Source organism: Lissotriton vulgaris, chromosome 12, assembly GCF_964263255.1.
Source record: "Lissotriton vulgaris chromosome 12, aLisVul1.2, whole genome shotgun sequence".
Taxonomy (NCBI): Eukaryota; Metazoa; Chordata; class Amphibia; order Caudata; family Salamandridae; genus Lissotriton; species Lissotriton vulgaris.
This window is the reverse complement of record NC_141700.1, coordinates 632,539,908-632,684,086: the sequence shown is the minus strand read 5'-3', so window position 1 is coordinate 632,684,086 and position 144,179 is coordinate 632,539,908. Positions and strand designations below refer to the sequence as shown.

The following is a 144,179-nucleotide window of genomic DNA, read 5'->3' as shown; positions in this document are numbered from 1 at the left end:
TGGTTCCCCATTGAGCAATGGAAATGTAGGAAAATTACTTGTGGTAGTAATTGAGAAATTTGTTTGGTCTATAAGATTAATAGATATGATGTATGATGTACCATACTTATGTTTATGTTTAGTGTTTTAGTGGTTTAAATCTGCATATTATTATTTAGCAACACAAATCTGTATTTGTTGTAAAAGACTATGTAATGTTAAAAATACATTGGATGTAACAGAAAAAGGGGGGGGGGGAAACTTTCGAATAAAGATATTTAAAAAAAAAAAAAAAAATTTGTAAATATGCTCAAATTTTCCCAATCCCAATTTCTCAACTGTCTCTTTTCCCCCTGGTTGCTGTTTTATACATGGAGATCTGTTTTTAATGACATCTTTGCTCAGTCTTGTGGATGGTTCTTTTAATGTCTCCTTATCCTTTTCAATAATATATTCTGCACTTGTCTTCTTTTGCCCTTTCTTTTCATCTGTGCTTATCCTCTTATTCGGTTCATCTACAAATACCCTCTCATCTTTGTTAATTTTACAGGTTACATCATGCATGCTCTGGTTAGTAATGCTCATGTTAGTCATATAGGTAGATAATTTTATCATATGCTCACACTGATCCGTTGATTCTAATTTTTTGTGAGAACAAGAAATAGGTTTCATAGCCCACAAATACAGAGTCACGCCGGTAACCACTGGCACATCTTCTGCCAGATGTAATGGATCATCAAAATAGGAGTAGACAGTTTAATAGAGTCCTGCTGGTAAAAGACATTTAAGAAAACAGACCAAGAAAAGGAATAGAACAAAGGTAAGAGGAAATATGCTGCTTAATCAGCAGCGCAAGGTGAAAGATAAGAGCATGTGAAACAACACTCTACTTCCATAACTTTCACATATTCAGATAGCATTTGATGCATTATATCTATACACATTCTCATGCTGTAGGATATGTGAGACTTTACTCCTGTGTGCAGGTGGTTTGAGTAGAGATTCAAGGATGGAATTTGTCAAAACCTGAACGATGTCTCCTCCCAGCAGAGAAACATCCAACAGCCATCCAAACAAGGGAACCTAAAAACAAAATTCTTCAGCGTTGCTGCGCCATATTAGCTTAAATCAGATTAAGGAAATCCCTGAATCTTAGATGAAAATGGTTAATCCTTTAGTCACTATCCTATCATCACTACCATATCTCGAAAGCTACAGAGATTTTTATTCTGCATCAACTAGAGGCCTAAAGGAGCTACCGTCCTCTGACTGTTATCCTAACTCCCTGAAAGTTCTTTCAACGTTTGTCAGCGATCAACATGGATATGCTCTTGGTGTGGCTTGTCTTAGTCTCAGGTACGTTCGTCAATGTCAGTTAGGCAATCATCAGAGTCAAATTAGATTTTTGCAAGATATGTCAAATCTGGGAATGAATACTTTTGATTGATCTTTCTTTCCCTTTTGGGTCATTTGGTAGTGGTCAAGTCCAGACTTTCATCCATGTCAGTCTGGTCAAGTTGTTCCAGTTCCACTAACTCACTATCTTCCCTAATCGTGTCTGGTCTTTCTTTAGCTATCAACTGTCTCTTTTGGGTGGTTGTAGTTCTCGCCCAGCCATTATCAGCTGGACCGCCATCCTTAGAGGTGTTTGAAATCTCTGGTTTTGACAGCTGATTCCCTCTCTGAGGTGGAAATTCCTTGTCCCACACCGACTGTGCTTCTTGCGACTTTGGCAGGTTAGTTTTAGCCTCCCATGAATTTTCGCTGTCCTGGTGAATGCGTATTCTCAATCCAATGGTTGGTGTCACTGAAATACCAGCCCTTTCATCTGGCTCTTGTCCTAGATGATGCTTGTCTGATGGAGACTGTGGACCCTTAGACTATTCTTCCTCTTCTTCTGAAACCTCGAACACTTCAAACTTGGGGGACTTGAGGAATTAGTGGATATTAACAAAGCTTCTTCCTCTATGTGTCTTGCCCTCTTGGTATGGGAGGTGTGTATCCAGTTTGACAGACCAGCACACTTGACTGCAGTGTTGGTGTCCAGGATCACTTAATAGGGGCCTCTTTCCATTTCTCCTCCAAGCAGAATTGTGGATGTGTTTCTTGACTTGAACCCAATCACTGAGGTTCAAATCATGTCTTTTAGACTCTCAGACAGCTGCAATAGCTGCATCAACTTGATGAGAGGTAGAACACACCACATCAGATAATTCCTTGCAGTACTCCAGAACCAGGTCATCTGTAATAATCGCAGTAGAGGCTGCTGGGATGGAAGGAATTTGCATGGCTCTCCCCATCAGCACCTCATGAGGAGACAATCCTGTTCTCTTACAGGGGGTAATTTGAATACTCATTAGCACCAAAGGAAGAGTGTCAGGCCATTTCAGCAATGTAGAGGCACAGGCTTTACTTTGAAAAACGCACGGGTCCCCTGCAAAAAGGATAAAACCCTAACAGGGAAATCAACTACTTTGAAAGAACTTTAACACCGGGCTCAGTGCTGATTTAATAATAGAGTAGCGTGCAACCTCTAGATACACAACCATATAATACACACTATAACAAACAACTTAGAAAAATATTTTTAGTTTTATTGATCTTTTTGTGTTTTTTATGGATAGAAAAAAAAAATATATATATATATATATATATATATATATATATATATATATATATATATTCAATTTATACATGATTTGCTTCAAAACATAAATAAATATACATTACAACATATATTACACTGGTTAAAGCCACATATTAATACCAATTATGATGTCACCTGGAAGGTTTGTATTTGTGTACAGATCAAATACACCCACTTATATATGATAGATGGTTGAGCAGCTTATTACATTTTTCACAATCCGTATTGTCAGGACACAATTTGCAATAAGATTAGAGTCATATATACAAAACACTGATAGTGATTTGAGGAATACAACCAACGCGTTTCGGCAAATGCCTTCTTCAGGATTTTCTTTACCAGTGGATACTAACAATAAAAAGATATAAACATAACAATTGTCATCTAGAGTTTGAACAAACTACTTATATATACTCTTCATATACAAACATGAGATTCATGACTGATAATTATGGACAGCGGTCTGAGAAAACTGAAGTTGAACAGTGCTGTGAATTACTAAAGTGAAGTGATTAACAATACTGTTGTGTATAGAAGTCCTTGAGCCAGGTGTACAATCAGGTTACTTTTAATCAAGTTGAGTTGCAGGTCAAGTTATTAAGATGGAAATACAAAACCCCACCAGGAGTGACCTCCCTGTCACTCAGCCTGCCTGGCACCAACTGCCAGTTGAGACACGGGCCAAGCCCCCAACATTCCACGATGTCACCAAGCATTCTAGCAGTGACATCATGTGAGCCACAGGGAAATTCCAGCCAGGGAAAATAGACATAGATTAAATATAACACATCTCCTTTCTTTAGGGAAATAACAAAAGTGAAATTAAAGTAAGCAACATCAACATCGGTGTACACATCAACATCAATGTACACCATTACTTTCTGAAAATGAAGCATTTACATTGCAAAGGAAAATAAAGTACATTACATTCTCAGATAATTAGTATTGACATAAATTCTCAAATAATTTGTCCCATCCCCCTTCCTAGGGAAACACAACCGAATACAGACTAATATTGGAACCAACTATATGTAACAGGGTACACATCACCCCGTGAACTAAATTAGAGTAAATTCTTCTCCGTCACCACACATGTAACAGGGTACACACCACCCCATGAACTAAAACCAGAGCACACTCCGCTCCGCCACCAAACATGTAACAGGGTACACACCACCCAGTGAACTAAATATGAGAACTTCTTGCTCCCACAAACAAACATGTAACAGGGTACACACTACCCTGTGAACTAAAATTTGAGCACACGTTGCTCCGTAACGGGGTACACATCTGTAGCATCAATCACACGGATAAAATACAGCACCCCGTGAACCATTACTGGAACACACATAGTCCCTCAACCAAACATGTAACAGGGTACACATCACCCTCACTCAGCCTGCCTGGTACCAACTGCCAGTTGAGACACAGGCCAAGCCCCCAACATTCCACAATGTCACCAAGCATTCTAGCAGTGACATCATGTAAGCCACAGGGAAATCCCAGCCAGGGAATAGAGACATAGATTAAATATAACAAATACACTCTCTCTTGCATAAAGTGACTTGTGATACACATACTACCCCAACATTTTTAAGTAAAAACGTGAGGCACAGGCTTTAACCAGTTTAGCTTAAATTGTTCCATTCAACCTTTCTACGATGCCGGACACCTCAGGAATGTGGGTACAGTGGAATCTCTGGTCAATCCCTGAGGCTTTACCCAGCAACTGCATTACCTCACTCTTTAAGTGTGTTCCTTGATCCAATTCAAGGTGAACAACCACCCCGAATCACAGTATCAACTCCTGCAGTAATAATTTAGCAACTGTTAGGCTTTCACATCTCCTGGTGGGAATCTGCCTCAATCCATCGTGAAAACAAAACATGATGACGAGGATGTACCTCAGTTGGTTACTTCAGGGCATCTCCATGAAGTTGTTCTGGAGACAATTGAAGGTACCATCAGACTTCCCAATGTGGCTCATGGTCAATGCAACTCTTTTACCCACATTTTGTTTCTGGCAAGTGGCGCTGCTTTTTGGTTCAAACGAATGAGGTAGGACTGTGTATCTAGACAACAAAAACATCAGACTATGGGAACTCGGTTCACACATATTATCAGGAAATGTTGGTCTGGTTTCTAGCTAGTTTTGGGCACTCCTTAGTAAGGAGTATTTTACAGGATTTTTTTTAGGTAAAGGAGTGCAATTGCATGAAGGAGGAAATCAGTAGAATTTTCTCTGGATTTCTAAAGCACTAAACACTGTTAAGTCTCTTTTTTCAGGTGCTATATTTTGGCAGAGAAAGCCAGTGCAAATGTCCAAATTGGTTTTGTATTTTTTGTGCACTATTTTGTGCATTAGTGCTACATTGTGGAAATTTTTCATTGCTAAGGTGAAGTGAGTGTGTGACTGTTTAAATGTCTGTAGTCTAAGATTAAACTATATGAATGATCCGGCTTGGCTACCGGAAATAATGCATTGTTCATTGGTAAAATGCAAAGCTCTACTTAGCCTTGATACTCTAATTGTAAGATAATTTCCCTAATCAGGTGTTTTGCTTCATGCTTTATTGAATATTGCTGATGCACTTGCGGGACCTTATAGATACAATGTGATAAGGCGAGTCCATATCACAGCCAAAATGAAAGCTGTATAATGCCGTGGCTTTTGCAAGGGGCCATATCGCTGCATACACTTGTTGGACAACCTCAGTAACAAGAACAAAGAAGGAAAGTATTATGACATCCTAGGGACTTTCCTAGCAAACTTGGGCTGCATATCTATTTCAGTCAGGAGAATGTCATAGTAAAAATTAAGTAAGTAAATTTTTTTATTGTTTCTGATTAATTAAAACCATTACAAAAATACAATTGAATGCGCATTTCATCAGTAAAAAGACTTAAAAGAGAGATCTTAATTATTAGAAGATATAACGGTTATAAAGTAAGGGTTTGAGGAATGTCCATAGTTCCTTATGTTTTGTCTAGGCCACCGACGTCTTGGTTTGTTAGTTTAAGCGCCACTAATTTCAGGAATTTCACCAACTTCCCATTTAGTGACGGAAGTCCTGGGTCGAAGCATGCAAGGACTGCTTGTCTCCGTGTACGTATTTTATGTTAATTAAAAGTTGTTTTTAGGAGAGCTACTCTTTCAGCTTCGAGCAGGAGCATAACAAATGTTCGATGTCTTCTTTCCCTGCGCCGCATAACCTGCATGTTGTCCCACAGTTCCTACTCAGCCATGGTTGTAGATGTGGTATGGCTGGTAGGATTCCTAGACTATGTTTTAAAAAGGCTTCTTTTGATTTCCTGCAATATCTCAGTCCAAAATAAGCCTGTAACCCGGGTGATTTGTAGGTACTCAGAGTCATCCAGGCGTGACGCCTATGGGCAAAGGTAGCTTTGTCCTCTATAAAAGAGAGTCTCTTTATACTCTTACTAGCAGCCCGTCCCAAAGTTGTCCGGGTATGAATTGCTGCCGGCCAGTAGTATATTGTTTTGTAGGATTTCGTTTTGATAGCATTTCTTATCTGTGACAGGCCTGTGAAACGCTCCGATTCATAGTGCACTACTGATACACTTAAGAGTGCGCGTTCAGTAGTGTGTAAACTCGAGTTTCCCTACTTTATTTTTCCTTGCAATATTATATAGCGCGAACTCGACAACATGGCATGAGCACAATTTACATTACAGAAGAACACATTCATTTGTAGTAGGCACGGGGAGACAAAGCAATTTGTCTGGAATCACAGTATGTTTAGCTAATGCCAAGATTCGAACGTAGCTCCCCAGCTTTAAAGTTCGCAATTCTAGAACTTGTGGCGGGAAGTGTGTCTAAAAGTGTATGTCAGTGCTGGCCATCAATGAGAGAAACCTGTGCATTTTTCAAATGGGTGGTGAAAACATATGAGTATGTTGCTGGAGATGTGGGCCGCCGTGCCACCAATGTACTTACCGGGGGAGGGTAAACACCCATTATTCCGCAACTTTCTTTCCGCATACCATCACTCCGCATACTTTCATTACGAAAGTGCCATGACTCCGCAATGCCATTATAACGCATGGCATTATATTTTATATGCTTTTACCATGCATACATTTACAACGAAATTCGTTGTAAATGCATGAATGGTAAAAGCATGTGTTTTTTTAATGTTTGGATAAGGTAAGTATGGGTATAGGGGTATATGTTTTGGGGTACTGAGGTATATGTTTTGGGGTGTTTGGGTATTTTAAGGGTTCAGATATAGTTTTGGGTTATGGGGTACAGGGGTAGTTTTAGGGTTTAGGGATAGGTATGGGTTTTGGGGTACAGGGGTATTTTTAGGGTTCAGGGATAGGTTTGGGTTTTGGGGTACAGGGTATATTTATAGGGTTAAGATGGGTTAGTGTTTAAGGGTGTTGGGGTATTATAAAGAGTAAGGGTGGGTGATGATTATGGGGTGCAGGGGTATTTAAAGGGAGCAGGGTGGGATTAGCACACAATATGAGACATGGCATGAAGGGCGGAATGTACCACACGCCTCCAGCACAACGCAGACAAGCCCACAATGGACTACTTTGCTGGCATGGTTCTTTTACCTTTTAAATGTATATGGTGGGCGTCTGCATAGCCTATGTCCTTCTGCTGCAACAGCCTTTTCCAACGCTGTATTGGGTGTTGTGATTGGTGCTGTGGTTCCTGAGATTACCCGCCTCAAAGGTTTGGGCTCTCTCTTTATTATATTAGTATGGATTTACTACATGCTTAAATTGTGCGTGCGGTAGTAAGGTTTCCCATAGTTCTTTTAGTCCTGTGGTAGCCAGGGACTCCTCTAAGTACTTTTTTCCCGACATTTTGGAGCAGCTGCACAGATCTTGCCAAAGCTGACGGTTTAGTGTGTTCTCCGGTGAATTTTTTATTTTGTACCAGCACTTAATGTACGATCCTCTCCTCGCTAACAGTTGTTTAGTTAGTCCAAGTTGTAGCCGGATCTGGGCTTGTGAGGTATAAGGTGGCAGATTTAAGAGGAGTCTGTACGCTTTTGAAATGATTGTGTCCAGCAGAATCGCGTCTGTACCTCTTAATGCTTCGCTGCCATAAGTAATAGATGACTGTATTTTAACTTGGGCAACACGAAGCAATGGTAGGAGAGTGGGGCCGGTCAGCTTAGTTTTAAGTTGTTTAAGTGTTGTCGCGATCAGCATACCTTTTCTCTCTGTGGCCTCAAGGTGGTTTAAGAAGCGGCCTCCTTTGTCGACTATAATGCCAAGATATTTATATTCAGAGCAGTTCGCGACGACCTGTATTCCAAGGAGCCAGGAGTGGGACTTTTTGTTCCCAGTTATTGACAGCACTTTAGTTTTGTCAATATTTACTTCAAGTGAATTCTCTTCAGCGTATCCATGCAATTTGTTGATAAGATGCTGTAGACCTACTTAGATGTGACTAACCAGGACCACGTCATCTGCGTAGGATATGATGGGCAAGGCTTGACCCCCAAGTTGGGGGGCGTGCGCATTGCAGGCTTCTAGAGCAGGTGGCAGATCAGCTGCAAACAAATTGAAAAGGGCTGGCGCTAAAACGCACCCCTGCTTAATGCCTTTTGTAGTTGGTATGCACCTAGAGAGATGGGTGCCATTCCCAAGCTTCACCTGAACCCACGTGTTGGAGTGCAGTTCGATCAAAAGGTTTAGGAGAGGAGCGGGAATCCCCAAAAGGGCTAATTTTCTCCAAAGATTGGCTTGATTGACGTTGTCGAAGGCCGTTTTGAAGTCCACAAAGCAAAAGTGAAGGGTTTGTTTGGTCAGTTTTGCTTTGTCTATAAGTAATGATATTGCCAGGAGGTTTGTTGTAATTCCCGCGTCTATGCAAAATCCAGTTTGGCTGGGTGGAATTATATTGTGCTTGGTTGCCCATTCACACAGCTGTGCCAATAGAAGCCCTGCAAAGTATTTTGCCTCAATGTCCAGTAGGGCTATCAGGCGGTAGTTTTTTGGTAAAGTTATGTCCCCTGCTTTGTATATTGGCAATATGACTGAGCCCTTCCATGAAGCTGGGAGGCGCCCAGAATGGCTGACAGACGTATAAAGTGGGGTTAGAGATTTTGCCCAATATTCCGGATCAAATTTGAAGAGGGCTGGGGAATTCCATTTGGCCCTGGAGCTCCATCTTTCCTTCCTTTGGAGATTAGTTTCCTAATCGTAACAGCGTTGATTTCCGTTTCTGCTTTTTCATATGGTTTGGCTGTTTGTGGGGGATGGGCCTCCTGGGCGTCCTGGGACATGTTTGTTCCGACAGCCTGTTGATTGAAGTGAGTGTCTACGAAAGCTTCCCAGGAGTTATTGGTTATATGTGATGTTAGTCCACCATGTTTTGGGTTTAAAAATGTTTTCAGTGTGGACCAAAATCGGGCACTATTATTCCCCTTGGAGTCGTAGTGAAGTTTACCCCAAAAATCTTCTTTATTGGATCTTTTGATCTCCCATTTGAGTTTTTTTAGATCAGCCCGGTGCTTGCGAAGCTGTTGGAAAAGACCGCTTTCACCTTGGCTTGTTCTCAGTAGCCTTAGAGATTTGTTAATCGCTTTTTTATGGTTTATTAATGCTAATTTCTGGGTGCTTGTAGTCTTCCCTGTGACCCTGAGGCCAAGAGATGGGAGGTGCCGTACTGTGGTTGAATATGTGTTTGCGAATTCGGCCGTAAAGGTTTCCCATAAGGTAATTGGGTTACCCATAGGGTAGTTTAGACTGTTTAGTTGTAGTTTTGCTGCTTGAAGTACCTCCCTAGTGTTTGCAACAGAAGATTTAATTCTTTTAAGATTCATGATATGACAGGCATGTGGTCCTGTTGGATTGGGAAAAGTTAGATCCGGAGAGGCAAGGACGGAAACTTCCTGGAGACGATGGTTGCTATCCCCCTTGTCTCCTAGGCTGAAGCCTAGTATGTGATGGAAAAATGGAAGGGAAACTAGCGTAAAGTCTATTGTAGAGGTTGCGTTGCCTGAGTTGAATGATGCAACAGATGGCGAATCATCAGCAAATCTTCCATTTAAAACCCTCAGGCCGATGTGCTCCAAGTCTTCTAGCAGCTCTTTTGCCAGCTTAGAGGTTTTTCCTTGGCCACTTATGGATTGAGTTGGAATATTCCAATAGTAGGACTGGGCCTGAGTGTCCTTGTTTATGGGGGAACCTAGAATATATTGGTTGAAGTCCCCAGACAAAATGAAATTGGAGGGAGAGTACATAGTCATTAGGTGATGTAGATGGTCCATTAGAAGTTTCGACTCCTGTTTCTTCTTTTTTGGATTGATATAGGTGTTAGTCAGCAGCACCTCTTCTTTTTTCCCACTAAGGTTTAATTTAATCTGAACAGTGTTTATGGCCGAAGAGCGGGTGTTTAATTCCTGTGCGCTGTGAATGTTTGAGATTTTAATGTAGGTTGCTAAGCCACCCGCCAGCCGACCAAATTTGCTTTTCCTTGTGGCTGGAGAGTGGTAGCAGGTGTAGCCTTCTATATGGGCAGGCTCCTCCAGCCATGTTTCCTGAAGGAGGATAATATCGAATGATTTCACATATCACATATCTGCTGCCTTGTTGTTATGCCCGTTTAGTTTCCATGAGCACAGTTTCAGTAGCCAAGTTTGTCGAACCCACCCCTTTTTGGTTGCGCTGTGCAATCAGCAGCTAAAGGCTACCAGCCAAGCTCAGCAATCCGGTAGTAGTCAAACAATCGGGCAGTCCAGGTGAGGTTTAGGACGCTGTAAGGGCTTCAATGAGAGCCAGCAGAGTCTAACTAACCTGGCCTTGATGCTCTCAATGATGTTTTCGATGGTCCCCTCGTGCCGCGATCTCCAGGAGCCTGAAGCCAAAACCCAGGAGCCCAGTCTCCTCCCCTCTGCCCCTTCCTGTCGAGGCAGAGGTCCGAAAGCCACAGAAAGCCGCGGGGAGAGCTGTGAAGGGGTTCCCAGACTCACAGGTGTACACAGGTGTACACCGCAGAATCACCGCGCTGCCTCTCCGCCTTTCTCCACCTCTCTGTCTGCCTGCCTGCAAGACCAGGTGGGGGGCCGCAAACCCGCGAAGCTTGTTAAGCCCGTTGAGCCTGTTAAGCCCGCCCGCACAGACCCTGCCGCCTGCTCAGGCCGTCGTCCGTCCAGCAGGCACTGGCAGTCAGAAACCGTACAGGATGTGGCAGGACAAGGGCACGCTGGCCGGTGGCGGTGGCCGGTGGCGGTAGAAATTGCTGACGCAGAAGCAGCGGCATCCTCCCAGCTCTCACTCGTGCTCTGTGCTCTGGGCAGTCTGCAAAGCCTGGACTAGAGTGAACTGTGTATACATTTAGATTGGACACAATGGGTACAACCCAGAGAGGTGATACCCTGAGAAGGATTTGAGAATGTCATAGGTATTTGTTACATTTTCACAGAATATTACTTTAACATTACGCGGTATGTCACCCGAAATTTAGATGTCCAAATCATACAGTCTGTTGGGATGGCTAACCCGCTGATCTGGTGTTTCAACTTGAATACATTCATTAGTTGCTCTCAAAATCAGATACTCTTGAGGATTCTGGTGAACTGTTGTGACCTCTGCTGCACTGCCTAGCAGTGTCAATGCCCATGTCTTGTTCTGCTGAATAAGCGTTCTCAATATTGGTGGCAAGTTTAGTGGAAATACCTGCCCCTTGCTTCTTTTTCAACCAGTGTTTTTGTTGTGGAAGTTTCTTTTCCTTTTATATGATAAAGTCAGGTGAGTGCTGTGAGCCCTTTCTCGGTTTCACATACTCTTATTGCCTGTGCTCTGGATGTCCCCTTCTCTCCAAGCGTTTGACGGGTGAGTCCCGAAAGGAACTAAAAGAAAGTGTTTTAGCATACTGATACCTGTCAAGCTGTTTAAGTGTATCATGGTTATGTTAATTATAACATTTGTTAGTGGACTCCAGTTGTGGAAATTCACCCCATTGTTTTGTTTTATTTTTCTGTTCATCCCAGCATTTTTTTAGAAGACTCAGGTGCCTGTTTGGCATTAACCATTTCGGAATTGGACTTTAACCTGGGGCTTATTATATCTTGTTCCCATATTATCTCGGCATATGGACGTATAGGTTTTAGCAATATGTTTTGGTAATTTGTGCTCTTGATCCATAATAGGGAATAGAGAATTCTATGTTTGTCTTGGGGTCCCATACAGGAAAACACTGCTTCAAGCTGTTTTTGTTGTTGTTGTGAAAAACAGAATGTTATTTCCTCCCATCTGGCGGGAACTTTACCCATAATGCATTGATAGTCACTGGAATATTTGTAGGCACAACTAACTGTGGATGCACAGCTTGAACAGCCCTCGCTGGGGTAGCTGAATCGTACGTCATTGTACGTCTATCAAGTCTAACTAGACCTTTGTATAGAGTACAGAGGTCTGCAACATTTACTGGTGCTAAATAGGGATATGGTGCATAGCCAGTTAGGACTGGCCAGGTCGCTCTTTCATTGATGAGGGGACCTAGTCTTACATTGTTTAATGGATGAGGAAGGGCAACTTGGAACTAATTCTGGTGTTCCTGATATGGTAATAGTAGTTTAGTGGTAGTTTAGTCTGCCCTGTTCCCATGATGCACTGGGCCAGGGACAGACTGATTTGCATATAGCCAGGTTCTGAACTGGGATGGTGCAGTGAGATAAATAACGGTGATGGATCAAGCCCTGATCTTTGGACTGGGTAAGAGTGGTCTGCTTAATTCAGACACTCTGTTCATCACCACCCCCTTTTCTGAATCGTTTTTGGGCACTATAGGTTTGGCAGGGTATACTCAGACATGAGTCCCTTTCTCACTGCACCATCAGGATTCAAGCAAGACGGGCCGACGACGGCTGAAATGCCAGAAACCGGTCCCCGGTAGCTTGTCTCCTTTCTGGTGAAGAATTGGCTTGGTAGTTTAGTCTGCCCTGTTCCCATGATGCACTGGGCCAGGGACAGACTGATTTGCATATAGCCAGGTTCTGAACTGGGATGGTGCAGTGAGATAAATAACGGGGATGGATCAAGCCCTGATCTTTGGACTGGGTAAGAGTGGTCTGCTTAATTCAGACACTCTGTTCATCACCACCCCCTTTTCTGAATCGTTATATGCTTTGTGGGCCTTAACCATGAAGGCAACATCTCCCTCCCCACAAGGAGTCCTTGTTTCAGCAGTCATGCTATAACATCATGTCTTCAGTTAACAGGAATAATAGCAGCTAACGCCATACTTGATTAATGGAATTCATAGAAAGAAAAATGCTATAGTGGGGTAACCTTTTTAAGGTTCAGCCTTGAACAACCATCAGACTAAAAGGGGTTTACTATTGAAATGAGGAGTATTCCTCCCTAACACCATAGATGTCTCCATATAACATAACGTCGACCCCACCTTCTATTTCGGAGAAATTGTGTTAATCTCTTGCGAGAAACATTTTCATTAGGAGATTTGTTGTACTATTTATTATTGTGGAATAGTTGTTGGTCATGAACAGTTAGGATAATTTGATTGTACTTCTTTTCATGATCTTTTGCTGACTTAATTCATGTTTCTGTACTCCTTTTTAATCATTGCTTTATATAAACAATTTTGTATCTTCAAAGAATCAAAATTTCCCTTGTTTTCTGTGCTCATCAGTTTCATTGGTTGAGATTGTCTAATGACGCATTAGGGTTTGATCCAGATGGACTAACCTTCTAAGCAACTCCACATCTATTCAAGTCCATTGCACATAAATTCCCTTGTTGACACCTATTACTTATCATTGTATTGCCCAAGCCTCCAAGGGTTTATTGGGTTTCCCAATTTATTTATTTTATTAATCAATAACGGCGGCCACCCTTGATGCTTCTGCAGACCTGAAACTGTCACTTCCACCTCTCCTCTAACTACTCTTGACCTGGGTTCGAGCTGGAGGACAAGGCGGACAGCGTTTCCCAGTAGCACCTGGACCGGTGCTTTCGATGGAACTACGACAATGCCCCCTGGGCAGAAACCATAACTGCCTGTGCTACAGAGGAGCCTGAGCAACCTTGGCCGATGCCCAGTGGAGCTGTCCTATGCAGCTATAGAGGAGTCTGGCTCTGGTTCACCCCCGTGGCCGTCACCTACCCAGCCGGGCATCGGACATTGTTTTCCTCATCTCCCCATTGTGTTTCTTTTCCTCCCCCACCTCCTCCCTCCATGATGCTGTGGCTGCCTCCCCTTTTACAGCCCTGCGTGGAACCGTGGAGTCAGCTACCTTCATTGTTTTTTTTATTTGATTTTGTGTATCCCGCCATCTTGCTACCTGTCTTTCAATTTGACTGCTTTGTTCCCCCTGAAGTCCTTTTCCCCCTTGCCGGTCTGCCTGACCCTGTCTGCATTCCTTACCCCTGTTTACCATTCCGCCTCTACCCTTCATTCCCCATCAGATGAGTGTCTTGGCTATGCTAAGCGCCAATAACTCATATTTTGTGTAATCTCATGTTTTTCTCCTATGTCTATGCTTGGCTCCGGTAATTGTTGTAATTATGTAACCTGTAACTCGCTGATCCTCATGTAAAGCGCTCTGATACCTCCGGGTCTAGCCAGCGCTATATAAAACTTTGCAAATAAAAATAAAGAGCACAATATTGAATAATTACATCCACATAACGATTTCCTCTAGTTATTAAATCACTGCCACTCTTGTGTGCAGCACACTTCATCACAGTAATTTCCCTTGGCATTTGAAAAGCATCCAACAGATAAAAAAAATACAGCCCATTATGAATGGGAGACCAGCCGAGGTCATTAACACCTGTGGTGACCACAACTAACCGAAGTCATGCACAACTCCGAACACGTACTGGCTTTCAAAATAAATAGTGACTTGTGAGCCTTCTTAAGTGCAGCAGGCTCTGGTAAGAGCTATCAGTTTGACTACTTGCGTGGACGTTACATGGCACAAGTAAGATGCTTCCACGACTCCGTTCAGCCCACATACAGCATAAACGGCTCTTAAAATACCATGTTGGTCTCTCAAGCAGGACCCATCAACAACAAGCATTTACAATGCAATGGTCTCGGCATTATTAAAGGTAGAGCTATTGGCATTGCCCATGACTTTTTTTTTAAAATCATAAATAAATGGCATTGTCATTTACATTGCCAATAGCTTAATCGTTAAATAAATGGCATTGTCATTTACAATGCCAATAGCTTAATCGCTCGCAAATGCATGACCTATTGCATTTACACCCACACAGAGCCACACACACAAAGCCACCCGCACACACATACAGAGCCACCCACACACACACAGAGCCCCCCCCCACACACACAGAGCCCCCCCCACACACACACACAGCCCCAAATCATAAATAAATGGCATTGTCATTTACATTGCCAGTAGCTTAATCGTTAAATAAATGGCATTGTCATTTACAATGCCAATAGCTTAATCGCTCGCAAATGAATGACCTATTGCATTTACACCCACAGAGCCACACACACAAAGCCACTCACACACACATACAGAGCCACCCACACAGAGCCACACACACACAAACAGAGCCCCCCCACACACACAGAGCCCCCCACACACACACAGAGCCCCCCACACACGCCCCCCACACACACAGAGCCCCACTCACACACAGAGCCCCACACACACACACACAGAGTCCCCCCACACACACACACAGAGCCCCACACACACACACACAGCCCCACACGCAGAGCCCCACACAAACACAGAGCCCCCCACACACACGCAGAGCTCCCCCACACACACACACAGAGCCCCCCCCCACACACACACACACAGAGCCACCCACACACACAGAGCCCCCCACACACACACAGAGCCTCCCCACACACACACACAGAGCCCCCCCACACACACAGCCCCACACACACACAGCCCCACACACACACACAGCCCCACACACACACACAGCCCCACACACAGCCCCCCACACACACAGCCCCCCACACACGCACACAGCCCCACACACAGACAGCCCCACACACACACACAGCCCCCACACACACACACAGAGCCCCACACACCCAGAGCCCCACACACAAACAGAGCCACGCACACACAGAGCCACACACACACCCAGAGCCACACACCCAGAGCCACACACACACCCAGAGCCACATATACACCCAGAGCCACATACACACACAGGAAAGCAAGCACAACAAGGGGCAGGGAAGCAAGCACAGCGAGGGGGCAGGGGAGCAAGCACAGCCAGGGGGCAGGGGAGCAAGCACAGCCAGGGGAGCAAGCACAGCCAGGGGGCAGGGAAGCAAGCACAGCCAGGGGGCAGGGAAGCAAGCACAGCGAGGGGGCAGGGAAGCAAGCACAGCGAGGGTGCAGGGAAGCAAGCACAGCAATGGTGCAGGGAAGCAAGCACAGCAATGGTGCAGGGAAGCAAGCACAGCGAGGGGGCAGGGAAGCAAGCACAGTGAGGGGCCAGGGAAGCAAGCACAGCGAGGGGGCAGGGGAACCAGGGGGCAAGGGAGCAAGCACAGACAGGGGGCAGGGGAGCAAGCACAGCCAGGGGGCAGGGGAGCAAGCACAGCGAAGGGGCAGGGAAGCAAGCACTGCGAGGGGGCAGGGAAGCAAGTACAGCCAGGGGGCAGGAGAGCAAGCACAGCCAGGGGGCAGGGAAGCAAGCACAGCGAGGGGGAAGGGAAGCAAGCACAGCGAGGGGGCAGGGGAACCAGGGGGCAGGGGAACCAGGGGGCAGGGGAGCAAGCACAATCAGGGGGCAGAGGAGCAAGCACAGCCAGGGGGCAGGGGAGCAAGCACAGCCAGGGGGCAGGGGAGCAAGCACAGCCAGGGGGCAGGGGAGCAAGCACAGTGAGGAAGCAGGGGAGCAAGCACAGCCAGGGCAACAAGCACAGCGAGGGGGCAGGGAAGCAAGCGCAGCGAGGGGGCAGGGAAGCAAGCACAGCGAGGGGGCAGGGAAGCAAGCACAGCGAGAGGGCAGGAAAGCAAGCACAGCGAGGGGGCAGGGAAGCAAGCACAGCGAGGGGGCAGGGAAGGAAGCACAGCCAGGGGGCAGGGAAGCAAGCACAGCCAGGGGGCAGGGAAGCACGCACAGCCAGGGGGCAGGGAAGCAAGCATAGCCAGGGGGCAGGGAAGCAAGAACAGCCAGGGGGCAGGGGAGCAAGCTCAGCCAGGGGGCAGGAGAGCAAGCACAGCCAGGAGGCAGGGAAGCAAGCACAGCGAGGGGGCAGGGAAGCAAGCACAGTGAGGGGGCAGGGAAGCAAGCACAGCGAGGGGGCAGGGAAGCAAGCACAGCGAGGGGGCAGGGAAGCAAGCACAGCGAGGGGGCAGGGAAGCAAGCACAGCGAGGGGGCAGGCAAGCAAGCACAGCGAGGGGGCAGTAAAGCAAGCACAGCGAGGGGGCAGGTATGCAGGTATTTTGTGTCACGGAAACGTGCAGATTACTGAAACAGACAGGGTTAATGAGTTTAGTCACCCTTCTGGCAGCTGATGGCACCCTGGTAATTCTTGTGATGCCTACTGGGGGTCAGCAGGGCGAGTGAGCCGGCGAGATCAGCACCACTGCGCCCCCCATCTCGGGACCGGGACTCAGAGTGTGGAGCACTCATGGCTCTGGGATGATTCTCTTCGGCCAGCTCCTCCTCCAGATGCTGCAGGGCTCTCTCAGCTCACGGAAGCCCTGCCGACCAGCCGCCATGCTTCTTCTTCCTCAAGAGGAGAGCATTATATGCAGGGCAGAGGGGAGAAACAGCTGCCCTTTCCGCACACCCGTTTGACTCACCAGCTGCTCAGCACCAAAAGGTGGAAGCGGCGGCGGGCGCCGGGTGTTGTTTTTACACTCTCGCACTGGTGTGGAGAGGTGGGCTGGAGACCAGGTCAGCTCCTCCCTTGCCGCGGGGAGAGGGCTTCCGTGTTGGTGCTTTCTGCATCATAGCCAGCACGTCCCTGTATTTAGTCTGCATTTTCCTATGGTAAATGTTGGCAGTTTGACCTGCCGACATTGCCCTTCAGATAACTGCTGAGATGCGGTGCTTGCCATGAAACCTGTCCATCTGATATGTGCAGTAGCCGGAGTTACTGCTCGTGTGTGAAGGGAAAACCTTGATGTACGAAATCAAACCATCAGCATAGACGTGCATTGGCACAAACAGGAATTCACAGTTAACAGTTTAAAGACCAAATACATTACTACAACACGTAAAACAAAACAGTTTGCGAGAGATGAGAAAAAGAGCCTCCTTTCGAGACTGCAGAGCTGCTGCCATTTTGAATTTTAACTAGGCGGCTCCGTGGAAGAGCAGCGCATTTAAACATTTCTGGTTAAAAATAGCAGCCGAGAAGCCTTTGTGCCTGTGACAGGGTTTCCTAAACTCTGTTGGTCTGGGCTGCAGTGTGGTAAACAAATGTTCTAACGGGACTGCTTGGTGGTGCCAGATGAATCAATTATAAGTTGTAAGATTAAGTGACACGGGTCGGACGCGGTCGGGCAGAAATGGCTGCCGCAAAGCTCCGAAATTTTCGGAATCGGGGCGTGTTTTTGGGTGAGTGACAGATGACGTCACAGATAGAAAGAACCTAAAAAAACACGCCCCCGAATCCGAAAAAGACAGGGCTTAAAGGGAGTGACACGCCTCTCCTCCAATGGCTGGCCAGCATTAACGAGGCCAGCCAATGGAGAAGAGGGGCGGGTTCAAGCCCCCTTACTAAGAAACATAAAATCTCGGAGCTCTGCCCACTGCTTACGCAGTGCGACGCAGTCCTCGACCTAAAAAGGGTATGGTCAGATTTAGGAAGGGGTACATCCAGTATGTCAGGTCTCAGTTTTGTGCACAACTCGGTAATACTAACACAGTCATGATGAAATTCACCCTCATCATCTCCCTCTGAGGTTAGCAACAGGGAATCCTGTTTAGCATGTTACATCTCTGGATGAAAACATTTTCCGCTGCCAAAATCATTCTCTCATAGCGGATTAAGTGGCATGGGAAGGCTCACTGCCACAACCGGTTTGAGACAACCCGGCAATCCTGCTGCCACCAGATCAAGAGTAGCTCAGAAGCATCTAGTGGCGTACTTAGTCTCCCCATGGACTTGTGTTAGTACAGACAGTGCACACCCATCTCTTTCATGACAGAAAAACCCAAATTATTTTGTATAGTCTGGCATTCCAAGAGCGGGTGCTCTACAAAGTAGATTTTTAAACTGGAAGGCTTCCATGCTTTTGTCATCCTTTGGTAGCAGGTCATTGAAATTAGTGTGCATCAGCCTCAGTAAAGGCTTCGTCACAAAAGAAAAGATATGATCCATTGTCAGCAGTAACCATGCCCCGCAACATTCACACTTCTCTCTGTGTGGTTGGGAACTTTATCTTAAGAATTGCCACTATATATTCATTAGACACTCACCTCACTCCCTTTTCTGTCTAGTGTCCCAGGTACGTGACTTCCTTTTGACAGTATTGTAATTTATCAGGAGAGACCTCATATCCATTCTCAGCCAAATGGCTGAGCGGAGCAATCATGTTTTGCATGCAAGCTTCCTTGGTCATCGAGGTGATCAAAAGATCATCAATGAAATGTGTTACGGTTGAACTACATGGTAGCTGCAGAGACTCTAGATTCTCTTTAAGTATCTGATTGAAATAGAAGCGGTTTTCAATATACCCTTGTGGAGTGCAACACTACACAAGGGTTTTCTCTTGGAACCGGATCGCAAAGAGAAAATGGCTTTCTTTGTGTAAGAGAACTGAGAAGAAAGCTTGGCAGAGGTTAATGACTGTGAACCACTCAGCCTCTGAGGGGATTTGGAACAAGATTACAGCAGGGTTCAGTACCACAGGATTGCACGGAACAACATGATTAATTTTCTAAAGGTTCTTAACTATCCTTCACTTTTTGTTTGTCTTCTGTAAAGCCTTGATCAGTGAGTTGCATGGACTCCTGATAACTTATTTTAAAATGCCTTGTTCCGCTATGCTCTCAATGACAGGGGTGATCTCTGCAATGGCTTCCAAAGTTGTTTTATAAGGGTGGGTCTGTGGAAAAACAGCACTGGGTCGGAGGGTTATCTTTAGGGGTTTGGCACCTTTGATCAATCCAATCTCTTTCCCTGTGAAATCCCAGACCTCCACCCTAACGGTCTCTCTAAAATCAACTGGTAGGTCTTCCTTTGTAATGACTAAGTATAATCTGACAACAGGTCCTGGCGACTAATTTAAATGCGGCATCGGCTGCATGGATTTCAATTCCGACCCCATCTTGTGTGCAATAGATGATCACGCCTTGCAGGAGTTCGCTCCTATCTTGTTGGAGAAATCTGCTCACACCTTCCAAGCATGTAAATCTGGGACGCCTGGTGACTCATGTCCCCCTCACATTTTCGTCTTCAACAGCGCCGCAATCGACCCCTCCGTAAATCAGCTTTTAAACCTGTCCATCCTGAGGGCCACAGTCCTTAGCTGTTGGAAGCAGGCCAAATTAATCCCCTCCTAAAAAAGCTGTCAGCTGACAAATCCAACCTTTCCAACTTTAGACCAATCTCTTTGTTGCTGGCCTTTGCCAAGAAATTTGAGAAGCTTATTAAGTGGCAGCACTTTGGTTTTTAGAGTAGAATAAGTTGCCACACCCCTTCCAGTCTGGCTTTTGCCCTGGCATCGGCCGCGAGACCACTTTGCTAGAGGTTGCAGACACCATTAAGCTAGCAGTGGATCAGGGGAAGCAGGTGGCCCTGATTCTCCTTCATCTATTCGCAGCCTTCAACACTCTCTCGTACCCTATACTTCTACAGTGTCTCTGTGACATAGGTGTCTGTGGCCCTGCATTGGCCTGGTTCTGCTCTTTCCTGGTAGGCAGACATCTATCTGTATGGATGGCTCCATTTACCTCTGGACCTAAACCTCTGGGTTTTGAAGTACCCCAAGTGTCTGCTGAAAGAAATACCGGAGCACACAGAGAAGTCCAAAGTTCTAGAGATGTATTTAATAAAGGAGTGAAGCGATGTTGTTGTTGGCTTCCATGCGATGTATTCCTTCCACAGTGTTGCACATTCTTTATGTCATACATGATATCCAAATACAGACAGGCAACCGACGCGTGTTACGTCAGAGGTACCTTTTCAATGCTGCAAAAGGATACATATCTTGCCTTATACTCTTATATTGATGACAATGACATAGGAAAATGTTTTGGTGACTGTAGCACCCCGTCACCAAAAAGAATATGGAGAACACCCATGTGATCCTAAAGACATATATGTGAAAGGGTCCAGCAAGTGAATAAACACCCACATGAAGGTTCAAATTAATACTCAATGCCCGATAGTGACGGAAAGAGTATCATATTGAGTAATAGAGAGGAGATAGAGAGGAGAAAGTGAAAGTGGAATCCCCAACATGAGCCAAAAAGAGTGCAAACGTTTTACACTAAAGAGAGCTTTCAAAGGTTGTGTGGCTAAAAAATGGGACTGCCCAAAGTGGAGCAGAAAGTGTATTATAAGCACAAAGGTAGCACCGTACCTGGAAATAACAGTGCGAGACAAAGCGGAGAGCGAGCACGCCGTAGTTTAGGCCTCACTAAAAATTCAAAATACAAAATGAGACTGAAGAAAACATTTTAACGAGCAATGTACTTCTATTCTACCTGTCAGAATAAAGAAGGAATGCTAAGTATGATAGTATGATAATTTAGAGTAGAGAAAACCTCACTATGATTTCAGTCGTAAGCAATATGGAAAGTTAGAAATGTAAATATGACAACTGTATGTGCCAAATGCGATAAGTCATGCACAGTCTTTGGTACATGTGGAAGGAGACTGCAAGACCTGAGTGAGTTGTGCTGAATCGTAACCGATTTCACTTATTATTGGATGCTCAAAATTCCAACATTGTTAACTAAAGAATCTCATGAATTGTTGGAAACAAAGCCCCAAGGTGCCTAGTTGAGCAACCATTGACACTGCCGCAGTAAGTGTTTCTAGAACAGACACATGCTGCTATCAAAGTTGTATAAATAAATATGTCAAATGTCAGAAGCATACCTGTACTCTTCCAAGCGAATAGCCTGTAAAGTATAAAGGGGAAAAAGAAGATTATTGTGGGGCTCTAGTCATATTTAGTACTGCAGTTGAAGAACCTCGTTATTGTGTGTACCTTCTGGTGTTGCATTGGAAGGTGGTGGTCATGCTTCCAATCATTTATCCTTGCACCCTTTCTTTTTGTTGTCACTATTCCTTCCTCTCTCTTATCCTTTCAGATGTCCTTCCTTCTTTTTAAATTTCCTTACTTCCTTTCACCCTTCACGCCCTCCTTCCTTCTAGTTTCTAGCTACCATCATTTTTTTCTCAAACTATTTTTTCGATTTTACTTTCCCCTTTGCTCAACAACCATTCCCCAACTCTGTTTTCTGGTAATTGTGTTCTTTTTAGATTTAGATTTTCATAATTTCATTTTCTCTTTCCTTTTCCGAACTTGGCTCTCTTAACTGCTCTTGACCTCCACCTCTCAGCCCTTCCCTGCTCTTTCATTGGGTAATTTTTAAGCCTTTGCCTGCAGCCTTGCAGACATAAGAGGCCAAATATAAAACTAATCAATATTTAGTAGGATGCTGATAACAACGCCATTGGGTTTAGTGGCTACCCCTACTGATGAGAATAATCGCTAATAGGGACATGAGAGCTTTCAAGAAATGTATTATAGGCTCCTCAGGTATGAAAAGTTTAGTATCAATGTTATATAAATTCCTTACTGACTCCCAGTGGGGGAGGGGGCAAAGTGAGAATTCTTAGAAAGAAGGGAAGAATGTTGGGGGAAGAGGTGAGGTGGTGGATTGGGGGAATTAAGAGAAGACTTTGGGAGGAATAGTCTTGGTGTCCAGCACACGGCAGTGCATTTAAAGTCATTTTTCGAATGATGAGTGACCTTTAATGGACTTCGAAAGAGTAAACATAAGTGGTGGGGTTAACAAATCAATAATTTTGACCCACTGACAGGCACTGTGAGAAACTAGCAATACCTTAAAGGTCAACGCCAAAGCTCAGTTTATAACGGACCACGACCGAGAGCTCTGGAGTAGAGGCTGAAGGCAGTGCGAGTTTCTCACAGTGCCTGCCAGTGGGTCATAAAATGTGTACTGGCTCGTCTCCTTCTGTCCTCTGTATTCTTCCAGTCCATCCAAGCATCTGGTTTCAGGGCCAACTCCCCCAACCAATCCAGACACTGCTCTCATGCTATTAATAATGCTAAGCAGCATGAGAAAAGAACCAGCATTGGTCCTTTAGGCACTGGCAGCCTATGCCTGCTCCCCACCCAGTTGTCTATCATAGCTTGGATTAGAGAGGTTTAAAGTGTGCATGTTGGGCTGGCTTCACAAGACAGCCGGCCAAATTGATTTGCACACTTTAAATTGGAATTGACACTACTACGCACCTGCTGCCAATCAGCAGCAATGGCCCAGCCCAGACACTTGGTTCAGGAGCAGTGAAAAATAAAATGGCAATAAATTCCTTTTACTACCATTTTATTTTTCACCTTTGAAGCGCCGCTCTCCACCCTAATGGAGGAGCCAGAGTTGCTTCTAGGTAGTAGGGATTACTTCTCTGTCAGGACCTGAGGCTTCAGAATATGCATCTCTTTCTTTACTGACTTAAAATGTGAAGCATAATCCTCTCCTCCATGTCCTTAATATAATTGAAAAATAGTCACGAATGCTAGCAAATTTTAAATTTCACCCTGTATAGTTTCCGAAGGTTTAGGGAAATAACGTGTTCCACAGAGTTAGGGCGTTATCGCTGCTGACAGTTTAACTCATGGGGTTTGAGCCAGGCGCGCAACACCCATTGATCTCACGGGGCTTCAGCCCCCCCCTACCCCCGTCGTGTGTGTCAGCCCGGGCTGACACGTCTTCGCGGGCTGGCGAGCATCTAATTGCAGCCGCACCCGAGTACTTAACAGGTCTTTAAAAGACCATTAATTGTAAATGAGGCTTTTGTTGTGTGTTCACCCATTACCCCCTCAGGGGTCCTCCCCGTCCCAGTCCTAACAACGTGAGGCAGTCCTGCCTCCACCCAGCCAATCACAACGCCAGTATTTCTATAGTACATAAGCCCCGCCCACCTACCGCCATGCCTGTTTTTTTTCTGCTCCGACGGCTGTCGGAACGCTGGTGCTCCCGGTTCCGGTCCCTGGATCCAGTTTCCTTTGGTGGCGGTTCTGTGAGTTTTTTCTTGTGTGTTTAAATTAATTCTGTTGTATTTCTTGTAATGCACGGCTCGGCCGCTCCGGTTTTCCGGTCGGCCGAGCTCCTGTTCTGGGGTCAGGTGTGCTCCCCGCTCATGTGCTGGGCTGGGGCGGGGAGTTTTGATGGTGTCCTGGCCTCGGGTCGTTCCGGCGCTGCTGTACTATCGCAGCGTCCGGCCCCCGCGGCCATTCTCTTTTGACCTGTGGCTGTGGGTGGAGACGTCAGGGCTGCCCTCTTTTTATTTCATTCTTCTACACACCTTTGCGTGATTGGTTGATTGGGGGCAGTATTTATTGGAGGTTGCTGGGCACTTCCTTTGCTGTGGTGATTTCCTGTTTGGTTACTTCTGGGTTTTGTCACCATGAGTGAGGGGGCTTCTTCTCCTGTGCCGGCTAAGGCTGTTTCCAAGCAGCATAATATTCAGGATCTGCTGGAGGACGACGTCTTGCAGATTTCTAGGGCTGATTTAAGGGACTTGATTGATTCTGCGGTCCAGTATGCGCTGCTGAAGCCTGCGGCTAAGCGGGCTAAGGTTGATGAGGAAGAACTGGACAATTCCCCTAAGGGAAAGTACATCCAGGTCAAGGTTTTTTCGGACATGCTGGTGCATATTCGAGAGGTGCTTGTGATAGAGCGCGCGGGTCACCCGGGTCACAAGTTTACCAATTTTCACCCCGCGCACTGGGCCCTGACGCGAGAGACCAAGACTAAGCTTTGCAGTGAACCGGGTGATTTCTTGCACGCCACTATGAGTAATTCGGGGGGGGTGTCTCTTACACCACTCACTATTCGTGTACCTGACTTACCACAGGCACATTACTCCAGACAGATCAGGAGCTATCAGGGATTAGGTGACAGGTTTCCTAGGAAAGAATATACTTTATAAACCACAATACCTTTTCCACACTATAATCTGTAAAATAACCACAGACACCTGATGGGTTTGAAAATTTATCTGAAGATTTCAAAGTGAATAGGTTAGGATAAGCAATATACAAAATAACACATCAAGCATTAGGATCACGACCAAAATATAACTATGAATTAGGGCAAGGACCATTTGAGTATAAGTAGACACTAGGGGATAAGAGCCTTTAGAGAACATGCTATTCAACTCAAGTTCAACTAAACGAGGGACCTAAAATGTATATTTAGACTAAGCTACTTATGCTATTCTTACTTAGTTCACTGCAACCATGCTAAGGGAAAGGGAAAACGGGAACACACTAATAAAATATGACAGTTTGATAATCCCCTACAGGTGGGGAGAGAGGAGGAACAATTCTAATAAACAATTGCATACAATTTGCATTTCAAGGCAATAGGGCAATATCACAGGCAAAGAGTGCCTTATTAAGGAAAAAGAGAGTATAAGTGAGAGAAAGACGCAAACCCACAAAGAAATAATTACCTAATTAGGAATGAGGACTAACCCTGGCCACGGGTCAGTTTGGAAGGACGGGGACAAGGACCCTCAGAAAAGGAATGCCAGAATGCGAGCAGGTACAGCTCACGGGCAGTCAGGACAGGATACCCCTCAGGATTTGGGTCAGGACTGGGCTCACCAAGGTACGACCAACACCCACAGCTTCGGAAGCAACGCCTGCGTTACCCCTCTCTGCAAGTAATCCGCCAGTAACCCCGATTGGGTTTTCGAATTTCCCAGCAAAGTGCTTCGCCAGCACTTAAGACTATTTCCACCCCTAGGAGTTTGTGGAAAGTATGGACAGAGTGCTCCGCAGCACTCTAGATTGAGCACCTATAGAGTTCGTAGGGTCAGTGACAGGTCTGCTACTCGGACAAGTCGGACAATTTTCCTAAGCTACACCAGGGTAATTATACAGTTTGGGGACCCTTAGACCACCCATCAATGTTGCAAGTGACAGTTTCTCACATTATGATTGGTCAGGCGAGGTGGCACGGACATTGTCACCTCCTAGAATTCAACGTTCCCATCATAAATTTAAATTTTTGCTTATCCGCCCCTTGGGTTCACGTTCCCATCCATAGGAATACAGTAGAAAATACGAGTGTACAAGGCATAGCAACAATGTCTCTGGGTTTCAAGGTGAATTTCATCGTCTTGTGCTGGGTTCTCAGGCGCATTGGGCTTCAGGAGCCAGCTGGCTTGTTTCAGCTTCTGCGCAGTAGAGTTTCTCCCAGGTCACATGGCAATACTCAGAGGAGCCTCATCATGGCGCCGGTTATGAATTTTCCAGCCCCCAGAGACGCGATACATGAAAGGTAAGCGAGAACAAATTAAAATTACACATAAAATGATCACACTGTATACCGTAATAAAATTCTACACACCCCTTACTTTATAACAGCAATAGTATTAAAGTTTAGTGCGAAAAGACAGATAGGCTAAAGCAGCAGTTGCAAGCATAGAGCGTGGTGAGAGACAAGCGGCCATGTTTGCAACAGTGCGCATGAGCATGAATTCCCTCCAGAATGCGAGTGCGTCACATCACATGGGTATGACCGACGCATGCGCAGACTGAATTTCAGCGAAGCGGCCATTTCTTTAGTGCAAGCTTTGTGAGAATGAAAAGACACATAGGCAAGCCTCTTGGGGACACCCGTGTGTTGAGGAAAAATGCTGAATACAAGACGGACAGTTGGATTAATATTATTATAATTTGAATGAGGTTCATGAGTGCGAGCAAGTCGCTTTACGTGCGAATCCTTTCTCCATCAATCCCCTCTTTGATGATATTTACTATCATCACTATATAACGGAAACAGATGCCAACTCTCATTCTTCCATATCATTCATTTCTATCTCAACGAACTTATTGTTGATTTTTCTTTCGGCTTCTCTATGAGAGTGGTGATTCTTTACCTTTTTGTATATCTCATTCCTCAATTCTTCCAATTCTAATTCATCAATGTTTCTTTTCACCCCTCTCTTATTGGCAGGGGACCTTCTTTTGCATTTTTGACATTTACAGCAGATGAATATGATCAGAACAACCACACCTATTCCCATTATTGGCATCAGTACTTTCCACAAAACATTTCTACCTAAGTTAGAAAACCAACTACCTATTGAGGAGAGACCTCCAGTCAGTCTCGTCCAGGCACTGTCAACCTCTAATGGTTTGAGCTCTTTTTCCAAATTAGTTATATTTCTTACATATCTTTGAAGTTCGATACTTTTATCAGGTATGTAGGTGCAACAATGTTGCGCCTTCAGCATTCTACAGACTCCGCCCTCTTTTGCCAATAAGGTGTCAAGAGCAAGGCGATTCTGCAAAACCATTGATCTGATCGCAACCATTTCAGTATTGACCAACAGGAATCCAGCAGCAGTGTCAGTAGATAACCGATCCACTACTGTAGATAATTTGCAAATTCTGTGTGTGTTCAGAACTACCCCCATTCCAGGTATCAGTGCACTAAAAATATCACCTATGATTTCTCCTACACTTTCACGTTTTCTACGCACTAAGCCATTAGTATCTTCATCATTGCTTCCAGCAGCATTATTCACATGGTATATTTTCGGGAAAACAATGCCAAAGTAGCAGCTTCCATACCAGTGATCCGGCAATTTGAAATAAGCCTTGTTCCCACATATATAATATATTCCGGGGAACACAGGTTCTGACCCATTTTTGAAACCCCAACCTCCAATTACCTTATAATTATGTTCACACTCGCTGGAACCAATGAATACATTGTTATAATATTCTGTCCTTTCTCTATGGAGACAAAGTTTTCCTTTCCGTTCAAAATCCAGCAACAAAGCAGGATTAGCTTCGCCTTGAGAGGTGTTATCCATGTGCTCGGCCCACCTAGGGACTCTATCCTTTTCATCATTTGCCTTTTTCTGAAACTTTTCCCTCCTTCGGTCTGCCATTTTTATAAACATCTTTTCCTGCTCTTGCAAAGAACAGGTCAGATTCTCTTGTCGTGCTTCATCTAAGTCTATGTCACCTATAGTCAGGAAATATTCACCCATATAACGGGTTACCTCGCTTTTAACATGGACAAGGTTCAGATGTCCTCTAATAGGAAGTTCAGAAAACACTACGTCAGCATTTGAATAGTAGTACTGCAAAGTGCTTCTATAAAATAAGCTAGCTAATATACTGCAGGAAATTCCGTAGGGTAGGGGTAAGTGGTGATATGTCACACCTTCAGCTACAGACGTGGGTAGCTTCATGCAGACATAACAGTCTTCTATTTCCATAGCTTCTACATAATGCACTAATAGGTTAGCGAAAACATTTAAATGCGTCCTGTTTTTCATTTTGTGAAAGTGCAGTTCTCCCTCATCTGATGCTTCTAAATTCTGTCGTGTGTGTCTTTGTCTAACTGAATTGTCATGTCGTTCTAAGCTTCGTGGTGTTTCTGCAGTCTGTGCAACGTCTGTGTCTAATATTTCAGGTTCAGTAGGGGACAGGTTAGGATTTTTACTTATCATAAAAGGTAAAAAGACGGTTAATCCTATCCACATCACTATTAGCATTGCTATACTACACAAGCATATCTTACAGCAAGTTTTACAACACCCAAATCTGGATCTCCCAGCTACGCTTGGATCGGACATTTTAGCTTACAGGTGGCTTTTGCAACCCCTCTTCTTTTCTTTACACCAAGGCTTCGCTCTGTTTTGTCTCAAGGAGGGTCTTCGTCCGAACTCTGATCAGTGATGGACTCCTCGTCACTTTTGCCACTGTGATTGGGCTCATCAATTTCTTCCAACACCAGGTATGTCCATTCGGGGCTCCGATACAGTTTATTCTGTTTCTTCACTCTGTCACTCTTTCTCAGAAACTTGCCTCGGGCTGGTTTTCTTTCACTTTCAGCCCTCTCACGGTCTTTCAGTTTCTCCTCGACTGTTTTTATTCGGAGTCTTAGCCTTTTGACGTACCTGGGTGTACTTTTGCTTCTGTGACTTTCAGTGGTCGAGGACACTTGACCTTCCTCGTGCACTCTTTTATTTTTCTTCTTGTGCTTGACAGAGTCTATTTCCCTCCCTGTCTGACTAGTTCCAGGTCTTTCATCTATTTCTTCTGCCTGGTCCTCAAACTGGTCCTGTTCAGGTTCGCTTTGTAGGTTTTCTTTGCTTTTAGGTGAACTGGATTCTGATTCCTGAACACGTTCATCTATTTCTATCTGCTCTGGTTCATGCACTTCGTTCTCTTCACTGTCTTCCGCATGAACTTCAGCCCTTACCACTATCTGTCCCTTCCCAGACTCCGGAGTTTCAGGTGGAGTGTCAACGTCTTGATCTGTCCCTACTTGGCCTATTTCCTGATCAGGTGTGATGTGTGTCTCGTTGACCTGACCTTCTTCTTCTAGTTCTGTCTCACCTGGACTATCCCACTCACTGTCTAGATAGGAATATTTCCTGGTTCGTATTGGATCATGAACCTGGTCGTCGGCAGGGTACCACTCAACGTCTCGACTTGTGCTCGGCAGTTCGATGTCAGCGAGATCCGGACTCTCCTCGGGAGTCTCCTCAGCGGCGCTGCCTTCAGCTTCAGTCGCGTTTTCTCCGGTTACCCGCTTTGTGTGGCTGGCATGGATCCACTTCGGCACACCAGCACACTTTACAGCAGTAGTGGTGACAAGAATCACTTGTCTTGGCTTTCCCCACTTTGGTCCAAGGCAACTCTTCCGGGTGTGTTTCTTTAACACCACCCAATCGCCTGGTCGTAGCTTATGTGCTGGAGTCTTGGGCCACTCGTCTTCTGTCTCTCCAATCTGGTGGGAGATAGAACGCACTTGGTCACCCAGCTGCTTGCAGTATTCTAGCACCAAATCATCAGTAATGCTTAGCAGTTTGTGTCCAGGTACCCATGCTTGTCGCATCACTCTCCCCATTAGTACCTCATGGGGGCTCAGGCCTGTTTTTCGATTTGGAATACTTCTCAGACTCATCAGCACAAGGGGCAAAGCGTCTGTCCATTTCATTTTGGTGGAATCACACATCTTCGCCAGCCTGGACTTTATCGTGCCATTTATCTGTTCAACCACCCCAGATGCCTCGGGATGGTAGGCACAGTGCAGTCTTTGCTTCATTTTAAAGACCTTACAGAGCTCTTCTAGGACGTCGTTGGCAAAATGCCCACCTTGGTCCGTTTCAATCGTCTCAGGGATCCCAAACCTAGGTATCAACTCCCTGAGCAATAGCTTGGCTGTAGTTAGGGCATCATTTTTCTTAGCTGGGTAGGCCTCCACCCACCGGGAGAACAGACAAACTATGACCAGGATATATCTATATCCCTTGCATTTGGGCATTGTTATAAAGTCTGCCTGCATTCTGACAAAGGGACCTACTGCCTTTCCGATGGTACTCTGCTCTACCACAGTCCTCTTTCCTGCATTGAATTGCTGACACACTAGGCACCTCTGGCAAAGCCTTTCCGCCTGGTTCCTGAACTTTGAATTATAGAACACCTTGTCAAACACACGACACATGGCATCCCTTCCCATATGTGTTGGTTCATGTATCATTCGGACCATGGGATCTATCAGACTGTCGGGCAGCACGGGCACTCCACTTTTGTCTACCACCACACCGTCATTCCTCATTCTGCATTCATCTTCACTCCATCTAGCTTTTTCTTCCCTGCCTGTTGACTGTTGTAAGTCTTTCAATTCATCCCACGTTGACACATTATCAAATAACATCAGTTGGCAGCTGTGTCCACCCCACAACCCAATTTGGAGGGACATTTGGTGTCGGGCACAAAATTGGGCAATTTGGTCAGCGTACCTGTTCCCGGCTGTCACATCATCATTTCCTGATCTGTGAGCCGCACACTTGACCACAGCCAATTCTTTGGGCAATTGAATAGCTTCCAATAATTCTTGTACCACCTTTCCGTTTCTGATAGGGGTACCTGAGGAAGTCATGAATTCTCTTTGTAACCATAGTTGGCCGAAGTCATGAACAACCCCGTAACAGTACTGACTGTCGGTGTAAACAGTTATCCTTTTGTTCTTTCCCCTCCTACAGGCTCTTGTTAAGGCGATGAGCTCAGCTACTTGGGCTGATTTCACTTCGCATAGGTAAGAGGCTTCTATGGTGTTTGTCAACGTGACAACAGCATAGGCAGCACACAGACCCCCACTCTCATGTCTTAAACACGAGCCGTCCACGAACATTGTATGATCCCCATCAAGCAATGCTACTTCTCTGATGTCAGGACGGGGCTTAGTGCTGAATTCTGTTAGATCAATGCAATTATGTTCCATTTCACCCTCGTCATCTACATCCAGGGGAACAGGTAACAGAGTTGCTGGGTTGAGGACATTGCACCGAGAAATTGTTACATTCTCAGCACCAATCAAAATTCTCTCATACTTAGTCAGCCGACTAGGTGTGAGATACTGGGTCTTGGTTCTTGTCAGTAGAATCACAACAGAGTGTGGAACATATACGGTGACAGGATGTCCCATGACAATATTTTCACTCTGTTCCAGACTGACGCAAGTAGCAGCTACTGCTTTCAGGCATCCGGGCAGTCCAGCAGCCACCGGATCTAGAGTGGCTGAGAAATACGCTACAGGACGCCTGACCAGCCCATGCTCCTGGGTCAGGACTGAGAGCGCACAATTTTCTCTGGTGTCACAGAATAGTTCGAAACGCTTGGAATAGTCTGGCATACCTAATGCAGGTGCGGTACATAGACAATTTTGCAATGTTACCCATGCGGACATGCTTTCGCTGTCCCAGCTGACTGGGTCTTCCACTCCTTTCTTGGTCATTTTTATCAAAGGTTTGGCTAGATTTGCGAATCCCACAATCCACTGTCTGCAGTACCCCACAACTCCTAGAAACATCCTCACCTCTTTCTGAGTTCGGGGTAGGTCCATTGCTTTAATTATCTTGATCCTTTCTGTGGTGACCTTCCGGATCCCTTTCTCTATCTGGTGCCCCAGATATTTTACTGAGTTTTTACAGAACTGCAATTTGTCAGGGGATACTTTATGTCCTCCCTTTCCTAGGTGATTCAGCAAGGCGATGGTGTCGGTGACACAGTCATTTTGAGTTTTAGATGCCACTAGAAGGTCATCTATGTACTGTACCAAAACGGACTCTCCGGGCAGTATCAGGGTCTCAAGACATTTCTTTAATATCTGGTTGAAAATCGAAGGACTTTCAGTGTACCCCTGGGGGACACAATTCCAGACATAGATATGGCTGTCAAATTCAAAACTAAAAAGGAACTTGCTTTCTGGATGCAATGGGATGGAAAAGAATGCATGGCACAGGTCAATGACAGTGAACCATTCCGCATTCCAAGGAATCTGATACAAGATTACTGCAGGGTTGGGCACAATGGGACAGCAAGGTACAACAATTTGGTTTACCTTGCGCAGGTCCTGCACTACTCGGTATTTCCCACTAGGCGTTTTAATCCCAATGATAGGCGAATTGCAGGGACTGCTCATTACTTCTTCTATGATCTCTGCTTCGAGCAATCGGGTAATTTCAGTTGCGACTCCTGCCTTTACTTCTGCACTCATTTTGTACTGTCTTGTTTTGGGATATACTGCATTTGTCTTAATTGCTATTTTAACTGGGTCCACGTTTGCCATTAAGCCTACATCTTTTCCTGAGAAATCCCACACTTCTGGTACTACTCTTAACTGAAGCTCTTCAGGTAAGTCTTCAATTGACAACGTTTTAATGTCAGCATCAGGTCTTACTAACATTAGTTTGTACAAACCATCTTCATCGGGGGTCTGAACTTCGACGCCCTTTGGTGAGCAAAAGATGGTGCAATTCATTTTGCACAACAAATCGCGTCCTAACAGGTTCACAGGACTGGAATCACAGACCACAAACCTGTGCATTTCTTTAAAGTTTCCTATGGAGATTTCCATAGGCTCAGTTACTGGAGTACTTATTATCTGATTTGAGACACCCACTACTTGGATAGCTTCTCCCGAGAGGGGTAGGTTAGGAACATCCACTGTTCTCACAGTGGACCGGGTAGCACCAGTGTCCAACAGAAAGGTGATGTCTTTTCCCTCAACCTTCCCTTCAATGTATGGTCCAGTCTGGTCTACCGGTAAGGAGGCGCCAAGTACGCACTCCTTGTCCTCCCCTCTCAGGCCCCGTCAATCTTGTTCATCACAGAGGAAAGAATCATTTAACAGGTACTGTGGAATTGCTGCATTGCTTCCATTCTCTCCCTCCCATATTTCCACCCTTTCATTCTGCTGGCCCTGGTTCTTGTAATTCTGTCTAGGAGCGCGTGGTACTGGAGGTAGCTTTACCTGTTGCTGGTTCTTTTTCGTCCCCTCTTTCTGCACCTGTGGATTTAAACCGTTTATAGGGGCATTACCGGCCTGCAGGTGTGGACACTCGTCTCTCCAATGCCCTAACTGGCCGCACCCGTGGCAGGGGAACTTCTTCATAGCCTCTTCCCGACTCAATTTTGTCCGGGGCTTCCCTCCTCCCCCAGCAGTGGCATTCTGAGCATTATTACTGGAATTCAATTTACTTAACTGTTTTTCTTGCTGTTCAGCCAATTTTACTTGTGCCCACATCACTTTTTCCTTGAGGGCTTTCTTTTTATTTTCGATTTCATCTTCGCAGTATTTTGCGTATTTCAGGACATCATCTATGGGCTTTCCCTGCCAACTTATTTTATTATCTCGAATCCATTGAGATATCTCAGGCCTTAATCCTAGCACGAATCTGTAACTGAAATGGGTCATGTCTTTCATGTCCACATTATCGATACCACTGTAAGTTTTGAATACTTGCAGTAACCTTTCATAAAAGGAATGGACAGTTTCATCACGTTCTTGGGTGGTTCTATCTATTCTGGTCCAATCTGTCTCCTTTGCGGGCACCTTTTTCTTGAGGAATTGTATGACTTGCTCATACTTCCTCATTACTTCAGGTGCGGGAGCTCCTGTTTTCTCGTCTCTCGCATATTCCTCACTAGGCCAATCAATTTCAATTTTGCAGTCGGTCCACAAATCTACAGGGACCACAATGTCGAAAAACCCATCTAGGTCTTTCAGAAGACATTTCTGAACTTTTATAAAGCGTTCTACCTGCCTGTACCAATCAACTGGTTTTTCCCGTAATTTCGGGAAGTCATTTGTAAATGACACAATATCCTGTCGGGACCAAGGGACATGGACATATTTTCCTCCCGGGACCTCTCTCATGGGACACAATTTTTCTGTCGGGAGTACTTCCTTTAGCACGTATTCTGAAGCCTGAGACTTAGCCCTGCTGTCTTCCTTTTTCTTTGCCCACCGGGTTCTCCATTTCCCCACCTCTCCCCATTTCTGCAAGAGTTTCAATAATTCCTTTATCTGGATCTGTTTTCCTACCACATTCAAGCTCTCTAAGTCTTTATTCGAAAAATCTACTCTGTAGGGTTTCTGAAGGATTTTGGAGCGACTGACATCGATTCCCATTTCTGTGGCTGTGTCCATTGACCTTTCATGGAGCAATCTAGCATTTCGGGTAAGATTTTTACTGATAAACAGTAACTCTTCTTCACTGTATGAGTTTAAGCGCTCTAATCCTACGTTTCCAGCCATCATTTCTTCTATTTCTATCCTTAGTTTATAGATCTCTAATGGTCTGGATTGGGGAGTGGTCTCTTTCTCCAACTCTTTGGTCCATCTGTCTAATTCTTCTGGTGAAACTACTGTGGCACTCCTAACCCCAGATGCACCTTCAATCAACACCTCTTTTGGCCTACTCTGACTTCTTGCCCCCGACATGCTAGTCCTATGTTCTCTAATGGGCAAATCCATCAGAACCACTGATTCACATTCACTCTCTTGATCGTCATCTATGAATACTTCCTTTCTCGGGGGTGGGATGCTAGGAGTAGGCATTATTGGGGAGATAACAGGAGGACGAGGACTAGCCAGGTTATCCCTATAAAGAGGAATAGCGGGTCCAATGGTTACTGGGATAGTCAGGGAATCTGGATGGGGATGTATCTGGGCTATGGTCCGGACTAAATCATCTCGCTGCCTAGCCAGGGCTTCCTTTTCTTGTTCTCTCAAACCCTTTCCTGTGGGATTGTCATGCAATACTTGAGGTACCAAGGGAGGGTAAATACTTGGGGCAGTAGGAGTAACCAATCGTGGTGGTCCTTCTCCAAACGGCTGATAATTCGGGACCGTGGATTTTGGTCTGCAAAACCCATCCCCTTCACTGGTTTTACTGTCTGTACCTGTTCCATCTGTCTCGCTATCCCTCCGACATCTGGGATATTTGGCAAACGGGTTTGGTGAACTCAAAGGCTAAGGCTCGGCTGCATAGGGAGGGGGGTTTTTCATCAATAAATCTTCTAGGTGCTCATCTTCTGAGTCCCCTACGGGCATTAAGTGATGGGTCTTTTCTGTGCTTTTTCCTTTTCCTTGTTCTAATACCCCCATCATTGGAAACAATCCCTCTGTCATCATGCTTTGTCTCCACTGTTTCATTTTCTGCTCTTTGGTTTCTCTATGGACCCTCGGATACCATTTACTCACTCCCTTGTCCATCCGGGGTCTATCTCTCTCCAAAGCCTCAATTTCCCACTCTTCTAAGGCTTCGTACTGGGTCAATCTGGGTCTGGGATGCAATTCATTCATGCGGGTCCTTAAGTTAAACAGGATCCTACCATTAAAGGTACCATCAATAGGAAATGCTAGAACTCCGTCATCTGCAGTATACTTTGCCCAATTCTCTAGCCATACACAGGTATGATACCCTTTTTCAAACATCATGAAGGAAGCAGGAGTATTCGGTGGAGGAATGATCACACCCTCTCTTGTTCTAATGGGTTTATCCGTTTTGAAGAAATTCTTTACCTTGTCGGCAAAAGACATTTTTCTTTTTATTCCGTACATCATGTGCGGTCTACCTCGTATAATCTGTTCCTTATAGAAGCCTGAGTTCTGTGGATTAGGTAAGAACTCAGGATACCACATATGCCTTTCCAGGCTCGCTTCTAACTCGGCCTGATTAATTTTGTTTACTTTGGTACTTCCAATGCTAACGCGACTCTTATTTTGTAGAAACCAATCAACACTGTGAATACAAAATCCTTATCCAATGGGTGCGCGGCCTTTCGCGAGACCAAGTCCCACGCTCCGGCACTCACCCCTCCCTTACAAAGTCGGCTTCACTACACACCCGCTGTTCTGACCAATACCAGCGCGGCACGGAGTGACGTCAGAGCAGCCTTCCGCCCGACTCCCTCCTTCACAAGGTAACGGAAACTTTTAACTTTTCCTAAAGTGCGAGCGCAAAACTTAGTTACTAACACACAACGTCTGCCACTATGTTTGAGTGTTCTAAATAGGTAGAAAAATTTCCTCTCACTACAAGTAAACCACTTCTGTCTACTTTTCATTCACTCTGGATAGACTTCTTTGCCTGACCCCTCACACTAGTAATATAGAACCCGTTATTCTTCTGGCTCATCCACCTCAGTCGGGGATATGTACTGAGCCAGGATTTCACCAGCGGACTATCTTACTTACCAGTCAAGCCTCGGAGACCCTATTACTCCTCCCACATGTGACCCTTTCTAGGTGATATCACAAGGGAAGTTTTATACAAAGGACTCGTGCCTATCAATTATACAGATACAAAAAGATCCTAATTAGTGCTTCCAGGTACTCTTAACCCTACACTAATGACTCCAAACAAGTGACTTTTCCAGCTAACCGGATTCTACTCACCGTTAGCTATATACTTCCCCGGGGATTCGGACTACACTGAACACGTACAAACAGTTCTTTGTTAATATTACATATAATACTTATAGCAGCAATGTAAAATCATATACACAGTCATATAAATCCTTAAAACATCGCAAAATATTTGAAAAATGCAATAGAAAAAAATCAGCAGCATAGAAATTTTAGCAGCACATTTTAATTTCACAGTTTGTTTATCAACTATCCTGTCTACCTGATTTAACTAGTCCTAACCATTACCTCTGCTACCAGAAAATTACTGATAGAGCGCGCGGGTCACCCGGGTCACAAGTTTACCAATTTTCACCCCGCGCACTGGGCCCTGACGCGAGAGACCAAGACTAAGCTTTGCAGTGAACCGGGTGATTTCTTGCACGCCACTATGAGTAATTCGGGGGGGGGGGTGTCTCTTACACCACTCACTATTCGTGTACCTGACTTACCACAGGCACATTACTCCAGACAGATCAGGAGCTATCAGGGATTAGGTGACAGGTTTCCTAGGAAAGAATATACTTTATAAACCACAATACCTTTTCCACACTATAATCTGTAAAATAACCACAGACACCTGATGGGTTTGAAAATTTATCTGAAGATTTCAAAGTGAATAGGTTAGGATAAGCAATATACAAAATAACACATCAAGCATTAGGATCACGACCAAAATATAACTATGAATTAGGGCAAGGACCATTTGAGTATAAGTAGACTCTAGGGGATAAGAGCCTTTAGAGAACACGCTATTCAACTCAAGTTCAACTAAACGAGGGACCTAAAATGTATATTTAGACTAAGCTACTTATGCTATTCTTACTTAGTTCACTGCAACCATGCTAAGGGAAAGGGAAAACGGGAACACACTAATAAAATATGACAGTTTGATAATCCCCTACAGGTGGGGAGAGAGGAGGAACAATTCTAATAAACAATTGCATACAATTTGCATTTCAAGGCAATAGGGCAATATCACAGGCAAAGAGTGCCTTATTAAGGAAAAAGAGAGTATAAGTGAGAGAAAGACGCAAACCCACAAAGAAATAATTACCTAATTAGGAATGAGGACTAACCCTGGCCACGGGTCAGTTTGGAAGGACGGGGACAAGGACCCTCAGAAAAGGAATGCCAGAATGCGAGCAGGTACAGCTCACGGGCAGTCAGGACAGGATACCCCTCAGGATTTGGGTCAGGACTGGGCTCACCAAGGTACGACCAACACCCACAGCTTCGGAAGCAACGCCTGCGCTACCCCTCTCTGCAAGTAATCCGCCAGTAACCCCGATTGGGTTTTCGAATTTCCCAGCAAAGTGCTTCGCCAGCACTTAAGACTATTTCCACCCCTAGGAGTTTGTGGAAAGTATGGACAGAGTGCTCCGCAGCACTCTAGATTGAGCACCTATAGAGTTCGTAGGGTCAGTGACAGGTCTGCTACTCGGACAAGTCGGACAATTTTCCTAAGCTACACCAGGGTAATTATACAGTTTGGGGACCCTTAGACCACCCATCAATGTTGCAAGTGACAGTTTCTCACATTATGATTGGTCAGGCGAGGTGGCACGGACATTGTCACCTCCTAGAATTCAACGTTCCCATCATAAATTTAAATTTTTGCTTATCCGCCCCTTGGGTTCACGTTCCCATCCATAGGAATACAGTAGAAAATACGAGTGTACAAGGCATAGCAACAATGTCTCTGGGTTTCAAGGTGAATTTCATCGTCTTGTGCTGGGTTCTCAGGCGCATTGGGCTTCAGGAGCCAGCTGGCTTGTTTCAGCTTCTGTGCAGTAGAGTTTCTCCCAGGTCACATGGCAATACTCAGAGGAGCCTCATCATGGCGCCGGTTATGAATTTTCCAGCCCCCAGAGACGCGATACATGAAAGGTAAGCGAGAACAAATTAAAATCACACATAAAATGATCACACTGTATACCGTGATAAAATTCTACACACCCCTTACTTTATAACAGCAATAGTATTAAAGTTTAGTGCGAAAAGACAGATAGGCTAAAGCAGCAGTTGCAAGCATAGAGCGTGGTGAGAGACAAGCGGCCATGTTTGCAACAGTGCGCATGAGCATGAATTCCCTCCAGAATGCGAGTGCGTCACATCACATGGGCATGACCGACGCATGCGCAGACTGAATTTCAGCGAAGCGGCCATTTCTTTAGTGCAAGCTTTGTGAGAATGAAAAGACACATAGGCAAGCCTCTTGGGGACACCCGTGTGTTGAGGAAAAATGCTGAATACAAGACGGACAGTTGGATTAATATTATTATAATTTGAATGAGGTTCATGAGTGCGAGCAAGTCGCTTTACGTGCGAATCCTTGCTCCATCACTTGGGTTTGACCCTAAATCCCTGTCTGAAGATGGGTTTTACGCACAGTATAGTTCCTCTGTGGTGGATGACCTCCCCTTCCATGATGTCCTGAAGGATATCCTCACAAAAGAGTGGCTGGAGGTGGATAAGCAGGGTATTCCGCGATTCCTGGGGAAGCGATATCGCCTGGCGGACTTTGATTCCCAGTTTCCTGCGATTCCGAAGGTTAATTCTCTTTTGTCTTCTATGGCTTCCTCCTCTTCCTCTTTATCTTCGGAGGAGGCTTCCCTGTCTGATCCGGTGGAGCGTAAGGTGGAATCTGCTCTCAAGCGTTCTTACACCGCTTCTCACTTTGGGGTGCGTGCTAGCACTTATGTGGCCTATGCGTCACAGGTCCTGCTCAAGGATTTTGAGAGGCTGTTTGACTGTCTTCAGGATCATGGGGACCCTACTCCTGTATTGGCTCAAATTGAGGTTTTGGCGCAATTCCTGTCAGATGTCACTTTTGATTCCTTGTGGGCTTTCTACTCGGCTGCTGGGGCGGCGGTGGCTGGGAGGAGGTCTCTGTGGACAAAGCCATGGCGTCTTGATGCTGCTCAGAAGTCTGTGGTCCATAAACTGCCTTTTGAGGGTCCTTGTCTCTTTGGGGATGCCTTGAATTCGATGGTGCAGCGCTCTGCGGAGAAGAAGTTGTTGAAGCCTTTTCAGCCTGCTCCTGAGAAAAGGTCTTTTTTCCAGAAGCAAGGGTTTCAGGGGGTTTTGTCCTCTCAGCCCTTTCGTGGTCTGGCCCGTGGTCGGGGGGCCGCGTTCCATTATAAAGCAGCAGCTGCCACAGCCTCCCTCTGGTGCTGGACAAAAGTGACTATGCCGCTGTGGGGGCTCATCTCCATTTGTTTCTGGACCGTTGGTCAGCTCTGATCTCCGATCAATGGGTCTTGGATATCATCAGGTGGGGTTACCGGATTCCCTTCTGAGGCCCTCCCCCTCTGGATTGTCTTTTGGTTACCCCGTTATCAAGAGACCCCGTACGGCGGTCTGCCATGTTGTCAGGCGTCACCATGTTGTTCCAGAAAGGGGCGGTGGTGCCAGTTCCAGTGGAGGAAGTGGGCCTGGGGTTCTATTCCCATCTGTTTCTGGTTCCAAAGCCCGATGGTTCCTTCGGCCCCATATTGAATCTCCGTTCCCTGAACAAGTTGGTGCAGTTGGATCATTTTCGGATGGTCACGTTGCAGTCTCTCATTCCCCTCATCCAGGAGGGAGATTTTTTGGCTTCCCTGGACTAAGAGGATGCCTATTTTCACGTTCCGGTCCATCCTGCCAGTCAGCGGTTCCTGAGGTCTGTGGTCCAGGGGATGCATTTCCAGTTTCGGGTTCTGCCGTTCGGCCTCTCCACTGCTCCCAGGACTTTTACCAAGGTATTGGCTCCTGCTGTGGGGGTTTTGCAACATCAGGGTTTCTCCGTGTTTCCCTATATTGATGATTGTTTGGTCTCTGCTTCCTCTTTCCCTCAGGCTCTTCTGGCGGTGGAGGCTACGTTGTCCCTGTTCCAGGAGCTGGGGTTCAAGGTGAATTTGGCCAAGTCTCATCTGGTTCCTGTTCAGAGACTTCAGTTCATCGGGGGTCTGTTCGACACCTCTCTGGGGGCGGTGTTTCTACCTCCTGTTTGGATCCTTTCCTTACAGACTCTGCTGTGGGATCTGTTGAGTCGTCCCTCTGCCCCGGCTCGTGTTTGGTTGCGGGTCCAGGGGTTGATGGCTGCGACCACTGCTGTGGTTCCTTGGGCTCGCCTCCATCTCAAGCCCTTGGTGACTCATCTGTTGGCTCGGTGGGACCCCTCCCGGGCGGATTACGAGACTCTGATTCCTCTCTCTCATGCTCTGATTCAGGACTTGGACTGGTGGCTTTGCACTCCCAACCTGGAGAAGGGGGTGCAGTTTTGTCTTCCTCATCCCCTTTTGTTGACGACGGATGCCAGTCTCTGGGGTTGGGGGCCACTTTGGGGTCCTTGGAAGCCAAGGGTCGGTGGTCTCAGGGAGACAGCACCCGTTCCTCGAACTGGCGGGAGTTGGCGGCTGTCTGGGAGGCGGTGCAGTTTTTTCAGGTTCCTCTTCTGGGGTCGAATCTGTTGGTTCGTACCGACAACCAGGTGGCTTGTTGTTACTTGAACCGTCAGGGGGGACCAGGTGAGCGTCACTGAACATGTTGGCCTCCATGATTTGTGCTTGGGCGGAATCTCATCTGTTGGCCTTGAGGGCGGTGTACATTCCGGGACGGTTGAATTTTCATGCGGACGTTTCGAGCCGCAACCTTCCATCTTCTGTTCTGTACCATCTCTCTCTTCCTCTGTTCCTGTCCCTTTGACTTCGGTTCGGGACTCCTTGGATCGATATTTTTGCATCCCCTCACAACTCTCTCCTGCCCCGGTTTTGTTCGGAGGTGCTGTGTCCTCAGGCTTGGGCGGTGGATGCTCTTTCGATTCCCTGGCCTTCGGGCCTTCTGTATGCATTCCCTCCAATTCCCCTCCTCCCGAGGGTGCTGCAGAAGATTCGGAGGGAGAAGGTTTCGGTCCTGTTGATTGCTCCTTTCTGGCCTCGCCGCATTTGGTTTCCTCTCCTGCTGAAGCTGGCGGGGTCGGTTTGTCCGGCTTCCTTTGTGTCCATCTCCTCTTCAGTTTCCACTCCTGTCTCTGTCTTGTCTTCCTCGTTTGCAGCTGACGGCTTGGCGGTTGACTTTGGAGTCTTTGGGTTGTTCGTCGGTGGTGGCTTGTGACATCCAGTTGTCTCGCCACCCTTCGACCCTTAAGTGCTATGGCCGCCATTGGGGTTCTTTTGTTTCTTGGTGTTCTTCTCATGGGGTGGATCCTGTACTGGGGGTTCCTACTTCTGTGTTGGAGTTTCTCCGGGATGGTTTTTTGAAAGGCCTTTCCCCTTCCACGTTGTCTGCTCAGTGGGCAGCGGTTCGTGCTTGTCGGGGTCCTGGGGCCTCCTTGGAGGGTGTTGCTCTTTTGGTTAGTCGGCTTCTTCGGAGCTTTTGGCTTTGTCGGCCGGTTTCTCCTGTTCTCATTCCTTCTTGGGATTTGCCTACTGTTTTGCGTGTTCTGCAGTTGCCCCCTTTTGAGCCTTTGATGGAGGCGGATTTGTTGTGGCTGTCCGCTACGGTGGCTTTCCTGTTGGCCATTAAACCGCTCGCAGGTTGGGTGAGTTGGGTGCCTTGCTCGTTTCGTTTCCCTATTTGCAGTTCCTCCCTGATCGGGTCGTTTTGCGGCTTGACCAGGCTTTTCTGCCTAAGGTTTCTTCGAGTTTTCATTTGCAGCAGGAGGTGATTCTTCCTGATTTGCCTGCTGAGGGGGATCCCTTGTTCCCCCTTCTTTGGATGTTCGCAGGGCTCTCCAGATTTACGTCCAACGTTCCCTGGGGTTCTGGAGTTGTCCTGCCCTGTTTTTCTCCTGTGGGGGTGTGGCTAAAGGGAAGAAGGTTTCCACTTCCACGATCAGTCGGTGGGTCCGTTTGGCGATCTGTCAATCTTACAAGTCTTTGGATTTGCCTCCTCCGTCTCATGTACATGGTCGGTCGACGCGTTCTGTGTCTGCTTCCTGGGCTGAGGCAGCGGGGGTCTCTGTCCGTGAGATTTGTAGGGCAGCCACCTGGCAGTCTCATGACACATTTGTGCGACATTATCGGCTTGATGTTTTACATGCCTCTGCTGACAGTTTTTCTGTTGGCGTCTTGAACGCTGTTGTTCATTGATCTTTTATCGATTAAAGTTTTGTACTCTGCATGGATCCCTGGTGTCCTGCGTGTTTTCTTTATTGGTTCTCTGCTTCTGAGTTCCTCACGTTGTTAGGACTGGGACGGGGAGGACCCATGAGGGGGTAATGTCTTATTACTTACCGGTAATCTTCATTACCCCGATTAGGGTCCTCCCTGTCCCAGTCCTCTTCCCTCCCACCCTCCCGCTGTGTTTGTGTCGGAGTCTTGTTGAAAACAGGCATGGCGGTAGGTGGGCGGGGCTTATGTACTATAGAAATACTGGCGTTTTGGATTTGGCTGGGTGGAGGCAGGACTGCCTCTTGTTCTTAAGTCTGGGACGGGGAGGACCCTAATCGGGGTAATGAAGATTACCGGTAAGTAATAAGACATTCTTACAGCCACTCTGTCTGTGAATGGAAGAATTAGCCGCCCCAAAAAAAAATGTTGGCTCTAGTTGCCCGCCTGGTTTTGAGCCATATACCCAGGAAAAGTTTGAAATGTGTCTATAGGTTTATAAAACACTCATTCCCTCGGGCCGTGTTCTCGCAAACGAACTGCACAAACAAATAACTACATAAAATAAAACAGACTGAAAGAAAACCTTGTCCCAGACCAAGTTTGTAAGACGCAGGACCAGTAGTGGCCGACAGAGGGCATCAAGCTCCTGCTGAACAGAACCTGACCTAACGCTCGAAGGTAGAGTGACGGAAGTAGAAGAAAGACTTGTTCATAGGCGCAGCGAGCTCCCTGCACCCCACCCGCGGCCATGGGGGAGCCAGACGGCCCCGATCCCGAGCTCCAACAAATCAGACTTAAGAGAATTAAACAGGACGGATTCTTCACCGTACCCCCGGACGACCGGGTGAGAGGGGCGGGACCTCGTGAAAAGAGGGGCGTGGCCTGTTGAGAGGAGGGCGGGTGGGTGGTGGGAAATCACACTGTATGCAATGGGTTATCTGTTTTAAGATATAGGGGTGCATGGGCTGGAGGGCTATGGGAGTCCAGGCGCGTTTCTGACGGTCCATGGGGGTCTGTTGGTTGCAGGGATCAGTGATTGGGCATGTGATACTGGGGACGCCGTGTTCAACTAATATGGGTGTCCTTAAGACATCACTTAAGAGTAAAGGGACAGGAACTCTTCCTGTGGTCATCGAGGGTTCTTAAGGGTTAATGGCGGTGCAGGATGTTATAGAGGGTGCAGACTGGCACTGGGGGTCCAATAGTTGATTGGGTGTTAGGAGGGCTTTGACCCTCTTCCTTACTCCTCCTGCAAAGGTTTTCTCTCGAAGCACAATTTACGCCAAGTCACTTTCATGTTTGCCTTAATCGCCCCTAATGATTGTATTTTTCCGATTTGCCCATAGCTTATTTCAAAGATAACAATCTATACTGTTTGAAAAGTTCTAGACATCTGCAACCTATCAGCACCTAATCTCTATTAACCCCACCCGACTTCTGCACTACCCCGAATAATAACACCTAACTCTTATTAATGTAATCTCCCACAGAGAAACTGCAGTGAAGGGCTAATCCCCAAAAACAAAAAATACTTACAACACCGGACTAAACACTAACCTTCGGGTCTGGAGCAGCGTGCTGCTCGGCGTAAAGCGCTTCAAGACCACGTCAGGGCAAGTAAGCCCTATATAAATGCAATTACTATCTCTGCTGGGGGAGGACAACTAAAGCACAGCTTCCAGGGGGTCACTCTGATTACAGGATATGTGAGTGGTCCTTTAGCAGTAATGAGGGTTAGAGTGTATATGGCTAAAAGAGAGTAGCAGGGTTAATGAGCAGTGACTCACCTGGGGTTCAGATGGTTACTGGAATATACAGGAATTGGTAAGGGAAGGATCACAGTGATGGCAAAGCAGATCACCAGAGGATGCAAAGGTATTATTGTAGTGTGTCTGAGAGCTCATTGGATCTAATGGATGTTACCAGAGGCAGAGACTAGTAGCAGCACCCTCCCCCCCCCCCCCCAGCCCCTTGAGACCCTCACGGGTGAGTAGTGCGCTCTATAAATGCATTGATTGATTGATTGAATCATCATTAGTGTTAGGTAAAGAACGGATATGTTGGACATTCACCTGAATTATTTGGTATACACATCAAATCAGTTTTATTGATTCAGATCTCGCCAGAGAACAACAATATATACAGCCACAAATAATTATGTAAAAGACACATAAAAATCATAACTAACTCCAGGTTAACGTACTGCTAATACATAGGTAAAACACTTTGAAAATGTAAATTTTATCCAATTTGTAGCACACAAATTCATCAGAGGTAACTTTGCTAAGGCAATGAAATCATTAACTTCAAACACATATTTAATACACAGGTTTTAAAAAATGATTCCTCACTTCCAGCACTGTCTTACAAAGGCAGACTAACAGTACATGCTTAATATCTTGATTCCCACTCTTGCAAATATCACATGTTCCAGTCTAGTCTCTTATATTCGACCAAAGCTTTTTAACATTGTTTAACGGTAAAACTCCCAACCTTAACATAATTATAAATCGCCTAGTGCCTTGTTCTAGAGTAAACTTCAGATATTCTTGACATGTCCTGAATGTTAGGTTTCCAGAGAGGGCTTATAAGTTTCTAAGTGGAGGCTGTGTGCAATATCACATGTGTAGCCTAATCTGGCCACAGTCTTTTTCAAAAACAGTTTTAGTTGCGCTGGTGTTCATAATTGCAAATCGGCGAGTACATTGGAAATTCAATAGTGCGATCTCAAGATTATTATTGAAAGTATAAAAGCCTACTTCTTCCTTAAAGGTTTCGTGCCTCAGGAGGTTTCTCAAAGTGCCTTCTGGTGGGTGCAGTAGAATGTATGCCAATCTGATCACGTTTGCCAGTGATCTGCAATAGGCACTGGGGAGGGAAAACTCTAAGCGTAATGCTTGGCACAGGGATACTGTTTTCTGAAGGAGCCTCCCTTCGAATACATTTAAAATTGACCACTTACTTAAGGGGCTATATTCAAGTGCAGAAGAGAGGTTGGGGATATCTTTGCCCAATAAATATTCCCAAAAAATGTCTCCTACACATTGAGCAATAAAATCTATTTAAGGCACACATGTGAGCTGTTGCCTTAAGCCTAATGTGAGAAAAGTGAGAGATGCTTTGTAAGGTCTGGAAGAAGATCCTCCCTAGATATGCATATGTTGTTATCACATCCACAGGCCTTCTGCCCAACTTCCAATCAAAGAAGCAGTGTCATAGTCTCTTCCCTCTGGAAGGTACCACCTTGGTTTTAGTAATGTTTATTTTCAAGAAATTATCCTCTGTATACTTAAAAAGTACATCCAAGTTTCACTGAAGACAAATAGACGTGAGGTCAAAACTGACCACATCGTTAGCATACATTAAAACATGTATTATTTGGTAAACATAATGCAGAGGAACCAGTGATGTGTAAGAGGGGCACAAGGATGCAACAAGGATAAAACATGCAGTATATGACTTAAGATGGATGCGACTATAGCAGACACAAGGCACAACTGGGGAAACAGGGGAGCTGGCACTGGGGGTGCTGGACAGTTTCTGTCAGTGCCTGGGTTTCACTGAGTGAGCACTGGGTTCACTTGACTGTTGGGCGTCAATTGATGCAGGGTTATACTATGATGCAGAAGATTTTCAGTTACTGCGTTGGGCCCACAGTCTGGGATCGTCATACTAAAGTCAGGATCTGTTTAGAGATATTTTTTTTCACAGTAAGTATTGTAAAGTTATTTTGGCAGACTTATGTAGCCTCTTTGGCAGGGATCAATAATCATTTTCGTATGGTATCGTCTGCTGAGCTTTCCTATGTACAGATGTGCACACAAATTCAAAATGAAATGTGTATTTTTTGTAGATTGGCAGTTATTTCCATGCAGATCTTGTGCACTGTATGCATGTATATTTGTGAATTAGCAAAAGGTATATTGCACCTTTGCTCCAAATACATTTTCTATGCAAATCTGTCCTGAAATGTCAAAGGTACAGACTACCTCTAGGGGTTTGCATGGCACCACTAAAGATAACTAAGCACAAGGAAACACTGGACAGGTGGGATGCATAGGAAGACGGAGAGAGGTGAGGTACAGTAATAGATGGCTGATTTACAGGGAGGTAAAGTGAAATTAGGGTGACAGACAATACTCCTTAGGAGATGAAGAGCTTCTCATTAGCAGTGTCATCAAAAGCAGTCACACAAAAGATGATGGGAGAAATGCCTGCAAATAGTCTAACCACTGGTAATCACTCTGGGTACCTTTCCAAACCATCGTTTTTTTCCCATTTTGCCACTCTAGACAAAGGTCCGCCTTATGCAAATTAGTACTGCACCTGCTCCTTATGGGAATGGTCCATCCCGAACTGCCAGGTGCAGCCCACTTCAGAAGGAAGCACAAGCAACCCAAGACCAGTTTCTGCCTTGTTAGGCATCTTGGATCATATGGCACAGTAAGCAAGGTACCACGTTTGGGCATACCATTGACCAGTTAGTGTGTTACATCAGTCACACAAAATGTCATGGGAGGGGTCTGTGTCCTCGTCCCAGTCCCTGTGGGAAGCCTTCAAGACAGTGATCCGAGGGCAGCCCCTGTCTTTGATCACTGGGGCTAAGTGAGAAAAACAAAAAGAAATTCTGGATCTAGAGGCTGACATTTACCGACTCAAGGGTGGCCTAGAAGCGGGCGTTACACCAGAAAAGCTACACCTCCTGAGTCTGAAACAGCACGACTATAAATCCCTGGTCACGGACCGAGCTAAATCCCCAAGTAGAGAATGTCAAGGTAGGATATATGAATTGGGCGATAAAGTAGGGAAACTAATAGCTTGGTTAGAAAAGAAAGACTGGGCGAGCAGACTAGTCCCTGAACTCAAGGATGACAACGGTTCCTCTCTCACTGAACCCCAATACATAGTGGACAGATTCGCTACTCACTTTCAACTGGTATACTCGACAGTGACCCCACACACTGAGGAAGACACAAAAGACATCCTACTCGACATTAAGCTCCCTTGCCTACCCACAACTGACCGAGAGTTTATGGACCGTGATTTAACAACAGATGAAATTGCACAAGCAATACATGCATTGAAACGGGGAAAAACCCTTGGTCCCAATGGCATTCCCATTGAGCTATATAAATTGCAGCCCAATAAACTCGCACAGCACCTGCATTTGATGTTTGAGGAATCACTGGAACACGGGGCCCTACCGAGGGAACAGAGGATCGCCACTATATTCACTATTCACAAAGAGGGAAAGCCCTGGATGGATTGTGCCTCTTATAGACCAATTTCCCTCCTAAATGCGGAACCAAAGATACTGGCCAAGCTTCTGGCTACCCGCCTGCTCAAAGTAATAGGCACCCTGGTACACCCGGACCAATCGGGCCTCATGCCGCATAGAAACACAGCCCTAAAATTACACAGACTCCATGGGGAGTCAGCTGTGATAGTATCTTTGGATGCAACCATGGCATTCGACACAGTTGAATGGCCCTACCTTTGGGCGGTACTGGCTAAATTGGGTTTCGGGCCAAAATTCACTCAGTGGGAGCGTCTTCTGTACCAAGCACCCCTGGTGCAGGTAGTGGTTAACAATAAAGTATCAGCCCCGTTTCCACTCAGCCGCGGAACCCGACAGGGTTTTCCTCTCTCCCCCGCTTTTGTTCGCCCTCGCCCTGGAGCCACTGCCTGCCTGGATCCGACAGGACCTGATGATACGAGGACTGAGATGGTCCCTCGGTTGGGAGGACCGCCTTTCACTCTATGCGGACGATATCCTGCTTTATCTGGCCTCCCCGTCAAAATCTCTCATGGCAGTTCTGGACATCTAGGCAATATTCGGCAGATTTTCTGGATTCACGGTTAACTGGGGAAAATCCTTAGTGTTCGCCCTATGTGGAAATCCCCCTACTCCTCCTGCAAATTGCCCAATCCAGACCAACACCGCAGGCTTTAAATACCTCGGCATTTATATCTCACATGACTCTTTGGTCCGATATGATCAGAATCTCCTCCGCCCCTTCTCAGACTCAAAAAAGGCATCAAAAGATGGAAATCCCTTCCCCTTTCCCTGTTGGGTAGGGCAGACCTGTATAAAATGATGTCTCTGCCCTGCCTGCTATATGCTTTGCAAAATGCTCTTGATCCGGTACCCCAGCAATACTTTAGAGTCTTAGAGGGCCTTCATAGAGAATTACTCTGGGATGGCAAGCAATGAATCGCCTTAAATAAACTGACCCTAAACTGGTACGATGGTGGCATAAGCCTGCCAGACATTAAAAAATATTACTGTGCTGCACACCTGGCCGCCAAAAATCATAGTACCTATGGGCGGGGCGACTATCCAGGCTACACCATGGACAAATGGCTCCTCCCAAGAGGTGGCTACAACAGGGGGCTCTACTCGCGGCCCAACAAATACTCTGACGGACCCCACCAAGCACTCAGAGTCCAGATTTGGCATGAGGCGACCAACGTTCTTGGGTGGGGACCTAAACTGACAATGGTGACCCCCCCTTTGGGATTCTGAATCCTTAGGCAACCTATGGAGATCAAAAAGCTTCGATAAATGGGATCTCATAGGTATTGTGCAAATCAAAGACCTCTGGGGGAAGGGGGAGTCAAACCCTTCGGAACACAGCAGTAGTAGTACAACAAACAATAGACCAAAAAACGAAGCAAAATAAACCAACATAAATAACTGATGAATTAATAGAAGAAATAAAATTAACAGGGGTCTAACCCTCTGTTAGGCACAACAACAGCCATAAACCATCAGAAAAAGATCAACCCGAGCAGGACGGGGAAAAAAATCTAAACAACCAGCAAGGTCTAACTAAACGGCAGAAAAAACGTGCGAGAAAAAACAGAAATCAATTGTCAAACTGCTTACCTGCCAACAAGCAGGCTTTGATCAACTTTCCTATCTTTAATTGTGCAAAACCTCAACCAAAATCTAAACCAGATACTAAAGAGGGGTCACATCAGCCACTCACAATGACAAAGCTCGATCACAAAATTCTGAAGAGCAGACCCATAGACGAAGGACAAAAACCCACGACCACAGCACCAAATGACCTAGTTCATATGGTTACATCAAAAACACCTGCGCTTACAGAGGGGACTGTCCATGCAACAAGTTTAGGAACGGAGGACTCAAGCAATGACGAGCATAAAAGCCTATCGACTGCTCCAAGCGGCACAGACTGGAGTCTGGAAATAGCAGACTGGGACGTCGCACAATCGAACAGAATCTCAGGGAGTTTAAAGTGCGAACCGCAAAACACGAGGAACAAGCCCCGTCAAAAAGTACGTACTCCTCAGCAGGGTATAAAATATTATACCAAGGAGCATGAACAAAATAAGTACGAGGCAAGTAATCAGGGATGCCAAAGGGTGGTCGTCAAAGGTGCGGATAACAATAATAAAACATTTTTCATCCCGATCACAATCCCAAGCGCAATCTCACATCAGACAAAAAGGGAAAAAAATGCCAGAATAGTCACAGCAAAGGCGGACAAGAACGCTCATGATCAATTACAAGTAATGATAATCACAGATCAAAATGTACAGCAACAAAGCATAGGACCAATAAATACAAATAGGATAGGACCTTGCCCTGCGATCTCCGCCAGTGAACATGCGCACTACACAGAACTGGGTGGTCAAACAGGAGCTTGCCTGAAAGTAAAGGCTAAGGCAAGTATGTTAATCGAACAATCACAGAACGATGCCTACAGCCAAATAGTAAAATACCCATGTGATGATGAAAAGGACCTTGAAAGTCACCAATCAAGGAGAACTCGGTCAAATGACCACATACACTTTACTTGTGAGCAAACAATTGATACGAAAACAGCAACAGCAGGAAGGCTACTCTTCATCCCTAACTATAAAGCACAAGGCACACAAGACTATTTAAACCGAGGAAACATCTTTCACTTGACATCTGCAATTCCAAGTCTTAGCCACATAACATCCACTGACCTATTAACAATAGAATGTATTACCCTCAGTAGCAACGCAGCTAAGGAAGGCACCCTTGCAACCTGGAGGAATGTGGGAATTGTCAAGAAAATTCTCACTGAAACCGCCAAATTTGAAGAGTGGGAATCACAAAGAAAATAGTAAAACCGGGTTATCCGTCTCCCTTACTAAGGAAGCGTGGCAAAAAAGAAGACCACACATGGGCACGTCGACCTATATATATTCAGTATTGCAAGGTGCCAGGGGTGCTGAATCCGTTAACAATGAACACCAGAATAGACAGAAACAGGGTACTAACGATGACTGAACCTATAGCCGGGCTGGCAAAACCGAAGGAAAGTCAGTAAAACTTCTCTCTTGGAACATCGCTGGTGCAAAAGACATCTTAAATGACAGCAGAAAAACAGACACTTGGGACACGTACGACATCATAGCCCTACAGGAAACGTGGCTAAAGGAGCCAATTGATGTACCAGGCAGATTATGCTTCCCCGTTAGTGGGACTCGCACTCAGCGTCATGGGCGTTCAAAGGGGGGACTATCGGTCTATATAACCACCGCATTGAACATCAAGGCCTCCCAACTGGCCACACCGGCAGCAGACATGCAAATCATCAAATTGGAAAGGATATCACAGGCCAAAACTGGAACTATCATTCTAATAACATATATGCTCACCCGAAAAACACAGTTAAAAAAGAGCTCTTCAAACGCATCAATAACGTCGTATCTGATTTCCGCCTTGAAGAACCAGCTTGGGAGATAATCCTTACAGGCGACTTCAATGCTAATCTCCTACATCGTCCGGAAGATGAGGACAACATCGTTACAGCTAAAGAACTTTGGGGCGTCGAAACCCAGGAGATTCCACCCGCAAAGAAGATAGACAAAGTGGGTAGGCAGTTGATGTGGGACCTCGAGCACCTAGGGTTGCGGGTGATAAATGGAAGAACTAACCAGGACAAACCCCCCCTCTACCACCTACATAGGCCATAGCACAAGTACAATCTTGGATTATACCAAAGTCTCACTATCTCTACTAAGACTAATTAAAAATTTCCAAATAATATGCTCTCTAGACAGCGACCACTCAATGCAGCACATTGAAATGAATTTGGCATCATTGAGGTACTCACAAGCACCCACGACAGAAGGTGAAATCTCAACAATTAACTTGAAGCCATTAAGGTGGACGAGTAATAAATTACCACAAATAGCGCAGGACGCCAAGAAGCTACTTCAAACGCTAACCCAAGAAAATGATCTGTGCCCAGAAACTTGGTCTGACATCTTAAACAAACTACCCAGGACTGGTGTCAACAATAAAAAGAAGGCCCACCCAATGAGCAAAGCCAATTTCACATAGTCCACATTTCCTTAAGAAGACGTCTGCGGAAGTTCACAAGGCGAGCGCAAGGTCACAATGTAAATTCAAATATTTGGCAAGTAGTTCGATCAACAAGGAAACATTACAAGAATCTAATTTGGACTGAAAAAATCACTGACTTCTGGACCAAAATATTATACAACATAAAAAAATCCGACTCCAGGGCTTTCTGGTTGCAAGTTAATTCTTTGAACAGACCAGCACAAACAATAAGCATGACCTGCATCACTGAAAAGGTATGGGTCCAGTACCTAGTTGACACCTTTTCAATAAAATCACCGCCGCCGATAACAACTGAAACAATTGCACTTAAAACATCAAATATTGCGTCCATGAAGGGCACTGCCTGTGTTTGGTCAAACGTCTCGGGCAACCAACAGGAAGGTTCAGACTAACCACCGTGGACAGGTGATGAACTTCAAATACTACAAATAATAAAGAAAAGTAGGCAAGACAGTGCACCATGACCAAACGGCGTCCCCCAGGCAATTTATAAGGAGGACCCCCACTACAGGGCCCGTAACTTCAACCTCTTATTTAGGTCAATAAACAACACAAGTCGGCTCCTGGAAAGTTGGAGAGGGGCGATCGTCAATCCAATCTATAAAGGCGGAGATCGTAAAAACCCAGCTAATTACCGCCTTATAGCACTCATCGATACTGAAGCCAAATATTACCCATCCCTGGTATTAACTGACCTTGCACAATGGTCCGAAGTCAATAACAAAATCCCGATAAACCAGACAGGGTTTCGCCGCGGCACGGGCACTATGGCAAATACAATGGCGCTAAGTTTAATAGCCGAAAAAAGTCTGCAAAATCATCAGGCACTGTACACCTGCTTCATAGACTTTAAGGCGGCTTTCGACCGTGTCAGCAGGCAACTACTCTGGTCTAAACTGAAGCAGCAGGGCCTGCCGGATTCAATATTAACCCCAATAATGGACCTGTACACCAAAACCTGGATGCAGGTAAAGATCGACAACGGACAGTGGCTAACCAGGAAGATCAGTACCTTTTGATGGTCTAAAACAAGGCTGCGCTTTGGCCCCCCATCTCTTCAATTTATTCATGGCCGATCTGACATCGAGGCTAGACACGATAAATGCTCATCCACCGCGGCTAGGAAACCTTCGTTTAACACATCTATCCTATGCCGACGATGTGGTCCTACTCAGCCAGACGAAAATAGGCCTGCAGCGTCTCCTGCAGGAACTGACCATATATCCACAAAACGGAACCTGCTTGAAATAAACAGCAAGAAAACAAAGATCATGGTAATAGCTCGACGCTGCAAAGCACCACCAACCTCTGTAATAGACAACAACAAACTGGAAGTAGTGGAAAGCTATAAGTATTTGGGGATACCACTGGACAAGCGCCTTCATTTTTCCATGCATTCCAACGCCATCGAAAAGAAGGGAACCGCCCTGTTATACGCATTTAGCAGTAGCTACCAAACTCAAAGGCCCTCTGTTCAACCCCCTACTAACCGTAATGAAAGCCAAGCTACTCCCAACAATAGCTTACGGCAGCGTGTTACATCACGGAAAGAGTGCACAGCTTATAGACAAAATTCAAACGAAAGTCTACAAGCGCCTATTCGGCTTACCACACAATGCATCACCTGCGCAAGTGCGACTCGAATTCGGCCTGCAGTCTCAAGTACTGCTGAAAAAAATATGAGACTGTCAAATTCTGGTATGACGTCTGGATGAATCAGGAAATTGAGGTCTATCGCGCCGTGTGGGAAGCAATTCATAACAGTCCGAATTCCCAGTACGCCAAATTCTTACAACACTCCCTTGAAACCACCAAACTAGCAGCACTTTGGGAAACCAAGCTTCCTGTACCAACGTTCAAACAGGCGGTAAAGAAGGCTGCAAACAGGCACTCATTGTTCAATGACAAGTCAACCCTGAGCCATCGCTCACATGCCTGGATGACAATACAATCATATAAAAAGTCTACGCCGGCAGCCTATCTAGAACTTGCATTTTCATCATATGTTAAACATAAATACCTTAGTCTAAGGTTGGGCAACCTGCCAACAAATGCTGATCAACCCAAATGGAGGACCCAAGACATCAAGAAGTGCGACCTATGTGGTGCCGCAAAACAAGATTTCATTCATTTGATCTGCATTTGTCCCTCACTGGACCAGGAACGCCAGAACAGGCTAAAAGCGAAGTTCAAGGAATATGGAATCCGCACCTGTCGTTCCGCGATCATACAAGTCCTGTGCTCAGCGGACCCTCAACTCATCTGTAGAGCAGTCAAATTTATCACCAACTTTGAGAAAAAGAGAGGAACTTTGGCAAAGATCCAATTCATACCCTGAACTTACATTACTTGTGTGACTGTTTCCACTGTAACTGACTCGGATTTTCGAAGTTCAAAGGACATTTTCATTCACGATTTTAACTTCTAATTATGTATGTATATCCAGATCAGTTTTTAAATATTACGGCATTTTATTTTTTGTAATGGTTTTTTTAACTATACAATAAAGAATGTACATTATTATTATTTACCTTCAGAACACTCCAAGCCGAGTATGACTTGGCGCCTACTGAGCACTTCCGCAATGCCCAAATCCTACATTCACTTCAAAGACTTTTACCTGCGGGCACGACCCCTCCTGACGCCTCACCCTTAGAGGATAGAATCCTAGACGTCCACCTTCCTGAAAAGACGATTTGCCTAATCTATAAAAAACAGATAAATAATATGTCCGATCCCCTTCAGGCATTGAGGGTGAAGTGGTCAGGAGATGGGATTGAGATTGATGATAAAGACTGGCAAGAGGCGGTCTCATACCCTAGAGTGGTTGCCATACCGGCATGCCTCAGACTGGTACAGCTAAAAATTCTCCACCACATATACACCACAAAGTTGCAGCCACCTGCTTTACCATCTTACCGTGGCTGAGAAAAATCTTCTGGATATTACCTCCCAACACCCAGAGATCAGTGATGACTGCCTTGGTGACTTCCAGGTTAGACTACGGTAACGTGCTCTATCTGGGGTCCACCAAGGCGGTTATACGCCGTCTCCAATTGGTTCAAAACGCTGCTGCACGGCTTCTCTGCGGCTGCCGAAAACGGGATCATATTACTGAGCGCCTGAGGGAGCTTCACTGACTCGGCCTTGACAATCGTGTAAAATTCAAGGCACTGTGCTTTATGCACAAGATCAAGATTGGAGTCGCCCCCTCTTATCTCCAGGCCCTTGTCACACCTTACACCCCTGCCCGTTCACTTTGCTCTTCGTCCCAACACTTATTCTGCATACCTAAGTTCAGACTCTCGAGAATGGGCGGCAGCTCCTTCGCGACCTTGGGACCCAGACTCTGGAATTCGCTTCCCTTGGTTCTACGGATGGAGTACTGTCACATCCGTTTTCGTAGAGCCGTGAAGACCTGGCTTTTTGCCCAGTAACTTTTCTGGGTTGTATGTTGCTTCAATTGTCTTTCAGCGCCGGGAAACCCTTACGGTTAGCTGCCGCGCTATATAAACTTAATAGATAAATAAAATAAATATACATTATCGGACCACGCTTGATCCACAAGGGATTCACCGATAGGGGCGATTGCAGGAGAGGATGTGGTCTGCTAGGAATCTTTTTTCACATCATATGGGAATGCAAGTTTGTTATCGCTTTTTGGCATGGAATACATTAGGTCTTATGCAATGTACTACACATCCGTCTTTTACCGGAGGCTAGACGTTGCCTCCTCGACATATGGGAACCCACAGATCTTAACACTCATCAGACACAGCGGGCCACCCTGGGATTCTTGATAGCCAAACGCAACATATCGCAATTGTGGGAAGCTGTTAAACCACCTACATTAGACACTTGGGAGAAAGATCTCGACTGGTGTATGTGTAGAGAGAAGACGGTTTATGTTGCTAGCGGTTGCCCTAAAAAATGGCCCGTGTCTGGGGTCCCTGGAACAGCTACCGGGGAGAAATCTGTGCGCTGCCTGATTGTTCAGAATCTAATATCCCCCCTTCCCCATGTCTTTACCGCCATGCAGGCACCCCACAAACAGCGGATCTAGCGCTGCTCAGTGGGACAGATCACACGGCCACCATCGCTGCTGAAACGCGAGGCCACGCCCACCCGTCAGGCCACGCCCACCCTCTAGCCTATGAAAAGCGCTGACTGATAGCGCGTTCATTAGAAACTCTAGACCTCTGAGGCGGAAGCCGGAGGTGCGCTAACTCGCATTTTTAAAAACTGTTTGATTTGTGTTGTATACTTTTTTTAAAAACTTTGCACCTCACCCAGAGCCTTTCTCTGTCTTTACCATCAAGCAGGCACCCCACAAACAGCGGATCTAGCGCTGCTCAGTGGGACAGATCACACGGCCGCCATCGCTGCTGAAACGCGCGGCCACGCCCTCCCGTCAGGCCACGCCCACCCTCTAGCCTATGAAAAGCGCTGACTGATAGCGCGTTCATTAGAAACTGTAGACCTCTGAGGCGGAAGCCGGAGGTGCGCTAACTCGCATTTTTAAAAACTGTTTGATTTGTGTTGTATACTTTTTTTAAAACTTTGCACCTCACCCAGAGCCTTTCTCTGTCTTTACCGCCAAGCAGGCACCCCACAAACAGCGGATCTAGCGCTGCTCAGTGGGACAGATCACACGACCGGCATCACTGCTGAAACGCGAGGCCACGCCCACCCGTCAGGCCACGCCCACCCCCTCTCTCCCTAAATGTGCTTCCCACGCAAGCGCAGCGGACGAGCGCAGCGGGAGCGCCTAAGGCAAGCCCGTCTGCACCCGTCCGCGCCTGGCCCGTGCCTAGGGCCAGTCCCCCTGGCTGTCCGGCTGTCCCTGGTCGCACGTGCTGGACCAGATCCCAGCTCCTCCTTCTAAAGCCCACAACTTGCCCTCCCACTACACGTTGTAGTCCCGGTCACTTGGAGGATGCCCCGTTCCACTGTCTGCAATGTAATTTTATGCTCCCGCCTTGGAGCATTCGCCCCTCTCCCTGCCTCAGCCTGCCGAAACGCTTGTCCCACCCTCTGACGCTGAAAGCAGGTCTGATTAACTGCCGTTCCTTGCCCCGCCATTCCAACGAGATATGGACGTCATTAATCTCAGACACCTGGGATATCCTGTTCCTTACCGAGTCCTGGCTTACAGATACCTCTACCCCCGATATCCACCTTGCTACCCCTCCGGGTTACCTCTTAAAGGGCATCAATCGTGAAGGGGGCAAAGCAGGAGGTGGTCTTGCCATTATCCTAAAATCCCACCTCAATCTGTCTATCACCAAACTGACGAACATCGGGATGATTGAAGCTATGTACTTTACTATCTTGGATACCGCGGCAGTAGTATTGGCGGGCACACTAGTTTATAACCCTCCTACTGCCTCGACTCTCTCCCTAACGGCACTCACCCACCTGATGGCTGATCTCTCCCTCAAGCACCAACATTTTTTGGTGCTAGGAGATTTCAACCTCCACGTGGACAACTCTTTCTGCTCGAAAGCTAACAACTTGCTAGAAACAATGCAGAGCTTGAACTTGCTTCAATTAGTCAAGGGCCCTACACACACAGCTGGGTATACTCTTGACCTAATCTTTGCTAATTTCTCTAATATCAAAGTCTTTCCTTCCCTCCCTCTTACCTGGTCTGATCATCATCTTGTCCCTTTTAACCTAGAGCTAACTTCGAGACCCGCCCCTACTGTCCTCAGGAAAGAGCTGGGAAGAAAGTGGCATAAAGCCACCTGTGCTACCTTAGACCCCTTATTCGACTATCAGCCGGATCCTCTGTCTAATGACATTGATGAAAATGTGTCTAGAGTCAATTCTGCATTGCTCCTTGCCATCGACTCCATCGCCCCTCTCAAGCCCATCACCTCTGCTAGAACACGCCCCTCTGCCCCTTTGTTCTCTCCAACCCTCCGTGAGGAAAAAAGCCGATGCAAACTACTTGAACGCAAGTGGCGGCAGAACTATGACCCTGATTCCAAAGCTATTTACAAAACCGCTTTGAAAAAATTTCTTAAACAAAAAAAAGCCACCATGAGAGACTACTTCTCATTACAAATCTCCACCGCTAAGAACTCCTCCAAAACCCTTTTTAATATTGTCAAAGAATTTGTAAATCCCCCCGCCAGGGCCGCGCAAAACCCCTCCAGCCAGGCACTATGCGATGGACTCTCGGACTATTTCCTTGAAAAAATTGAGAAAATTAGTACCTCATTTCCCACTGAAGTATCCCCTCTGGTCCCCCCTGTGAAGGCCCCGGAATCCGCCTCCTTGCAGTCTTATAACGAACTGACTCTCGAGTCCGCACTCAGGTTATTCACCCAGTGCAGATCTGGCTCTCCTTCTGACTTAATCCCTGCCAAGACCATGGGTGACCTAGCCCCCTCACTGGCTAGCCCTTTTCTTTCTATCTGGAATGCCTCCCTCCACCATGGCATCTTTCCAACTACATGGAAGGAAGCTCTGCTGGTCCCCATTCTGAAAAAGCCTGATGCCGATCCTACAAAATTTTCCAATTATCGTCCCATCTCCCTCCTCCCCAAACCCGCAAAAATTCTGGAAAAGGCCGTGCAGCTGCAACTAACAGAATATCTAGAAAACAACTTCCTACTACACGACTCCCAATCTGGATTCAGAGCAGGTTTCAGCACTGAGACTGCTCTTCTGGAAGTGGCTGAGACTGTCCGTGAGTGTGTGGATAGGGGCGAGGAGGCCATGCTGGTCCTCCTCGACCTATCCGCCGCTTTTGATACGGTCTCACACAAAATCCTACTAAACCGTCTAAAGCAGGTTGGAATCGGTGGCTCCGCTCTCGCCTGGATTGAGTCCTTCCTCTCTGGCAGAACTCAGAAGGTGGCGCTCAAACCTTACAGATCAGAGGGTAAACCCCTGCTGTGTGGTGTCCCGCAGGGCTCTGCCCTGAGCCCTCTGTTTTTTAACGTTTATCTCGCACCCTTGGCTGCAGTGGTGGAGTCCTGTGGAGTCAGAGTGGTCTCTTACGCTGATGATACTCAGCTGATATTCTCTTTTAGAGACCACTCTGACTCCACCTTTGCCAACTTCCGCCAATGCTTGGACAACATCTGTGCCTGGATGACCAACAATCACCTTAGACTTAATGCTGACAAGACAGAAGTACTGTTTTTTAACCAAAAAACTCCAATATCCCCCAGCCTTTGGTGGCCCACAGCACTTAACCCTGCGCCCACCCCTGTCCAATCAGCACGCAACCTGGGCTTTCAATTCGATGACTCACTCTCTTGCAAAACGCAAATTAACAAGGTCACTTCTGCCTGCTTCGCAAAGCTGCGCATGATTAAAAAGATCTTTCCTTACCTCCCCTTGGACGCCCGCAGAACAATCACTCAGGCCCTCATCACATCCCACCTAGACTACGCCAACAGCTTATATGCCGGCGCTCCTCAATATCTGATCGATCGTCTCCAGATCGTTCAGAATGCGGCAGCCAGACTGATCGGAAATATCCCCTACCGTCAGTCGGTTGCCGCCTATCGCAAAGCGCTTCACTGGCTTCCCATTGCAAGCCGCATTCAATTTAAGATCCTCACCCTCGCCTTTCGAGCTATCAACGGCCTTGGGCCTGGATACCTGAAAAAGCGAGTGGCAATATCTCAATCTGTCAGATCACTGGGATCTAACAACTTACGCCTCTTGATTTCACCTCGCTTTCGACGTTCCAGAATGGGCGGCAGAGGGTTCAGCGTAATTACTGCTAAACTATGGAACTGCCTCCCACTCGACCTCAGGTTCTGCCCGTCTGAATCCATCTTCCGTGGTAAATTAGAAACCTGGCTGTTCTCCAGATTATGACTCCAATCCTGTAATGTTTGATCCACTCCTCCTTCCCTGAGTTTCTGTTTTAGCGCCGGGACACCCCTCCGGGGGTAGCTGTGCGCTGTATAAGCTTCTTAAATAATAATAAATAAATGATGTTCCTCTCTTTTGTATAAGTGCAATTCTCATCCTCCGTGTGTCCTTATTAGTTATGTATTCTCTGCAACCTGTGTATCGTTTATTTGAACCGATGTTTGTCTTAATAAAAAGAATTTTAAAAAAATGTCATGGGAGGAATGCTCGCATGTAGTCTAAACAGTGAGATGAATACAATGGGTTGGAATGCTACCCTGATCGAATGCCAGTAGTTAAGACTATTTAAAAGCATTCCTTCTATTACCTTTTGTTTGACTGAGTCAAGATCAATACATTTATTCAAAAGGCCCAGGGTTGACTTTGACCAGAATCAGTCCTTTATAAACCATGGTAACACTGCACACTGTAAAGGGTCAATCTTGATTAAGTTGAAAATTGTCACGAAATGGGGCTTGTGGCTCATATGTGCAATCTCAGTCTCTACAGAAAAATAACAATTGCAGTAGAAGGGCGTCTATTCTCCAAATATTTTGAACAGAGTGCAACCCAATGGACATGGCTTTGACCTTCAGAAAAGTTTAAAAGTTGTGCTAAGGCACAGCTGTAACTGACACTTAAGATTGAGTGCTTTAGAAAAGAAACAGATCCGCATGTGTTTGAACACTGCAGCTAAGCCTGTTTTGTGTTACAAACTTCCACTGTATATTGATGTTATGGTAGGGAGGCAATAAGATGTGTGAAAATCTCCCTTGTGTGTTGCCAGACATGAGATAATATCCTTCTTTCTCTAGCTCGGCAGGTGTCGAAGTGTGAAGGAGTTTGAGAAGCTGAATCGGATCGGTGAAGGCACCTATGGGATTGTGTGTAAGTAATGCCTGCTTGAAGAGAGTTTAGTTGGTACCGATCCCACATCTTCATCAAGATAAATGTAAATTAATCCTTTGTCCCCTGTGATCTTGCTTGTCGCCTAGTTTATTACTTTTTAAGGACTTTCTGTGGATGTAATGAAATATTTTGCAATGAAAAGCATGATGTACGCCTTGAACCTACTGCTTGGGAGATGGTCACACTTTCTCTTTTTTGTTTATTTTAAAAGATCGTGCCAGGGACACCAGTACAAATGAGATTGTAGCTCTGAAGAAGGTACGAATGGACAAGGAGAAGGATGGTGAGTGCCAGGACCCTTTTGTTCTCTGATCAGCTGCCGTGTCGTAGAAGAACTTTGTAGGATAAACCATGTAATGCTGTTGTTTGTTTCTGGTCTCCCCTAAAATACTCAATTGTATGGTTGCTACCGGCCTTTGCAGTGATTGTCTGATACCCTGGAAGAAGTACGAGTTGGAATTGTCCTGGAGAAAGAGACGAGTTCTGTAGAAATATGGCTGAGTATTTTATTGAGTGGGATAAAATATGCCACTTGGTTTAAAGACTTCTAAGCCAATTGGTTAAAACGCCATCATTGCCATGAAAAGAATCATCCAGTCTGTAAACTCAAAGATTGAAATTCAAGTGGGATTTCATTTGCCTTGTGTGCGTTAACCTGTGTTGCTCTCAAGAGTCCTAACCATGTTTAAAGCTAAGCATTGTGCCTGCGGGTCAGGCGAATTTACTTTAATTAGATTTTGGGCAAAAGAGGGTTCTCTCTATTTCTTATGGGTGTTATTTTCATTTGTATTGCACAAGTGTGCGACTGAGAGGGCATCTTTGCATTGTAGGATGAAGAAGTGTGGGGTTGGGCGCTAAAGTGCATCAAGTAGGTCACTGGGGGAAGAGCTACGCTTTAACAGATATTCCGAATAGCAGATGAACTGGTTCATTGTGAAGCTTGAAGGGTAAATGAAGTTCTTGATGCAGGGCCAAGGCCGAAATGGGGCAAGGGCAGCTGAAGTTTAAATGTTCTGAACGCCGCATGGAGTGGTGAGGATATTCGCTTCTCTAGGAGATCACGGACCTCGTAACTCGAGTTATTTTACGACGAGGCCGGTGAATATGATAGTTTGATCAGGAAGTGGAAACGTAGATAGAGAACGCTGCTTTAATGTGATAACGATATTGGAGACGGTTATTGGAGAATCATTAAGACGCAAAGAACTGACATTAGGAGATTTGAATCTTGTTTATATACAGAGGAAGTTATCAATCCTGAAGATACCTTGGATATTTAGCCCTGAGGAAGTCAATGTGTTATATTTTACACTACGAAACACGTGTTGGCTGATTTATCATATTCAAGTTATTTTCAAGAGACGACTGATGGCATGAAAATAAACACAGAGGAACTGTGAAACCTTAATTGGAGGAGATTTGGACTGTTTTTTTGACTCCATGAATAGTGGCATCCACTAAAAAGTTTGGTGTTTACTATCTGAGAAGATTAAGAATTGAAACAGTGTGCTCAGAGGGTACTGGTGTTTGCCTCTGCAATTGCAGGGATTCTGGATGTTGGATACGCATTCACCTTCTTAGAGCACCAAATGTGATATTATTGTGAATACACCCTGATTACTTGTTGTAGAGCGCCCGTTAAACTGTTTTTATCCGCCTGATCTTTATTAGATATGTTAGCTGCTTAAGGTGGAAACACAGTTTGCATACATTGGTAATCTCAGTGCCTCTGGTTAACTGGACTTTAGTTTAAATACTGATGTTTCTTATAGAAAATGCAACAGAAAGGCAGGTACCCACGACATCTGACCAGATAATAGGCCGGCAAATAGCAGTTTAAATTATTCATTTCTAGATATCCATTTTTATCAATTTATTTGGGTGTCAAAAGGTTTATGTATTTTTGCAGTTTTATAGAATGAGCCTCCAAGCACCCTGTAGTACTCAACATAAGCAACATCCTTGTACAAAATTAGAGAGAGTATTAAGATAAATATCTGACAAATCTAAAAGCGATTCACTGCAGATGTTTTTGTATATTTCTATTATCGTATTGGGTCTGCTTAGCGGAAGTACCGGACGTCCCATCCTGTGGGACAACAACAAGGTACACCAATACCAGCAATAAAGTCATCCACCCACAAATGTGGAAGTGTAGGGTTGATATTTGCCATATGCTATATGTTGGGATGGGCTTGAAGAGGGCAATTATTCCTTAAACTCAGAGAAATGTGTTTTCTGAAGCTCCACCATCAGTAGTTTGGACAGGGAACTGGAGGTGAGTGGAATTGAGACTGATCATTGGACATGGTAAGGGCAGAATGATTACTGGGATCGAGATATTTGTGTGGTCAATATGCAGGATAAAATAGAATTCAGAAGAATGAATAATGGCATGAAAGTGATGCAAGTAAAAGGTTAAAAAGCAAGGGAGTAAAGATGATTACAGATGGACAACACAGGGACCCGGATGCAAGACATATATGAAGGGTTGGGGTAAAATGGTGACTTTGTAGTTCCCTCTGGTAGAAAAGAACAAAACAATAAAAAATAAATAGTTTAGAATGTTAAACGAGGAAAGGTGTTAAAGTAGAACTTGATGGTGATAGCGTCTTTTTAAGTAAGGGAACCACCACTGATTGTCTGCTCAGAGGGCACAAGCTGTGAAGGATGAACTTTTTTTATATGAAGCAGGTAATGTGTGGTGACTGGATATAAAGAGAATCCAGAATATTAGCCGGAAGTGCAAAGTGTGTCAAGTTGGTCACAAGATAATAGGGAGAAAACGGTGTTAAAGAATGGTGGTAATGCTTGGTTTAATAGCGTTATTAATATACACATATGTGTGCAAAGTTAGCCTTTGTTCGAAAAGAAAGTGACTAGTCCCTGCATAGTTGCAACAAAGATAAAAGACAAAGGGAATGCAAAAAGATTAATCTTAATAGGTTTCTTGATATATTTATATATTACAGAGTGGCAATAACCACTCTGTAGATCTAATTGGGATTCCCATGTATAGAAATTCCTCTTAATTTTCTGGTCATTAATAACTTTGGCCCAGTTTGACAAATCTCAACAAAAACTTTCCAGACCTATAACTTTTTTTACATTGGCGGAGGATGGAAAGTTTTGCGTGATTGGGCAAGGGGGTGCAAAGATGAAGGGGATTTCCAAAAAGCATTTTCTATCAATGCATTGTCCATAGACATTTGTATGTCGCGTGAAAATTTACATGAAATTTGGCATTATTGGATATTATGGTGCGCAGATGGTCTTTATGTTTACTACAGGTAAGTATTTATTAAGTTGTATACTTAGGGATATCTGTTGACGTGGTATTTTCGTGAAATTAAGTGAAAGTAGCTCAGTACAAAACAGTGACAACGCATTATGTGATTGGCTAATGACTGCTTTTACAAAAGTTACAGACATCCATGATGTTTTTAGGTACACTTTGGCTGTGTGCTACGTTTCGCCTTTAGATATAGGTGAGTATTAGGTTTGATATTTTCCCCTACCTATTACCACTTTATCAAAGTGGATATAGATAGGTCTATTACCATGTTATCAAAGGGGTAATAGGTAAGGAAAAACAGTGCATTTTCTATTTTTTAACTTATCTAAAGCGTCACAAAAAAGTCTATGCGGAGAGGCAAGATGGCGGCCGCTACTGTGGCCGTGTGAGGTGCTCTGCCCAGGACTCCTATTGACTCCCCCGTAGAGGTGATTACCCGCGAGTCAGGACCTGTGTGCTATCTTATCGAGGTTTGAGGCTCTGGGTGTGCTGCGAACATACTGTTCGGGAGTTTGCTGCAGTCTGCTTTCCCAGGCTTTTGTGTGGAAGCTTCCCGGAGATTGGCGGTCGGCGCAAGAGTCGTCCGCAGGCGTGGAGTGCTTGCAGCTGGGCGTTGGACGGGAACCGCCGACCTGGCGTGGAGGAGGTGGAGGAGGAGCGAGATTCGAGCTGGATGGTGAACTGTGAAAGGTGAACGTGAAGGGCTGAGTGCTTCGGACGCTTCGGACGCCGGCAGCTCTAATCACGCTTCAGACGCCGGCAGCTCTAATCACGCAGGGTGCAGCGCGACCCCCCTGTTGTAGCAGTTTGGCGTGCTCTGGTTGTGCCCGAGTCTATCGCTAAAAGCGGGCTGGAAAAAAAATAGACATTAACGCCGGGACCGGACATTCAGTAATCTACATTCTATGAGCAGATATTACAGCTCCCGGACTCCTTGTGAAAACGAAACATACATGTTCTGGTAAGAATGGCGCCAAAGGGAAGGGGCACTGCTAGAAACAAGGGGGGAGCAGCGGCTGACACACCTGTTGGAGGTGCTGCCGAGGGTAGTGTAAGAGCAGACACTGCTAACAATGTCCCTAAAACTAAAGGGAATGTAACAAAAGGTGTAACAAAAGGCAATGTTACTACTAAACTGGTGTCAGTTAGTGCTGAGAGTGTCACTTCTGAAAATAACAGTATACAAACCCATATGGGTTCGATTGCAGTATCTGTACAAGGAGCCCCCCAGCGTCAGAACTTAAATCAGAGTCAGAGTCAAAACTTATCTCTGGTCCTGGAGACACCTGTAAAGCAAAAGATTGTGCCAGCAATTTTCGATAAGAAGCGTGTAGTAAAGGCTAAGGTTGCCCCTGAGACAGATTCGGGCTATGTGGGAGAAAAGGAGGACGAAGTTGCTGGGGTACCTCCCAATGTGCTACATCCAAGTTCTGATACTCTTACGACTACTCCTGAAGGACCCTCGGATAGCAGTCAACACAGAAATGAAAATGTGTCTGTAAGAGGAGAAAATGCCATGCCAATAATAGTAACGACAATGGTGTCGGCCACGGAGGATGGTAATCCCCAGCAAGGATTTGATAACGACCTCACCCTGCAGGGCACGGATAAGGGGGAAGAATCAGAGTATGCTGGCTCAGATGGCAAATTTTATTCAATGTCAGACCTAACAACTGTGTCCGATAAAGAACAAGACTTGGATAGCTCCAGTAATCTAGGTGAATGGGGGGATCTTCCTGATGATAACGATCCGGATGATCTGGATGAATTTGTGCAATCTTTATCTCAGGACACTGTGAGAAAAACTGGGGAAACTGGTGTAAGTTTGCAGCAAGAGCGAGAACCCCCTCTAGCCCAGCTCGACTTAGATGAGGATTTTGAAGAAGACTCAATCACTCTTGGTTTGATTTATAAAACTATTGTGGCACATAGAAGTGAAACAAAAGCTGAGAGGTTACGCACACAGGAAGCCGTAAGGAAACTTCAAAATACTGTACGACGCTTGGTAAAGACATGTGCAGAAGTAACCACTCGGTGGTTGAAGTAGAAGAAAGACTGTCCCCGGCGGAGGACTCTCTAGTAAAGCAGCAAACAGATATAGAAACTTTAGAGAAATCTAAAGTAGACATTGACTGGAAACTTACGGATTTGGAGAACCGTGCAAGCCGTTATAACTTACGCGTACTAGGCATAGCAGAAAAAAAAGAAGGGTCAGATCCGCGTAAATTTATCGTACAGATGTTTAAAGAAGTCTTTCCGGAACTGAGTGAATGGAACTTGGAAACAGAAATAATACGAGCACACAGATTCCCGTTTACGATGCGTCAATATGGGAAAGAACGGCAAGCTGACCAGAACTCATATCCCAGGGCAGTACTGATATGTTTGAATAATTATCTGCTACGTGAAGCACTTTATGATTTAACACGTCCTGGGAAAAAAAGGAGTGGTATGGGGTGCAAGTTTTTTGTCCGCCCTGATTTTTGCCCTGTAACTGTAACTGAACGATGGCAATTGCGTAAATTGATTGCTCCTTTACAAGCCAAGGGATCTCAGGTCTTTTTGCTCAACCCGTCCAAATTAAAGGTCATTCTCAAAGGTCAAACTAGGTATTTTACTTCCGCCAGGGCAGCGCAGGATTACTTAACGGATCTTGGGAAGAGTCCTAAAAAATGAAAGTACAGTATATGTTCTAGCTACAATGGGCACATCGCCCTATGAGAATGCTTTGTTTTGCTTATTGTTGATGGGAGGGGGTAGTCACCATGTGGTAATTTGTAGTTCTTTTTCTATTGTACTGGCTTCCCTCTTTCCCACGAAACATGTGTAAAGTATGCGTAAAGGTTTTTGTTTATCTCTGAGATATAGATCTGTCTTTCCTCTTTTCCTTTTCTTCTAACAATGATGACATTGCATAAGTTGGAAGGGGGTGTACAGAATAACATATTATTGCAAATGTATGGGATACTTTTCCAAATTGCTGAAATCATTGGAAATGACGTAAATTTATTGTTTAAAATAGCATTTGGAGAAAGACAGGGTTTCTATATCTGTATAGGGTATGATGAGATATCAATTGTTAAGACGAGTGAGAGAGGGAAAATGTTGCATAAGAGTGTGGAGGGGAGAGTCGATAGGAGGGGGGGTTGATCATAGCGCCTCGACATCACTGAGGACATGGTCCTTAAGCCTCATATTGGGTGGGCGGGGGGTAAGGGGGTAGGGGGTCTTGGGGTGGAGTTGGGGGGGCACCGTTGGGAAGGGAGGGGAAAAACATAAAATAATACATGAAAATTGGTAGGAAATTAGTAAAAACATTGTTATTTTTCAGTTAATAGATGGAGCTAGTCTAGTTAGATTTGATTTAAATAAATGGCAGGTAGGGGTATCAGGATAGGTACACTGAATGTTAGGGGGCTGAATTCAATAGATAAAAGACGACAGGTAGCACAGGAATTAAGGGCTCTTTTTTGTGATATAATTTGTCTCCAAGAGACTCATATTGTATGGTCAAAACGTCGATTGCTCGAAGAGCTGGGATTTAATCTTATTGCTTGTACTAGATATCTGGGTTCATCGAGAGGGGTGGCAATTTTGGGAAAGAAGCATATAAGCAAAACCGGCAGAACTCTAGTTGATGATTTAGGAAGATGGGCAATCGCAGAATGTGTTGTAGGTCTTATGGAGCAAATCTTGATGAAGCATCAACTTTGAAGTTCTTAAATGTCGAGCTAGCTACTTGGCCTACACAGTTGATTCTGTGCGGTGACTTAAATTTAAATTTAGCCCCGAATATTCTGTGTAATAAAGATGAAAAGTATAGTGGTCGGAAGCCACGTGTGTTTAAGGCATTGCAGGCATAAATCATGGTACATGGGCTGGTGGATGCATGGGCTTTCTTAAGGGGAACAGCTCCTGGGTATACGTTTTTTTCTTTCCCCCATCGTAAGCTAGTACGTCTGGATTATTTTTTTTCTTCCTCAGTCATTGTTGAAATCTGCTGTTATTCAAATCTATCCTAGAATCACGTCTGATCATGGACCGGTGGTTCTTTCTATAACGGACATAGTAACTGCTAAAAGACCAAGGCCATACTCTTTTGATCGCAAGTTATTATTAGAACAACAATTCACTGAATACATGAAACAGTGGATTGAAACATTTTTTATTATTAACCGAGGGACAAGCAGTGTGGGCAATGTCTGGGATTGTTTCAAAGCAGCATTCAGGTGGGAGGCCTTGAGCTTTGGATTTTACAATCAAAAACAGCAGGCGATAAAACTCCAAGAACTTTATCAAGAATTAACAAAGGCTGAGGATTTATTAGCGCAGGGTATACGGTTGGGGGCGGATATAAATGATCAAATGACGGCAGTAGCCAGGCTTAAAGCGAAGATAAATCTTAAATGGTCGCAGGAAAGTGCAAAAACTTTCTTTATTAAACAACAAATTCAATATGAGTACGGGGAAGCAAGTGGTAGATGTCTAGCCCAGAAATTAAGGTCAAGGGAAGCATCACAGCAGATAGATAATTTAGTAGATATAAGAGGAAACTTAGTAGACAACGAATCTGGAATATTAGAGGTGTTTAGACAATTGTATGAATCATTGTATAAAGGAGATGAATATGACATAGATAGGGCTACTGTGCTTACGGGCGATATTGTACGGCAGATTTATCTGAGGATGAAAGAGAAAGCCTAGAGGCACCTATTACGGCAGAAGAACTAGAATTGGCAGTTAATTGATTACCCAGGGGAAAGGCGGCAGGCCCAGATAAGCTACCCGTGAAAATTTACAAGACCTTTTTTTCTGTTTTAAAAACAGATCTTCTAGAGACAATGAGAAGTGCTCAGAAAGGGGCTCCTCCAGGGAGCTGGAGTGAAGCATGTATTGTGGTTTAACACAAAAAAGGAAAACCTGCGAACTTAGCTGGGTCTTACCGCCCTATTTCCTTGCGAATCGGCTGTCTAGTGTAATTACCAATCTAGTTTCCACTATACAGCATGGGTTCATTCCGCACCGTGGAACGGCGGATCATGTTCGTTGGGTGATCACTTTATTTGATTTTGTTTATTTGATTTGATTTTGTTAATGTTACCCAGGAGCCATTATGTTTAATTTTATTGGATGCCGAAAAGGCTTTTGACCGGGTCTCATGGTGCTTTATATGGGACGTAATGAAGCGAAGGGGGTTTGGCCCCGAATTCATAAAATCATTGCAGACATTGTATTTACAACCTACGGCCCGTATTAGTACCATGGGACTCGTGTCTGACGTAGTACAAATACAGAGGGGCACCAGGCAGGGCTGCCCCTGCTCTCCTCTTTTATTTTCATTGTACATTGAGCCCTTTTTAGGTTTCGACCTGGCCGTAGCAACTGCGTAGCAGTTGCTCCGCCCAGGGCGAAATCTAATGTTATCTCAGTAGTGGGGACTTGAAATCGCCCCTTCTTCCATTGGCTAGCTCCATAAATGGAGGCTAACCATTGGAAGACAAGGTTGTCCATCACTCTTTCCCCGTCAGAACGCGAATCGTGGGCGTTTCTGACTCTTTTTTTAAGTCCCGCCCCCACACCCTCCCTCTCGCCGTCCCGTTGTACGTGCCTTCTCGAAGTTCTCCCTCCCGCCCGCCCACTGTCCGTGCCTCCTCCCTCCCGCCCGCCCACTGTCCGTCGCCGTTTGCCCGGGAAGTGAGGTCAGAGTGTGGGGTTTGCCCAACAAGTGAGTACAGTGTTAGGGGGTAGCCCGGCATAATTTTAGACGCATCTGATCTGGTGTTGCTTAATGATTCAATTAATTGGCCACAACACTTGTTGCTGACAGTCTAGGCGGAGCAAGAAATACGGTGGCATGCCAATGGAATTCTAGCAGAACAGTTTCGGCAGCTGTTGTGCGCATCGCTTCTGTGTACAGCTCACCCGCCGCTAAATATAGATTACTGCTATTTTACTTGAAATCTAGTAAACGCAAATATGGGCAATAGTGTCGTGTTAAATTAGAAGCAGAGTCATCTAATCACGGCGTTTAAGGTAAAATGGTACGGCAGTCGATGGTTACAAAATGCGACTACGTGCAAGAATGATTATAAACGTTAACAGTAACGGACATCCATTTCACACGAAGCAATGAAGCGACATGGCAACTTCTATGAACTTTCCTGTGAAATCACAATAACAGTCTTTTTACGTACGTTAACTAAACCACGAATCATGTTAGTCTACGACCAGTATCAGGTTTCTAAAACGGGCTCCTCTTGCTATCGGGGTATCATACATTAAGTACTAGACTAAAATAACTTGTGAAGTTGTGACTATAAAGTTAAGTGACAGAATTTCCTTTGCATTCATCCGGATAACGACGTCAAACACTGTCCTCTTTGACAGCTAGTGTTCAAAGACATCCGATGATCCTTTAAGGCAAATACTTAGTACAGAAAAGGCAGTTTTAGTTATCGAGAAATTGAAGTACGAGACGCAGAATGTGAACTGGCGACGGCCACAGGAGAAACGTTTGTCACTTTACAGACACAAAGTTATTTTGGGAACTGTTGGCCACGTGTCTGTCAAGCATCATACTTCATTGGTAGCACACCATGAAGCAAATAGATGGAAGATCCTGGATTACGTGAACCGTCTGAGCAGCGTTCATTTGCAGCAAACTAATATTTAACAATTGACTCGTTTTTATAAACATGCGTGCACTCATTAGAGCACCCAGTGTGTCACGAGCCCTAGTGCTAGAGAGGAAATGCACCCCCCCACCACACTAAGGCACTGGGCCTCGGTGCCACTGCACCTGCTGCACCAATGGATCGCAGCGACGAACAGCTCCATGTTCATACTGTCTTGTACTATAGAAGGAACATCTGCGCCGAGAGGGATGGAGCGCATCGGCTGTGTGAACATGTTGTTTACAGTGACAGCGGTCACATTGTGCTAGTGACAGCACCGCCCCACCCCCCACCGTCCTTTAGAGGGAAGGTGACACACAGCTTCTATCTGGGCACAGTGCAACTTTTACGACAGCCTCCCATGTCACCGCTGCAACAGGTGTCACAGGCACGGACGCACCTGTATCTTCAGTACCCTTCCCTGCCCCTTCGTGCACCGGCCTTTACAACTTTGACACGCATATATATCTGAACCCTTTCCCCTCACACAGGGTCGTGTTGCTAATTAAGTGTTGATAAATATGCACAAATGCACCAAAGACGCAAGAACCATTTACCATAAGGGCAACCAACATCAAAGAGTGACCCGCAAGAAAACGACACACATGCAGCAAGACACTGAGCGCGTGTTTCGCTTTATTGGTCGAGGATCACACGTGGCGGAAAGGCATTTGAAAATGAGTAGGGGAACCACATCAATCAAGCTGAGTGTGGCCATTAAATCAAATGTTTAGGGACGTAGCTGTCATAAGCACAGCAGGTACTGGCATTTATGGCCGATTGTAGCTAAAACCAGAGGTAGGAGGTTAGTTTGTCTTCTTGCGTGGGGACCATGACCAGTGCCCCTCAACTGCATCTAAAATCTTCACCTTGAGTCGAAGTAAACGTGGTAGTTTATTAAAGTGAATTCTTCTGTACTCGTTCCATCCTTAGATGCACGACCTGGCAGTGCAGAGGCATTGCAAAGGCGAAACCGTTGCATTGTAAATGCTTGTTAAGAATGCTGGAGGCTTGCTCTAGGATCCCACCGGTGGTGATGCAAAACTATCAATTTAAGGTCCTAGCATATGCCGATGACGTGGCAGTTGTCACGACATGCCCTATAGTTGCAATGGTGGAGATCGAATCTATTGCCGCTAATTTTGGTGCAGTTGCTGGCTATAAATTGAATGCTCCTAAAACCCAGTTACTCTGTGCCAACCTGCCTAAGTACTCTGATCCACGGGTTTGTGAAGAAGTCACCTATCTGGGGATTAAATTAAGGGTCTCTCCAACGGCCCTGGTCAAGTCTAATTGGGAGGACTTAACATTAGGGGTGAGGAATCAGTTGGATCAGGCGGAATGTCTTCATCTCTCTTTAGTAGGGCGATGTAGTCTACTAAAAATGATGATTTTGCCACAAATATTATATTTTTTCAGGTGTGTCCCTTTAAAAATCGCTACTACTAGCTTAACACAACTTTAGGTTCTTTGTATGCGTTTTATGTGGGCCGGAGGTAAGTCCCGCCGTGCCGGGCGTTATATGATCTTACCAAGAAATTTAGGAGACTGGTCAGTACCAGATTTTACTCTTTACTACTATGCCTGTATGGTTCAAGGGATGAATGTTTTGTTAACAGGTGTTGTTGCTCCTCTGAATGTGGCAGAGTGCCCGTCAATTTATCAGATGCTATTAGGTGTGAAGGCTAAAAACTGTCTGCTACTACATCAGGAATGGAGCTATTACAAACGCACACGCTTTAAGGTACTGCTAGCCGCATATAAGATTTGGAGAACATTAAGGAGAATGTTTGGAATAGGAAAAATGTCTTGGTATACACCCTTAACGTCTCCAATATTTCTACCAATTGATTTATGGGATAGGGTGGTTTATGTATGGTGGCAAAAAGGGATTAAGGTTGGTGGGGGATTTTTTTAGTGATGGATCTCTAAAATCTTTTGAGCAACTTTGTAAGCAAAATCAGCTGCCCAGGGAGAATTTTGAGAAGTATCTGCAAATTAGGAATTTTCTATCTCAAAAAGGTAGCAATTTACAAGCTAACCCTCTGATAGAGGATAATATCAAAGCTGAAAAAATAGGAGTGCTATATGGTCATTTGCGGAAAACTAAGGCGAATGACTTACAGCAACAAAATGTTAAATGGGGGAATAAACTTGGGATGCAGGATATACGGATAGAAATCTCACTGGAGATGGCAACAAACTTATTCTTTTCGCAAAATTATCTGCACAACATTATAAATCCATTTTTAATTTATATTATACACCTGACAAGATTTCAAAATGGCAGGTGATATTATTGGGAAATGTTATAGGTGTGGATATATATCTGCGGACGATCTTCATATTTTTTTTGGGTGCTCTCGGTTATCATCTTTACTTTCACAGATAGAGAATTATCTAACAGCCACTTTGGGGTTTCCTGTTAAACTAAGTGCTACGCAGATGATGCTAGGTGCAGAAATGGGGCCGGCAATACCAGATTTATTACAGCAACATGTAAAACTAATTTTCTTAGTTACAGTGGTATACCGACTTTTAATAGCATCTTGGTGGCTACAGCAGGAACCCCCTTCCTTTGAACTATGGAGAGCACTTTTTTTTGCAGTACATAATATGGAGCATAGTCTGTACGCCCTTAAAGGGCATAGAAAAAAGAAGCTTGGTCAACAGATTTGGGGCAAGATCACTAATCATCTAGAGTCTACTGTTTGATGGTCTGTTTCCGGTAATTGCTTTTCTTAGTAGCTCTATATGTATCCATCTTATTGTATAGCCAATGGCATTTTTCATGTATCCAATGTGAGTAACATATAATCTCTAAAAAAAAAAATTTTTTTTATATATATATATATTATGTATCTGGCTCCAGGATTATTGATTTATTGATGAATTGGTGTAATGATTGTCAATAGTATCTATGTATTCTGTAAATAATGACTCTTTAACGACTAATTCATGTATTTTGCAAAAAAAATAAAAAAAAGTCTATGCATATAATACATACCAATTACTTTTTTTTTTTTTTTTTTTTTTTGAAGACGTTTATTATTGTGAAAAAAAGTGCAGTACACATAGCAAAGCCTACAACCCTGCGGGCCGGCTGCAAGAAGTCCGTGTATTGTAGGGACATAGGGTTACAGGGGAAGGCATTATGCATCGTCTCGTTCGTTGTCTAGCGTGCCTTGTCACTGGTGGATTATGTATACTCTTCGCATTTCGCACACGATCATTTCTATAATTGACGTCTCATTTTACATTTTTCTATAATTCAACCATTAACTCTTCAACATAAAACAGGGCTGGTCATATCGGTATGTCCCAGTGTGTCTGTGATGCCAGTGCCGCGCCACGTACCATCGGTGCGCACGGCACCAATGTCCCATCAACTTGTTAGGCATGCGCTGGTGGCGCATCAGTGAAATGTGGGATCTATGGCTCGCTTATGTGTTTAGCTGTAAAGCTGGTGGGGAACAGGTTCGGTGAGCGGTGGTGTCCCCCCATCTGTCGGTTCAGTGTACGGCGTGTGTGGCAGACATATGTGTCGCCCCTGTTGCACTTTCGGTGGGTATCACCCGCTCCCGTGTTCCCTGCCGAATGTCCAGTCAGCGGCACCTGACCGCCGCTGTGTGATGGTGGGTGTTCACGCGGCTAGTAAGAACAGGAGTGCGAAACCTTTAACTTGGGGTTGCGTGGGGGGGGTCGGAAATGGGGGGGGGGAAGTGTACTCGTGGGGGCTGTGTCAGGGCAAAAGTGCTAAGAGCAGTGTTCGAGCTATTGTGTGGTGGAGGGCCCTCGTGTGTGCGGCTGATTGTGGTCGTGGCTTGTGTGTCGGGGGGGTTAGCGCGGCGTGTAGCCCTGTCTATGTTGTCGCCGCTCGCGGGGCGCCTACCCTTCTCAGCTGTTTCTGCGTGAGCCCCCTGGCCTCGCCCTCCCCCCGCAGGGACCCCAGGATATCATCCCAGACGTGTGCGATCGGGAACTGCCTCAAACCCGCTATCTCCTCTCCTCGCAGTGCCGTGCCCTCTGCTCTGACCCAGTTGATAAAGGATGTGTACCAGTGTGCGGGGGTTGGCGGTTCTCTTCTTTTCCAGTGCCTGGTGAGCAGGCGCTTGGCCGTGATAAAGCCTAGGTCCCAGAACCGGGCTTGTGTTTTATTTTGTTTAGTCCTCTTGTACAGCCCAAGAACGCATGCCTCCCACGTGTTAGGTAGCCCCGGGCCTGTGCTGTGCGTCAGGAGCGATGTCACCTCCCCCCAGTATGTGGACAGAGTCGGGCAGCTCCAAAGCATGTGCAGGATGTCGGCATCCAGCAGGTCGCACCTGGGACAGGCTGCGGTGTCTGTCGCGAAGTACTTATTTATTCTGTCTGGCGACCGATATGCCTGGTGCAGTATGTACAGCTGAATAGTGCGGAAGCGGGAGTTACGTGGGACGTTCACAGGGCTGGCTAGGACCAGTTTCCATTCTTTGTCTGTCCATTCCCTTCCCCGGTGGGTCGCCCATTTGTCCCTAATCGGGTGTGTGGGCCTCTGGATGTGCATGAGGAGCGCCTGTGCCAGCCAGTGTGTAATGTGTGATCCTCTGCCCATAACATGTAGGTACTGGATCAAGTGATGGAGTGGTGGCTCCTCCTGGATGTCCCCCCAGGACTCCGTGTACGCCCTCACCACTGTCGCGTGGAGCAGGAATTGCCCCGCCGGCAGGCCAGTGCTCTCCGATAGTTCCGCGAAAGGAAGCAGGCCCCCGTCCGTGTAGAGGTCTCCCATTGTCTCCACTCCGGCGGCAACCCAGGGTTCCATGCTGCGTGGCGACACCATCCCATTCCTCCGGGGGGTGCCCAGCAGGGGAAGGGCGGGGGCATACGGCTTGACATTCTTTGTCAGCTTCAAGCAGCGAAGGAAACATTTGCGGGCTACGGCCATGTGCAGGGGCAGAGGGCGAGGTCCCTTGGTCAGTTGGTGAAACAGGGCACACACCTGCGGGTGCGTCCATTGGTAGTCCGCGTTGGCGGTATCGTCGAGGTGTGAGTCGCTAAGCCAGTACGTGACCCATTGCAGCTGTGCTGCCAGGTAGTACAACTCCATATTGGGGACCGCCAGCCCTCCCTCCGCCGTCGGGGAGTACAGCTTCGCCAGGGCTACTCGTGGGCGCCCCGCGTTCCAGATTAGGCCACGGAGCATCGACTCCAGTTCGCGGAAGATCCTTGTGGGGACATACAGTGGGACATTTGCAAAGTGGTAGAGTAGTCTCGGTAGCGCAATCATTTTAGACAGAGCGATCCAGCTAGGCACATTCAATGACAAGGTCTTCCAGAAGTTCATCTGGGCCCTCAGCGAGGACACGGCGCGCACCAGGTTGCCCTCCAGTATATTCTGCGGGTCTCTGTAAATGTGCAGCCCGAGGTACTTGAACGTAGTCGGGTACCAGGTAAGCCGGGCGCCACCAAGGTGTACCTCGCATTCCTCCAGGTCCGGGCTGAAGGCGTATACTCCGGACTTAGTCCAATTAACCCTGAGGCCCGACACCCCTTCAAAGGTCCGGAATATGTCCGACAGTGTTGCAGGCACCGCAGTGAGGTCACGCACATAGAGTAATAGGTCGTCCGCGTATAGCGAGACCGTGTGCACCCAGTCAGCCAGCGGGATCCCCCATTCCACTCCCTTGTCCCGCAGTAGAGCCGCCAGGGGTTCGATTGCCAGGGAGAAGAGAAGGGGCGACAGGGGGCAGCCTTGTCTGGTACCCCTGCGCACCCGCACCGTCTCCGACAGCAGCCTGCCCGTCCGTACGCGGACGTTAGGTCTCTGGTATAGCAGCCCGACCATGTCCATGAAGGCATCCCCGACACCGAGTTTGTCCAGCACCGCTCCTAAGTACGGCCACTCCACCGAGTCGAAGGCCTTCTCCAGGTCTAAGACGAGGCACCCCGACCTCGGCCAGTGTATTGTGGCCGCTTCCTGGACTCGAAAGAGACGTCGCAAGTTACGGGAAGTGCTCCTCACCGGCATGAACCCGTTTTGGTCTGTATGTACCAGTGCCGGGACCTCCAGGGTCAGGCGGCGGGCCAGCAGGGAGGTGAACACTTTGTAGTCCGTGTTCAGCATGGCTAAAGGCCTGTACTACCCCATGCACGTGCCATCCCTTCCTGGCTTCAACAGCGAAACCAGGTTCGCCTCGTTTAGTGAGTTTGGGAGCGCCGAGTCCTCGATCGCATGTGTATATAGCTTGAGCATCTCCGGGACCAGTACGTCTGAGCAGGCCTTGAAGAACTCGGCAGGCAGGCCATCGGGGCCGGGAGACTTGCCGTTGGACAATGCGAAGATGGCTTCTCGCATTTCCTCTTGGGTGAATGGGCCCCCTAAGTCTTCCTGTTGCGTGTTTGTCAGGGAAGGCAGTTGGATGTCAGCAAGGAAATTCGCAATGGTGGCCGCTGAGACCCTCAGCTGTGACTTGTATAGGGCCTGGTAGTGCCCTACAAATGCCTGGTGTATCTTGCTTTGTGTGTACACGATCTCCCCTCCAGCTGTCCGAATAGCGGATACTGGTTCCGTGCGGGATTCCTGTTTGACCAGCCAGGCCAGCAATCTCCCCGGCTTGTCGCCGTGTTGGTGCACCCGCGCTGAGTGGGCCGCGAAGTTGACGTGCCTCAGTCTTTCTAGTAGCGCCGCATGTTCCTCACGGGCCTCCCTTAGCCGGTCACCCGCGCCGATCACCGCCTCCCGCTCCCAACGGAGCAAGTCCGCCTCCACCCTGCATAGGTCCGCCTCTAACTTCTTCTGTATGCTCCCTTGTGTGCCCAAGCAGTGACCCCGTATCACCACTTTGAAGGCGTCCCACTCCACACTTGGGGAGGACGCCGTACCCGAGTTGTCGGTGAAGTACTGTGCTACTCGGGCCTGCAGGGCGTCCCTGAAGGGGGCGTCGAGCAGCAGGGCGGGTTGTAGCCGCCACGTGGGTATGGGTGGGTGTGGGCGTTCCCATGCTATTGCCAGCGTGTGTGGGTTGTGGTCTGAATGTGTCCGGCCGAGGTATTGCGACTCAGTAATGTGCGGCAGCATTTCCGTTGTCACCATGAATCTGTCCAGGCGGACATGTAGCGTGTGTGCCCCCGAGTAATATGAATATACCCTGGTGTCTGGGTTGTGCGCGCGCCATGCATCCTTGAGGTCCCACTGTGTCGCCCATCTCGTGAACGCCTTCGCAGCCCCTAAAGATGTAGCATCTGGCCTGGGCGGGGTCGAGCGGTCCAGTACAGGGTCTAGCACTGTGTTGTAATCACCTCCCAGTACCCAGGGGACTCCGTGCCAGGGCGCCAATTTTTCCGATAGGTGTGTCAGGAAGCTTCCCTGGTCTGTGTTCGGAGAGTAAACGGACGCCAGGACTACTGGCTGCCCGTCCATCCGGCCCTTCACCAGTACATACCTCCCCCCCCTGGTCCGTGAGCACTTCAGACATTGTGAAGGGGGTGCCCGGCCTAACCCACAGTAGTGCCCCACGGGCAAACGAGGAGTATTCTGTGGCATACAATTGACCCCTCCACCTGCGCCGCAGTGCAGCCACTTCCGCCCCACATAGGTGTGTCTCCTGCAGGAGTGCGATCTGTACTTGCTGCCTTTTCAGGTAGGAATATATCTGGTATCTGCGCGCGGGTGTGTGCATTCCCCTGATATTCCAGGTGCATATCTTAATCGAAGTCATATTAGCGGTGCGTACTCCTCCCCTTCCCTCGTACAAACAGCCGCTCCACCAGGGGCTCTCCCATCGCCATCCTCAGCATGCCCATCTCCACCCCCCGTAGTACACTTAGCATTGTTCAGGTAGACATTAGGTAGGGAAAAAACAATAAACAACATTAACCAACTGTGGGCGAGACCCACTGAAATACCAAAGGGGCAGTGGCGAAACGGGCCACCGTCCATAATCTCAATTGAGAGGGACAACAGTTCCAGTCTAAGGGGCAGTCCGCATAAGCACGGTTGAGGCTAAGAGGAAGTTAAGTCAGTTAAAGGAATTCCACTTCCATCCCCGAGCCTCAGGGTGCAGGCCGTTTGCTGGCCACCGGCTGTGGACTGGCACACGACGTAGCTCTGGTCCCATGGGGCCCCGCTTGTGTGGACCCCGGACATTTGGGGGGAAGGGTCGCGGTTCTGCGCGAGCTCTCGGCCCCAGTCAGGGAGGGCACCCCTCCCCCTCCAGGCCGCATCTGCAGATGGCCAAGGATGAGCACGGGTCAAGGGGCAACCCCACCATCACCAATCCCTTCAGCCACCAACGCCACTTAGGCAGTACTCACTGTTTCTGTGGTCCGCTGTCCATTCGGCAGGCAGGGGGGGGGAGAGGAGCGCACTCCCGGTTGCATCTGGCGCTGGCTGCGCCTCAGCGTCCCGTCGGCCATTGCCGCATCCCCCCCCGCCTGGACGGTCATTTTCCAGACTGCTTCTGTGGGGCTAGTGGATCAGGTCTGAGGTTTGCGGCGTGACCACCGGCAATTCCACAGAGATCTGTGAGTTCGGGATCCCGTAGATGGCTTCGTCGTCGTCGCTGGGCGCTGTCTGCTGTCCGTCCTCGGGGTGTGATTCCTGGGAGGGTGGGTTGCTGAGCTGGGAAACTTTCCGCATCGCATCGCGTTGTTCCTGGAGCATCTGATCCAACGGGGGAGAGTGTCGCGACCCTTCCTCTGCCCGCTGGGACTGTTGAGTTCCGTGCCTCCGGCGGTGCCGTGGGCCGCGCCGCCTGGGCCTTGTCTCGCCCCCACGATGGTGCTTGGGTGCCGCGTCTGTGCCTCCGTCCAGCCACTCGCTGACCTCCCCGGGGGTCCCGAAGAAGTACGTGTTGTCCCCCGCCACCACTCTCAGCTTTGCGGGGAAGAGCAGGGAGTATTTGAGGCCTGCAGTGCGCAACCTCCTCTTAACTTCCAGGAAGTCGTGTCTCTGGCGTTGTACCTGGATGGTGTAGTCGGGGAAAAACATGATCGCCGCATTGTCTATGCGGATTTCACCCATCCGCCTCGTTTCCCGCAGCACTGTGTCACGGTCCCTGTAGTTCAGTATCCTGAAGAGTAGTGGCCTTGGGTTGGCGCCGGTCGCGTAGGGCCTGGTCGGCACTCGGTGCGCGCGTTCTACGACAAAGTGGGGCGAGAGCGTGCCTTCAGGCAACAGGGTCCGCAGCCAGTCTTCCACATGTTGTGCGGGGTGGTTCCCTTCCCATTTTTCCGGGACACCCACGAGCCTGATGTTGTTGCGTCTCGCCCTCCCTTCCGCATCTTCGGCCCTGTCTTCCAGGAACTCTACTCTGTTCAGGAGGTCCTGCACGTGCCTGTCCGTTTGGGTGACTTTGGGCTCGATCTCCTTCATCGCGCCTTCCAGGACCTTGGTCCGGTCGGACAGCTTCCTGTGGTCGTCCCTCAGGAGGGTCAGGTCCACGGCCACGCCGTCTATCTTGGACTCTAGGGAGGTCCTGGTCTGCTGGAGCGATTGTTACATTCGCTCGACGGCCGCCAGCACGCTGTCTAGTCTCGTGGCCAATTGTTCGGCAGCCATTTTGTCGAGCTGCTTGTTTGTTTTCCCTTTCTGCGGGGCCCCACCAGTCCTGGTGCGGGTCCGCACCCCTCCTGACATGTGCGGGGGTGCACGTCCAGCAGAGTCGTTGTCTCCGCCGCTCTGGTGGCCCCTCTGGGATCACCCCCGGCCTGGGTTGGGGGTTCGTTGGTCCGAGGTTCCCCTCTCGACAGCGTCTTCGCAGGGGGGGGTGGGGGGTCCGGTGGGTCTCCGCCCCTCCGTGGCCCAGCTCCGCCACGCAGCCCCTAGTGTAGCGGGTGTCCCAAGGGTCCGGGTGTCTCGTGTGAGGTCGGTCACTCCCTCCTGGCCTTCTTTCCTCCCTGCACGCGTGCCTGTGCGGAGGGGGGGGGGGGAGTCCGCAAATGTCTCTTCAGGTGTCTTCACTGCGGGGATGTCAGCTGTGCCACCATCCATTGATCGCAGGCCTGACCGGTGGCATCGGCCCGTGGTGGCGAGATGTGGGTGGCCTCTCCGCCCCAGTCCCTCCGCATCTGCACCCGTGTCCGTGACTCCCCGGGTGGCGCCCGGTGCTGTGCGGCGCCCCAGGGGTCGCCCGACTCTCCCCCTCCTCACCGGATCGGTTCGCGCTCCTCGGTCGTCTCAGGCACGCCGGTGGCAGTGTTACCGGACTTGCGGCGTGGGTGCTGGGCCCTCGTCGTCTTCTGGTCTGGGCAGTGGCGACAGGGCTGTGCCCCCGCCGAGCCCCTGGCGGTCGCCCTCTGAGCGGTAGCAGGTTGCTGGCGGCCCTCGGGGAGTGTGGGCCGGGCGCGGTGGCGAGTTGTGGGCGGCCTCTCCGCCCCAGTCCCTCCGTGCTTGCCTGTGAGTCCGTGACTCCCCGGGTAGCGCCTGGTGTTGTGCGGCGCCCCGGGGGCCGCCCGACTCTCCCCCTCCTCACCGGGTCAGGTCGCGCTCCTAGGTTGCTTCAGGCTCGCCGGTAGCAGCCGCACAGGGCTGCAGCGTGGACGCTGGGCTGTCGTGGTCCGCTGGTCGGGGCAGTGGTAGCGAGGCTGGCCTCCGCCGAACCCCCGGTGGTCGTTCCTAGTGTGGCGGCAGTCCGCTGGCGGCCCTCGAGGAGTGTGGGCCGGGGCCTTTACGCTGGGCCTAAGCCCCGGTCTCTCGTGACTGCACTGCCGGCCGGGAGGGTCGTAGGACAGGCCGGGGTCCGGCCCGACGGAGCCTCGGGTCAAAAGTCGGCCAGGCTGTGAGATGACCTCCGCGGGTGTCCGCCTGCAATTTCTGGCGGCCTCGATGTAATTTGGCGGATAATTGGCTCGGGGAAGGGGAGCTTTTCACGGAGCTCTACCCGAGCACGTCCTCCGCCATTGCGTGCTTAGCCACGCCCCCATAATACCTACCAATTACGGCGCTACTTAGATTAAAAAAATATATAAGCAGTTCTCCCTAAACTGTAGTAAAAATATATAGAAAATTATAAATCTATTTCTCCACCTATTAATACTTTAACACAGTGGTAATAGGTAGAATACAACAATAAAACCTACCATTTACCTGTATCTAAAACTGTTAGACTTGACAGCCTTAGGGTAGTCTTCCAACCCAAACTATTGCCTTCCTCCTCCACTTCTCCGACCTCGCTTTTGCTGGTATTAGAATTCTACACACGTTGCCACTGATAACCAGTGCTAAAGTGCCTGTGCTCTCTCCCCATAACATGGTATTGGCTCATACCCAATTGGCATGTTTAGTTTACACATAAGCCCCATGTAAATTGCACTACATGTGCCCAGGGCCTGTATATTTAATGCTACTGGGGGACCTGCAGCACTGCTTGTGCCACCCAATTAAGTAGCCCTCAAACCATATCTTAGGCCTCCCACTGCAGAGCTTGTGCGTGCAGTTTACACTGCCATTTCGACCTGTCAACAGAAACTATTTGCCACACCCAAAACTTCCCTTTTTCTACATATCCTTCACGCCCAAGGTAAGCCCAGGCACCCCAGAGGACAGGGTGTAATGTATTTAAAAGGCAGGACATGTTAAGTTTTACATGACCTGGTAGTGAAAAGCTGATCACTTGTTTTTCACTATTGCAAGGCCAATATCTCCCACAGGATAACATTGGGATTATTTTATTACCCTTGATGAGTGTATTGTTTCAAATGAGAAGATAAAATCAATTTGTGTTTGGTATCTCAAAAATCCTAACTTAAAATTCTAATTTAGTGTGAAGTCTGATTTTAAATTACAGTTCCGACAATGTCACTTTTTAGAAAGTTTGTATTTTCTTGCTTTAGCCAGTTGGTGCCTGTAGCTTGCCTAATCATATGACTGGGTGTGTTTGGCAGTTGGGTTTTGTGCATTACTCCTAGGCAGCCACACACAATGGGAGCTTAGGTGTGTCTCAGTAGGTAATCTCTGGCAGGATGGGAGGGAGGAGCGGGGCGCAGCCTCACTTACACCATGAATAGACTGTGTCCTGTTCACACATAAGGGCTGCATACCCCCTTGTAGTGAGTCTAGAGGCTGAGTCTGTGCACTTCAAAGACATGTCTTTGAAGTCTCCCCCACTTCAAAGGCACCACTGGGTATAAGTACTGGACCTCAGGCACCACCACAAATCTGGACCTGCAGATACTCTGCCAGGAAGAAGGACTGCTGAGCTTCTGAAGTACAGCCACTCTGCTGGACTGCAATCTGTTGGACTCCTGCTTTCTTGTGCTGATCTGCTGCCTGCAGCCTTCTTGCTTAAGTGAGGAATGGACCTGCGTTTCTTAACCCCAGAGTGACTCCAAGAGCTAGCTGGCTGGTCTCCTGATCTGAAGCCTCGGAACATAATAGGCTTCCAACCCCTGCATCTGGCCTCTGCCATCTGTGAGTCTATGCTGCCAAGTTGGGCCACCCCAGTCCTAGACCCTTGGAAGTGGGCCTAAGGTGCTTGCCAGAGGAACTGACACCTCTTTTCTGCTAAGTGACCCATCCTGAGCAGAACCCCTAACAGAACTGACACATTGACGCTACTGCGTGGATTGGACCTTTGGCAAAAGACTCGCATCTCTGCTGCCTCTTGCATCTAGGGACCGACACATCACCTTCGGTATGTCCCCCCGCCCCCTCTCTTTGCATTACAAGCCCTGTCGACAAGACCCTCGATGTCAATGCAACAGGACAGTACACAGCAGCCGCGCTGCATCTCCAAACCGTTGTATCGCCTCTGCGCTGCAACCCATCTTCGACGCAGATGTACACAATGCTCTGCACCCAGGATTAAGGTATGTTGTTCAGCGGGCCTAACTACTTCATCGCATTTGGCCCAGACTTATGACTGTCCCTGTCCGTCACAACCAGATTTCCCCTATAGCGCTTTGTGCATTTAAGTGCTATTTTTCACTATAAGCTTTAAAAATCATTGTCTCCTTTTCTAATAATTGGATTTTGTCATTTTGGTCCTGTTTATTCATTAAAATCAGAGCTATTGTTAGGTCTCGGCTCGAAGACGTTGCACATGCGCTGTCCCGAGCAGGGACATGCTGTACCTACATCATGGGCTTTCATCCCACCCACGGCTTTACATTGGTTCTTTCATGTGTCTTTCTAAATTCCTTTCTTTTCATTGGTGAAACATTGCTATTTGTCCCGCCTTTGGGTGTGTTGTTCACTTGCATGGCTACTGCCTGTTACATGTCCCTCTACTCTTTTGTTTATTTATTGTTTGGTCGCCGCTCTCTTTTTTCTTTAAATTAGTCCGCACTGTCTGTTCACTCGATCCTGTATGCATTCATAAAGGGAGTTCAACCGTTGCGTACGTACTGATTGCATTTGAAATTTTGTTTTGGTTTGGCATTTTGTTTGGATTCGCCATCATTTAATTTGTTACAGTAGGCATGGTTTTTGTAGGCATGGGAAGAGCCTTTCTCCTTTAAATTTTCATTACAGCTCTTTTCTGCATGGACCGCATTAGGCATTTCAGTCCCTCACCCCTCCTGCCACATTACTTCTCTCTTGTTGTATTCAGATGCAAATTGAGAAGTGCTTTGCTGAGAGAGCTATGCTCACTCCTTTGTCTCGGTAATTATTTAGTGATCACTTGCAGTGACAGAAAGAGACTGGGGTTCCAGGAGAGAAAGGAGAGGCGCCTTGTGATCTATTTAACCTGATAACTTGATGAACATCGGGAATGGTGAATATGTTAGCCTTAAGATTGTAGCGAAAGGCCACCGCTCCCCCCCCTTCTCTTCTCCACCTCATCTATCAAGGCCATTCTACTTGTTGTAACTCCCTCTCCCTGGTTTATCAGTTCTCCACCTTCCTGTTAGTCCTCTTTCCTCCCCCCTACACCATCCTCCCCATGTCTATTCTGGGCACCCCCTTTAGATCGGGATTTTCTGAACACAGAGGGAGGCAAGTTTTCTTGTGTTCCAGAATTAGCACCGAAGAGCAGAAATCAACATAGTCAACACAGGCAATACTGTGTAAAAGGGCTGCATTTAATACCCCTTAGTAGGTCTTGGTTTGTCACTGAGTAGCCCTAGGTGGTCGTGCATTTTGGGACAGGTAACTTGCAATTCTAAGATTGTAATGCTGTCTCTATTTAATATCCTAAAGTAATAACGGTGTACAGTTTTGTCTGTACAACGTGGTAGGGTAGCCTGATGAGTTACTTAGCAGGTTGCAAGTTAGACTTGTTAAAGCCTACTCGACGTCCCCTCCTTCTGAATTCAAAACGCTAGGCACTGTTAAAGTCGATAATCGTTACAGCTCTTACAAAACTAAAATGCTACACTAACTTGATAGTTAGAGGTGGGAGTTGACTGAACACTGTCTAGAATCCATCATCTCTTTCGAGATGTTTTGCAACCGTGCCAGTGCACGTAGAAATTCAACTGGGTCTAAAGGCCACATGGTGGGCTTCATTTCATTCAGCACGGATACTATTTGCCCGTTCTTCTGGGCCTTTCATGCAGTCCCAAGTGTATGTGGTTTAAATTGTATGATGTGCCCTCTGGCCCTTTTTATTAATCAAAGGTCTCCTGCATCTTTCCATTCCACGCTTTACATGTTCTAGTCTTGGTACTGGTCTTGGATATGGAAACAATTGACCACTGGCAAACATCTAATTAAGAATCTCAAAATCATTGCTGTTTCCATAATTTTTTACTAAGGGTGTTATGTTTTGACCCTGTGTTAGTGCCAGTATGCCCTTTAAACTTGGTGCTAATTTATACTTCATGCTAGTCCAATAAGGTTTGCAGCTGCGTGTGCCTCTAATTTCCGGTCCACTAGAAAGTATGCAACATTTTCAGCTAGTGAAAGGTGTGCAGTTACTCTTTGCACAGGGTGTGATGCTGTGCAGTACCACATTTTGCATTTGTAACTTGATCCAGTTTAGCCATGGGCACAGTTGTGCAGAGGGTGTATTATATGTAATCATGCATCTAACGCTACTGCTGCTGAAACTCACAGTACGTTGTCTTGCAGTATTTGGGCTGATGTCACAAAGTTCTGTGAATGTCTGAAAAAGTGTTTTCGAAATGCCACTTGTTGTTTAACACACCATCGTCTTTCTATGGTGTATGAATTCATACTGGTTAGATCAATTTACAGGTTCTTTCTATAAGCAGGACCACTGGAATTATGCGATTGTATGTCTGCTGCGATTTTCCCATAACTATAGATTTGCCGATGATCCCCAAGAATCCTGAGCGAAAAACGAGTAGACGGTTTCTAATTCTGGGGCTCACGATAGTGAAGATAAGAATTGTGATAGACTTGCTGATACCGCAAGGGCCGCAGGTGGATAGATGACGAAAAGAATTAAAAGAATGGGCGATGGCGGAGGAGGAGCATATGTGGAAATTAAGGCCTGATGATAAAGTCCCGGAGGTGTTGTTGGTGTGGGGGGCAATGGTGAATGACATAAAAGAGCAGGACCTGATTGGGGAAGGTGGATCGCAGGACAGGGAACACTGTACTGGCTCTGACAACTTAAACCAAACATCAGGAAGAGGGGACACCTAAAGAAACATACTGACAGACATTTAACTTTGATCTAGTAGGAACCGGTAAGGGGCGGGAGGTGGGGAGTTAATTTGGGGTATTAAAAGGGCAGTCAATATTCTGAAAAGGCAAATGGAAAATCCACTAGGGATCCATGTAACAGAAATATCTTGTTTTTGATATGAATAATTGAATCTACAGTATACATGAGTTGTGCAATTCTGTATTGGAATATTGTCGCTGTTCCTTTCTATTTCTGAAAATAATAAAGATTTTTTTTTTAAACAATAGATTTGCCGGATTTGCCACAGACTCCATCACCTACTACATAATCTGCAGATTGAACACTAAAAGAGATGTGTTTCTAAATCAAACAGTTCAGAAGTTACCAATAATGCAGTGGCATGTGTTACAGTGCAGTAAAAGGCCTTTTGCAAAGGTTGACTGGTTACCACTGGTAACCTTTCTATTGCTTATTGCTATATTTGGGTATTAAACTGGTACAAATAAGGTGCATCCACTGCCCAATGGAACACTATTAAAAGATGTGCTGCGTTATTCGCCTTTTCTTGCTGCATAATTTACTCAACCCTAGGCATAATTTGGCCTTTCCCACCACATAATTCCATTGGCCCTGGCTACAAGGGGTTCATTATATGGAAAAGAAATTTGCGAGGCAGACAGGTGCAAGACCACTCGCATGTTCTTAGTAAGGCTCCCAATTTGGACCACACATTCCTTGTCTTGGTCGTAATTCATAACCTTTGGGACTTGGGGGTTATTGCTTTGACATGTTGCCATGCACCTTTAAGGATTGGACTTTTAAGAACCTTACTGAATCGTAAACTATCATCCCAATTTTAGATTACTGTGGTTGATTGCTGTTGGTTTAATAACGGTTCCTATTTCTACAGTGCAATGCACAGGAAAATGTAATGTTTGTTGGAGCTCCAATGCAGCCTATGCCATTGACAACACCAATAGCTCGGAGAGCCACCAATGCCAAGACCTATTAGCTTTGCCAATGCTTGTCTAACCTGGTGGGCAATCGTTCTTAGTGGTGTTTTCACTGTTTTACTGTTTGATGTGTTGCTCAAATACTCTACACACTGCCCCTAAGTTAAGCCTGGCTGTTCTGTGCCAAGCTACCCAAGGGTGAGCACAAGTTAATTTAGGGTTTGCTACCTCTTACCCTGACTAGGATTGTGGTTGCTGCTTGACCAGGGCTAAGACCCCAGGCAATCGGTAACCCAATTACTAACAAAGACCCTAACCCGGAACGCAGTCAAACGCAGAATGTAGCCAAACTGTGCTGATAACTACATGGCTGCGTTTTTTACGTTTGGTAAACATGCCCATTAGCCAATCATATACTGCCTTATCATGCGCATGTACCACGGTATACAAACTTCCACAGTATACCGCGTCAAAATACATAACTGAGTTTTTTAATGATAATTTAACCTAATGATGTATTTGCCTGCCACATTACATCTACATCCATACCCAAACTTTCAAACTATGATTGTTTCAATTACCACACGCCACTCTACACCACTCTATGCCACTGGACTCAACACCACTCTAATTTACGCTGTTACACTCTACACCACTCCACATCACTTCACTGTACACCTTTCCACCCTATGCTAATCCACAGTACGCCAGTCCACTGTTCCCCACTCCCCTCTACACCACTACATTGTATGTTATTGCACGCTATGCCAATCCATTTTATGACACTTTCACTCTATGCTCCTCCACTCTATGCCGCTCCACTGTACGCTACTCTATTCTGCGACACTACACTCTACGCTTTTCCACTCTAGGCCACTCCAATTTACACCCCTTCAGTGTTCAATAGCGCACAGTGCACAGCACAGTACAGCACTCCATGCCACTCCACTGTACACCACTTCACGAAAATCCACTGTACACTATTAAACTCTACAGCAATCCATTCTACACCACTCCACTTTATGCCAGTTCACCCTACCATATGACACTTTATGGTATTTCACTGTATGACTCTCTTCTCTACGCTATTCCACTCTACGCCACTCCAGTCTACTTCACTACACTGTAAGCTAGTAACACTAACCGTTATTCTTCTCTACACCACTCCACTGTATGCCACTTCACGCTATTCCATTGTATGCCAGTTCACTCTACAACACTCCATTCTACCCCACTCCACTTCACTCTATAGCACTCAACAGTATGCTCTTACACTGTACCCCACTACACTGTAACATGCTCCACACTCCAATCCTCCACTCTATGGTATTCCATCATACAACACTCCATTCTACGCCACTACACTCTATGCCACTCCAGTCTATGCTATTACACTGTATGCCACTACACAGTGCCTCATTCCACTCTACACCACTCTAATGTACATTACTCCACTCCAGTGTACATATTCCACTGCTTACCTCTCTAGTGTACATCATTCCAGTCAATTCTACTGTACGTCACTCCACTCTGCCGTCCACTCTAAAACACTCTGCTGTATGCCACTCCACTTTACGCCACTGCACAGTACACCACTCCACTCTGCGTTATTCCACTGTATTCTGCTCAACTGTATGATACTCCAAAATAAGCCACTCCACAGTACGCCACTACACTGTGCTGCAATCCTCTCTCCACTACTCCACTGTACAACACTCTGCTCTATGCTGTTCCACTCTAGGCTGCTCTACTCTTCGCCACTCCACTCTTCGCTGCTCCACTCCATGGTATACCAATCCAGTGCGCGCAACTTCACTTTTGCGCTACTCCTTTCTATGCTATTCCACTGTACATACCTCCATACTTGTCATTCCACTCTGTGCCACTCTACTCTATTCTACGCCACTGTAATGCATGCCACTACACTGTACGTCACTCCACTGTACTCCTCCCTACTCCACTGTACCCTATAAAACTCTACCACACTACACACTATGCCACTCAACTCTTCCCCACTCCACTGTACACTATTCCACTCCTCTGACACCCACTCCACGACACTATATGCTATTTCATTGTACGCAACTACACTCTATGCCACTCAACTCTACGCTAATCGACTCTATGGCACTTTACTGTACATCACCCCCTCTATGGTATTTTCACTGCATCCCACTCCACTGTACGTTATACCAATCTACGCAACTCCACTCTATTTATGTTTGCTATTATATCAACGCTATTTCACTGCATGGCAGTTTACAATGCACCACTCCACTCTATACAACTCCACTGTACGCTATTCCACGGTATGCCACTCCACTGTAATCTATTCCACTGTACGCCACTACACTTTGACACTGCTCTACGCTATTCCACTGTACTTAACTGTACTCACTCCCACTCCACTGTGTGCTGTTCCACTTTATGCCACCCCACTGTTTACTATTTCACTTTACGCCACTCAACTCTACGCCATGCCCATTGCTCAAAAAATCATATAAATGTTACTAGACCTGAAGGTCTAGTAACTTGAAAAATCTACTCGACCAAACTGTAATTCACTTGATCCGTGAACTGGTTTCAGCACGATTGTCACACAGTTCACTTTACAAAATCCTCTAACTTCAGTCACAGAAAGAAAAGTAAATGTAGGAAGACAAACTGACTTTTGACCTCTGTCTCTGAAAGTGAGCAAATGCAACAAGATAAGATTTGAAGGCACCTTTATTGCTCATTCACTTTGTGTACGTGTTTCGATGAACTGGGTGTTGATGGCCTTCTCGTGACTTTGGCTGGGAAGGGGAGCAGAGAGATGGGTCTGTAGTTCTTGAGGTCCATTGTATTGGCAGAGGGTTTCTTCATCAGGGGGTTAATCTCTGCGTGTTTCCACTTAGGGAAGGTGGAGGACTTGATGGAGCATTTGATGGTGCAGCAGAGTACGGGAGCGATTGAGGTTGAACATGTGGTGAGGGCAGGGATCCGAAGGAGGGTGCAGTTCGGCAGGGTCTGCTGGGGTCTGGAGCCATTGGGTACGTTGGTTGCAGGTGGGGTGGGTGGGACTTGGGTTGTGAAGCTGTCATAGATCTTCTTGATCTTGCGGTGGAAGAAGGAGACGAGGTTGTCGCAGAGGTCTTGGAAGGGGTACTGCTTCACAGATCAAGTGAATTACAGCTTGGGAGGGGTAATGCTTGCTGACTCAATGCTGGGTTTTCGCAAATTCTTTGACCACGGTGAAGAGCTCTTTGCTGTTGTTTGCTGTGGGTTGATGCGTTTCTGTATGGCAGTTTTCTTTGTTGTTCTGATGAGGTGGTGGTGTGCGGTGACAGAGGTTTTGAAGGCTCTCTGGTCTGCCAAGATGTTGCTGCTCCTCCATCTTTTCTCAAGCCATCTGCAGATGCGCCTGGACTCTTGGAGGGCGGGAGAGAGCCAGCTACTTTCTTTGAGGGCGGCTTGCCTGAGGGGAGCCAGTGAATGAATAAAATTTTATTTGTGTTTACTCAAAACCATTAAAATACGACAACAGGCAACAAGAAAACATTGTTATAAAAAGAGTAAAAGAAAGCATAATTAAAATCTAAAGTTCATTAGACCAATTTATGCTCGCCCGTCAATTTTGCCTGGTCTCACTCAGCGGGGCGGGTAAGTCTCGATGGTGTGAGAATTCACAATCGGGGCCAGTGGTTTAGCTATGGGAGGTCATCAATTTCCGGCGTGACTGTTCGATGAATTTGCTGAACGTAGCCATGTCTTTCACTGTTTCCATTGTGAATAGGTGGTATACGGCCTCCTTTTATAGATCTGATCCCGTGTGTGAGTAAAATTGGCTTTAGGTAAAGGTTACACTCAGGGGACAACGCCGGACAACAAAATAAAATGTGTGCGAGGCTCTCGTGTTTATATTTATAAAGCCGACACTCCGAGTGCCTTATCCAGGGTGAGCTCAAAGGGTAGAGTTCTTTGAGGTGAAGTGGATGTAATCTAAGCACTAGAATCCTATTTAACGCTTCTTTCCCCACCGCCTGGGTAAGGTGGAGTTTGGAGTTCTGTGCTGTGTATGGAAGTTTTAAGGACTCGTGAAAGCCTCTTGTTTCCAAAGATTCCGAGGAGCGCGAGCAGAGGCGAACCTGTTTTTTTATTGCGCTTTTAATGGCGGCATACTTAATTAACTCAGGGTCCCAATTCTCCACAGCAAGCTTCAGAGCTTCTTTGGCTGCACAGAGGCTATTTGACCACGGGTTATCTGGTTCCAAAAAAATACTTTTTATAGTAAATTTCAGAGTGTTCTCAGTTGCCGCAAGTGCAAGGAAAACGTATTTACTCATTGAGCCCAGCTCTTCATATTTTTGTTGGGTCAGATTGAATTCGAGCCGCACTAAGTTGTGCGTGCTTAGGCGTTGGCATCCGTGGATGTTGGTGGTGGGGTTTTGCTGAGGGAGGTGGTTAGCTGGTCTTCACGTTTTTTTTCTGTCGGGTCTCGGGTTCAATTCAATTCAATTCAAGGCTTTATTTCAATAAAACATATCATAAAAGCATCACGTTTTATAAAACACATTTACACATAAATAGAAAATATAATTTACACCAAATTTGACAGTTTAAAAATCGTAATTAAACCATGTTCTTTAAAATACAAATTAAACATTCTTTATAAGCCTTTTTGCTCTGATGGACCTGCCCATGATAAAAACTTTGAAAGGCCGCAGACATACAATGTCCGTGTATCTGACATTAAAATGTGAAGTGCCTCATTGGATTGTCTAGTGCCCAGCGTACGACATATAGGTTTAAGCCACCTTTTCCTCGGCTGCACGTATGCCGGGCAGGCAAATAAAATGTGGGCCACAGATTCCATTCTGGTTTGACAAATAGGGCAAAAGGGTGTTGTTTGGGACGGGGGTTTCCAGCGAGCATTTAAAACGCGCACTGGAAGAGCCCTGACCCTAAATCTAAAGTACAATGCCCTATCAGCAGATTTCCAGACAATATCCAGGTAGGGTTCCCAAAATGGCACATCCTTATGCCTTAGAAAATTTTCCGTTAACCTTCGAAGAGTTGAATCGACATTGATTCTAGAGGCGACCCATTTCCAGTAAAGGGTCTTTAGAGTTGCCTTCGGAGGAGAGGATCTACTATCCCAGGCTTCTTTAAGGCCTAACTCGCCCAGTAGAAATGTTAAATTTTTTTGCCATTTTATTTCATGCCAACCCGCCATTGACATTACTTCAGCTGACCCCTTCGCATAATTGGCAAGTTCTGGCACTCGCCACAACCGGGCCCATAAGAGCAATGGCGGGACTTTAGCCAGATCATTAATAAAATGACATCCCAAGTCAAGAATCAGAGGTAACATAGGGGTACTCTGCGGGAGTGACATGAGGTCCCTTAAGAATTTATTTTCAGACCTTGTCAGTTGGTCTATGTTAGAAATACTCCCCAACTCTGCCCCATAGAGGGCAGAACTGACCCCCTTCGCTTTATAAATGTCAATGACGGGAGCAATCGGTCTAATCGAGGAGGAGCGCTGTTCTTTGAGGAGCGCCCCAGTAACCCTCTTATGGCTTAACAACATTTTACAAAGATGTGGGGTCCACTGCATGGTATCGGAGATACAGATACCTAGGTAATCAAATACAGTAACCCTTTCCAGGGATATATGGTTTAGTACGGGAGGTCGCCCACGTTTTTTTGGGGGGTTCAGCACCAAATACTTTGTTTTATCTGTATTTATTACTAGGCCTCGTTGAATACAGAAAGCCTGGAAATTATCTAGGAGGCTTTGGAGGCCCACTGGGGTCTTAGATATTATAAGCGTATCGTCGGCGAATAAGAGGGTGGGGATTCGCTCCCCCGCCAGGGATGGGGCATCTGATGGTTTTTCTAGCAGATGCTTTACCACACCATTTATATATAATGAAAAAAGTGTGGGAGCAAGAACACATCCCTGGCGGACCCCTCTCTCCACAGGAATTCTATTGGTTTTCTGGCCCTCTGAGCCCCACCTCACTTGCGCAAAATTTCCTTCATGAAGCCTCACTAGAATTGACAAAATATTGGAAAGCAACCCCATGTCGGACAACACCTCCCAAAGGCATTTTCTAGGCACGAGGTCAAAGGCAGTCTTTAGATCGATAAACGCCAAATAAAGACTGCCTTTGCCTATAATAACCTCCTTCCAATAAATTAGCAATAATCTGAAGGCCTGCTCTATTGTCCAAGTGCCTGCCCTGAAGCCCGCTTGATAATCAGAGAGAATCTTATTTTATTTAGCTTTAGTCTCCGGTTGACTTCTTGCAACCTTGGAGGGAAAGTAGTGGACATTGAAGGTGTTTTAAATCATACTCTTGTTTGATAATAGGGATTATGACTGGGCTTGAATAATGTGCGCCCAGTATTTGTAAAAGGGCCTTCCTCCTGCTGGCATGATCCAAGATAACTACAAAAGCAGCTTGCACCCCCAATAGGAGTAAGCCAAGCTTTTTGGAGAAGTCTGGGGTTGTGAGAGAATAAGCGATCCCTTTGACTGTAAAAAAAGCATATTCTTCTTGTTAAATACTTGTTGCTTAGTTTTAAACTGATGTCTGGCTTTTAAAGCTAAATGGAACATTGTCTTGCAGGTACAGATAATATTGCATTTAGATGCTTTATCAGCGCCATATCACTTTGTGCGCTTCTCTATTACCTCATTGGTAGATAGATAAAATAAAGTTTCCCTTCAAATGATAGAACTGCTGCTTTATCTTGGGTACCCATTTGAACATTTCTGTGTGCAAAGGTTGGTGCGTTAATAGCTTTGGCTGTCTTAGCTGTTAGAACGTTACCTGCCACTGAGGTAAAGCGATCTAAGTGCCTTCTGACAACTAGAGTACACCAACCAGGTAATAATCTGCATGCAAAATGGGAGGAGTATTTTTCAGATGCAAAGAACTGTAGTTACTTTATGAAAACTGCAATGTAGAGAAATCTTAAAATCCCTGAAGTGTTATGGAAAACAGATCAGAATCTGAAGTCCCGCTTCTCACAGATGAGAAACAAATTTAGCTTCTGCTTGGTTTCTTAAAATTTCCCTTCTTGTCCCCAAGCCTGCACCAATACCTCACCCTATACCCCTTGTTTTAACGTTGCCCCTCATTTTCCAGGTCCTTGCCTGGTCTCACTTAGTTTCACTCTCTATCTGTGTGCAGGAATTCCCATCAGTAGTCTGCGTGAAATCACCCTCCTTTTGAAACTCCGACACCCTAATATAGTGGAGCTGAAGGAAGTCGTTGTGGGAAATCACCTGGAAAGGTAAGCTATGTCCCAGAATCACACTTTGGTCATTTGCAATACTTTTATGTTAAACATGGCTTTTTTTATGTCCTGCTCTGTTCTTTAAAGAGTCTTTCTACACAACATGATAGGTTACCCATTTCCGCTGGTGCTCTTCAGCAAGTGAATCTGCAGCGAGGGCAGATGTTTTCTGATTTTTATCTATTTCAGTATTTTCCTAGTGATGGGTTACTGCGAACAGGACCTTGCCAGCCTGCTGGAAAACATGCAGACGCCCTTTTCGGAGGCTCAGGTATGATAATGCGAATCAGGTTGATGAACACTTTGGTTTAGGTTTATTATTTATATGGTGCCTAATTACAGCACAATAACCTACATTCACATTGCTACAGATAGAGAAAGGTTTACAGAGAAAACCAACAATTTTACAAAAACCTGTCATCATTTTCTACCAGAATCCAGATGTCATAATTAGGCATTGTTCCTACACCTGTGATCAGTGCCCACTTTTTACATATGTTATGTGTAAGCTATCCATATATATGTCGAATTGTGCACAGCATTTGAATCTATAATAGATGAACTCTTCCAAATTATAGATACATTGCCTATGCTTAACCATCTGTTGGCAGAGGCTCATTGTTGAAGCAACTAATTTTTTTATTGTACGTTAAGATGTACCATTTTGACATAAAAGGTGCCTTACATGGAAACTCTGCGTATGGTAAATTAATTCCACTTATGTGGTCTCCTAATGCTCATCCTTGTCAGATTTGTTGCTGAGCAGGTATTGTATTAGTGGTTCAACAGATGCGTAGATGAACCGAGCCCTATGTGGCAAACGATTGGTGTCCTCTAGGAGCTACAGAACAGTGCTTTAAGTTGTGTCCATTGGTGCTGCAGTTAATCATGCATGTCTTGAAGCAGTGTGGGGGAGTCAGTAGCGCATTCAAACTTTCCCGCATCTGGCTTATTATTGTGGTGTACCTCCATGTCCTAGAAGGCCTAGTTTCTGTCTTTCAGCCAGTCATGTATACTCTTTCCAGTGAGTTGAATGGAATCAAAAGGATATAGATGGGCTTTAGTTTCATAGTGGTCTCAGTTTAGTCTCCGTTGAGAAAAATCCCTCATCCAGGACCTCGGTTGTGTAGAGCAGTATTCAATGGTAAATTGACAGGTGCTGCAGGATAGATCAATATATGGCAGACATTCCTTTCAAGGTAAACAAGAGATGCTAACGCCTTTCCTGCTTTGAGAAGAGGTGAATAGGTAGCAGAGTGTACAGCTGCAGGATCCAAGTTTCTCAGGATGACCCATAAACAAGCAGGTTAGATCCATGGTAGCCATGCACAAATTGGCGTACGTATGCAGAGTCTCTTTCATCTCTGCTCCACCAATAACTGAGCGAGTCTGTTAGTTCGTCTTGAAGTCTCGTTTTCCCACAAAGAGTAAAGCCACCAATCTCTCACACTGCCAATACTGTTTTTAGGGAAATCCACTCATTGTTCAACAGTTTGGGCATGCATGTTTTCTGGTTTTTAGGAACATTTAAGTCACTGACTAACAGTAGTTTGATGGCCGTGTACTTGGATCACTGTGTCTTTTCATGACGACTGTCTCCGACTATGGAGCTGATAATGCATTGTGTTAAATTCTCTCAGGTCAAGTGCATCATCTTGCAGCTTTTAAGGGGACTACAGTACCTCCATGAAAACTTCATTGTGCACAGGTAAGGGAGGTTGGGATTCATTTCTGTCCATAGTTTGTAACATCACAGAGATATATTAATACATTGCACTCAGGGGGAGACAGAAACATTATAAATTAGGCTTGGGTAGAGGTAAAGTGAAGATCTCTAACTTCCAGGATGTAAAATGCATGAGTTAGCCAGGGAAGGTACCAATATAAGAACATTTTATGTGGAGGTAGCGGGCAGGCCTCAGAAGACCGTATCATTCAGTCTGTCCTCTGTTTGTCTCTTTGTGCCTCATGCTTTCTCATGCTCGATGTTTAAACTGTTCCTGTGTTTTCACAACCAGAGATCTGAAGGTGTCCAACTTGCTGATGACGGACAAAGGCTGCGTAAAGATCGGTGAGTTCAAAGATCCCTCTGGATTAAATGCCCATGTGGTCATTTCTCTTGCAATTGCACTGTTTGTGTTGTGTGACCATGTGCGAGACTCCAGTTTTGTTGTTATGTGAGTGCATGCTCCGATCTTGGCCTGGTCCCCATATCTCTCAGCTTTCCACTAACCATGTTTGTTGCTGACACTTTGTTTTCTCCCAAGCTTTGATGACATATGCTTTTGGTAGATACAGAGCAATAGGTGGGCTTTTGTGGAGGTGGTTTAGCAAGTGTACTGGCTGCAGAAGCTTAATGGTCACAGCTGTGGTCAGATGCTCTGACAGAAAGCCACGCGACAAACTGGAAGACATACTAAGCCGCTAGACTGTGACCCAACCTCAGAGGCGACTGGCACTGGAGGTTAGGCTCTCCTGCTACACCCGGTGAAGCATGTTAGGAGTTCTCTGCTGGAGAGACCAGTGTGAGGATGTTTCTTCATAGTGGTGGAAAGACGTTTATTGTAAGGTTATTTCAGTGTCCTGCCTGGCCTGGGCCATCCTTCACCTACATGTTCACAATGGGCTGCTCAGTATAATGCCTTAGACCAAAACAATGTGTACTTTCTTCTGACCTCTAAATTGTTCATTGCGGAAGGCTGGGATATTAGGAGTAGCAGGTTTACTATAACCTTTATGCTACTCGTTCACTGCACTTTACAGACCTTTATCACTTATTTGCATTGGATGGTAGACTCCAAGGACCTAGTTCTAAAAATCTGTTTGCACACATGGTAACCAAAGAACGAGAAAGCACTGATTCACTAACTAATTTGCACATGCCCAGAATGTGCAGTGCGCACACTTTGATGTTTGGATCTGCAAGTGGTCATAGAACAAAATGTGGCCTGGCCTAGGGGGTGCAGACAGGGCTGGGACAGTCGCAGATCTCGCATATTGGGAAGGAACGTGGTGTTATTTGCGTCTTCTGCCCTTCCCCATTCTAATATGGTGTAAGGCTTGTGCAGTGCCAAATGTATTTGTCCTCAAAGCTTAGTGATAGAAATGTACTTTGATGCTTTGACATATACAAGCCATTTAGGGCCAATACACATCATTCCGGCCCCCACCTTCCTCATGAAAGAAGTTGTTGAAAGGAGCCGGAGTCTGCCCACCGTAAGTCTCACAGCAATATCTTCGTAACTTATGTAATCAGTGATACTATTGCTGCAAGCACAGCATCTGCACTTTCAGCGTAACCTTGGTCCTCCCTCAGCCCACAGGAAATAGTTGTAAAATGTGACCTGAAAATGAAAAGACATTTTGCTTTTCGCAAATGTGTGGCCATATTTTAACAAATCTGCTTCACTAGCTCAGCCGCAGTCAGTTTGTGTAGTTTTAAATATAGCTTTGGTAGAGTGTTTTTATTGGGTGTGGCTAGAGAAGCTGTTTAAGATCTCAGGTAATCACAAACAAAAAATAATTTGCAGTTTAGTTAAGGGGGCTGTGGCCTTGCCCCTTTGTTGGTCATCGACTTTAACTTTATGGGCATTTGATTGGACAGTAGTTATGGTAGCCCACCTATATAGTTGTTCCATCGCTCGTAACTGACAGAAACTGTGTTAATGGAGACCATTCGTCAAGTAAGGAAACAGCAATGCCTGATGTAACCCAGTGAAAAATATAGTAGGAATACGCATTACATTGTGAACTCTCTGATGTATACCGTATGAGGGCTCTTACATTGTGGCCTCTGACAAATGCAATAGGAAGGGGTTTTTATTTGAGATTTCTGCAAACACCCCAGTAAAAGGCTTTGCATTGTTGAGTACTGAGAGAACTCTGTGCAAAGATCTTTAGTTCAGGAGGGGGAGAATGGTCTGGTTTATTTTTGTACGTTTGTAATTTTAGATTTAATTTGTTTGTAAATTGAAGTACTTTTCGTTTTTTAAAAGTAAAACCACTGTCCGGATATTGATTTATAAAGTATTGTGTGAATTGCAGAGTTCTGAGTTTCTAACCCACATCAGTCCCCTGACAAAGCCTTTGAATGCTCTGCCTCATTTCCCTAAGGGTCCAGTGCTAAAGGGGTGTACCTGGTGCTCAGTGTGGATGCAATAATAAGATGATTCAAGACACCAGAGGTAAAAGGTTCCCTTTGACACAGTTGAAGGCAAGTAAACCAAGATTTCTTAGAGAAAATCTGCTGCTGGGCTTCACGCAGAGCCTACTCCCTCCATTCAAGTGAGAGATGATAGCAGTGGTTGGGGTCTATGCTATCTATTCCTGGTTCATCTCGCACAAGTAAGCATGCTTCACTTCACGTGCGACTACATGCATATTCTTCAGCACATGCTCGGTATGGTGATCCTGCCTCGTGGTCAACCAGCCTCTCATGTCAAGCTTAGTCGCATTTGTGACCTGACGTGAAGGGCATTTTGCTGAAGGTGCCCACTGTATATGTGTATGCTAGGGATCTAGAGTATCATATGTTTTGGGCATTATGGAACAGCTGAAGCCAGGGAAAGCACCTGCTTGAAATGGCGGTGGATGTGTTCACATTAGGCTGGGGCAAAGCCCTGGAGCCAAGTGTGAGTTTCTATGAGGTTTAAGTATCCAAGGATACAGGTTTGAGAATCGTTCCCTAGTGTAACTGGTAATTGGTGAGCGCAGTAAAACCGAGAGTTGTTCATATGATCTGGGGGTAGGAGTATCCGTGATTCGTGCAGGAAGGCTGGTAGATGGGGACGCGTGCCAGTGGTCACTGGCCAGGGTTTTTCTGAAAGTAAGTAAGTGGACAGCCGGTGTTATCAAAGTCCCATCCAATCTTTTGACAACCTCACTACGGAAAGCTGACTATTTAGGCTCACAAGCGGAACTAGAGGACTCCCCTTAAAAAAGATTGCTCCAAGAGCAAGACTTGCCCATTGATAAACAAGTACACGGTGTGTCTTCAGCCATGGTCTCAGCACAATACTAGTGGAGCTGTTTTAGCCCTTGTGGTGGTAAAGCAAAACACCCTAAAAACCTGCCGCACCCTTGCACCTCTCAAATAATTATCACGTTTTACCATCAGAAAACCAGTTGTCCAAGCCATGGACTCCTTCAGTGCCTTATTTTATGGTTGCTAAAGTACCAGTTAGCTAGGTTATAGATAGTACAACATCTTACAGCAGGCATTATACTGTGCCTTACTAGATGCACCCATATTTCTTCGGTTTTGAGGGGTCTTCCTTGGTTTCCTATTAATAAAAGAATCTTGTTAAAAGTCTATGCAGCCTCCGTCATGCCTTGCAACAACAGGGTCCTATGTACTGTTCACTCTGTATCTATGAGCAAAAAGTGGCCTCCACGTTCCAACCAGAGTCAGAGTGTGATGTTTAGTTGTTGTGTTGGTACTGTAATTGGCAGGGCTGCCAGCGGCAATGGTGGTGCAATCTGCAGTGGCCTCCTGACAAGGGCCCTGGCATTTATTTTTACCAATAAAGCACTATCTAGAGTGTACCAGTGTCACCACTAACAGCACACTCACAGACTACCGACAGCTCACTGGCAGCAATGCCAATAGTTTTGGCCATTTACTGAAAGTAATCCTTCATTGATTAGTTGGTTTGTGTGTGTGTGTGGTATTGTATTGTATTGGTTGGTGAGTTTTTGTATGTGGTATTATGGATAGATAAGTGGGTGAATACAAGGATGAGTGGATGGGTAACTGACTGCAAGGATGATGAGTGACTACACAAAGGAAGTCATTGACAACATGACTGGGTCTCTAAATATCTTCATAGGTTTGACCATTTAAGTTTTCAATCTCTGAACCCAGAAGTAAGTTAGATTGTTGTATTTTACTCCCCCTCCCCCCTGCAATAGTAGGGGCCGCACAGAGAGGTTTTCTGCATGTATTTTAACAACAGACACTTTTTGAGTATATTCTTGTATTACATTGCTTTTTTTGTGTTTCCGCAGCGGACTTTGGGTTGGCTCGTGCATATGGAGTTCCCTTAAAGCCGATGACTCCGAAAGTAGTGACTCTGTGGTAAGTTTCATTGTGGTGAACCACCACATAACAAGAGCACATGATCCCTTGTACATATCATGTGATTCAGCAGACAGTTCAGTGTCTTCTGCAGTATGAATATAGCTGGCTAGCAACGGAGTGTTGTGCGGATTGCTAGCTCCAGTAGAGATACATGTGCTAAGGAGACAAAGGGAGGAGTTAGAGCAAGCCGAAGGAGAGAGGAGCGAGAAGTTGGGCAGCTAGCGAACAGATGCACAGATTTTCAGATGCACAGATTTTTAGACCATGTCTTTCTTGTTACTTTTTTGGCAGGTACCGGGCACCTGAATTGCTTTTTGGAACCACAACTCAGACTACCGCAATCGACATGTGGTAAGACATGCTGATCCACCTGGGATGTATATTCAGCGAGGGGTTGGAATTTTAACTGGAGGCTTTGCAGAGGACTAGGGTGATAGGAAGTGGATAGCCTGGCAGTAAATTAAGCATCAGGCAACACCTGTATTTTTTTATTGTGGGCTGTTCCCATCTCCACAATTGCATCTGAAGCCTGATACTTTCCAAAAGTAGAAGCAGAATGGTCTGTAGGCCAAGCAAAAGCATACACACACCAGACCAGTTGCTTCAGAACACTCTAGGTTAGCAGTGCGCATGTTAGTTCCTCTAAGGGGTAAGGAGGGCTTGTGCGACTATGCTCACATATTGGGTGCTGGTGAAATGATCAGGGTAGGTTTGCAGCAATCACATGCCAATGGGATGGTAGGCTATACAATATTGTGTCAGTATACATACCTCCAACGCTATATCAGACTGCCTTTTCAGACCTAGGGAACTTCCTACTCACACTTCCCTGTGTAGAATTAATTATTGGTGGTGACTTCAATGCCACCATGAATGCAGCTATAGACCGGCAGCCCCCTAGAAACCCTAGTTGGACCTACCCAAAGACTGCAAGAGATGTGTGGAGGACCAGATAGCCGGAGGAACGACTATATAAATTCCATTCTGGGGTACCTAAGAGCCTTTCCAGGCTCAATTAAATTTTAACCTTAGCCACAGGGATGCTAGGCATGACAGAGATTAGACATGTGCCCAGAGGTATAATCGGACCACTCCCCAGTCCTCGTTGCATATACACCATTTACCCCAAAAAACCAAAGATTATTCCCAATCTGCCCAGGATATCTTAAGAATTGTAAAATAAGCAAATACCTCATTAAGGCGACAAAATGCTATTTCGAAGAAAATCAACACTCCAAAACCCTATGGGAGGCATATAAGACAGTACACCGTGGGCACGCCATCTCCCTGATGGCGGGACAGAAGAGAGAACGGCAAAAACACATTGACAGACTAGAATTATAGGTCGCATTAGCGGAGGTGGGCCAGGCTGTAGACACTACTGAAGAGACGACACACAGACTACACCTGACACATCAGGAGTATAGAGCATTCACGGCGAGAAGAGACCTCTTGTAGGCTGACCAAGACACAACATATGATATACGAGCAGGTAGATAAAGCAGGCCATTTATTGACCTGGTTCAGAAAGAAAGAAAGAGCGAATAATTGGATAACTCGGATAAGATTAAATGACGGAGGCTTAGTCACTACACTAGCATATCACCGAAGCTCTGGCGGATCATTACCAAACAATATACACACCAATTGCCACTGCACCGGTGGAAGAGAACCTCGCATTCCTACACGATATTCGCATGCCTACACTTGGTGCAGATGCCATAGCAGCCCTAGATGAGGACATTACACCGGAGGAACTTACACAAGCAATTAGAGTGCTACCCAAGGGGAAGGCGTTAGAACCCAACGGGATTTCGGTCAAATTTTATAAACGTGCCGCTTCCCAACTCGTACCGCACCGCTAGGCCGTGTATGTAGAGAGCTTAGACAAAGGGACCCTGCCTAGAGACCAACGTCTTGCTACCATAGTTGCAATACATAAGCCCGACAAGCCTGCACAAGAGTGTACATCCTACAGACCGATTTCCCTCCTCAATGCGAAGGCAAAAATACTTGCCAAGACGCTGCCAACTAGGCTGCAACCACACTTATCGGTGGTGATCCATCCTTATCAGTCCGGATTTATGCCCCACCGTAACACTGCGCTTAATCTTAGAAGACTGCATGCGTGCTGGAGCGTAGATCAACTATAGCAGAGGACGCGGCTATACTCTCGCTGGATGCGCAAATGGCGTTCGACTTAGTGGAGTGGCCCTTCTTTTTCGCAGTCCTTAAACATATGGGATTTGTTCAAAAATTCTGCACCTGGATTAAACTGTTGTACGCACGACCAATTGCGCAGGTAGTAGTATACGGCCATCTATCGGCTACATTCCCATTGGGTAGAGGGACTAGACAAGGTGGTCCATTGTCACCACTTCTATTTGCAATAGTACTTGCACCCCTGGCTGCATGGATTAGGCAAGAACTGACGATACGGGGGCTGCGATTGAGAGGATCGTATTTCGCTTTACGCGGATGATATTGTATTAAACTTAACGTCCCCAGCACGATCCATCAACTGCCTCTTGGATATCTGTGCAGCCTATGGACATGTATCAGGATACACCATCTACTGGGTGAAATCGCTTCTCAATGCCCTACATGGCCCCCCACTGCGGCTTCCGCGTGGGTGCACGCGCCAGATAGTCACGGACGGATTTAAATACCTTGGGATATTCGTAACACATGACCATGCACTTTTCACCGAAAAAAAACTTGACACAACCCCTGACTAAATTAAAAAAAGATGTCAAACACTGGCGCACACTACCTTTGACTCTACTGGGAAAAGCTGCCCCTTTTGGATCTCTTTAAAATGATGGCACTCCCCAGGTTTCTATACGCGTTGCAGAACACACCGTTCCCTGTCCCCTCTACATATTTCGCAGCGATCAATGCGGAAGTGACAACATTACTTTGGGATGGGAAAGCACCCCGTATAGCTCTGCACAAACTCTCCAGGGGATCGCCCTTCCAGACATCAAAGTATACTATTGGGCTTCCCAGCTGGTGGCTATTAACCAATGGCTCCATGTCCCCCAAGAGGATCCAGCATTCAGGTTAGATAGACACCTTCTAGGCCTGTCAGGGAGCATGGGGGCGCTATACAACAAAAAGAAACAACATAATATTACCGGTCCAACGTCACACACAATACGCATATGGTTTGAGACGCAACAAACACTAGGCTGGGAAGGGGTGGTCACGCAATCAATGCAGCTGTGGGATACAAAGCGACTTGGGATGCTGGGCAATACCAAGGGCTTTCACAGTTGGGATTTAATAGGTATATCAAAAGTTGGGGATTTGTGGCAGAAGGGAGGAGTGGTTACCTTTGCCCATTTACAGGCCACCTATGGCCTAGCGCAGACAGAACTATTTTGGTACATGCAGTTCAGACATGCGCTTCAGTTCCTCCTACCACCGGACACACGACCCGAAGAATCCTCCCCACTAGAGGATAGGCTTTTAACGGACCATTTACACAAAAAGGCAATCTCACTGACCTACCGGAAAATAGTTCATAATCGTTCGGATACCACAGTAACATTGAAGGCCGTGTGGGAGCGTGAGTTGGGAGACATTGATAAGGCTGACTGGCAGGAGGCACTTGCGTCCCCCAGAGAGGTTGCAATCCCATCAAGACGTAGATTAGTGCAATTAAAAATCTTACACCGCACATACTACACTAGGACAATCCTACATAAGATACATCATTCAGACACGCCGCTCTTTCTCCGGCAATGCGGAGAAACAGGCACATTCTACATACTATTTGGCTATGCCCAAGGATAGCATACTACTGGATGGCCGTGTTGCGAACACTCTCCCAGGTCACACATGTTACCATACTGCCAGACCCGGGGTGCTGTCTACTGAACATTTGGGAACCTACAGATTTAAATACGGTTGCTCAGGACTGGGTAACTTTAGGCATGATGATAGCAAAACGAAACAATGCACAACCCTGGGGATCCAGGGTTAGCCCCACTCTTAATCAATGGTGCAAGGATATGGACATGGCGATGATGGCGTAAAAGTCTGTATATATTCATCGAGGGTGTCTAAAAAAAATGGGGGATGGTATGGGGAGGCTGGAATGCCTATCTGGGCAATATATGTGGACCCCCCCTTACTGGAAGAGTCAGAGTCTGATACTAGTACATGAACAAAATATGTTCCTTAATATAGGTCTTTCAGGGAAACACTTGGGCGCAGGAGACGGAAATGGGGGGTCTGTACTTTGGGACATGTAAGAATGAATATATGCATAATGATGGATTTGTGTCTGTGTGCCTTGCAAATTACACTCTCATTGGAATACTATGTGAAATGTTCAATACAAATTGTTAACAGCTAGCTACATTCAGAATGCAAGGTTGAGTGACAGAATAAATACTGAGCGAGGAAAGAAGAGAAAAGAGGAGTAGATTGCTCATTGGGCTAGTGCCTGTTGCCAAGAACCTTATACAACTTGAAGGTCACATTTTATAATCCCAGAATGGGGCTCAAACTCTTCATCATTGAAGGGGTTATTAGGTCATGCTGCAAGGCTACATAAATGCACTTAGCAATTCTGTGAATCACCAGTGAATGAACGAGTGAAGGATACTCCTAATGAGACTAAAATAATGGGCAATGGACAATTCTATTCTGTCAGAGGCCCAGTATGGTTCAGTAAGGGACTTAGGACAGTGGAGCAATGCTTAAACCTGGGACTTTCACTTGGGAAGTACACTAAAGAAAAATTATTACTTGCTACATATATGCTTTGCAGACCTCGCCAGCGCATTTGAGTTAGTTGACCACGGGATATCGGGATATTGTGGAACACTCTGCTTTCATATGGGCCTCCAATAGAGATTGTTTATCTCCTTGCGCAGCTATATGAAAATCTGTCAGCTAAAGTTCGGTTCGGACCCAATGGCGAACTGTTGCCCTCATTTAGAATCCGGCGGAGCGTCACCAGGGCTGCGGACTTGCGCCCTTTTTATTCTGCCTGTTAATTAATTGGGTTGATGTTATGATGAGATCCCTGCAGGTCGATCCCCCAATTGTTGCTGATCGTTCGGTGCCCGTCCTCCTTTATGCTGCCGGTGCAGTACTTTAATCAAGGACCACAGTTGGGCTATAGAGACAAATAGATTCCTTTGCAGATGTAATGCTTTAAAAAAAAAATGAATAAATCAAACTTTCACAATGACCTGCGGGAAATCCTCCAAGAATTTAAGCTCATTTTATCTAGAGGGGCCCCAGATTGTAAGGGTCGAGTATTTTTGTTACCTGGGTATTTTATTCTCTACAAACATTTCATGGGCTTGTAATATCCACAGTAGAGAGCTCAAGATGACTAGAGTATGCAAGGGGTATTCAGATTTTCATTTAATTTAGAAAGCAGACATATTAACGAGATTGTCACCATTTCTAAAGCTGTAGTAACTACAATTTATGGTGGAGGTGTATGGGACTATGCAAATATCAACCCTTTACAAGTCGAGTAAAACAACTTCCTACGGCCTTTGGGCACCCCCCTACCTCCTTGCATCCTCACCCACCCCCTCCCGGCTCCAGCTACCATCTTACTCAGGGAAATAAGGTTAAATCACACGAATAAAACTTTGTTTTCTAAACAAATCTCTATGGTATTCAATATGGGCCAAACCTGAAACTGCACTTACTAGGGCTATTATATTGGACCACCTACGTCTGGCTATCCTCTATTAATGGTATTCTCCGGTCTTGATGATCCAGTTGAAATGTTAAAATTAGAGAAGTCTGCAAAAAAGGTTGCCATATTAGATACAAGGGCAAGAAATAGAGCTTATGTCGAAAGGGAGAAGCACATACTAATAATATATATGTCGCATATATTACGAATTGGATTACAACCATGCTTAACCTGGGTAACAAATTACTACCATCGTTTTGTCCCGACCAGGCTACGCCTGAATATGGAGCACCACCTTGTGTGTTTCCCTAAAATCAAACAGTGGGATTTGACAGCTATTTCATGTTCGTGTGATGGTCATTTTAAACAATGTACATTACATTTTATGCTTTTTTTGTCGGTTTTATGATAATTCAATGAAGCAATTTTTAAAACCCCTATTTATTGCGCACAATATTAGGGACCATACAACTGCTATGTGCTTTTTATGTGCTTTGGAATCCCCAGTTATATGCTTTAGCGTTGCATCATATATCTGTAATGCAGCTGTATCAGGAATAGTTTGTGCTGAGACTGTGATGTTCAGCATGTACCTGGGGTGTTTTTTTAAACCTTAATTATTATCTGACGTGCTGTTTTATTGTTCAGTCCCTAATGGAGAGAGAAAATATTGTTGTTGACTCCATTTAACTGTATTGGGTGCAGGGTGATTGCATTTTCACTGTTGTTTTAATTGAATGTCCTTTATATATATCGTATGCACTTTTATGGCCTATAGCAACAGTGCCAAAATAAAGTTTTCTTCGGGTCAGGCAGCAAAATAGTATCCGATGTATCACAAAGAAATCACGTGGGGGGGGGAGCAAATAGGTTTGGCTAGTAATGTATTTTGATTTTAGTAGTTGCCAACATCCTAGAGATAGAATTGTTGAAAATAAAGCTTTTTCATATTTTCACATTATGTAATTTGGTATAAACAGTGATGTGTCTAGTTTCATAAGCAGAACAATTCGAAAGATCACGTATATGAAAGATAATGGAATATATGAGTATGTGTGTATTAATAAAAGTAGATTTTGTTTCACAATCTGGAAGTGCTCTAAATCGTGTATAGGGTATTAGTTTAAAGGACTTGAATATTTTGTCATAATAATGTGTACAAAAATCTTAAGGCAAGGAGTTGTCGTTCAGTACATTTAAAAGTGGAAAGTGCATGGTTTGTATAAGACAAATTGTATGAGGCACTGTGGTTATTAGCAAGATAATTTTATGGGTTAATTACAGCGTGACAATATAAAAAAGAGAAAAGGCAACTGCTGGTTGCATTTATAAGAAAGCTTATGTGTGTGTATGTTTTTAATTTTACAAAACGACAGTAGCAATAGAACGTACACCAAAAAACGGTCTTTTTGTAACATCTTTAGAAAAACGAGCACACACTTCTTTACTTTGTGAACAAAACAAAGTATCTCCCAACAACGGGTTATCATGAAAGCAAATTGAAGAAAAAATAATGTGCAAGGGCAGTTAGTGAATAACTAAACACACTGACATAATGACAGTATGTCCTTCCTATATAAAACAGGCATAAATCCGCAATTAGAATGTCGTCATGACAGGAAGGTAAATACATCAAAGAACACACATTCACTGTCAATTACAAGCTACACATTTTGCCACATCTAGAGTCGTTAGGAAAAGGATCCCTTGATGCACCATTACCAAAACCTAATGAGAACCCAAATGTGAGATTGTGAACATCGACAAAATGATATGGCGTTAAAGGACATTCTGGCCAGTCAATAGTGAACAGTGAAAAACATGCGCGCAACAGTGGCTGAAAGGGGCATGACCCAAATCTTGTTCTCTCTCTGTATACTCAGGGTTGAACTTTGTTTAAGTATTGATATGAGTTATTTGGACAACTAAAGCTGTCTCTAACCACACCCATTAAACTTTCCCCAGGTCAGTGGGATGGTAGAGTTTCTGCTACAAATTTAAAATGATACTTGAAAGGGAGTTTGTGCCAGCATGTACACCGGTTACTTCCATCTTTAGATCAAAATTCAGCTTTCTTTCCTGCTCTCCCAGGGCGGTGGGGTGTATTCTTGCAGAGTTGCTGGCCCACAAGCCCTTGCTGCCAGGGGGCTCAGAGATCCAGGAGATTGACCTGATCGTCCAGCTGCTGGGAACACCCAATGAAAACATCTGGCCAGTAAGTTTTAGCTCTCTAGATGCTGCACCCTTTCTCTGCAAGATCTTTAGAACCATCTTTTTCTTGCAGGGGTTCGCCAAGCTGCCTTTGGTTGGCCAGTATACCGTGAGGAAGCAGCCATATAACAACCTGAAACACAAGTTCCCATGGCTCTCCGAGGCAGGCCTGCGCCTCCTGAACTTTCTCTTCATGTACGACCCTAAAAAAAGGTAAATTATTTCACGAGAATAGAAAAGAACGATTCCACTCACCTTTCCTCCAGTAGTATGCATTGATTTAAATGGGCTGTGAACAAACCGGTCCAAGTGTCTATCTCCGTTGTTTCTGTTTTTGGCCAGTGTTCCCTGTGAAAGGAATCTGGGCTTTGTTGGACTGACATCTTATAGAGAATGTTGCCATGATGTGTGACATTAAACTTGTCAGTTAAATGGATTGTACTGAGATAATGATACTTGTTATTGGACCAGTGTAAATGAACTACAGCTTTCAGGTTAACAAATAATCTTTCATCCATTAAATACACACAGATTTTTCCAGCGATAAAGAGAGAAGTAGAACTAGAGGGGGAAAGGGCTTTATGGAGGGATTGGGCTGTTCTGTAAATATCTGCGCTCTTATCCGATTTAAGCAGAGTTTCATCTGTATGGGTCTTAAAGGGCTGACTTACCTTGGGGGTGAAAATTAGGCTTGTGAGCGAGATCGAGAAGAACCTAAGTTTTATTGCAAACAGTTGACTAGTGGCTACCTTGGAGATTGCAGCAGACACTGGAATTCGAGGTAGCTCTGCCGGTACAATCATGTGTTGCCATAGTGTGAGATCCAGAATATTGATCAGTCCCATTTGTTTTTTGAGGTGAAAATGTGTCACTTTTATTTCACTGGTGGCTCAGTCTAAGGTGCTTCTGAAATGGCGTAGATGGCCCAAAAAGTGTTAAATCCATTAGGATTTGCCGCATTCTGAACCAGTTGAGTGCAATGTTGTTTACATCATGGATGGTAAATAAGTGATGGTTTGTTCAAGTTTTAAAGGCTTGTTTCAGCTTGTGTGAATGTTTGCCAGCTGTGCTCTTCTTAAATTATAGAGGATTCATATGTTTTCACTTGCAAATGAATGAGCCTTTGACCTTGACTATTTGCATGGTTTCATACTAGATTGATTTCAAGTGCATACGCATGTATGTTTTATTTTTATTTTTTACTGCTCCATAACAGGGTGTATTCAACTCTTTCTACACTGTTACTGACTTAGAGATGTGTGAGATTAGGGAATTAGTAGAGTTGGGCAGCCAGCATTTCCCTCAGTTTCTCTATTGCATTACTGTGGGTCTTAGATCTTTGAGTATGCCTTCCAATGGTCCTTAGGCTGTATGATATTTACTGGCCAAGCAAACACAGCCCAAGTCTTTTCTTTCAGTTTCCCACTATAGCTCTTACATAGGTATCATAGTGCCAGTTCCTATTTTTGTGGTAAAATGTATGGCAAAGTGGTCTAGCTTGTTTTTTCTATCAAGTATGAAAGACATTAACTTGCCCTTGTGGCAAAGCAGTATGTGTTGCTTGTGGTCAAGGGTTGTACGGCCAGATTAGAGTGGCAGAAATGCATGTGAAACTTTTCTGATGAGTCAGGAAAAAAATCACAACATCCTTTCCACACACCTTTTCGGCTTGTGCAACTTAACCTTGAATATGCATCAACATCCACTAAATTTAATCAGTTTCTATCTGACCTTTCACTTTCTGTCACCACCTGGTCTCCACACACTCTCACATGTCAAACTAGTGAGCCTCATCTTACTCTTTACTTCTCTAACCCACTCCTCCACCTTAGTAAGCCCCTCCCATTTTGACCACATTCTAATTCACCTCGGTCCACATCCGCCTAATTTCCTCAAAACTTAATTCAAGAGAATCTTGCCCAAGTTCAGTTTAGCATTGCTCCACACATGTATTACACCTCTTGCAAACCTCTAACAGCCTACTGCGCCCAGCACCTCCCAACATGCTATCATTTTCACTGCCTCGGCCATCCACCCACAGCCATTAATCACACCAGCAACAAGATTTCCTTTGGAGATGCAAGGAATCTTGTGTCCAGGAAAACCTGAACACCTGTAAAGCGACCCATACCACAGTGACTACAGACCATAAGCCAAATCCATGTACTACACCAACCTCATCTTTTTCCCAAAACCAAACCCTCCTTGATTAAAGCTGCCTTATCTAACCTCACGGCCAATTAAATCCCCCCCTAAAATGCCACTGTCTGAAACAACCTCTTATCCCTCCTGTATATCCTTCTTCTCCTGCCCACCACCCACACACTACCCGACTAAACTCTCTCTATCATCTCTCCAGTTGAACCAATTCATAAAGTCGAACTCCACGAACCAATAATGCATGCCCGCCGACTCTTTCCCCACTGCACACTACCAGTAAATCCACCTTCTCCAATAGTGACCTGCCCTACTTTGATCTCTAATCACTCCTTTATATCTTGAATTCACTGTGTGTGTTTCACAACTGCTGACCCCTCACTCTCTGACAACTACCACTTGATAGCCCTAGGCAAATTTTGTTCCAAAACTCTAGTATTCACTCATATATAATCAACTTTCGGTAAATTCAACCCTGAGCAAATAGCCCTCATGTGTGTCTCTGAATTCCTTGGCTTTGGACACTAGAATCACCTCTTCTCTCTTCTTATTCTTTTCAGTCTTATGGCAGCCGTTGCCACGGTTACCCGCCCTACCATGCTCTTGATCGTGGTCTCCATTTGCATTAATGTATTGGGTCTCCTTCTACCAGTTCTACTGCTCTTTCAGTCTCCTAGCTCCTCTCGCTGTCACCGCTAGCCCCTCTACCAGTTGTCCACCTAGAATCAGCATGGGGGTCCGTTCCTAGATACTCTAGGCTGCCTCCCTAGGGCTAAATTCGACAAAGGTACGGCAAAAACAGAAAATAAAACTTGCTTTGGAAGCAGGGTGTCATACAGAGCAGGTCTTGACCTGCGGGTGAAAGAACGGGAACCGGAGTGACTAGTATTATGGTTGTAGAAGGAGGTTTGGCACATTATGCAACACACAAGCATGAAAAGCTTCAAAGTTACTATGACTATTCAGAGAAGTTTGCCTTCCTGGTCAGTTTTTAATTATAAGATTTGTTCTGTGCGAAAGGCTTGTAAGGTGTCTTAGTAAAAGCATAAAAGAAAAATATTTAGAGAAAAATGTAAGAGATAGTCATGAACTGCTCTGGGTAGTGCTTCTTACCAGAGTAAAGAGAAACTGTATGTTGCTCAATTAAGGGGCAGTAACTCTGGATTTACTGCCTCTTATTATGGGCAGTAGAGTCACAATATACCTTTGCTTTTAACGGACAGCAAGGACCGCAGTAAACTGGCCCTTGATGGACGAGCTGTTGTATCGGGCTTCACACGAAGGTCTTACTGAAGTCTTGTATATGGCCAGTCACAGTATACAGCCCCCTTGTCATGAGATAGGGGAAATCAACATTTAGGACCATTTGTCAAGGACATGAAGCTAGGAGGGTTTGGACATCACATATCCTTGCCAGGGAAGAGGATTATTTATGGAATTAATAGAAAGCAAACTCTTGAGTAAAAATGCAAATGTTATCTTGTGTTCTCTCTCCGCACTACTTAACATAAATCATATATTGTGACTTGGGACAGGCATGTACCTGTAGAACATATACATACCTTGCATCAATAAAGCTTTTCATGAGGAATCTGTGTGGCACATGAAGATTTGTGGTTTGAGGATTGATGGGAACTTTCTTTCAACTCCACAAAGTCGTCTAACTTCAGAGTGCCTCTGTTTTGTGTCCTCCTCAGAGCCACTGCCGAAGACTGCCTGGAGAGCTCCTACTTTAAAGAGAAGCCTTTACGTGAGTACTTTGTTTATGGATACTAAGTGCACTGTGAGAAAATGTAGGTATACACCCTGTCTTCGAACACCTGGCTTAGTCCCTTTCTATTTCTAGCCTGTGAACCCGAGCTGATGCCCACCTTTCCGCACCATCGCAACAAGCGCGCTTCCACTGGGGCCTCCGTCGTCGAGAACAAACGCAGCAAACACTGACGGCTGCTGAAAAGGGTGAGAGTACACTGTATTTGTGTTTTTCTACTCGGTTGGGGGCATGTATTGAGCAGTAACCTCCTCATAGATGCTGCTATGTCTCGCACCAGCGATTGTATGGAATTCAGATTGTATGTGTTGGTGGTAGGTCATTAGTTTGAAATGGATAGTGAGAAATACTATCAGTTAGACTCAGTTAATTCTATACCCAATTAATTTGAATTTTTTTTTTATTTAATGGACAAGATATTTGAAAATATTCAGATATAAACGCCTTTTAATAAAACACAGGAATGGAATAATATTAGTGGCTGGGAGCTAAGCCCGAGAGGGAGGTCGGAGGACAAAAGAAGGAAGGCATTTGTAGAGGAAGGGACTTCCCCTTGTTTTAACAAAACTGCGACCTTTTGAGAACAAAATACACGTTTTAATTGATTGATTAGAATCCGGTGGTCCATAAGCTGTGTTGCTTTATTTACCATGGGTAGCTTCCCCATAATTAAATAAGCAGTTAGAAAACTGGCAGAACTGTTCGGGCCTATTTAGATAAATACTAAGAGCTGTGCTAAATCATTTTACGATATTTCTGCGTCAGAAGACACTTTAATAAAAAGCCACAGAGGTAAACCTTGTTAATCAAGTAAATGTCATACAACGCCTGGAGAAAAAAGGGGATGTGTTCTTAGGACTACTACACGGATGACCAGCAAAGTATATGGCTCATCACTTATTCATTTATTTATGAAACATTTGTAAAGCGCATGGTTACACTATAATTAGAGCTCCCAGTTTTCCGTTTTTACAGATTTTTACAGATAAATACAGACAGAAAACCTTTTATTTTCCTCTCTGTATTTATTTTTAAATGTGGATAAAAGTGGAAATTGGGTTGTTTTTGATGGATTCTAAATGCTCTCAGTCATGACTACCAGGCCAATAACTGTGTTTTGTCAGGAAGGGAATTAAAAAAATATAGGAATTTTAATAAAGAGCCTTAAACAGCAGTAGATTTGCACAATCTTGATACTAAAATGTACATATTTTCTTACAAGTGCATATTTTACCATGTGAGTGTGTTTATATCATTGAAATGTGTCAGGCGTTTAGGGATGAGTGCACATTAACAGGTTTAATAGAAGCAGAAATATACACATTTCCGCTTCATTTTTTCACAAAACCTAAAATAAATATGGATAAATACAGGAAAAATTTGCAAAAAATAAATATGGATAAATACAGACGGAAATGACTAAAATATAAATACCATAAAACCGGGAGCCCTAACTATAATCAGTGTGTCCCCGCGCTGTGGGCACAGTCCAAAAGAAAAGCAGGGATTCAAGCAGTCAGCAACAGGTGGAAGTAGGAATAACAAAGCTCCAGAGTTTAATTCCTCGGGAAAAGGTGAGTTTCAAATTTCTGGCGGAACCTTGTTTCCGAAGGCTCCATCCGGAGTTCAATAGGCAATGTATTCCACTGTTTACTAGCTAAATATTTAAAAGAGCGACCTCCCATTTGCGCTTTATAAATACGAGGGACATGGAATTGCATACTTCCAAGAGACCTCAGAATGCGTTTAGGACGGTAGATGGTCAGCAAATTTTGAAGATATACAGGGGCTTTGCCCTGTGTAATGCGGTGGGCTATACACATGGTTTTAAACAAGATGCGTTCCTGTATAGGGAGCCAATGAAGAGTCGCCAAAGCTCGTTTCCCTGATGTTTTTCTGGGCAAATTAAGAACGAGTCTGGCCACTGTATTTTGAACACATTGGAGTTGGTGAATCCCTTTTCTGTTAATACCAATAAGCAGAGAATTCCCATAGTCCAGGTGAGGAGTGACTAGGGTGTGTATCAAGGTTCTCCTTGCTTTAATGGGGAGAAGATCTAAGAGTTTTCAAAGGGATTTCAAAATGCCATAACATTTGCCTGACATAATTCCAATGTGTTGTTCAAACGAGAGAAGAGTATCCAGGTGGACACCTAAGTTCTTCACAAGGACAGAAGGGGTGGGTGTGAGGCCTAGTTCCGGGGGCCACCAAGCCGACGACCAGATAGATGGCCTTTTGCCGCTCACTATCAACTCGGTTTTATTTCCGTTGAGGCGGAGGCAATTATTTTTCATCCAGCCAGCTAAAGCAGTTAGACAGGCGGAGAAATTGGCTGCCGCCTAAATGGTACTTTGCAATAAAGTGATCACCAATTGTGTATCGTCTGCATAGGATACAATTTCTACGCCGTAGGATTCCACAATCCTCGCAAGGGGCTCCATATAGCGATTGAATAATGTAGGGCTCAAAATAGAGCCCTGTGGAACCCCCTGCTTTAAACACCGCTGTGTTATTTGAACTGAGGGCACTTAAGTGCCTTTCTCATTTTCCAAGACAAATTGACCACTAGTAGGTAAGCGATTTTCAGTGTAACCAGCATCATGGTAGAAGATCCCATAGGTTCAAGGCTTGTGAGCCAATATATAGAGCTCTTGTAAGTTGCTACATTGAATGAGAGTTATCTTGATAGGTGAAAAGAACCAAAGATAATCTTGGTGTTCCTTCAAAGTATTCCACTTTACAAAAAAGTGAAGAATATTCTAATCGGCCCCAGGAGCAGCCATGTACACCTTACACAATCATACTAAAATGGCCATTCAAGCAAGTAGCAAAACAAACCCAGTTTGACCGGGTTAAAGGGGAGAGGGTGTGCTTGTCAAGGCAAGGAGCACTATGCATGGTCTGGAGTTTATGCTGGAAGCCCAGCACCGTAGAGATCTAGCATTTCTTACTGCCATTGGAAAGTCCATGATATAACTGACAGTAAATCTGTGCGATTGTCAGTGTGCTGGGGAATGAATCGGCATGTGGGGGCTGAGTCAGAGCAACCATGCATGAGAAATTGGCAGAAAGGTACTGTTCCCTGACAGCAAGAGAAATTACAATGGCGGCCACGTCAGCATAAGGAAAAGCTGCAATGCGAAGCAAAGAGCCTGTCAGAAATGACTTGGCTCGGCTGCTGCCCCCTTAGGACTGCCGTAGGGCGTCTGTCCCCAATCTGAAACTCTACTGGGAGAACTGGCTTGCCCACATAGTGGCCCCTCACAATTTTCTCACATATTTTTACATAAATCGTGTGCATAGAGTGCTGTTGTGACCCCCAGACCAAGAACAGTCATGGCCAGGATCCTGAATCACTGGGATAGAGACGTGATATTGCAAAGAGCATGCACATAGGTCCCTTAAATGTAGAGGACAAAACAATGCTCGTATTCCCCCAATGATACTACTGTAGTGCAACATCGGTATAAACTGTTGATCCTGTTAGTCAAGGGGAAACTTAGAGCACTGGGAGTTGGCTGTATGCTAATGTTTTCCCCTCCGACCTAAAAGTAATCCTTGGCAATCTGGCATTATTCTTCATTGACCCAAAGCGGGCTTTGAGTGGGGCTGAAAAACTTGAACCTTACTCCCAACAAACCACCTCAAACTTGGAGCAGACAAAAGAAAAAGAGAAGTAACAAGAAACTACACACGAGGAACGCAGAGACCTACAAGGCAACAAACAGGACAAAGCGGCAACAGTGGCAGCAGAAGGAGCACCACAGGGGCGATTATCCCCTGTAGATGTTGCTGCCAGACAAGGGCTCTGGATCGGTTCCAGACCAACCATCTGCAAGTGATCTTCCTCATGTAACTGACTACCGAAAACATGGATTGAAACATTGAGATTAATGGAGTGTTCAATCCTCTGCTTTGTACAAGTTGCCACTAGAGACATGGGTCCCGGTATGAGCGACATTACTGAAGATGCAGTTGCGATCGGTTAGTAACATCGGCAACCCTGTGCAATTTTTGTTTCTAGATTGTAAAAAGTTGTTAGAAATGTTATCTGATCGTATAGTTCTGTTGTTGGTCGTGTTGGGTTCTTCAGTTTGCGGTGGGGGAGGGGTCATTTGGGAACATATGGAATGGAATTCACAAGGTCAGCATCACCAGGTCTCTGTGGGGACATGAAATACATAATACTGACACTTTGTACATGCAGAAGAGAAAGCTCACCCCCTGTCGGAAACTGAGGCAAACATTCGAGTATCACATCAGGGCAGGCATCGGCTTCTACGGGTATGTAACTTGAAATGTACGAGTCACATAGTACATTCAGAGGGCAGATATGTCCTAGTTACTGGCAGAAGAAAAGAAATAAAGGTATTACTAGCTAGTTGCTATGCGTCCAACAGGCGAGTGCATTAATCATATACGTTCTGCCTTCATGTATAGCTGCCTTAGTTCATCTACCTCTGCTGATACAGATGACTATAATTGTGTGGCGAGTTTTCATTCACCCCTTCCTGATTCCCCAACTGGACAAATGGCAAAAGTCTTTACAGAAAAGAACAGCTACTAAGCTTTGGCATGACAGATGCCCAGTCAAGAAAAATACTTGTTTTACATATGGCGTAGTCTAATCCAAGGTGCTATGGTGGCAAAACAACAATGGATTGGGATGCGACCATGAGTTGCATCTCATTGGCGGAGATTAAACCAATCATTCCATCCATCACAGGCCCAGGTTGATCAGTAACTTGTGGCTTTTGGCTGCTGGCAAGACCGGTAAAACAGCTAGCTTCCTGTTTTATGTGTTTCGATTGTTCTCCACTGTGACAGTACCTTATTGTACCACTATTTACCCGGGTCCAGTGGCCTTTCGGGTTGCCCCATTGTTGCATAACTAATATTAATGGTGATAGCTAAATATTGTTGGAAACCTGTATTGCCAGTTGACGGACATGATGTAACTATAGCGTATGCCTTAGAGATTCCCTGCTGGATAACAAGGGTGGCAGCCAAGCATATAAATGTTATCCCTTTATGGTAAAAGGTGGGAATAGTAATAGAATTAGCACTCCAATAATTTGTAGCTATTGTAGCAGAATATGGACCTACAATAGGACAGTTTCTCCACATTGAGTCACTAGTCAGACTGATACAACATACCTCAGTAAGAGAATCTTTGAAACAACTACATTGGTTCCCAATCACTGCAAGAGTGAAGTTTAAAGCCCTCTGCATTGCCCATAGGGCAGTAAACAATAAAGGCCCAGAAAAACTCAGACTTCTGCTCATACCTGGAAACCATTAATGGGTTCCCCTTCTCATCATGGTTTATCGTCAGTGCGGGGAAGCGTCCGGGTATCCATGCGCTACATAAATTCCATAATCAAATCAAATCCAAACTCTAAGGATGAATGGCGATGTTGAACCCCTTGTGCACGAAACCCTGTCCACCGCGCTAGAACTGGCCCTGGAAAGCAGCAAGTAACTCAACTCTATTGACGCCTACTTATACAAATAAAAAGTTACTTTAGTGGTCTGAGAGATAAATGCTTAAGAGACTTGGTGAGTGAGTGAACGACTAGGAAAATGAGTCGATGCTACTGTATACACTACCAAGTGTTGTCAAGTGCCCGCTTTATATTGCTGCAATTTAATTACACTTCAAAGACGTATTTGATACAAACTGGGGCAGAAATATTAGGCATCTTCATAGTCCTTTCCCAGATGCTGAAAACAGGCTTGTACTACATGGCACAGCAGTTTTGGTGACTGCTGGAAGTCAGTGGTCTAGTACTGTGTGTGTATTGGCTGATAGAAAGAGATTAATGCACCCCAAGGAAAGCCTCTATAAACTGATAGCTAGAACAAAAAAAATGTATCTTGTAGATTGTTAGAATTATTGGTCCGATGATTGCTAGCCACCCACTGTAAGTGAGGTAAAGCCTTCACACTTAGGCTAGCTGATGTGCAAAAATGGCAAGAAATAGAGAAAGTAACAATTAAAAATATCATAACTAAACAACAAAACTCGGATAAAGGATGGCTGTGGATGGCCTAGGATTTTACGCTTCTCACGAGCAGACATTTCGCCAACACAGGAACTTGAGAAGCACACCTTAGGTTTGTACAACACACCAGACCAAAACTCAGATCTTTATTGCACCCTCAGAACTCATGATGGTCTCTGGTTTTAGCCTCAAGAGAGCCCTCGCAATGAGGACTAGGTTTAGCTTTGTGGAGACGTTCTGGTGGGAGAGAACACAAACGGAGAATCACAGAGCCTGAAAAAATAAAAACGTGTCTTTTCTTTCTGTTGAGGAACCTCTTTTGGTGAATGACTCTGACAGAATCAATGTCCAGTGCCAAAAATGCACCTGCAGACTTATAGCGCTTAACCCTTTCGATGCTCATGACGAGCTCAGCTCGTCATGATGCACAGTTGAGCTGTGCTGATGACGAGCTGAGCTCGTCATGAATAAAGCCTAAGTGCAATTTCCAGCACAGGGGGGGAAAACACCTAGCAGCCAAGGTGTTAAAGCCACAAAACTGCTTCTCATGAAAAGTTCAGACATTGCAAATACACAATCGGTGCCAGAAAACTGATAACCTACAAGGTCTAATCAAACCAGAATGAATGGCGCCAGTAAAGAAGAGACTCAAAGATTCACGATATTTTACTTGAACATTGCTAAGGCAGCCTGGCCAGACTCTCAGGAGGTGACTACATCTATCTGCTCTATTTAGCTAGAAAGGCTGGAGTGAGTTAAGTGTATAGAACAGAGAAGAGGGTGAGCCTTGGCGAGGGCAGCGCCACAGACTCGCAGCTGCCTGAAAGTGCCTATATGTATGACCCAAGGGACCGGTAGGTAAGTACAGTGCAATGTGTAGGAGCTGGACTACAATTATCAAAGGAAGTGGGGTGCAATCTAGGTATGTTTATGAAATTATCTTCTATATGAAATAGCTCCTTTTTAATGTAGTGCTAAAACCACAGCAGGCTATCATACTGTTGTAAAGCAACTGTAATGCTGTTTTAACACTTGTTTCTTTTGTTTCAATAGTCCATAAACAAACGTCTGACTACAGTGCTGCATGGACTTCAACCCACTGTGTCACTGACCTGTACATCTGTGAGGAAGTAGTTCTTTTCAATTCCAGATCAGGATGAACGGCAAGTGGCTGTTGTGGTCCTACAGGAGACCCGATGCAGAGGGCACTGCAGTGCTGTGGACAGCAGAGATGGACCCAGAGAGAATTCCTACTGACATCATCTCTCCTCTTCTGCGCCCGAACTACAGAGACCAATGCAGGGGATGCGGGCACATGGAGTTCCTTGAGCCTGACCGTCGCTGCTGACTTGGAGGACTGACTAACTAGAGTGGAAGAAGCCTTGACACTCATCTGCCATACTTACTATGAATGCTGTTATGTTATCAACAGATAGGGCCTAACTTAAAATGGCTAGGGTATGACCTTTCCCAGGTTTGGCCAGATGATTGACTGCAAATGTTTTTGACTTTCCTCCTAAGAGAACTGGATTGACTTCAGAATAAAAGGTGTCCAGTTTGCTGATCTTGTCATGTCAATCAGTGATCCCTTTGGAAGCTCTACAGTTAACTCATGTGTGTTGTTTGAGATGACATGAAGGGGGCTCCAGGAAACTTCCCTTACCATCAAAAGGTGAAGGTGCACTGTGAGCAAACCCACCAATGAAATAATACAGGAGGCACAGACATGCGGGTCTTGTTGTCTGGCTGCTCTGCCTCATGTCTCAACCTGACCATGGAATGCCCCCCCTTTTTGTAAATCGTCTCTGGAGAAGTGGACTTTTTTTTAAGGAGAGCTTTCCGGTACTTTGAATCCAGATTGAAACACAAGATTTTTTTTGATTTTTTTTACTTTAAACAGTGAAGTCTTGTGATCAGAACTATACGTTGTTGTTGTTCAAGGTTTCAGTGTGTAAGCTGTTTCTTCAAAATTGCTTTGAGTGACGAAATAGTTTGTAAGATAATACTGGAAAATAAACTGGACATTCTTTTTTAAAAAGGGTTCAACATTTTATTTTATGATATAGCATGATTGCAGAATACAGAAAAATAAAACCCATTAGACGGAATGGAATGTGTATGTTGAACAGTGTGGACAGAACACTATGTTATGTTAAGGTATGCAGATTTGTAGTGCACGCCATCACCCGGGAGGGTATCCTGGCACTGAGCAGGTGTGAGCCTAGCTAAATCTGGGCCTGATGGGATTACTCAAAAAGCCAGGTCTTCAACTTCTTACCAAATTCAAGAAATGAGGAGGAGAACCCTATGTGTATTGTTCCACACTTTAGGAGTGATGTAGGAGAAGGCTGAACCGCCAGATCTGGTTTTCCGTATGCGCGGTATATGCACAATTAGGATGTGGGCGAGCGGAAGTGTCTTGAAGGTTTGTGAAAGCACATGTGATTGTTGAGGTAAGCTGTGCCTTGAAAGTGTGGAGTTTGAATTGTGCTCATTTGTGTATGGGTAGCCAGTGGAGGTCCTTCAGGTGTGAGTGCCGTGTGGAAGGTTGGAAGTGATTCTCCCCGCCGAGTTCTGAATGATCTGCAGCCTACTTGTGAGTTTTTTGTTGATCCCGGCATAGAGGGTGTTCATGTAGTCCAGCTAGCTACACATTACACTACTCATTAAATTTTCTCTCCTAATCTTTTTCCCCCATTGATATACTGAGAGCTTAAATGACTGTTGTGCACATAAGAATGTCTTGCTTACAACAGACTCAACAGCTCACTCTTCTTAGGATATGCGTAGATGTCACACTGCTTAGAACCCTCTTCAATTTCTAGCCCACATTACCGGTGGCCTGTTTATTTCATTTATTGACGCTCTCCCTTCTCAATTACAAAGTATAATTAATAATCATGTAAGCGTACATCTATCCTTATACAGCATCATCTGACTACCCTTTTCTACCTAGCGTTCTCTTTCCCAACTTTCCCTTTGGATCATTTCTGCAGACCACGTTGATTTCTGTACGTTCTTGGTGGATGTTCGCCCAGTGGGAATTTATTGTCTCTGGTTAGTTTGTGCCCCACTTCCGAATCCTCAGGGAGCCTCTGATCCCTTCTAGTTAATTTCATTTGGATTCCTTCAGTCATATATCATTCCCCCATATCTCTCAACTACCTGGCTACATTCGGGGGGTTTGAGCTTAACCAGTGTATTGCTAGTCATCCCCTGGCTAGCAGCAATGTGAAATTTATTAACTTTTTTTTATCCTGCAATTAGTGTGGCTGGTGCATACACCCAACAAACACACCTGTGGACATAACTACAATTATATCCCTTCATAATATTGACACGCCACCTGTTCCCAGTAATTTAGGATTTTCAGACAGGTCTAGGTTAAGTGGTGTCTGCTTGCATTTGAAACATCCCTAAGTCTTGGGCAAGTGTATTTTATGCAGCATGGCTGAGGTGACGTATGTCCTGTGTACAAAACTGAATAGCACTATTTGCAATCTGGAATTACTGGAGGCCATGTGTATAAGTGCTTCCTTCCAGTTTTTATCTGAAAGCCAGCATTTGATCGTGTCTGCTCTCAAGGCCGCCTACATCCTTGTTAGAAGTCTCCCGCCGTGATGTGTTTGTAGTAGCAAATCTAATGTATGAGATCTACACACCACCTCCTTGACTGTCCCCCATAGCTTCTATGCTGTTCTCAGAACAGAGTATAGTGTAAAAACTGTCCCACCACCATCTGAAAGGCTGCCACATCCTGTTCTGTAATCAGTGACCCTGTCTCCTACAGACCCCCTGCTTAAGTGCAGCCCCCGTCCTTCCACCTGTTCATACCTAACTCTGTCAATCCACCTGAAATATGGTATCTCCGATTCCAGTTGTATTTGGGAGTAGAGAAGTAGTCTGCTCCATCTAGATAGAAACATCTTTCAGGCTTGAAGCGTCATCAGTACTATTTGTAGAGCATCAATCCCAGTTAGTCTGCCCTATGAACCCTCGTAATGGCGCTCCCTCCAACAGTGCTCCATCAGTGGTACTCTCCATGTCATACTAGCCCACTGTAGCTGTGCTGCCTTATGATATGTCTCCCACCAGTGGTCTTTTAATTCCAATGGGGCAGGAGTAACTGGCCTCACTGGATTTACGCTACCTGCAGTAACTTTGCAGATCGCTGAAAATACTCCTGCATATTCAGGAATAACCAGGCCGGTAGGATTACCGATTACCCAGCTAAAACATCACCCGAGAGTTACCATTATCTATAATACTATAGGGGTAGTGGTTGGGGGTGTTAACAGGTATAGATCGGGGGCTCTCGTAATGAGGTCCACTGTGTTCGTTCATCCACGTTCTTGTTCTGTTGGCCAGTACTGCGTTGTGGCCATCTAACTCGCGCCACAGGTACACCAAACAGCCAGCCATTGTCTTATTGGTTTGCCTGAGTGAGAGACAAGTGTACTCCTAAATTTTCCTTCCATAGTCCTCTAGTCCTGTCACCCCTTCATCCATAAGGGGGAAGAATGCTAGGGGAACTGCCTTACCCACCACTGAGCTGGAGAGTTCCTAAACAATAACGTCATGCCATTCTTCGGTGACCGGACTATGGCAGATTAAAAGATACCTTTTTTCATGTTTCTTAAGATTTTTTAGGTTTGGGCTTGATATAGATTAAAAGTATATGCATGGAAGCAAAGTCAATGATTAAAGATTAATTGCTCCTTTTCTCCGCTGGAGGGGCCAAGTTGTTAACGGACTGTCCCTAGCAAACCATTGCAAAGATCTGCACCAGTAGCAGCATCCGTTATCAGTTATAGTGTTCGGATCCCGGTTAGAACCAGTCCAGCCGTGGTTCTTAGACCGAGGTAGTGATGTAAAGATGAGCGGGATCCAACAGCGTTTAGAGAGGCCTACCAGAGTTGATGCAACCAAGCCTTGCTGGAGTAGGGTGGGCTCTAAAGTCTTCACCATGGTGCTTAAGGAGGACAAAGAAGAGCCCAAAGCCATGAAGGAAGTTAGAAAGTTGGCCAAGACACCTCTTGTTTAATTTGGATTTGTCACTTTTCAATTTCCCCTCTTGATATCAGGTACACTTCATGGTATTTGTTTTAAGTGACAAAGGAGCAGCCTGGAAAGATTCTTGCACAAACATCTGCTGCAGGCAGACTGCTGATACTGCATGTGTGCCAGAATACTCTTGTTCTGAGCTTATGAGAGACGTCCCAGTGTTTACCCTCCAAGATCGGCTACAGAGGGCATTTGAGTCACTCACTCCAGGAGTACTGATAAAGATCCCTACTGGAAGCTGCTGATAGACAGTTCCTATTCAAGTTAACATGGCATGTAAGAGATCTCAGCTGGAGCTAGATCCTAACACTACTGGCACTTCTTCCTGTGCTGCTGTAACACTAGTGAATTTGGAGGTAGTCTTTGGGTTTTCAGAGAACTATACCTTCTTCATTTTCTTGCAGGGCAGACCTTTGCATGCTAGAGTCATAGTCCACATTCCTTGGACCCTCTCTGACCAAATAGGCATTAAGAAACAACTCCCTGACATCAGACAAAATCCTACTTAGTTCCAAGAGGAGCTATAGAGTGTGTTTGAAGTGTACAGACCGAATTGAGCAGATGTGAATCAGCTGCTGTGATGGTGGTGCCCAGTGAAGTCAGAGTTAGATTGGTAGGAATGTTAGCATGATCAAGGGCTGATCCTGGCAATGATGGAGCAATAAACTCAGCAAAAGATGTATTGTTGAATGTGGCTGTGGATGTGTGTCTGGTGTTAACTAGTTGAACAAAAATTTCAGACTGACTGATTATTTAGACAAAAGAATGTGTTTGAAAGATAACTTGGGATAGCTCGTCCTACTGAGATTGCTCAGGATGCTGTGGTGCATCTTTTGTGCAGGAACTGTTACTGAATGTTAGGAGCCAACTGATGACCATTTGTGTCGGATGGCACACCAAGACGGTAGCTCGATTGATGACAGTTGCTAGCCATTGTGTGGCACCACAAGAAAGAAGGAAAGTAAATTGTTGAATCAAAACTGATGTCACTGAAAGTGTACAATCTGCAAAGGACAATTAAGGGAACGGGACGGGGAGTATCGCAAAATGGGGATAAAGAGGGCAGGACCGGGGTGGGGAGATAGGGAGAAGCTATAAAAGTGAAGCGGCCCCTAGGAGTGGGAGGTTCTTGTTTTTTTTCTGGTCTGAAGGACTTTGGACACTAGATTGTCCTAACACCCTGTCTAATGCAGAAGATAAGTTTCATCAGATCACCCAGAACAAGTTATCCTCGATCAGCCTGAGTTTCATCAGATCATGAAGAACTCTTATCCTGAGTTATAGGACAGCCAAGAGGTTCCAACTGTGTAAGAAACACAACTTAATCCCCGTAGATCGAAAGAGCCCCAATTTAGATTGTTTTATTAATGGTAAATGTGACATCTGCGTCATGGATACATGTGTTAGCTCACCAGCTCTAAAAACTTCCAAATCAACCACTTTACATTGTTTGGACATGTACATAGAGCAGTCAGTATTTCTGAGTCCGCCACCATATTTCTGATCCCATATCTATCTCTCTGGTATTTATTGATGATACATTTTCCTTCTTGCGCAGCCTTACCTCCCCAGCAAATCTGCTAGGCAGATGTATTCTGTGCAGGTTAAATTGAACTATGTTTAGTACCCTGGATGGAGTGTTTCTAAATATACCCTAGCAGTAAGGAAAGGAGGAGCTTGCACTTTTAGGTGAGTGCGCAAATTAATGAGAATATAACTGGCATGTCTCCTGATTTAACCAAATTATTCTCACAGATATCATCCACAGGGGCCAATGACATGAGAATCAGATCATCGATGGACCTAGTTAAAATCAATGTCGCCTCACAAAAAAAGCTCCCAAGTTACCCCAATATTCATTGAAGCATGAGGCAGAGGAAGGGATTTGCCCTACAATAGATTTAATCAGACAAGGGGATTTAGTGTTCCTTGTCACTTGAGGCAACACTCCGATTCTCCTGATACTGAAGGCCAACATGTACAGGTTTGGCCAAGACCGTAGGGCGATTAATAATAATGCTTTCCCAAGCTTCCCGGTGGTATCCAACCTTACTCGCTAGAGCCCAATGGTAGACCTCTGTTCTGCCTACTTTTCCATCCCCATATATGAGAGAGCCAATATCTCTCCACATTTTCGCTTTGAGGGTTTAAACTTTTGTGAAGTCTGTTACCTCAAGGATTTACCAGGTCACCTTACATTTTCTCTCAAACCCTGAAAAAGGATGTAAACATGTTGCTCTTCCCCCAGGTTCCACGTTAGTTCAGTATGTTGATGAGCTGTTTGCATCTGTTACTCTAGATCCATCTACCTCCTCACAGAGTTGCCCATCAAAGGGTATAAAGGTTAAACGGAAAACTTTCAGTTCTGCCTTCCCCCCAGTGCGATACCCTGGTCATGAAATTTCCACTGTTAAGCACTGCCTGTCCTCTGATCGTGTTGAAGCCATTCATTACTTGCCCCACTCCATCAGTCTCATAAATATGTACTGTTCAGGGCATTGGTGGGTATTATAGACAGTTAATTTTGGGCTACACCAAAATAGCAAAGCCCACGAAATAGTACGTTGAAATAGACACCTATGAACACTTGCTGTGATCCAGCAAAGCCGAAACTGCATTTGTGAAATTTAAACCAGCCTTGACTTCTACGCACACTTTAGGGCAACCTGATTATGCCAAGCCTTTCATGTTATACTGTCATGAATTTACTGGGTTTGCACTTGGTGTGTTCGTTTAGAATCTTGGAGATGAAAAAAACCATAGCCTATTGTTCCTCGACCTTGGACCCAGTCGTAGCTGGGATCAAACCTTGATTGCAATCTGTGGTGCCTGCTGCAAACCTCCTAGAAGCTTTTGAGAATATTGTGATGAGTTCTCTGACTGTTGCTGTGCCGCGTTCTGTTGTCACACACCACCTAACTACAAAGACCAAGTACCACTTTACAGCTGAATTGTTTTGATATGAAATTCTACTGTTATCCATCTCGAATACCACCTTTGCTCGCTGTCCTACTTTGAGCCCTCCCTCGTAAATGCCCACACTTGAGGAGGGGGATCCCCATGATTGTTTGCTCATCACTGCCTATGTAACCAAGCTCCGTGTTGACTTAACCGATCTACGCATTTCTAACTGTTACCTGATGGTATCCTTATTGCAGGTTATGGTGTGTACATGGTGTATGAAATAGTGGAAAGCTGTTGTCTACCAAATGTGTTATCTGCCCAAGAGGCAGAGCTTGTGGCAATTACCAGAGCCTGTATTCTAGCCAAGGAAAGAATTGAGATAGTGTACACATACTTAAATTATGAGTTTGGCGTGACACACACATTTGAGCTCCTTTAGATGCAAGAGGGGGTTCTTAACATCTGCCAGAACCCCTATCAAGAACAGTCCAAATGTTCAAAACCTCCTAAATGCACTTCAGTTAATGTAGGAAATCTGCCTTTTCTGCGTGGTCACCCCGTATTTTTAGTCCGCAGGTGGAGTTGCTGTCATTTTCAAAGATACCATCAGCTGCACCACCTACACGAACACCCCCACCAGCTACATGGAACATCTCCTGTTGAAGATATGCATCACAGCCAACTTCTCCCTGGATGGAAACCTCATATACAGACCCACCAGGACCATGCTCCAATTTTGCCAGCAACATAATGGACTTCATTGCACCCCTCATCGTCAATGCTAGTACCTCCATCCACCTTGTAGTCCTTAACTTTCACCAACAAGACCGCACAGACCCAAACTCAATGGCCCTTCTAGAAAACCTTACAAACCCTGGACTCACCCAGCACATTACCAACCCACCCACACCGCCGGACACCTATTGGACTCTATTTTCTCCTCAATAAGCAAGATCACAGTTGACATGACAGCAAGTATGACCTGGACAGACCACAGCCTTGTCAGTTCCAGCAATACCCATTATACTCCATTAAATACCTACCACCACTGGAACCACTTGCAGCAGCTGGAAAAGCAACTCAGAAGAGCAATGGGCTTTTGCCCTCTCCAAGCACCGGCCAGAGCACACCAGCAACCTGCTGAAAGCCATATAAGACCTCAACAGCTGGATCACCGCGTGTGCCAACCCCCTAGCTCCCATCAAGACCAAGCTCCAAGGTACCCAGAAGAACTCAGGCTGATGAAACGTCACTGTAAGCTGGAGTGCAAAATGGAGAACAAGTCAAGACATCGCAGATAAGCACATCTTCAAATCAGCTCCATGAAGCTACCACCAGCAGATATGGAACCACATAGCGCACAGCTCTTGCAGATAGCATCAACACCAGCAATAACAGCAGCATGGAAATCTTCTTCACTATCTTCAAAGATTTCATGGAAACTCCTGACGCTACAAGCAACATCACCCCCTCACCTTAGAGACAAGCTCTCAGAATTCTACTGTAACAAAATCACCTCCATAAAGAGCAAGTTTGACCCGCAATCGGACCCATGCACCATTGTAACTTAACTTCCCATCCCAGTCAATGAACGAACCCCGACGTCATGGCCTGCTATCCCTACTGTCAAAATCGCTGCTTCCATAAGGACCATCCACTCAGGGGCTCCATCTGGTCCTTGCCCCAACCACGTGTTTACCAAAGGATTCCTATCAATCAGCGAAGCGCTAACACCCATCCACAATGCCTCCATCAACTTAGCCATATTCTCGGACACTTGGAAACATGCCACAGTAATGCCCTGCTCAAGAAACCAGACTTTCCATCTATAGACCCATCGTCCTCCTACACTGTAAAGATCTTAGGGAAACTAATCAACTGAGGTTCATCACTCATCGCCGCCAGAGATGACAACTGGATGATCCTTGACAGAGAAGATTCAGCAGCCCTCATTCTCCTGGACCTCTCAGCAGCATGTGACATGGTCTCACCCCATCCTCATTAGGCGCCTGCACGAGGCTGGCATCCAAGGACCCACTCTCCGCTGGATCTGCTCCTTCTTAACGGATAGAGCACAAGCTCTCAGTCTGACACCTAACTCATTTGCCTGATGGTTCATCGCTGAGCCCCACCCACTTTAATGTATACATGGATCCTTTTGGCCAATGGCATACAATGTCAACATCCTCTCCTATGCAGATAATACACACTCTTACTCGCCCTCTTGGACACGATCCCCAACACGAGAAACAAGTTCACCGTCTGCATGACTAAAAACGCTAACTGGGTGAAAGCCAACTGTCTCAAGCTAAACACGACAAGACAGAAGTAGTTAGCTTCGGCAAGATCACCTTACCTCTCTCCAACTGATGACTGGTCGAACTCGGAACTACACCCACAACCAGAATCCATGCCAGGAACCTCAGAATAATCATCAACAGCATAACGGACATGACTGTACAAGTTTTTGCTGTCACTGCATCCTGCTTCCACACCCTGAAGATGCTTAGGAAGATCTTCTAATTGCTCCCAAGGCACACTAGAAAATAAGTCACTCAGGCCCAAATCACTAGCAAGTTGGAGTATGAGAACACCCTCTGCACAGGCACCAAGCAACTGATTAGAAGACTACAAACCTTCCAGAACTACTCAGTCAAATTCATCCTCAACCTCCCACACAGAATTCACATCACACCACACCTCAGGTACCTCCACTGGCTCCTGATACAGAAAACTCCCACTACACAATTAAGGGTACCCCTACCTGAACAGTCGCATATCCTTCCACCAACGACCCAGATATCTCCACTCCGCAGTACCCCTACTTGTACACATTCCATATAGACACAAAATCAGATCAGGAGGACAAGACCAGTTCTCTTACATCGCTGTCGGCCATAGACCTGAAGAGAATATTGAACTAATATTTCTGGAAGGTGTGTATCATCTGATTCATCTAAACATGAGTAGGACCATGGAAGTGTAGGACCATCGCCGTCAACAGGGAATCTGGTAACATAGGCGTATCATTTGAAAGCCAGGTGCTTCACATGTCTTTGGTACACTGTGCTCTTACCCCCTTTTCTTGCTCATTCACGGGCCCTTCATGTTGGAAATCTCTGAACTCAGTGAATTTCTCAACTGTTGTCAACAAAATACTTTCACACGTGGTGCATCCAGGATGTCTGGTCTTGTCTTGGTGCATAATTCTGTGACATCAATCCAATCATGGTCAAATCTTCCCTCATCATCATCTGAATTGGCAAACGTGTTACAGTATTCAGAATATTACATCTCCTAAGAGAAATATTTTCAGCCAAGATTACTGCTCATATTTGGTCAAATGGCTGTTTGTCATATATGGAGTTGGAGTCAGCAAAATTTCAACCGAGTGTGGAACCATCACAATAATAATGTAACCCACCACAATCACCTCACTCTGTTGGATACTCTCCAGCAGACTGATGCAACTGATTTCAGTCAACTGGGAAGTTCTGCAGCCACCAGACTCACTGAAGCTGCAAAGAAAGCCACTGACCGTTTCACTTCTCCATGGGTCTGCACAACAAGGGCAATGCACCCCTATCACATTTGTGACAGAAGTAGAAAAATCCTTATCACAGTCTGGCATTCCACATGTTAGTGTGCTACGGAGCATGTCTCTGAGGTCAAGGAAGGCACTTGTGCATTAGTCATCCCAGGGTACTGGATCACTGACATCATTGTCTGTAAGCCTCTGAATTGCTTTGCCACAAGGGAAAAGTTAGTAATCCACTGAAGACAGTGGCCATCTGTTCCCAGAAATATTCTCATTTCCCTTTGTGTTGTGGTGATTCTCAGAATTGTGAAGTTGTGCTCTTTAGACACTCTTCTGACTCATTTCTGAATGTGGTGTCCCAAATATGACCTTTTCTATCAGTACAGGATTTTATTTGGATACACTTTGTGTCCATTCTCTGCAAAATGCTTTGACAAAGCAATTGTGTCTAATTTGCAGTTCTTTAGTTTTTGGTGCCACCAATAGGTCGTCAATGTATTACATTAACACTGAATTACAGGGCAGTTCTAAAGTCTGCAATATCTGATTAAAGATCAAGGGGCTTTCTGTATACTCCAGAGAAATCCTTCACCAAATAAGAATTTTGTAAAAATATAAATACAAAGTAATTTGACTGTCCTCATTCACGGGAGTGGAGAATAATGCTTGGCACAATTCTATGACTGTGAACCATTCGGCATCTGATGGAACTTGGAAAAGGATTATGGCAGGTTTCGGTACCACAGGGCAACGTGGGATTACAATTCAGTCAATTCTTCTAAGGTCTTGCACTATCCTCCAATTTTTATTTGAAGTTCCAAACAAGGAGAGTTACAGGGACTGTCCAATACCGCCTTTAAAATGACCTGATCGGCCATGTGTTCATTCACTGGTGCCATCGATGAGACTGCATCTGAAGTACGTTTACATTGGTGTGTAACTGCATCTGGTTTCACTTTTATTTTCACTGGCTTAAGAACTTCTATCAGTCCAATGTTCTTCTCTGTAAAATCATAAATGTCCTATTTCACTGTACATTTTTCATTATGTGTTAAGTCTTCTTTTGTCAAAACAGGGAACAAACAGATATCTGACTTTTGCTTTTATTTTAAAGTCAAGAGTCTTCGCCTTGGGTCTGAATTGTCACTCCTATCAGATATACGGAAAATTGAGCAATTCATCTTGCACAAAACATAGACCCCTTCCCAATAAATTAACAGGACTTGTGTCACATATTAAGAACCATAGGTATTTTCAATAGGGCCGATCTATACAGGGACACAGGAACCGCCATTGTAATTGATTAAGTGAGCGCAGTAGGACCTTCAGAAGTGGCAAAAAAATTGGGGGAAACCGTAACTTGTCATTAAAGGGGTCTGCTGAAATCTCCCATTTTGCAGAAAATGAAATCCCTTATTTTGCATGTTTTGCTGCATCACTGGGGCTTGAGGTATTTTTGCAATATATAGTCTCCGATTCTGCATGTTTTGCACATGGGTCAGTTGGGCTGGGGTTGCTGACTGCATCACCTCAATTTTGAGACATCACATTCATGTTCTGAATTTACCTGAGCATCATTTACTCTGTTAGGATTCAGCTCTCGTTACCAATAACCAATCTTTATCTAAATATGACACTGCATGCTCCTTTTCAGGGTGCTAATACTCCCATTCACATGTGAATTATCAACAAAACCTCTGCCTCCTTGAGGAACAGCATTACCCTTTTTTGGATACTGGACACTACCTTAAACATCAACACCTTGAACTATATTCGTGCCTGAACCGGAAAGGGAATCAAAACCCGAGTCTGACACAAAGGAACCTTAAAGCCCACTTCTCTGAACCAGCCTTGTCTATACCACCATGAACTTTCCCTTAATCTTTCTTGCATCTTGTCATGGGTGTTGCTACAATATTTTCCATATGTTAAAATCTCATTGATTAATTGTGTCTTCCAACACATCACACTCTGCTGTGTCTGAGAACTCAGTTAAAGCACAAACACTAACCGATAAGGCTTTCATGGGCAGGGTCTTCTTCAACTCCACCGTACTGTCTAAAGATCTGCATTAACCTCTCATAATAGGTATGCTCTGACTCTTTCGGGGCTTGTGTTGCCTACATGATTTTGTAACAATTCGCCTCTTTTTGTGGAACCTTCAATTTCAAATGGTCAAACACTGAGACAGGATATTATTTTGGGTAACCCTTACTGGTTCTTCTGTTGGCCAACTCACAAACCCTTAGATTCCAACTACAGGTCTTTGGGAAACACAATCTCAAAAATGTATTCAAATACGTCCAAAGTACCTTTGAAACAGTCTTTCGACTTCTGTGTACAACTTATTGGGTTCTTCCCTAAGCTTTGGGAAGTTCTTTGTAAATGAAGGAAGGTCAGATCGACTCCATGGGACATGCACATACATCACTGTCCATTCTCTTATAGGAAATTGGTAGTCACTCCCATCTCGGGCTCACTTGCACCCACTTTAGCTCCACTTGCAGCCTTCCTTTCTTATTCACTTTGGTCTCCTCTTTCTTTGCCCATCTATCATAAAATGTATTTAATTCTACCCATTCTCTTGTGCAATTCACAAATTCCCTAATGTGCACTTTCAGCTCAGCAACCTCATCTCTTTCATTTCTTCATCTCCCATTACCATTTTGAAATTAGTTTTCAAATGTCTTATTTCAATCAATCTTGGGCTGCTCAGCCAAACTTTCCAATTTTTCATGCGTCTCGCAGGCATGTCTAGCAGCTTCTTAGCTCAAATATTTCAACTCAGTCTCATCATAGGCATTTAATTTTTCTAGGCCAATCGTACACCCAATCATCTCTTTGAATTCTTTCTTCGATTGCAATATGTTCGTTCATTTATTTTGACATTGGTCTTCCTAAGTGTGGTTCTGATTTAGTGACTACAACAGTAGCAACATTAGCTGTGCTAGGTGATTTTGTGAAGGTACCTGGCATAGCATTCCTCCTAGCCAAGCGACGTGTCGCCTGCCGCTGGAGCAGAGGCAGAGCGCCCAAGTTCAAAGATTGGCTAACTGACTTAACATATTGCCAGGATCAGCACAACACCTTTTCTGAATTATTGCCTCTCACGAGTAGACCTAGGAATGTTTGGGACCCACTGGTACACTACCTGCTCAACCGCTCGGACGGTGACACAACGTCGGGCGATGGGCTCAATGCTTCCCAATCCCATTAGCACTCTTGATCACCTTATTGCTACCTGGCTATACACGACACACGCTGTTTTCCTCCACCTGTGGGACCCCTATGCCCCTGCAGTCTCCTCATGGAATGTGTGGCACTAGCCTCCACGGTACAGCCCCCCTCGCCTCCCCTTCCTGCGACCGTCCTCCCCTTCCGACGAGCCACTGGATGTCCCCCCCCCCCCCTCTGGAGGGTGCTGTCCTGCATACCACTGGCAGCTCTGCACTGTCGCCCCACGGACTACCAATGCCTTAGGTCCTTGAACTCGGGACATTCACCGCCCCACGCACTAGCGCCTAGCAGACCCACCACACCACACCACTACCGTACATTGTAATCGCACTGTAATGCACCACCGCACACACGTAACCTCGTTGAGAAGTTGGGGTTTTCTCTTTTTCTTTTCCTTGTTCTACTCGTTACAAAAATTAGGAGTGAGATTCTCTTCTTGCTCACACAAAACCTGTTCGACTGCAGTACATCCTTCCTTGGCCTGCCCCGCCGGACAGCGCTGTGCAAAGCTTTCTCCCTGTTATGTGCCGCCGGGCCCCCGGGATGCCGGCTACAAGGCTGTGTATTGTTGCTCCACTATTGCTGCCGGCCTCCGGGTTGTAGGCACCTCAAGCTGTGTATCCTTATGTGCTCTTATCAATAAAGCAGTTTGAACACCAAAAAAAAAAAAAAGGTACCTGGCATAGCAGAGGGTATTCCCTCTTTAGGTGCATTCAGAACGGTGGATATACTAGTACTCTCAGTTACACTGGCTCAGTTCTTCCAGCGCCTGCCCCTGGACCAACTGGTTGTGGAGGAGGTCTTGAATTCAACAAATCACCTAAAAACCCAACCCATTCATTATCATCAGACACTGTTTCCCACTCACTGTGTTGAACTTTTATCTGACTCTCCTTATTTGTTGTCTCCTTCCCATTTTCTCTCAGATTGCAGGGTAAACACCTACAACTTCAATCCTTTTTTACACCAATCTTGTGGTCTTGAATTCCATCTTGCATCCAACCAATTGCTAACAGTATGTCTAATCTGTGGCTTCATTTTCTTACATTTCTTCTTGTGTGCAGGATACTTTAATGCAATTAATGCTTTAAATTGAGCCAGTCTAGGTTGGGCTTTCATTTCATAGTTCACTCTTCTCATGTTTTCTCACATGAAAGATACCATTCAGTAACTGCATGTTCTTGTCATCAGAAGTGATCCAGTTTCAATCATTAATCTACAAATAAGTGTGTAAAGCCTTGTAGAGTTCCATTGTTGTGTAGTTCCTACTAATCCATAGGATCTGCATGTTTGTTGGACAACAAAAACTAGGGGCTTGGTGCCTAGACTGATTCCGGACATCCCTGCAGGATTTGTTGGCATATAGACCAGCTAGCTCACAGTGCCACCATAAGCCCCCCTAAAGTCATCAGGGAGCGAATTGTTTCTGGCAACCACTGAACATGACAACCCTGACCCCTCAGGGATCATGGAAACAGAACCTTTCGCTAAGTCACCCGTGCTCACTTATTCTCAGAGAAGTATATAGAGAATACACAGTGGGACGTTTCAATAAGTTTATTGAACCAACGTTATTCTTGTATAAAATACATGTGCTGCAATGATTAATAGACAGAAGCAGATAAAAGTGATTACGGGACACCAAAAGCATAAATAGTAGATACAGTTCTACCATGGTGCTAAAACAGTGTACATATGCCGGCATAAAAAACAAGCCAGTAATCCAAGCGTATGCTTGCAATGTGAGTATAGATTAGCGATGTTATAAATATGTAGATAGCACTGTCACCCCGTGGATGAAGATAGAGATGACATTAGTACATAGTGCATGAAAAGACCTTGCACATGATGTTCAGGTCATTGTGATAATGTTGTGTGAAGCTAGATGTGTAAACAAGTTTAGTTTCAGAGAAACTACTCCAACATTGTCAGGTTCGCATATATGTGCAAAGGTTCATGGGTGAAATGTTCTTGTGAGGACAATGTAAGAAAGAAGCTGCCAAGCTAGATGGGCCTAACTCTGGAATATAACACTGTGTCATAGGCAGGTGTGCCTTCGGTTGGTAATTTCTCTCCCTTACAATAAGAAACAGAAGGTTTCCTAAATGAAAGCTGCATTTTACCTTCTGAAATGCACTCTACAAAACATGTGTATCAAACAACAAAACAGCACTACGTAATAACCAGCAAATCCTACCGCGGCACTCAATGGCCGAATCACCCAATCACAGTGCACCTCACAACACAATCAACCAATTAAAGACTGTCTCGTTAAAAGGCTGACCAACCACAATGTGTGTCTATGCATCGCCCCACAGCAACTAACAAATCACAGCGCAACTCTGATATGAGCTCAGCATTCGACACACTTTTAAACGATTAGCATTCATTGCCTTTTTCTGGAAAATGGAAATCAAACCTCTTTAAAAAAAAAAAAAGCCACACAACCATGGGAAGAAGGTTCTCAACCGGTAATTACCTGCTCTTGATCAGGTCGCTTACTTCTGTGCACCAAACAATAAACATTCACCAATCTGAAATAATATGCTTTCACAACTAGGCCTTTAGTAAATCCCTATCATGGTGTGGATGTGATGCTTCACAACACACACCTTAACTTTAGTAGGCAAGTTTCAACAAGTTTATATCTCAGGATTTTGGACACAACACCACAACTAAACTTTAAACAATGAAAACATTAATCACAAAGGTGCAAAAAAATAACATGAATGAACACCTACAATTGTAAGATCGATGTAAGCACTCTTTGACACCGTGAAAATGCAACTCAAATATAAGACAGAAGCAGCAAAATTGCAATGATTCTAGCAAATCTGCATGTACACCACATACCCTAAGCGCTCACAATCTGCATACATTTTTCATGACACAGGAAATCCAAACTACAAATCCCACAATGCACTGCTCAGCATGCAATGTTATGCTTTCAATAGAACACTTTACCATAATGCACCACTCTCCTTACACTCACTTCTCTTTAATTCACGGATCAGACTCAAGAACACTGACATTAATACACACTGAATAATTGGAAGTCTGGAGCATAGTATAAATCAATGCAAATTAGCTTCTGGATCTAATTAGCTGCAGCATCAAGATTCAGGTTCAAACCTTCCAGGTTCAGTTGGTAAGGGGAGGAGGGCAGGGGGGTTGATTGGGTTGCTAACAATTATGTAGAGTTACATTAAGGGCTGATTACAAACTCTTTAACAGGACCCAATTGAGACCAAGATGGATGGCCTGCTGTTTGCATAACTTTAAGCCAAGCAGCTCCCTGCTGCCCCCTCAGAATATTAGCATCCCAGGCCTGGGCCCAGTGCGCCAAATGCCGGCCCTGGACAGAGTAGAGATGGGTGTGCCTCTGAAGGTTCAGGCCAGATGCCCGGCTCTAGCTCAGCTCCAGGTCCTTTGGGACCTTGAAGCCAAAACAAGACTAGCTTTCAGGAGGCGAGATAGCCTAGTGGCTGAAGTTAACTTCTGAACATGTTATCCACCCTCCGCTGGCTTCCCATCGAGGCAAGATCTATCTACAAGACTACATGTATCACCCACAAACCCTTGCACTCCTCCTCTCCCAGCTACCTGGCGAATAAACTGAAACTCTCTGGAGGCTCTAAACCATCACGTAATGCGGAAAATGTACTGCTTGAACCTCCCACTTTCAAGAAGGAAAAATCGATGGCCCAATCTTTTTCAGGCAACGCGGTGAGAATCTGGAACTCACTTCTGCCTCCGCTCCGGACCACCACATCCTCCCAGGCCTTCAAAACTGACCTCAAAGTTCTCCTCCTTCAAAGACACCTCCAAATATAATTCTCGCCCTCTCTATTATCTGAAGGAAGACCTTCCATTATAGGAAATTCTATGCTCCATGACTATGGAAGTGCCTTCCCAGTGTGTTCTTGTGGTTGGAGTGATCTGCCATTTATTGAAGTATTATCCTTCTACCTGTGTCTGGTACTCTTTTGTAACATGCACACAACACTTTTCTCTTGTAACACACTGTTTGCTACCTCTTACATTTTGTTTGCTTTAGATACTTACACAAGTGCCACCATTGCCTACATAACCTTTGTTCTTGTGTTTGAGTGTCTGCCATTTATTGCAGTATTAGACCGCTACTTGTACTTTGTATGCCTTTGTAACTTACACACGTCACTTTTTTCCACCTGTAATGTACAGTTTGCTACCTCTTGTACTTTGTTTCCTCACAATTGTCACTTTTACCTCCTGTAACTTAACGTTTGCCTTTGTACTTTGTTCACTTATAATTTTCTCCTCATGTATCATTAACGTTCCTTTTGTGAAGCGCTCTGACACCTTCAAATAAAGTCTGAGCTATATAAAAACGCATAAAATAAAATCATCGGAACTGGGACGAGTAATGTTTCGATCCCGGATGTGACTCAGTATCCTTCTGTAACTACCTTCCAAATAAATCTCCCTCTGCCAAAACAATTAAATAAAAAAAGCTTGCAACACAGTTGCGCATATATTTTGGGGGAGGTTCGCATTATGTAAAATGACCAAAAATAAAACGCAAATTCTGTCTGTCAGCTACGCTCCAAACTACCTATTCAAGAATTAAGTACAAAATATTAAACTTTTACATCAGAAAGAGATACTCACCTAGTGGCTGAACTGCAGTGTGAAAATGGAAAACCTAGAATCAATCCTGGCTTCCATGTTTGGTCAAATTGTGTGACCCTTAGCAAATACTTTATTTCCCCAAGCCTCCTTTTTATTAGAATCTAGGCCCCATGCAGGGTACATGTAACAGCTGACTTGCCTCTTAGTTCACTAATGGTATTGTCAGAAGGAGGGGGGCAAGAATATTCTTAGTTATGTTTAAAAACTCACTTTTTAAATAATCTTAAGCACTAAGGTGAAATGCTTCTGGATGTTAGAGAAGTACATTTTGAAGACATTTTATCATACTCTATCGTGATTCTTGGTGCCCGATTGACAAGCCAAATATTTTCAGGCCTTGGGTAGTGTACATGCTCTTAGAGCCAGAGCCTACTTTTGGCCCGGCTCTGGCTTAGCTCTTCCTGTTAATTTCTTGGCTCACCCACTCTATAGCTGAAAGAAGCTGCAGAGATAAGGCAAAAAAAAAAAAAACACCCTTTGATATTCAGTTTCTTTGCGCCATATTCTGGCGAGGCCTCACCAGAATATAGTGCATAGATAATAACTTTGTTCACGGATGAGTGTTTTTTCATTGTGAATGAGGTTTGTCAACCCGCGGATTGAGAGCATTTACAACCAATTGCAGCTGCCAAATGTAGTATCATAAAAAATGTAAACAAAATGTGTATATGTATGTATATATATATATGTCCAAAATGCCTCTTTTTTTCCAAAATTTACGATCTAATAATACATATTGGCTGTATATTGTTTGTAATATGGAGAATTGTCTATTTATTACATATATTTTTTATCTCTACATATATATGTAACTAAGTATTGACTATTTTGCACAAAAAGAACGCCGCAAAAAGCATGAATTTAAGTCTTAATTAGGCGATCTTTGCTGTTCATGAACTTTTTCAATTGCACTGAGCACTTTAAAAATGGTGTATTGGGGACGAGCCTAACCAGCGACCAAGATGGCCGCTTAGAGAGTCGGCTCACCGATCTCCTTCGCCCCAGCATAATCCTGTGAATTATCCTGTTCCTCGACCCCACTCCCCGGTGTCTGATTCGAAATGACCTCGGCCAAGCTTCGAACGACTCTCCTTCGATGTACTGGGGCGAAGTAACATCAACTGACATTTTGGGGCCTCCTTCCATGGTTGGACCGGGACCTGTGGTTCTTGGCTAACCGGAAGGTGAATGCAACAACATCGGCTGCCGGAGACCGGAAGTTCCGATGCCCTCCGACTCAATTTTGAAAAATGCCCCCGGTTTTCAGACGTTTCACTGTGGTGCACGGTGGTGGTCCCCAGATCGTGGGAGCTGTTGGGAGAGGCCTACCGAGACGCATGCCTGTGACTGGACCCTCGGTATCGAGTGGCGGAGCAGAGGTGTGGCAGACACTGGGATGTTCTGAGTCTTCCCTTCCCACTCCCTGGAGCCCACGGACTTGCGGATGAGGGTTGTCCTAACCATCTGAGTCATATCGGTGCGGGTGAATCACCTACTGGAGCGGCGGGAGCAGTGTCGAGTGATCGATCGCCCTGACAAAGGCCTGACCGATAGTCTTGGCGCACATCGCCTAGGAAAATCTGGTGAGAGGTGGCGATAAAGTGTGTGAGTCCCGATGGCGTCGAAATCGGATCAGGATAAGACTTTGCTGAGGTCCTCTAAGACGCCCAGACACGTGCAGACTAACACTCTGGAGAGATACACTCAACCAAAAGGATCGCCAGCGGACCCTAAGAAATCGCAAGCGGAGGTGGAGAGTGGAGCCTCTGCAGCAGAAGCACCCACCTTATCAGACCTTATGGTGGCCATCACTGGTGTACAGACGACATTGGGCCAGAAAACGGAGGCCCTCGACCATAAGATCGACACTGTAACAGTCGAGGTTGGACTAATAAGAGCAGATCTCAATAAGGCGAGCGAGAAGGTGAAATTGCTTGAGATCAAAACCGCTAGCCTTGTCGATGATGTACATCTTCTGCAGCAAGAGGTGCGTGACCTCAAAACATCGAGGGCTCAGACTGATCGGAAGCTGGATGAATTTGAAGGGAGAGCACGGCGCAATAATATCCGCATACTGGGGGTGCCTGAGCGGTCAGAGGGTCCCACACCGGACCTGTTAGTGGAAAACATTGTTCTTAAACATCTGCAGGCGAAAGGCCCCAGTAACTTTTTTACGATTGAACGTGCCCATAGAGTTCCGGGGGGTAGGCCTCAAGCCGGGGCTCCCCCTCGTCCTATGATCGCAAGGGTCCTTAACTTTCGAGACCGTGATGTGATATTGCAGGCGGCCCGCTCTGGGCCCCCGTTAAAATTTGAAAATGCGACACTGTCCTTGTATCCGGACTTCACTCAAACTGTACAGAAACAGAGGCAGGGATTCCTTGCAGTGAAGAAGACATTGCAGGACAAAGGCATGAAGTATGCCATGATGTTTCCGGCCCGGCTACGAGTGGAACATTATGGCAGGGCTGTGTTCTTTGATAATCCTGAAGTAGCAGCGGACTGGTTGGACAATACTTGCGCTGCTGAAGCTGAGGCCCAAAACAATGATGCGTTGGAGGAGCAGTAATCGTCCGGATATTATTTTGTGGGGGTGGGGTGAAGCAATGATAAAACATTATAACGTATGTCAGTAACATTTCGTATAGGGGTTAGTCTGTAAAGAAATGCCGTGGGGGCGGGGGGCGAGCTTGGCTTGAGGTCCTCCTCCATTTACTACTTTTAGTTAGCTGTAGTGTAGTTTTGGGGCGACAGGCACACTGCTAGTTGGGGATGGGTGCTAGCTGCAGGCAGGGGTGCAGGGTGGGGGTGGCGTATGGGGATGTTCGGGGAGATTTGGAAATTCACTTTTGTGTAAAATGATTGTATTGTTGCCGATTGTGGTTTGTTTTTGTTGTGTTTCACAAGCATCGAGAGACTTAGATAGGAGTTACCACCAAAATGACGCCTGTTAAACAGGGTATGGGGATTACCACACTCAGCTGGAACGTTAATGGATTGGGTGACAAGATAAAGCGAGGAATGGTCAACCAATTGGTTAGGAGACATGCACCGGATGTTGTATTACTACAGGAAACGCATCTTGTTGGGAATCGTTGCATGGCGTCACATAGCGGAGGTTATAAAATGGTCGCTCATGCTGGATTCACCTCGGGATCCAGAGGGGTGGGGATTTTAATGAGAAAGTCTTTTCCAATGACGATTCAGGCTACCTGGACAGATTGCCGTGGTAGATATGTTGGGGTATCAGGGCTTTGGGAGGGAAGAACAGTGACTTTATTGTCTGTATATGTCCCGCCCGCCCTCCCAACTGAAACCTTTAGAGATCTGTCTAGGATTTTTCTGACTTTGCCCCTTGGGATTTTAATTGTCAGGGGGGACTTCAATGCAGTTATGAATGGTGAGATGGATAGATTTCCTCCCCGGGTGTTGCCACTTTCTAGCCGATCGTTGAGTGATTTTGTGGAGACGACTGGTTCGATTGATGGTTGGAGACTACGGAATCCGCTTGAGGTACACTTCACCCACTCCTCGGCTGCCCATGGCTGACTCTCTAGAATAGATTACGTCCTAGTTCCAGTGTCGCAGTCAGATGGAGTCAGGGAGGTGCGACATTTGGGCAGAGGGATCTCCGATCACTCGCCAGTCTGGATTCACATAGAAACTGGTCAAGGGGACATGGGTAGAGTAGCCCCCATAAACTCGTGGCATTTAAAAGACCCGGCCATTAAGAAAGCGATCGGCAAAGCTACGGATCGGTATTTTTAATCTAATGAAGGGACAGTAGAATCGGGAAGTATCCTGTGGGAGGCGTATAAGGCGGTGATCCGGGGGGAGGCGCTGTCTCTGCTTTCAGGGAAGAAGTAAAAAAGTCGAGCGGATGTAGACAGAGTAGAGATGGAACTAGCGAGAATGGAGGGGGAGGAGTTGTCGAATGAGGTGACGGAGAGGAGCCACAGACTGAAACTACTTAGGGATGAATATAAGGGCTTGGCAAGGGGGAAGGTAAAGGAGCGATGCGCAGACACCCAAAGTAAGATCTATGAACATGGGGATAAGGCGGGGAAGTTGATTGCCTGGCTCGAAAGGGGGGAGAGGTCGACCAGACTGGTCCCGGAATTACAGACGGAGGATCTGGGCAAAATCACGGACCCTCAAGAAATTGCGGAGGTGTTCTCATCCTACTATAGTCGGGTTTATACAGCAGCGAATATGTACACTGAGAATGAGAATGTGGATATGTTGCGAGATATCCAAATGCCGTCGCTGTCCGAGGAAGACCGGAAATTCTTAGATTCTCCCCTGACTAATGATTAAGTCGCTCAGGCAGTCAGAGGGGTGAAGTTGGGTAAAGCCACAGGCCCTAACTGCCTGAGCTATAAAAACCATATGCCAACAAATTGGCACCTTTCCTGCGTGATATGTATCAGGAAAGCAGGGAGGAAGGCCAACTTCCGTATGACCAGCGCATAGCAAACATTGTGGTTATTCACAAAGAGGGTATGCACGTCAAAATAGTATGGACCCGGTGCCTCCTTCATACTTCAGAGAGATAGTCGCTCCAACGATGGCGCCTTTGGGAGGGAAGGCCACGTATTGCATTCTCCAAACTTACATTGCCCTGGTATGACGGGGGAATCGGTCGGCCGGATCTCCGTAAATATTACTGGGCCTCCCAGCTTGCGTCGATTAACCAGGCAATATATGGATCACCCCTTGACCCTGGATATGCGATGGACAGGGGCCAGGTGCCTGAACGAGATTATATGAGAGCTCTATATGCCAAACCGGGCGGGGTTCCTCTCATTGGACCGGCGGCACACACGGTCGGGGCATGGCACGCAGCTAATCGACATCTCAAGTGGGCAGGAAGGATCACATTGGCCACCCCCCCTGTGGAGCTCAGAGGCTCTGGGGAACCTATGGAGATCGAAGGGCTTCGACCGGTGGGATCTCATTGGAATCTCGCGGGTTAAAGATGTTTGGGGGAAGGACGGGGTCCTTTCATTCGAGACGATGCAGCAAAATTACCAATTAAATGAGAGTGAAAAATTCAGATATCTCCAGATGAGACACGCTTTAACGGCCACCATCCCCCGGGGTACCGAGCCGCCTGAGGCTTCTCCACTGAAAGACAGAATATGACATGGACACCTCCCTACCAAAACCATATCACTGATCTACAAAAAATTAATTAATTATACGGAGGATCCGTTGGTGGTGCTTAGAGAACAGTGGAGCGCGAATGGTCTGGTCATTGATGATGAGGACTGGAGAGAGGCTGTGTCATCCCCCAAGATAGTGGCTATCCCCATGAGGTTGCGATTGGTGCAATTGAAAATCCTACACAGATACTATATGACAGGTCCAAGATTGGTGCGAATGGGTCTGGCGGAGGATGAAAGGTGTCGAAGAGGATGTGGAGAGATAGGATCATTCCTACATATATTGTGGCACTCTCCCGAAATACAGCAATACTGGGTCAAGATCCATGAGAAGTTGCGGGAGGTGTTGGGAGTGGAAGTACACATAGAGGCTAGACGTTGTCTTCTGAATGTCTGGGAGCCCTTGTAGTGTAGTTCCTATATTCCCAATAGGCTCTGCGCATTGGAATAACATAAACGGTAGTTTAGACGTAGGACTGAGGTCGACTAGGTCTCTACTGAATATGTTAGACTTAATTAGGTATGCCAGCTAGCTCAGAGGTCACTAGAAACTTTCTCGAGTAAACAGGAAGGGGTTAACTTTCCTGAATATACAAGAAGGGATTAGTTTCTGACAACCGCATAAACATGACAACTTTGCTCCCCCTAGAATAAGGAGTATATCTCCAGAGTCGTGTGAAAACAATAGACAGCTATTTCACTCAGTCAATCGTGCATGCTTAGTTTCACCAGGAGTGCAGAGAAATAGAGAGACAGGAGTTTTCAATAAAAGTTGTTATTTATTGAGCAGTCTTCTTTCTCATGCAAGAGAAATGAATTGCCACAATTGCAATACTTATTTTATTTATTTATTTTATTTTGAAAGTTTTATATAGCGCGAACAGGATCTTTGCAGATATCAGAGCGCTTTACACGGCTGGGAATGCCAGCAAGAGAGTGGGGCTTATCATGAAGTAAAGTGCGTACAGTAAAAGGAGTATTATGAAATAATACTGTAAAAGCATTTATATGGTTTCTTAGCCATAAGATACTTAAAACGGATAAAATATATACATACTTAAAATCATTGACTAAACGTGCTCAACTGGTGCTTCTAAGATACGCCTACCCCGGTGTACCTAACCTAAACCTAGTACGTGGGAAGGAGTAAGTGAGCTGCAGTTTAAGTTAAGTTAGTTTTTGTCAAGAATC

At 45.5% G+C, this 144,179-nt stretch overlaps 1 protein-coding gene across 1 annotated transcript; it reads left to right on the top strand.

Annotated features, from left to right (window-relative positions):
* Positions 1 to 43,308: 43,308 nt before the first annotated feature.
* CDK10 (cyclin dependent kinase 10) lies at positions 43,309 to 120,447 on the top strand. The gene is made up of 14 exons (XM_086945793.1): positions 43,309 to 43,472; positions 60,695 to 60,767; positions 61,000 to 61,071; positions 94,410 to 94,512; positions 94,705 to 94,786; positions 96,156 to 96,223; positions 96,534 to 96,586; positions 100,522 to 100,591; positions 100,886 to 100,945; positions 108,357 to 108,480; positions 108,550 to 108,689; positions 112,331 to 112,383; positions 112,480 to 112,592; positions 119,463 to 120,447. The coding sequence occupies exons 1-13, from the start codon at positions 43,377 to 43,379 to the stop codon at positions 112,575 to 112,577; spliced, it is 1,092 nt and encodes a 363-aa protein (XP_086801919.1). The 5' UTR covers positions 43,309 to 43,376; the 3' UTR covers positions 112,578 to 112,592; positions 119,463 to 120,447.
* Positions 120,448 to 144,179: the final 23,732 nt, after the last annotated feature.

Coding starts and splice junctions, on each gene's coding strand:
- CDK10 (XM_086945793.1), top strand. CDS start 43,377: ATGGGGGAGCCAGACGGCCCCGATCCCGAGCTCCAACAAATCAGACTT. Junction 108,481..108,549: donor CCAATGAAAACATCTGGCCA/GTAAGTTTTAGC, acceptor TTTTTCTTGCAG/GGGTTCGCCAAGCTGCCTTT. Junction 108,690..112,330: donor ATGTACGACCCTAAAAAAAG/GTAAATTATTTC, acceptor TGTCCTCCTCAG/AGCCACTGCCGAAGACTGCC.